The sequence below is a fragment of the Orcinus orca genome, chromosome 20 (assembly GCF_937001465.1).
Source record: "Orcinus orca chromosome 20, mOrcOrc1.1, whole genome shotgun sequence".
NCBI classification, from domain to species: Eukaryota; Metazoa; Chordata; class Mammalia; order Artiodactyla; family Delphinidae; genus Orcinus; species Orcinus orca.
This window is the reverse complement of record NC_064578.1, coordinates 49,276,620-49,415,285: the sequence shown is the minus strand read 5'-3', so window position 1 is coordinate 49,415,285 and position 138,666 is coordinate 49,276,620. Positions and strand designations below refer to the sequence as shown.

General features: G+C 52.3%; 6 protein-coding genes and 1 non-coding gene across 38 annotated transcripts in view; 4 read left to right on the top strand and 3 right to left on the bottom strand.

The window, feature by feature from the left end:
- ERCC2 (ERCC excision repair 2, TFIIH core complex helicase subunit) overlaps window positions 1–17,210 on the top strand; it is an 18,622-nt gene extending 1,412 nt beyond the window's left edge. For 2 of the 6 annotated variants that reach the window (XM_049703592.1, XM_049703593.1), the window contains 20 exons: window positions 206–283; window positions 366–428; window positions 585–698; window positions 5,595–5,711; window positions 5,800–5,916; window positions 6,260–6,383; window positions 6,481–6,577; window positions 6,663–6,796; window positions 6,881–7,049; window positions 9,618–9,736; window positions 11,899–11,968; window positions 12,059–12,128; window positions 12,220–12,321; window positions 13,492–13,555; window positions 14,075–14,196; window positions 15,557–15,649; window positions 15,749–15,821; window positions 16,046–16,116; window positions 16,222–16,365; window positions 16,497–17,027. In XM_049703592.1, coding sequence (XP_049559549.1) covers window positions 206–283; window positions 366–428; window positions 585–698; window positions 5,595–5,711; window positions 5,800–5,916; window positions 6,260–6,383; window positions 6,481–6,577; window positions 6,663–6,796; window positions 6,881–7,049; window positions 9,618–9,736; window positions 11,899–11,968; window positions 12,059–12,128; window positions 12,220–12,321; window positions 13,492–13,555; window positions 14,075–14,196; window positions 15,557–15,649; window positions 15,749–15,821; window positions 16,046–16,116; window positions 16,222–16,365; window positions 16,497–17,021 — 2,466 coding nt within the window. In that variant the 3' untranslated portion in view covers window positions 17,022–17,027. The other 4 variants (XM_033430693.2, XM_004271169.3, XR_007474378.1 and 1 more) reach the window with 4 other exon arrangements.
- LOC117201842 (small nucleolar RNA SNORA46) lies at window positions 2,505–2,643 on the top strand. Its single transcript, XR_004483971.1, has one exon. It is a non-coding gene; the product is annotated as a small nucleolar RNA SNORA46 (small nucleolar RNA).
- A 94-nt stretch (window positions 17,211–17,304) lies between the features above and the next one.
- KLC3 (kinesin light chain 3) lies at window positions 17,305–26,472 on the bottom strand. Of its 4 annotated transcripts, none has more exons than XM_033430696.2 (13): window positions 25,677–25,835; window positions 22,269–22,534; window positions 21,531–21,761; window positions 21,135–21,204; window positions 20,511–20,730; window positions 20,056–20,143; window positions 19,881–19,982; window positions 19,167–19,340; window positions 18,433–18,523; window positions 18,315–18,355; window positions 18,117–18,223; window positions 17,861–17,924; window positions 17,305–17,553 (listed from the first exon to the last, which is right to left on the bottom strand). In XM_033430696.2, exons 2-13 carry the CDS (start codon window positions 22,524–22,526, stop codon window positions 17,482–17,484), a joined length of 1,518 nt encoding a protein of 505 aa, XP_033286587.2. In that variant the 5' UTR covers window positions 22,527–22,534; window positions 25,677–25,835; the 3' UTR covers window positions 17,305–17,481. The 4 variants fall into 4 exon arrangements, with proteins under 4 accessions (XP_033286587.2, XP_004271221.2, XP_033286589.2 ...); XM_004271173.3 differs by lacking the exon at window positions 25,677–25,835 and adding an exon at window positions 25,345–25,364; XM_033430698.2 differs by lacking the exons at window positions 17,305–17,553; window positions 17,861–17,924; window positions 18,117–18,223 and having other exon boundaries at window positions 18,236–18,355; window positions 25,677–26,462.
- A 9,772-nt stretch (window positions 26,473–36,244) lies between these two features.
- Window positions 36,245–45,131, top strand: CKM (creatine kinase, M-type). The gene is made up of 8 exons (XM_033430717.2): window positions 36,245–36,395; window positions 38,448–38,666; window positions 39,561–39,715; window positions 40,248–40,380; window positions 42,221–42,392; window positions 43,345–43,468; window positions 43,884–44,073; window positions 44,594–45,131. The coding sequence occupies exons 2-8, from the start codon at window positions 38,474–38,476 to the stop codon at window positions 44,770–44,772; spliced, it is 1,146 nt and encodes a 381-aa protein (XP_033286608.1). The 5' UTR covers window positions 36,245–36,395; window positions 38,448–38,473; the 3' UTR covers window positions 44,773–45,131.
- Window positions 45,132–48,309: 3,178 nt separating this feature from the next.
- MARK4 (microtubule affinity regulating kinase 4) lies at window positions 48,310–77,962 on the bottom strand. 7 transcript variants are annotated; one of them, XM_004271172.3, is made up of 18 exons: window positions 77,589–77,962; window positions 72,879–73,079; window positions 70,876–70,929; window positions 70,730–70,778; window positions 69,938–70,003; window positions 69,788–69,858; window positions 68,763–68,819; window positions 66,244–66,480; window positions 62,518–62,637; window positions 61,947–62,046; window positions 60,463–60,572; window positions 60,197–60,356; window positions 57,223–57,440; window positions 54,738–54,841; window positions 52,274–52,552; window positions 52,051–52,130; window positions 51,032–51,076; window positions 48,310–49,616 (listed from the first exon to the last, which is right to left on the bottom strand). In XM_004271172.3, the coding sequence occupies exons 1-18, from the start codon at window positions 77,637–77,639 to the stop codon at window positions 49,552–49,554; spliced, it is 2,067 nt and encodes a 688-aa protein (XP_004271220.1). In that variant the 5' UTR covers window positions 77,640–77,962; the 3' UTR covers window positions 48,310–49,551. The 7 variants fall into 7 exon arrangements, 5 of the variants coding, with proteins under 5 accessions (XP_004271220.1, XP_004271219.1, XP_033286605.1 ...); XM_004271171.3 differs by lacking the exon at window positions 52,051–52,130; XM_033430715.2 differs by lacking the exon at window positions 77,589–77,962 and having other exon boundaries at window positions 49,400–49,616; window positions 72,879–76,742.
- Window positions 77,963–81,883: 3,921 nt separating this feature from the next.
- Window positions 81,884–102,057, top strand: EXOC3L2 (exocyst complex component 3 like 2). Its single transcript, XM_004271175.4, has 12 exons — window positions 81,884–81,967; window positions 85,922–86,460; window positions 89,226–89,859; window positions 91,399–91,510; window positions 92,503–92,604; window positions 92,705–92,805; window positions 93,024–93,134; window positions 94,473–94,608; window positions 97,503–97,625; window positions 98,088–98,243; window positions 99,048–99,169; window positions 101,421–102,057. Exons 2-12 carry the CDS (start codon window positions 85,938–85,940, stop codon window positions 101,698–101,700), a joined length of 2,400 nt encoding a protein of 799 aa, XP_004271223.2. The 5' UTR covers window positions 81,884–81,967; window positions 85,922–85,937; the 3' UTR covers window positions 101,701–102,057.
- LOC101273198 (very-long-chain 3-oxoacyl-CoA reductase-A-like) lies at window positions 99,153–131,681 on the bottom strand. Of its 18 annotated transcripts, none has more exons than XM_049703170.1 (6): window positions 131,089–131,678; window positions 127,358–127,433; window positions 127,004–127,114; window positions 126,783–126,849; window positions 103,040–103,089; window positions 99,166–100,966 (listed from the first exon to the last, which is right to left on the bottom strand). In XM_049703170.1, the coding sequence occupies exons 1-5, from the start codon at window positions 131,278–131,280 to the stop codon at window positions 103,080–103,082; spliced, it is 456 nt and encodes a 151-aa protein (XP_049559127.1). In that variant the 5' UTR covers window positions 131,281–131,678; the 3' UTR covers window positions 99,166–100,966; window positions 103,040–103,079. The 18 variants fall into 18 exon arrangements, 10 of the variants coding, with proteins under 10 accessions (XP_049559122.1, XP_049559123.1, XP_049559127.1 ...); XR_007474241.1 differs by lacking the exons at window positions 99,166–100,966; window positions 103,040–103,089 and adding exons at window positions 103,752–118,197; window positions 119,831–119,865; window positions 119,962–120,133 and having other exon boundaries at window positions 126,783–127,114; window positions 131,089–131,679; XR_007474243.1 differs by lacking the exons at window positions 99,166–100,966; window positions 103,040–103,089 and adding exons at window positions 118,748–119,612; window positions 119,831–119,865; window positions 119,962–120,133 and having other exon boundaries at window positions 126,783–127,114; window positions 131,089–131,679.
- Window positions 131,682–138,666: the final 6,985 nt, after the last annotated feature.

Genomic DNA, 138,666 nt, shown 5'->3' with positions numbered 1-138,666 from the left:
GAGGTTGAGCGGTCTTGCCTAAGACCACTCAACAAAAGTGGCAGAAGTGGGGTTCAAATCCACTGCCCCTAGGGCCCAGACTTTTAACTGCTCTGTTGTCCTGTTATTCCAATGCTGGCATTTCGCGGCGGGGATGGTTTCCCGGAGTCTGTGTCCCTAAAGTTCTGAGAGCCTGTGTCTTGTTCCTCGTGCCCGAATCATGCAGGGTCATGGAGTCCTGGAGATGCCCTCAGGCACTGGGAAGACAGTGTCCCTGTTGGCCCTGATCATGGCATACCAGCGGGTAAGTGACCTACTGGGCCCGTGGAGGGGGAGGAGGGAGGAGGCTGGACAGGGGCCGAGGCTGAACCCATTGTCGTCGGCAGGCATATCCACTGGAGGTGACTAAACTCATCTACTGTTCGAGGACTGTGCCTGAGATTGAGAAGGTGAGCCTGGGACCAATCCCAGTGCCCCTCACTGTTCCCTAACCCAGCGGTCCCCCTGGCGGTTGCCATCATAGCTTTGGGGGCCTGTGGGAAGCTGGGGAAGGGGCTGGGGCTTTCAATGAGGCCAAGTCCCCCCTTCCTTATCAACTGGAACAGGTGATTGAAGAACTTCGAAAGTTACTCAACTTCTATGAGAAACAGGAGGGCGAGAAGCTGTCGTTTTTGGGGCTGGCTCTGAGCTCCCGAAAGAACCTGTGTATTCATCCCGAGGTGAGTGCCCATTCCTCCCCTCGCCCTAAGCCTCAGGATAGAGGAAACTCTGCCATCCAACCAGGAGTCCTAGATCCCCACCCAGACCAGACATCTCAGGGAGATGTGCAGGTGCCATGCACAGAATTCTCTTCTCACTCATCAAATGCCGACTCATCAGTCATGGCCCAGGCACACCTCCGCTGGGGAGCCTTCCCACTTTCCCCAGCCTGAGAGAAGTTAAAAAGGCAGCTCCTTGGGGCTTCCCTGGTGGCACAGTGGTTGGGAGTCCGCCTGCTGATGCAGGGGACACGGGTGCGTGTCCCGGTCCGGGAGTATCCCACATGCCGTGGAGCGGCTGGGCCCATGAGCCATGGCCGCTGAGCCTGCGCGTCCAGAGCCTGTGCTCCATGGCGGGGGAGGCCACAACAGTGAGAGGCCCACGTACTGCAAAAAAAAAAAAAAAAAAAAGGGCAGCTCCTGGAGGCTGGCAGGTCTGGTTTCCTGATTCTGAAATGTACTAGCCATATACTCTTGCATAGGTGGTTTCTGCTCTCGGGACCTCAGTCCTCTTTTCTGTAAAATGGGGATAATTAATCACCTGCTTCATACAGTTGTTGATAAGATTGGGCAAGGGGGTGGGGTTGGGCGAAATGGGTGAAGGGGTCAAAAAGTACAGACTTCTAGTTATAAGATAAATAAGTCACATAACGTACAGTTGACCCTTTGTATCTGTGGATGCAGAACCTGCGGATAGGGAGGGCCAACTGTGCTACGCCACTTTATATAAGGGACTTGAGCATCTGTTAATTTTGTTATCCATGGGGTGGACCTGGAACCAATTCCCCCTTGGATATTGAGGGACAGCTGTACAGCATGGTGACTGTAAGTCATGTACTGTATTGTATATTTGAAAGTTTCTAAAAGAGTAGATCTTAAAAGTTCTTATCACAAGAAAAAAGATTGTAACTATGTATGGTGACGGATGTTAACTAGACTTACGGTGGTGGTCGTTTCCCTACATATACAAGTATCGAATCATGTTGTATACCTGAAACTGATCTATAATGTTATATATCAATTATATTTTAATAATAAAAAAAGATTGGGCAAGATAATGCATGTATAGCCCTTCACATGTATGAAGAGCTAAAAGAGTTTTAGGAATTATGGGGAATTCCCTGGCGGTCCAGTGGTTAGTATTCTGTGCGTCCACTGAAGGGGGCACGGGTTCGATTCCTGGTCAGGGAACTAAGATCCTACAAGCCACACGGCACAGCCCAAAAAAAAAAAGAATATTAGAAATTATAGTGATATTAATAAATATTAATATATGATACATAGAAAAATAGTTATCGTTAAGTTACAAAACCATTGGGGTCACTGAGCTCCAGGCATGGTTTTAAGTGCTTTAGTGTGGTAATTCTTTAGTGCAGTATAATATATTCCAAGAATGTATTTTTTATTTATATATATATATTTTTTTGTTGTTGTTGTTACATTATTTATTTATTTGATTGTGCCAGGTCTTGGTTGTGGCATGTGGGTTCCTTGTGGCTCACCAGCTCTTTAGATGTGGCACAAGGGCTCCCCAGTTGTGGCTCACGGGCTCCTTAGTTGTGGCATGTGAACTGTCAGCTGAGGTATGCATGTGGGATCCAGTTCCCTGACCTGGGATCGAACCCGGGCTCCCTGCATTGGGAGTGTGGAGTCTTAACCACTGTGCCACCAGGGAAGTCCCAGAATATATATTATGTAATGTTATTTGTAAGAATGTATGAGAAATAATATAGATAGTGGATGATGACTAAAGAGCAGTGGCACCCCAGCACTGTGTTGAAACCCATGGATGGGAATCTTTCCCATTCTTGGTGACGCTGTAGTGCAAAAATACCCCTGGCTCTTTCTTTTTGGACAGCCGACTTCGTGCCATCCTGCTGTTGCTACGTGGAATTAAGGAACATAACTCTATTCAGCCTTTGTTATCCGATAGCAAGGAGGATTGGGAGATATGAAAGCTTCCACAGACTCTGGAGCAAAATTTCAAGATGCTTTCTTTTAAACAGAAGTTTAAATTATGACTTTAAGTTTAGAGGCATAAACGAAGAGGAACCATGTAGCAAATGGATGTATGCGTGTGCCCAGAACACGCTCAGGTGGTGGTTCTGTCCCCCTTAGGAAAGTGAGAAGTTGAGAATTAATTAACTGGATTAGATTTTCTGGAAATGTGGTAAGTGTATAAGTAGTATTCTGCTGTATGTCAGGATGGTATCTTAGTTGTCTCCAGAGATACAGAGTGACCTGGATAATGCTAAAGATTGCGACAGATAATTCCATCTTGGTTTTGTCCCTCCACATGCCTTCTGCCTTGGAAGGATTTAAAAGCATAGCTGTAGTTTTCATTTGGATTGAATTTAGTTCTTCAAAATAGATTTGCCATTGGGTCTCTGCTTCAATCCTAGATAAAGTTTTCATAGTTTTAAAATACTTTTCTGTGGGAGCATACATGACACTTAACATTGTGTACCTTGTACAATGTTTTTTTTTTTTTTTTTTTTTTTCTTTACGCGGGCCTCTCACTGTTGTGGCCTCTCGTGTTGCGGAGCACAGGCTCCGGACGCGCAGGCTCAGCGGCCATGGCTCAGGGGCCCAGCCGCTCCGTGGCATGTGGGATCTTCCCAGACCAGGGCACGAACCCGTGTCCCCTTCATCGGCAGGCGGACTCTCAACCACTGTGCCACCAGGGGAGCCCATTTTTCTTATTTATTTTTGGCTGAGTTGGGTGTTTGTTGCTGGGCGCAGGCTTTCTCTAGTTGCGGTGAGCGGGGGCTACTCTTTGTTGCAGTGCGCACGCTTCTTATTGCCGTGGCTTCTCTTGTTGTGGAGCACGGGCTCTAGATGTGTGAGCTTCAGTAGTTGTGGCTCATGGGCTCTAGAACGCAGCCTCAGTAGTTGTGGCACACGGGCCTAGTTGCTCCGCAGCATGTGGGATCTTCCCGGACCAGGGCTTGAACCTGTGTCCCCTGCATTGACAGGCGGATTCTTAACCACTCCGCCACCAGGGAAAGCCCAATGTATTTGTTTTTTTGTTTTTTTTTGTTTTTTTTTTTTGCCATACGCGGGCCTCTCACTCTTGTGGTCTCTCCCGTTGCGGAGCACAGGCTCCGGACGCACAGGCCCAGCGACCATGACTCACGGGCCCAGCCGCTCCACGGCACGCGGGATCTTCCCGGACTGGGGCACGAACCCGCGTCCCCTGCATTGGCAGGTGGACTCTCAACAACTGCGCCACCAGGGAAGCCCCAATGTATTTGTTTTTTTTATGTGACTTTTTTGGGGTATTTATTGTTTATTTGTTTGTTTATTTTTGGCTGCGCCGGGTCTTAGTTGCAGCATGTGGAATCTTCGTTGCAGCATGTGGGGTCTTTAGTCGCGGCATGCCAACTTCTTAGTTGAGGCATGTGAACTCTTAGTTGTAGCATGAGGACTTACTAGTTGCGGCGTGCGGAATCTTAGTTGCGGCATGTGGGCTTCTCAGTTGAGGTATGTGGACTCTTAGTTGGGGCTTGCCGGCTCCTTAGTTGTGGCATGCAAACTCTTAGTGTGGCATGCAAACTCTTAGTGTGGCATGCGGGATCTAGTTCCCTGACCCGGATTAGAACCCCGGGCTCCCTGCATTGGGAGCAGGGAGTCTTACCCACTGGACACCAGGGAAGTCCCATACGACGTATTTATATTACCTAATTAAAAAAAGATAAAATGTAAAGGCATTTAAGAAAGAGAAAGAAGTAGTATAAGCCTTGGCAACTAGGGACTTCCTTGGTGGTCCAGTGGTTGAGACTTCGCCTTTGGTCGGGGAGCTAAGATCCCACATGCCTGGCAGACAAAAAACCAAAAAACATAAAAGAGAAGCAATATTGTAACAAATTCAGTAAAGACTTTAAAACAAAAAGCCTTGGCAACTGATGGAAAGGGAGAGGGAGGGGTCGCAGCCTCAGAGCCTTCCCTCTGGTGAGGGAAAGATTCTGTTCTGAGGACAGGGAGCCCTGGGCTGTGACGGTGCCACCAGTGGAGCCTCAGAGGGCTCGGAGCAGGGCACAGGTAAGGCAGGTTCTCAAACTGCGATCAGAGCCTCCTCTGATTCTTGGACCTTGCCAAAGTTCTGGCTGTTTTAGCATTTTAAAAGATAAAGCAGGGCTTCCCTGGTGGCGCAGTGGCTGAGAGTCCGCCTGCCGATGCGGGGGACACGGGTTTGTGCCCCGGTCCGGGAAGATCCCACATGCCGCGGAGCGGCTGGGCCCGTGAGCCACGGCCGCTGGGCCTGTGCGTCCGGAGCCTGTGCTCTGCAATGGGAGAGGCCACAACAGTGAGAGGCCCGCGTACCGCAAAAAAAAAAAAAAAAAAAAAAAAGCAAAAAGATAAAGCAGAAAAATAAATAAATAAATAAAGGTAAAGCAGGACTTCCCTGGCGGTCCAGTGGTTAAGCCTCTGTGCTTCCAACGCAGGGGGTGCAGGTCGATCCCTAGTTGGAGAATTAAGATCCCACATGCCGTGTGGCACGGCCAACAAAAAAAAGATAAAGCAGTTATCCTTCATCTACATGCTAAAGAATCTTCAAGCCTTAATAGTTTGAAAAATTGAGATGTAATTGGCATTATGTAGAGGTTAACATTTTGAAAAGAATGAGAGCCTAACAGCTGTACCACTCTTGCATCCCTGCAGTGAGTTCTCGGTGTCTTAACTGTTTAATAACAAAGCAGATTGAGGTTCGAGTTTTCCACAAATGCCCAAGTCTCACCCCGGTTGGAATAGGATGGCCTCCTATCCCGCCTATGCGTTAGGCGTTGAGCCCCGGATTCAAGGAGTGGTTGGGCCTCTCAGCCTTTCTCGGTGCTAAGATGCTCCCTGGCCCCTCAGGTGACGCCCCTGCGCTTTGGGAAGGACGTCGACGGAAAATGCCACAGCCTCACGGCCTCCTACATAAGGGCACAGTACCAGCGGGACCCCAGCCTGCCCCACTGCCGCTTCTACGAGGTGCCTGCGGGGCAGCGGTGAGAGACAGAGGGTGGGACCGCTAGCAACGGCCAACCTCCCTGAACCCCAGGTACCCTCTCACCCATAGGAATTTGATGTCCATGGGCGCCAGGTGCCCCTCCCTGCTGGCATCTACAACCTGGACGACCTGAAGGCCATGGGGCGGCGCCAGGGCTGGTGCCCATACTTCCTTGCCCGATACTCAGTGAGGAGGCCAGCAGGGGTCGGGCAGAGGGGCGTGTGTGAGGGTTACAGGCTGCCTGCCCATCTGTCTATCTGCCTAGATCTCCCTATTGGTCTGTGCCTGTATCTGTTTGTCAGTGTATCCGTTTGCGTATATGTATTTGTGCCTTGCCTGTGTCTGTCTTGCCTCATCTCTGCGTGCCTGTCTGTGTCTGTCTGTCCATCTGCTGTGTCTCTTGCCTCGCCTCGCCTCTGTGGGCCTGTGGGGCAGTGGTGTGGCATCGTGGTGTGGACGGCGGTGGCAGGGCCCCAGGGCTGGGTGCTGGCAGATGGCCCGGGCTGACCCTGCCCGCCTCGGCCCCCAGATCCTGCACGCCAACGTGGTGGTCTACAGCTACCACTACCTCCTGGACCCCAAGATTGCCGACCTGGTGTCCAAGGAGCTGGCCCGCAAGGCCGTCGTCGTCTTCGACGAGGCCCACAACATTGGTGAGGGAGGGGGCCAGGGCAGGGAGGCGATGCCAGCCCCTCAGGCTGCCACTGCGTCCACCTGCCTGAGCCTGGCGCGCTGCCCGCTCTCCTCCAGACAATGTCTGCATCGACTCCATGAGTGTCAACCTCACCCGCCGGACCCTGGATCGGTGCCAGGGCAACCTGGAGACCCTGCAGAAGACGGTGCTCAGGTGGGGATGCTGCAGCCGGTAGGCCCTGGCGCCTGACCTGCCCCCCAAGTGTCCCCAGCTCTGCCCACACCTGGTCTCCCCGCAGGATCAAGGAGACGGACGAGCAGCGTCTGCGGGACGAGTACCGGCGCCTGGTGGAGGGGCTGCGGGAGGCCAGCACCGCCCGGGAGACCGACGCCCACCTGGCCAACCCCGTGCTGCCCGACGAGGTGCTGAAGGGTGAGCCGCGGCCTGCCCCCGTGCCCCCCGCACCCCTGCCGCTTGGACCCCCAGCGGCGCCTGGCTGAGCCCCTCTCCCCGCAGAGGCGGTGCCGGGCTCCATCCGCACGGCCGAGCACTTCCTGGGCTTCCTGCGGCGGCTGCTGGAGTACATCAAGTGGCGGCTGCGCGTGCAGCACGTGGCGCAGGAGAGCCCGCCCGCCTTCCTGAGCGGCCTGGCCCAGCGCGTGTGCATCCAACGCAAGCCCCTCAGGTGCGGCCTCCGCGGCTGGGGGTGGGGGGCGTCGAGGCCGGCCCTGGCGCTCGCTGAGCCTCGTCCTCCCAGCCTGTGGCCTGGGGTCACCGTGTCACCAGTATCAGGAGTAAGGGAAGGGTGGGGGGCGCACGTGTGACACTCGTGGGGCAGAGCGGGCAGATCCGCGAGCTGGTCCTGGGGCCCTGGTGGGGCAGGCGGCACATGGCTCGATCAGAGAATTTACCCGAGGAGAGTTTGATGGAGGGGCTGTGTACAGGGGGCGGGCAGGGTGGAGGAGCTGACGGGTGGCAAGGCCCCTGGGCCCTTGCTAGAGGTCAGAGGTGTTCCTGCCCCAGGCCCCAGGGGAAGGGGAGGGAGCGGCCCTGGGGAGGGGCTCCTGATGAGGCTCAGCAGAGTGGGAGCCGGGAGAAAATGGGGCCCTCCCCCCAGACCCCTGTCTCCTCCCATCAGTGCCTCTCATCGTCCCCCCCGCGACCCCGGCCCCCAGCCTGTGGGCCGGAGCAGCCCCTCAGTGCGATCTGGGGGGCAGGGTCAGTCTCCCCGTCACAGGGCAGGCAGCAAATGGACCTGGGAGTGGGGATGGAGTTTCCTGTGCTTTTCCTTTGCTGTTTTGCATAAGTCATTGGTCTTCTCTGAACCTTAGTTTCCTCCTTTGCGGAGGAGTGGGGGCTACTCTTCGTTGCGGTGCACGGGCTTCTTTTTTTTTCTTCTTAATTCATTTATTTATTTTATCTTATTTATTTTTGGCTGCATTGGGTCTTCGTTGCTGCACCTGGGCTTTCTCTAGTTGTGGTGAGCGGAGGCTACTCTTTGTTGCGGTGTGTGGGCTTCTCATCGCGGTGGCTTCTCTTGTTGTGGAGCATGGGCTCTAGGCCCACGGGCTTCAGTAGTTGTGGCATGCGGGCTCAGTAGTTGTGGCTCGCAGGCGGTAGAGCACAGGCTCAGTAGTTGTGGCGCACAGGCTTAGTTGCTCCACAGCATGTGGGATCTTCCTGGACCGGGGGTCGAACCTGTGTCCCCTGCGTTGGCAGGTGGATTCTTAACCACTGCGTCACCAGGGAAGCCCTACACTGGCTTCTCTGTTGCGGTGCTCAGACTTCAGTGGTTGCGGCATGCGGGCTCAGTAGTTGTGGCTCGCGGGCTCTAGAGCACAGGCTCAGTAGTTGTGGCACACGGGCTTAGTTGCTCCGCAGCACGTGGGATCTTCCTGGCCCAGGGCTCGAACCCGTGTCCCCTACGTTGGCAGGCGGATTCTTAACCACTGCGCCACCAGGGAGGTCCTTCCTGTGGTGGTTAAATGACAGGGCAGCGATGCCAGGAACCTACCCGGTCTAGAGCACTGATGATGAGCTAAGTGCTTTATGGTCCACATCCCATGGAATCTCAGTACAGTGTCCTCCTTCCCTCGCGGTCCAGTGCAGTGGTTAAGACGCTGCCCTTCCACTGCAGGGGGCACAGGTTTGATCCCTGGTTGGGGAACTAAGATCCCACATGCCACGCGGTCAAAAAAAAAAAAAAAGAAAAAAAAATACTGTCAATAGAGTGTCCTTGCCTTGTGCTGCAGATGAGGACGCTGTGTCCCGCAGAGGAGAAGCCATCGTCCAGGGCCACACAGCACTGCATATGGCAGTTGTGACTCGAAGCCCGGCCTGTAGGGCTCCAGAGCTCCTGGCTGCTCTGCCTCTGAGGGGGTGGGGAGCCCTCGGTGTGGCTTCAACTTTCTCTCACAGCTGAGAGACTTTTGAGGACAGAGGGAATCTTAGTTAGCCACATGATACGTGTTCTGAGTGCCTGCTCTGTGATGGGGACGCAGTGATGACTGAGACAGCCCTGGCCCTGCCCTCCTGGGGCTCACAGTTCAGTTGGGGAGACAGACCCTTCCCAGATAGGGCCAACCCAGGGCTGGGATGGGGGAGTCCTGGGGGCTGAGGGGACACAGAGGGGGCACCTGATCGAGCTTGGGGGAAGAGAAGACAGACTTGAAGAAAGGAGGTTCAGGAGGCCGGTTTTAAACTTGACCGTCTGCCTGGCTCCAAAGCCAGGTTCTCCTGCCCCACTGCCTGTCCCCGAGGGGTGAGAGCCTCCAGCTGGGTGGCCTTGCGTGTACGGCTCTGTGAGGGTGTGTGAGATTGTCCTCTGTGAGCCTGTGGGACTCTGACGCTGTGAGTGTCACCGAGGGTGGTGGGTGTGACTGAGACATTGCGAGAGGTTCTGGGCATGAGTATATGACGGTGTGGCCACGCGGGATTCACGCTGTGACTGTGGGATGCTGGGTCACCCCTTCTGACCGAGTACCTGCATGTGAGAGTGTGATCTCGTGTGACATGACTGCGACTCTGTGGGCCGTGTGAGTATTGCTCCGTGTGTGCCCTCGTGTGGCTGTGGCCCCGTGGGACATGCACTTGTACAAGGTGGGGACACAGAGGTGACTGACACAGACCCAGGCCCTGCCCTCACGGAACTGCCAGGCGGCGGGGGAGGCGGTGCGTGACCACGTCCTCTGAGGGCGAGGAGGGGACTCTGTGGCCCGCTGCCTTCCCTCAGCCCATCCCGCCACCCCGCCAGGTTCTGCGCCGAGCGCCTCCGCTCGCTCCTGCACACCTTGGAGATCGCGGATCTCGCCGACTTCTCCCCTCTCACCCTCCTGGCTAACTTCGCCACGCTCGTCAGCACCTACGCCAAGGGTGAGCTCACCTCTCCTGCCTCTGCCGCCCCTGGCCCGGAATCGGGATCTGGCAGAGCCTGGAGGGTTGCCCCTGGGGCTCGGACTGGCGGGACCTCGTAGGGTGGGTCTCGGGAGTTTGGGCTGTATTTTGAGGGCAGCGGGGAGCCACGAAGAGCTCTCGAGTGAGCAGGCCTCGCGCTCCGATTTGCGTGTTCAAAGGTTCCCTCTGGCTGCAGAGTGGAGAAGGATGGGGGTGGCAGAGGCGTGAGGTGAGGCCAGAGAAGTTCTGTGGGGGGTCTGCTCACTCACACCGGGGGGTGGGGTAAGGGTTGGTCATGCTGCTCCCAGTGGCACTGGGGAGCCATGGCAGGTTCTGAGCAAGGGAGAGGCAGGGTCAGATTTGTGCTTTAGAATGTTTCTTCTAGCAGAGGCTGGGCCAGTGCGGGAGGAGAGAAAAGGAGGGGCTGGAGAGAGATGTGGGAGCTGAAGCGGCCGGGACCTGGTGCCTGGCCGTGCGGGGCCTGGGGCAGAGGAGTCGAGGAGGATGCTCAGATTTCCAGGGGAGAGGGGAGCATGCCCCCCGCTTCCTCAGCTTTGAGCTGGCCCAGGGCTCAGTCTGATCCCCGGGGATTACTCCTCTATCTAGGAAACTAGGTCAGGCCTGCCTGATGTCCTGCGGCCTGGTGTGGCCTTGGCAGGAGGATAGTGAGTCCGTCTCCCCCACCCCAGGGCCGATCGGCAGCAAGTCTCACCGGAAGCTTCCTTCTGCGCCCATCCCTCCGTCCACCCCGTCTTGCCTCTCGGTCTATCTTTCTCCTCTGTTCCCCACTTCGCCGTCTCCCAGCACCTGACATTCTTTATTTGGAACGTCCTTCCCCACGTTCCTCAGCCCCCAGCTGTCTCCCCCTCATCCTTCAGTTCTCGGCTTGGGAGAAATGCCGCCGCCTCCTCCAGAAAGCCCCTTCTGACTCCCAGGCTGGGCCAGGCCCTCCTCTAGGCTCCCCGTCCCAGCCTTGCCCACTCAAGAGTGGTCACTCTGTGGGGACAGGTCTGTGTCCCCATCACTGGACTGTGAGTCCTGAGAGGGCAGGACCAGGGCTGTCTCAGTCACTGCTGCATCCTCAGCACAGGGCTAGGCACAGAGGACTTGATTTTTTTTAAATTTTTACTAAGTGAAATGGAATACGTGGATTCATTCATTCATTTATTGGTTCAACAAATGGGCCAGGCCCAGCACTGGGGAAGTGGCAGGAACCAAGAAAGACCTCATTCCTGACCTCCCAGAACTTATGTGCTAGCTGGGAAGACAGGGAGCCGAGATGCAGACACAGGTAAGGAAGATGATTCCAGAAAGTGATAGTTTTCGTGAGAAACAAACATGTCGCCATGTTGGAGAACACCTACGTGGCTGGCGTGGCTTTTCTGAGGAGCTGACGTTTGAGCTGAGTTCCGAATGACCAAATGGAGCCAGCTGCCTTGGGAAGCTTGCCAGGCAGTGGGGCAAGTGCAAAGGCCCCGGGGTGGAATGAGCCTGGTGGTTTTGAAAGTGAGTCAGGACAAGGAGGAAATGGGGTCATCGCGGCAGGATCCCACAGACAATTCTGGACCCTGGGAGGAGTGTGGGGGCTTCTGAGAAGGGGCAAGTTGTGAACTGACTCAGGATTTCACAGAGTCCCTCTGGCTGCTGTGAAGGGAGCAGGGGTGGGAGCGGGGAGCCCAGTGAGGAGGCGACTGCAGTGGTCTAGGCGGGAGGTGATGGCGGCTGCACTGGGCCGGGGGTGGAGGAAGTGGGCAGCTAGACTTTGGAGGCAGAGCTGACCAGCCTCCTGATGGCTTACACAGACAGGTGGTAGGAGAAGGTTCGAGACTTTGGCTTGAGTTGGGGGGTGGGCCCCTGCAGCCCCGGGAGAGTGAGGGGTGAGCCTTTGGTACTCTTGGCTCAGGGTCCTCTGAACGTTTGCACAGGTGCCGGCCCTGGGGAGAAGTGGGCGGGTTGGGGTATATTTTGGACTCAGATGCCTGGGTTTTAGGTTTGGGCTGCTGGTGGCTGGTCCCATTCACTGAGGAAGGTGGGGGGAGGAGGACTGGGGTGGAGGGAGAAAGTTGGGGGGCAGAGGTGGGGGGTGGCCTAGTGGGCATGGTCAAGACTGGCGCCCAGGGAATCTCACCGGCCCCCTGTAGGTTTCACCATCATCATTGAGCCCTTTGACGACAGGACCCCAACCATCGCCAACCCCATCCTGCACTTCAGGTGAGACCTGACCCCAGAGGGGGTGTGAATGGACCACAGGGGCCTGGGCCCCCCAGCCTGGCACTCACCACCCTTGTCTTCTCCTCACAGCTGCATGGACGCCTCGCTGGCCATCAAACCTGTGTTTGAGCGCTTCCAGTCCGTCATCATCACATCTGGGGTGAGGGCTCTTTTGGCCCCCAGACCTCCACGGGGGCACTCCTGATTCCTGCCCAGTCCTGCTAAGATCCCTCCTGCTGTCCCTGGTACAGACGCTGTCCCCGCTGGACATCTACCCCAAGATCCTGGACTTCCACCCCGTCACCATGGCAACCTTCACCATGACATTGGCTCGGGTCTGCCTCTGCCCCATGGTGCGTGGGAGAGGGTGAGGTGATGGGGGAGGGGAGGTGGGAATGAGGGCTGCCTTTCCTCCCTCTGCTCCCTGCCACTTCTCAGGTAGCTGTGGGATTCTGGATTCAGACAGACCTGGGCTTGAGTTCGATGCCCCAAGCCTTACCTTTCTCATGTGTGAAATGGGAACACCCCCTCTGTGATCTCCCAGGGTGGTTGAGGGGATTGAGTGAGATAGCAGGTGTGAAAGGCCTTTGTGGCCCAGGGCCCGGTACTTGGTTAGCGTGGCCTTGCCCGGTTCATCGTCTGGCTGTGACCTTGCTAAGTGACCTTTCCACTCTGCCTTGGTCCCCTTCTTTGTAAAATGAACATCGTAACATGGGCCCTCAGTTTCATATCTGAAGTCCCTGGGCCGGATGTGTTTTTTGTTTGTTTGTTGTTTTTTGTTTTGCTGCGCCACACGGCTTGTGGGCTCTTAGTTCCCTGATTGGGGATTGAACCCGGGCTCTCAGTAGTGAAAGCATGGAGTCCTAACTACTGGACCACTAGGGAATTCCCCAGATGTGTTTTAGAATTGAGAATTTTCCAGACTGGAAACACTGCCAGTGGGGTCTGGGCAAGTCCCTCCAGTGAGAGTCATATTTCAGCAAACGTTTTGAAGAGTCTAACTAAGGGAGATACGTCAGGACTCTGAATAGGCTCCGGGCAGGTTTTGCTGCTGTAGGAGTTCGTGCCAAACTTAAACATCTGGAGTTTCCAGAGCGTTTTCGCTTCTGAATTGCCCTTCAGGGGTTGTGGACTGGTGCTGACCATGGGCCATGTACTGCGTCGTGCTTCTGTGAGGTTGCTGGCGGCGTTGCACAGTGGCTGTCAAGCTGGGGGTGAGAGGCAACTTCCTGAACCAACTGGCTGGAGGCCGGCACGGGCTAAGAGGGTACTTGCTGCTGAGACACATGGGCAGACTTCGGTTCAGCTCAGTCCCTGCTGTGACCTTGGGCGGGCGACACGACACGCCTTTTGTGAGTCTTAGGTTACTCATCTGCGCCATGCAGATAACAGCGTAGCTGAGGGTTCATTCAATGGCCCTGTGTCTGTAAAAAGCTTAGAACAGTGCTAGCAGGCCGCCTGCGCTCACACGGTGGAGCAGTTGCGGCTGTTTCCCTTATCGTGACCTCTCTTGCTCTTTCCAGATCATTGGCCGTGGCAATGACCAGGTGGCCATCAGCTCCAAGTTTGAGACCCGGGAAGATATCGGTATGGCACCCACAGGGGATGGTTTGTATGGGTCCCAGGAGGGGAGGTGGAGCAGTCAGCGTGGGCTGGGTCATGATGCAGTAACAAATACCCCCACATCAAAGTGGCTTCAGGCAGAGGTACTTCTCGCCCACAGTCCGTGCCATCATGGGTTGGTGGGGGCCTGCCCCATGTCTCGTGCTGGGAACTTCCACCATTGGACACATGACTGTGGTGCTGAGCTGTGAGGGAGGGATCGTGGCGAATTGTGAACTGCCTCGTAAAGGTTCTCACCTGGAAGTGACATGTGGCCCTTCCTGTATTCGGCCGCGGCAAGTCACATGGCCACGCCTATCTTCAGGGGTTTGGGGGTGCCGTCCTCCCAGGGAAAAGCAGAATGTGTTTGAACAGTCCTACAGAGGCCTCAGTGGGGTTTTTAGGAACCCAAATTCAAGACAAGCCATTAGACAGGAACGCTCTGATAGGGAGTGGGGAGGTGGAACCAGGCCAGGAGAGAGTCCAACCTCTGACCCCTCACAGCGGTGATCCGGAACTACGGAAACCTCCTGCTGGAGATGTCCGCTGTGGTGCCCGATGGCATCGTGGCCTTCTTTACCAGCTACCAGTACATGGAGAGCACCGTGGCCTCCTGGTACGAGCAGGTACGCCCAGCTACTCACTCCACAGAAGGCCCCTGTCTCAGCTCTTGGCTCTGTTCCCCTGTGTGTTGGCTTCATTCCTCTTGTGTTTTAAATGGTGACATGTATCATAGGTGATAGGACAGCGTATAAAACACAGATGGACAGTTTAAAGAATAAATAGCGTTCACTCTTCTCCCAATATCCAGGTTAAGAACTAAGACATGAGCAGCCTCGCTGGGCCCCTTCCTCACAGGTGTGGCCCTCAGGAGAGGTGACCACATCCCACCTTATGGTTTTTGGGGTTACTTCCTGACAGCTTGGTGTCGAGACACTGGGTAGCAGGTGTGACTCTAGCTGGGTGCTGCGCCTCTAGAGGAAGGTTCTGGAGAATTAAGGCTGGATACAGGCTCGGGGCAAAGAACCTGCAGGAGCCCCTTCTGGGGAGCGTGTGGGTGAGGTCATGGGGAAATGGAGCTCACCACGGCTGGGCACTGGCAACCCAACAGGATGCGGATGGGGAAGGGGCGCCCTGTCCTTTCTGATTCTGAATGCGCCACGGGCCCAGCTCTCAGGGAAGTTAGGGCGCTTCTTTGGGCTGAGACGAGTGAACTTGTCTAATGTTAGCACCAGGCAATGTGTGAGAACCTCATTCACGCACAACCAAGACCTTGGTCTTGTCGTCAGGCTCTTTCCACACAGTGGGAAAGGCGGCTGTCAGCCACCTGAGCGCCACATCCTGTGTGCCTTTTGTGTCTTATTTAAGAAGCCTTTGCCGACCCTAGGGTCCCGAAGATGGGCTCCTGTGTTTCCTTCTAGAAGCTTTGTAGTTGTAGCTTTCACATCTAAGGGCTGTGAGGTACCTCAGATTTACCTTTGTGTATGATGTAAGGCAGGGGTCAAGATTCATTTTTTTCCCATATGGAAATCTAATTGCTCCAACCCCACTTACTGAAAAGAGCTCCCCGCACTGAGAGGCACAAGTGACCATCTGTGTGTGGGGGGGTGTTTCTGGACCCTCTGTTTTGTCTCACTGGTCCATCTGTGTATCTGTCCTTTATTCGTACCGCACATCTATTTCAGTGTCAAATATGAAATCTCAAGTCAGCCTCTGATTGGCTCTACCTGGCCTCTCCACCTATCACCTGCATCCCGATGAGCCACATGCCTGTTCCATTCGTCCAAAGGATGAGGATTGGTCCCCTCCCCGGGTCACGGGGTTTTCCAAAGAAGTGACAGTACCACCACCCTCCCCAAGTCTCCAGTGGTCAAGCTGAGGCCTGGGGAGAGAAGTGGTCTGTTGCACGGGAATCTGACAGGACGCCCCTGTCCTTCAATCCTTCTGCCAGCCCACACCCTGACCTCCCTGGTGTCTTTCCCTAAGGGCATCCTCGAGAACATCCAAAGGAACAAGCTGCTCTTTATTGAGACCCAAGATGGGGCTGAGACCAGTGTTGCCCTGGAGAAGTACCAGGAGGTGGGTATTACCGGGGGAAGAGGAAAGCCCAGGGTGGAGAGGGGCCAGAGGAGGCAGCTCCGAGGTGACGCATCTCGTGTCCTGGCTTCCCCTCCCCAGGCCTGCGAGAACGGCCGTGGGGCCATCCTGCTCTCGGTGGCCCGAGGCAAAGTGTCTGAGGGAATTGACTTTGGTGAGTGGACTAGGCTCTCCCCTCCCCCAAGCGCCTGCGTGGATGTCTGGCCTTTTCTGCTCCCCCAGGGGACCGGCGGCCCATAGCCTGGGCACGCACGGGGGCCTCCCCTTCCTTCCATCCCTGGGTGCTCTGCAGGGCCCTTGGGGTGCAGTCACTCAAACAGCATGAGCTCCTGGGCCCCGCGAGCTCAGCCCTCTCACTCCCCCTCCTGTGTCCCGCAGTGCACCACTACGGCCGGGCCGTCATCATGTTCGGGGTGCCCTACGTCTACACCCAGAGCCGCATTCTCAAGGTGAGCAGCGCCTGGGGGCGGTAGGACGTGAAGGCCTCTGTCGGGCCCTCTCCTTAGGACTTGTGTGAGGAAGGGACGTTGCCCCCGCCATCTCTGCACCCGCAGGCGCGGCTGGAATACCTTCGGGACCAGTTCCAGATTCGAGAGAACGACTTTCTGACCTTCGATGCCATGCGCCACGCAGCCCAGTGCGTGGGTCGGGCCATCAGGGGCAAGACTGACTACGGCCTCATGGTCTTTGCCGACAAGGTGCGCGTTCCGGGGCCCCTGCCAACCAGGCTGTTCCCCCAGTTGCGGGTTCCGGGGCCCCGCCAACCAGGCGGCTCCCCCAGTCATTTCCCCCTGCCAGGGTCCTGACATCCTCCCTCTCCCACTCACAGCGCTTTGCCCGGGCCGACAAGCGGGGCAAACTGCCCCGCTGGATCCAGGAGCACCTCACCGACGCCAACCTCAACCTGACCGTTGACGAGGGGGTCCAGGTCGCCAAGTACTTCCTGAGGCAGATGGCACAGCCATTCCACCGGGTGAGCCCGCGGCGCCTAAGCTCCTCTTTCAGGAAGGGCCCTTGGCTTTCTCCCCGAGCCCCGAGCCCAGCCTGCTCCCTGCCCCCGACAGAGAGGGGTTTGTGTGCACCGGCGCGCCAGGCCTGGGAACTGGAACTGCGGGGAGGGTCGAGGGCTACAGCCAGAGCGTGTGTCTCCAGTGGGAGCCCCGAGCTGGCCGTGGGCCTCTGGAAAGCCAGTCCTTCTCTAGCTTGGACACAGCTCTCTGGCTGCCGCCTTCCTCCCTCGGCCCATCTTCTGGTTACAGGGATGGGATGCCCTGGGTTATACAGGTGTTTTGAAATTCAAGCATCCTGTCCTGTAGCCCCCCACCCCCCCGGGCGGGCCACCTGGCCCTACTGAGTTGTGAACCCCTGTGTTAGGAAGTGCAGCAGCTGATACCCCCCCTGCCCCCCACCAGGAGGATCAGCTGGGCCTGTCCCTGCTCAGCCTGGAGCAGCTGGAGTCGGAGGAGACGCTGCGGAGGATAGAGCAGATCGCTCAGCAGCTGTAGCGGGGCGGGGGCGGGGCCGTGAAAGGAGTTGGCCGCGACTCGTGAGCCTTACCTGGCCCTGGGTCCCAGTAGCTTGGAGGGCGCCTCCGGGGGAGGCGCTTAAAGGTCCCTGCAGGACACCTCAGGCGGATGTTCTGGCTGCCAAGTCTACAGCCTTTAATCACAGGAGGAGAGGACAGCGGGGAAGCCCAAGACACTGGGTGCCCCCGAGGGGTGGGAGCGAGTCAGGGAGATGAAAGGACTCCCCTCCCCTCCTCCCCTCCCTCTCCCGCTCCTCCTGAGAAGCCGCAGCCCGTGGTTCTGTCGCCTTCAGCGGGGGCCCAGGTCCTGGGTGCTGGCGCTGAGGGTCCGAGAGGCCTCGCCCAGGTGCCGGCTGGGGAACTGGGGACAGGCACAGGGGGTGGGTGAGGGGCCGGACACAGCTCTGCTGCAGCTGCCCCTAGGTTACTCCCCAGCAGCCTGGCTGCCAGCTCGTCTATCCTGACGGGCGCGTTGCTCGTCCTCCTGTCCCCACGTCCACCCTGACTCCAGTCCATCCGCTCCCCCACCTCTACCCAAGTAAAAGCCACCCATGCTCCCTATCCTGGCGTTCACTCCACCGCCAGCCTGCCCACTTCCACCCTTCCCTTGCCTCTGGGCCTGTCGGTGTGGCCCCTCACTCCACCCTGGACCCGGGTGTCCCCCTCACCTGGTTCCCAGCAGCCCTGGAACCATCCACGTTCAGCATGTTGAGTGACATGGCCCTCTTCATCCTACAAAGGAAGGTTGGTGGGTGGGGCACAAGTGAGCCCAGGAGTGTCTGGCTCCCACCCTGGGAGGGACCACTCCAGCGCCAGGTTTGATTGTATGTGTGGCAGGGGAGATGGGAGCCATGGAAGGTTCTTGAGCAGGACAGGGAGAGGGGTGGGCTACAGATTCGGCCACCAACCTGACCCAACACTCACCCGGCTGCCCCCACCACCCCCTCGCCTCGGAGCCGGGAGACCAGCTTCTCACTTCCCCGCCGGATGGACTCTCGGAGCTTGGAGAACGAGCTGCTCCGACGAAAAGTCTGGGGAGGGCGCCAGGGACACGGGTCACTCCCCCCCATTCCATCCAGTACCCACCTCCACCCTGGGAGCCGAGGCAGAGCCTGTCCTCACCTGCTGTTTTGCGTCACCAGCTGTGCCTGTGTTGGGGGCTCCTGGGGAACAGATGGGGCCATTGTGGTGGGGAGGCTGAGGAGCCCCCTGGGGGAGAGGGGAGGGGCTGGGGGCTCACCGAGAGGGGCAGGCAGGGCCTCCCTGCTGAGGATTTCTTTGTACAGTTCCTCCGCCTCCTGGTACTTGTTCTGTTTCAGGTAGGCTGAGGCCTGTGGGGAGGGCATAGCCTGGGTGATCTTGGCTCAAACCTGGGAGCTTCCCAGGCCCCAGCACTGCACCCAGGCACATCCTTCCAGCCCCCGCAGGAAGAAACCCAGGTTTACCCCACACTCCAGGCCTTGGCCGACAGCAGGGCGGGCTTGGAGCCCAACCCCACCTACTTCCCATAGGGTAGGTGACTTCCTGACTCAGAGCAGGAATCTGTTCCCCACTCCACCTTGAGCCAGTGACACACCTCTCTGTGCCTCAGTTTCCTCACCTGCAAAATGGGGCAACGGGAGCACCTACCTCATAGGGCTCTTGAAGAAACGGATAGTACAGGCAAAGTCCTAAGAAGGGGGTTTAGCTCAATAAACGCTCTCATCTGCTCCCAGCCCGTCTCTGGCTTCCTCTTTGACTGGAGCTGTTCTCTGGCTGCCACCAACTTGCCTGTTTCCTGATGCTTCTGTGTCCTCTGTGCTGAGCAACCTCACCAGTCAGGGCCCAGCTTGGAAGCCGAGTCTCACGGGACAGCTCGAGGGCTGGGCAGAGGTGGGGCCCCTGGCCTCGGTGGTATCCCACCCTCCAGCCGATGGGTGCTCCCCAGTGCCGCGGCCCCGGGACCAAGACACCCACGCCCCAAGGCGCCCTCACCAGGTTGTTCTTGGTCTTGGCCACGTTGGGGTCGTGAGGCCCACCTAGGGCCTTGTAGATGCTCAGGGCCCGGCCGTAGTGCCGCTCCACCTCCTCGAACTTGCCCTGGTTCTGACACAGCAGGGCCAGGTTGTTGAGCTGCTTGGCCACGTCCGGGTGGTTGGCGCCCAGGACCTAGGAGTCATGGGATCACAAGTCACTGGGGTCCGCCGGGGTTGGCGGGCCACGTGATGCCAACAGCCGTAATGAGAGTCGTGGGTGGTGGTTATAGGATTGAAGTGGATGGAGAACTACAGGAGGTTGGGGGCAGAGGGCAGGAACTGCCTGGTCAAACTGGGGAGTAGTTGGGTCAGAGGTCATGGTGGTGCAAAACCTCATGATTATGGGTCAAATAGGTAGATCAAGGCTGGGGCTGTACTGGTCACGTGGGGTTGGAAGGTCGGGACCGGGTGGGGGCATGAGGTGACCTATGAGAGTCAGAAGTCAAGACCAAACAGAAGTCATTGGTATGTCAAGGGTGGTGGGTCAGGGGATTGGGTGCTCTAGGTTCAAATTGGAGGCTCACGATGTCAAATGGGAGGGGCACGGAAGGTCAGAGGTCACAGGAGCAAGTCAGGGTCATGCAAGGTCCACAGAATTAAGCGCTGAAATCAGGATCAAGGGGTGAGAGCCACTCAGGACAGGGGCTCCGTGGGAGCCGGGTGGGGGCAGGACCTTCTCACGGATCTCCAGGGCGCGCTGGCACAGGGGCTCCGCCTCCTGGTAACGCCCACGCTTCCCGTAGAGGACGGCCAGGTTGTTGAGGGTGGCGGCCACCTGCAGGGCGCGAGAGGCGGGTCAGGGGTGGGAAGGCACAGCCCGCAGCCCTCCCTCCTGGGCCTGCACTCACCGCGGGGTGCTCCCGGCCCAGTGTCTGCTCCCGGATCTGCAGGGCGTCGTGGAGAAGGTCTGTGGCCTCTTTGTACTTGTTCTGGTCCCTGTGGGGTGGCCCGAGGGTGGAGGGGGTTTGGCCAGGTTGGGGTAGCAGGGGCCACGGGCTGGGCTGAATCCCGCAGGCCCAGAGACCTGACGACCAAGCATGGGTGGCATCCTCTGGGGGTCCCTTCTGGGGGTCCCCACACTCCCAGTTGGCTGCCAAGCCCCTGCCACCCTAGGTCTCTTCCCCACTCCACTGTGGTTTCTCTTGCCCATGCTGACTCCTCTTTGCCTGGGTCTCAGTGAGTGGCCTCCCCAGAGCTCTGCCCCTTCTCTCCACCACCACCCCGGTGCCCTATGCTGGCAGAGCAGGACACCAGGGTCCCCCCGCTTCCTGCCCCCTCCAGCCGTGGCGGCTGCAGCCCTCACCGGTACACCAGCGCCAGGATGTTGAGCATGGTGGCCACGTCAGGGTGGCAGTGGCCCGAGCTCCGCTCCAGATCCTCTAAGGCTTGGCGGCACAGCGGTGCAGCCACCTCGTAGCGGCCCTGCCCCGTGTACTGGAGCACGAGGTTGTGCAGGGTCCGAAGGCGGGCCGGGATCTCGTAGCCACCCTGCTGAGCAGAGATGGCCCCCGCTGCCTCGGGACCTGGGGGTACCAGGCACCCAGTCACTGCAGGCCTCCTACTCCAGCCCCACACGAGGGGACACATGCACCCCAAAGGTACAGCTGCCTCGCTGGCCCCTGGGACCACGGGCCCCTGTTCTGATGTCTGAGATTGGAATCACAGGCATCTTACTGGCCTGTGGGATGTGTCCTAGCCTGCAGGACAGAAACATGGGAGCCACCTGGCTCCTGGGGCCGTGGCAGGCCTGCTTTTGCAGCTTCCAGCGTCACCTGCCCGCTGTCACCCCCACAGCCCCCTGCTTCATCCTCCTGACACCCGGCCCTGACCTTCCCCATCCTCCCTCAGAGGCCTTGGGGGCCCAGCGAATCAGCGATCCCCCCCAGCCTGGGCCATTCATCCTCCTGGCTGAGTTCCCCACACCCACCTTTCCTCTCCTCCTCCTCACCGGGGAACAGGGAGGCCAGGCTGTCCTGCTGATGGGGGGACTCGGGCTGCTGCAGAGAGGACAGGAAAGTGGGTGTCATGAGGCTTGGGAGTTTGAGTCAGAGACTGGGGGCCTGGATCCCAGGGTTTGGGGTGGTGGTGGTCAGGGGTCTCCTGAGGGCTTGGGGAGGAACCTCGGGCTTTGTGGAGCAGATGGGGGCCTTCGGTGGAAGTTCTAGTGGGTTTGGGATTTGTGGGGCTCTGCAGAGGGCCAGGGGGTTCTTTGGAGGGTCTGGGGCACTAGGGGGCACCACGGAGGGATGGGGGCTGTGGGGTATCTAAGGAGTGCGGGGTCCCCAGCACATCATGGCCCCCGCCCCGCTGGGTCCCGCAGCACCTGGCTCTCCGCCGGCGGGTCATACTGCTGCAGCTGCCCCAGGAACTGCAGGTGGCTCTTCTCCTCCTCCAGCTGGGCCACAGCCTCCTCGCTGGCCCGCAGCCGCTGCTGCGTCTCCTCCAGCTCTTCCCGCAGCCATGCGTTCTCCTGGGCCAGCCGCCGGGCCTGCGCTCGCAGCCGCTGCTTCTCAGCCTCCAGCGCGCCCACATGTGCCGACAGGGCCAGCAGCACCTGCCAGGGAGGCGGGGGTGGCGAGTCAGAGGCCTGGTCCCTCTCACCCCCGACCCAGCCCAGGGCCTCAGATCAAGCCAGAGCACCCCATTCTCTCCAGGGTGCCCCGAATTATACAGAGACTCCTCCGTTGTGGCTCCAGGGATGCTCAAAGGCTCTCAGGGCCATAGTCCAGTCCTGCCCCGGGACCCCTCTGATGTCACCCAGGCACACAAATTACACTCAGGATACTTCACATGCCACCCATGCAACCCCAAAGTCTCCCCAGGACCCACAGTTCCATGGAAGGACCCCACGTGGTTCAGGGGTCCCTGTCGCACACAAGGACCCCATCCCCAATGCAGCCCAGGGATCCCACCTCAGGACTGGAGCCTCCCCCTCCCGGGCCTGGCTCCCCCAGTCCCCGCTCTCCCCAGGCTGCCCCCTCCAGCACAGCTGGCCCCCTCATCCCTGGGCAACCCCCAGGGCTGAGCCACATCCCCCATAGTTGAGTTGGCCCCCTCATACCTGGGCCTCACCCAGCCCCAGCTCGATGGCCTCCAGTGAGTGGCTCACCACCTCCTGCTTTTCTTCCAGCAGTTCCAGGCCAGCCACCGGGCCCTGTCCTGCCAGGGTCTCCGCCAGGTGCCCGGCCAGGCCCCGGTGCTCTGCCCGCAGGGCCTCCAGCCCCTGTACCACTTGTCGCGTCTGTTGCACCAGCTCCTCAGGGCTCAGGTGCTCTGGGCCCAGCCCCATGCTTCCCGGGGCCGCCACCTTCACGGACATTGCTGCTTCTGGGGGTGACCGGGATCAGGGGGTCACTGCCAGGGCCAGGCAAGTCAGCCCCTCTGCCTCTGCGCCATTTACGCCACAGGTCCCCTCAACCCTCTCCCTGTCCGCCCATCCCGGCCAGCCCTCTGCCTCCGTGCTCTCCTCACTCCGGCCAGCACCCTGTCCCACACCCATCCTGGCCAGCGGGCAACTGGAAACCTAGTCTTCCCTGTCCTCGGCCCAGGGCCCCGCCCTGAGGGCAACTCCAAAACCTCACTATGTATGATTAACCAAAGGAGGGCAAACAGCCATCTCGAGGGCTCCCACCCAGCCCACCCCAAGGACCCTGGGTACCCTGGCCCAGCACTCCCGGCTGTGTGACCTTGGGACCAGAGGTGCCCTCGCCCACTGGGCGTGTGGGGCAGGACGCGTGGAGGCGGCAGCCTCTCTGTGAGCTCATTCTTAGGGTGTTTTTGTTGGGAACCAGTCAGACCACTGGGGGTGGGGTGGGGCAGGAGGAGAGGGCCAAGGGGCTGGGGTGCTGGAAGCAGAGGCCTCTAGACTGGGGAGGTCAGGAAGGGGGGCCCCGTGTGGTGGCTCCCGGAGCCCGAGGACCTGACAGACCCAGAGGAAACAGGCTCCACCCTCCACTGCAGACATGCTCAGCCAGCCCAAGGCGTGCTGGGTCAAACGTGTGGCAGGCGTGGCCCATGGATGTCACATTGGCCATGTGACAGCTGAGGGTCTGAGGCCCAGATGGTAATGGATGGGGGGGTTCACATGTGGGACTTCATGGGGTTGTATATGGGTGACAAGGTCAATGACACATCTGGTGACGATGCCTCTGGGGCCGTCACATACATACATACACACACACACACCTCTCTCAGAAATACAGCGTAATACACATTGTCCTCTCAGAAATGACACGCACACACTTTCTCTTAAAAATACAACTCAGCACACCCTCACGCACATCCACATTTTCCTTTCAAAATATTGATACAACCTAATGCAACACACTAAGGCACGCACACAAGTACATTCTTCTTTCAGAAATAACACATACACACTCTCCTCTGCGAAGTACAACTCAACACACAGGTATACTTTCCTTTCAGAAATAAAAGCCAGACATAGAAAACAAATTTACGGTTACCAAAGGGGAAAAGGGGAGGGGAGGGATAAGTTAGGGGTTTGGGATTAACATATACATATATAAAATCGATAACCGACAAGGACCTGCTGTGTATACAGGGAACTATACTCAATATACTGTAATAACTTATAATGGAAAAGATTGTGAAATATATATATATATATAAAATACAACGGAATCACTTTGCTGTATACCTGAAACTAACACAACATTGTAAACCAACTATACTTCAATAAAAATGTAAAAACAAAATAAAAGCCAACACACAAACTGTCTCCTCCCTCAGCCCCCCTCACCTGCAAAAAGATAACCAAATCCCAAACCACTTCCATTGGGACTGCCTCCTTGAACTTTTATGCCCATGACACGTGCCCTCTCCTACACCCCCCAAGTCCTGCCAGCACCTAGCGCTCCATCCTATGCCCAGCGCCTCCTCCATGCTCCCAGGATTCACGGCGGACCCGTCACCATCCTCCCCATTTCCTTCCTTCCTCCCCACCTGGCCAGCCAGGGATTCGCACACAGACACACTATAGAGCTTCACACGCGGACGCGCGAATGACCCCTGAGGCCAGGCTCTTACACCGTCCAAGCGGGTGCCCATGGCACAGACAGCTGTAGAGACACAGGTAGTCCCATGCTTTCCGCGCACAGTCTCTCAGGCTTACTTCACTCAAGCCACTGTGTTCCCCTGAACAGCCCAGAACTTTTAGCACCTGTGCACATGCTCCCAATCACATCCATTCAGGCACAGAGTAAGGGCAGGTGTGTAATCCTGCGGATTTTATATACTGCAGCCTCTCCATCGCCATCCATCTCTCTCTCTCTCTCTATGTATATACGTGTCTGTACATATATCAATCTCTCTGTGTATGTAGTATATAAGTGTGTGTATGTATATCACACCATATGTAGTCTTACACCCCACACGCAAGTCAAACTCACAACCACACCCGTTCATTGAGTCATCCCGACCACCATGACCATCATTCACGAAAGTTTGCAGACGTATACAACCTCCCACGACATCGCGCACAATCTCAGACAGCTGAGCCGAATGTTCCAGACGCAACCTCCGCACAGTAACAGAGCGACACGCACAGCCACACATCACTCGGGCTGTTTCCTCGACACACGCCGGCTCCCACACTCACGCCGGCCTCCAAACAGCAAACTCCCCTTCACCAGCTGAGCCCCGTGCGCACAACCGCGCAGCTGACAACGATGTTCACAGTCACACTCCACGCATCCATCCTGAACCCATAGTGCCCACCTCCTTGTCACCCCCCCAGTCTTACAGGCAGAGAGACAACCACGGCCACACAATTTCTTGGTGACACACCTAACCCTATAAACAGTTCAACTCCCTGCCAAACACCCAAACACACACACACACAGCATTACAGACACACAATCAGAGGTCGCCCACATTTTCACATCACTGAAACAGTTTCACATCATTCAAGCAGTCCCTCTGTGCCCTCGCAGGCTTACACGGACAGGCCATCTCCTGTACCCACCTGTACCCACTTGTACCCACAGCCTGACACCATCACACACACCTGAGCTTCGTACACCATCTCTCATGCACACGCACGCACCATCTCCACACAAACATACACTCGCAGGCGGGAGACCCCCATCCTGGCCAGCCCCGCAAACCACACAACTTACCCCTGGCCGGCCCGTCCAGCCCCGCGCACCCCGGTTTCACCGCTCGCGTGCCCGCCCGCTGCCAGGCCGTCACAAGGGCCCCCTCCCGCCCCCAGGCCCCGCCCCGTCCTCGCTCCTGTTTACCTGAGCCCGGCGGAGGAGGCGCGGCCCCAGCCGGGCCTCCAGACCCCAGGGAGCCCCAGGGTGGGACAGGGGGCGTCCAGGGGCCCCAAGGCCCGTCCCCGTCTCCAGGCCAGAGGGCCCAGGGGTGCGCCAGGCCCAGCCCACACCCTCCGCCCTCGCCTCCATCCTCGCAGCTCCTGGGACTCCCACCCCGCATTCCCGGCGCCCACCTGACCGCAGACAGCTCCCGGTCCTGCTTCGCCGCGCTGCGCCCGCCCGCCGCGCACGCCTCGCCGCTTCCAGCTGCGCAGCGAGTCTCGGGCCGCGGGCGGGTCCTCCGGAGGGGGTGGGGCGGCCCGGAGCCCCGCCCCCACAGGTGAGACAGGCCCCGCCCACAGCCCGGGGAAAGTTAAGCGCTGCGGCCCCGGCCCTAAGCAACCGCAGAACTTCGCGTGCGCGTAGCCGGTAGCCTCTAGGGCACGTCGAATCTGAGATGATTCCAGTGCGCAGGAGGCCTGGAAACCAGAGTCTCAGCGAAACTAGAATCTTGGAAACTTTGGATCCCAGACGGACGGCCTTCTTGCAGTGCCAGCCGCCGGCTCTTTGCCTTGGCTGTGCGCCCTGCTTGGACATCTCTCCACACAGATCTCGACGTTTGTCTGGTCCCTTTTCAAAGGCCGCTTACTCCGAGAGGCCTCCCTTGCCTGTCTCTTCTAAATTACACCTTCCCAGCAAAACACAACCTCATTTCTCTCCTTGATTTTGCTCACAAAACTTTGCAGGACCTAAAATTATTTCGTGTAACATTATAATTACTATGTTGTCTTACATCACATTATTGGTGAGGCTAAAAATTGAGCTCTGAGTTCACATCCGATTTCAGTACTTACTAGCTGCGCAGGCCTTGGACAAGTAATCTCTCTGTCTCCGTTTCCCTAAACTGTAAAATGGGGTAGTCAAAGGCTGTGAGAATATTTTTTCTGGCTGTGTTGAGTCTTCGTTGCTGCACGCGGGCTTTCTCTAGTTGCGGCGAGCGGGGACTACCAGTGCGCGGGCTTCTCATTGCAGTGGCTTCTCTTGTTGCGGAGCACGGGCTCTAGGCGCGCGGGCTTCAGTAGTTGTGGCTTAGTTGCTCCGCGGGCTTAGTTGCTCCGCGGCTTGTGGGATCTTCGCGGAACAGGGCTCGAACCGGTGTCCCCTGCATTGGCAGGCGAATTCTTAACCACTGCGCCACCAGGGAAGCCGAGGCTGTAAGAATTGAATGCGTTAATATATGGATCGGAAGCGTTTAGCAAATATTACCTACTGATTTTATGGTGTTACATTATTGGTTCTCCCCCACTAGAATGCCAGCTCCCTGAGGGCAGGGCTCTGTATTGTCAGCACGGTATCTTTAGCATTAGAACAACCTGGCGCAAATTAGATGCTCAATAAATAGGTATCTTTAGCATTAGAACAACCTGGCGCCAATTAGGTGCTCAATAAATATTTGTTGAGTGACTGACTCAATGAATCAAGTCCTAGAAACATAAATTGGCCAAAGCTGGGCGCACAGGATTCTAGCATCATCGAATTTGGTTCAAGGCGAGCTTTGCCAAACCCTGGCAGTACACCGGTCGCTGCACTAAAGGATACTTCCAGAAGAGGGCGCTGTTGGTCCGTAGACCAGGCACCAGATTCCCGCGCGGCTCTCTACTCCCCTGTTCTCCGAGCTTCCATGCAGATGCTCCCTCCTGCCGGAGGCTCTCTCAGACCACCCCGAGGCTGGAGGAAACGCCTTTCCTGGACTCCTGCAACCTCCTGGGCTCCCATGTTCCAGCCATGCCCATCCTGGGTCATCACTTCTCTGTCTCCCATGCAGGACTGTAAGACCCAGGAGGGAAGACAGAGCCAAGGCAGTCTCAGTCCCTGCTGTGTGCCCAGTGCTACCCAGCACAGCCCGAACACAGAGAAGGCACTCGGGACAATGGTTGTTGACTGACTGATGGAAAATAAGACTCAAACTCACGCTCTAACTTCTCCAGGTATTTCTAGGGAACAGGGTAGAAGGCGGCAGCTGAGTCCTTGTCCCCCATTGTTCTGACCTCAGGACACGGGACATTGGTTCTGGAACTGCCACAAGCTTACTACGAAGCAGTGCAGGGACTGGAGCCAGATGACCTAGGTGCAAATCCCTGCTCTGTCATTTGTTGGCTGTGTGACCCCTGAGCCAGGAACTAACCTCTCTGGTCCTCACGTTCCTGATCTGTAGAAATGGACTCACATGTGTAACCTACTTTGTGAGGCTGATGTGGGGATTAATGAGTAATCCCCGTAAAAGGCTTAGAACAGAGTGGCACATGGTAAACACTGTGTGTGTATGTGGGGTGGGGGGTGGGAGGGAATTGGAGCCAGGTAGATCTGCATTCAAATCCTGGTCTTGACATTTCCTTTCCATGTCACCTGGGGCAAGCCATGATTTTCTGAGCACCTATTTCCTCATCTATAAAACAGGGATGGGGACTTCTCTCGTGGCACAGTGGTTAAGAATCCGCCTGCCAATGCAGGGGACTATGGGTTCGAGCCCTGGTCTGGGAAGATCCCACGAGCCACAGAGCAACTAAACCCGTGTGCCACAACTACTGAGCCTGCGCTCTAGAGTCCACGAGCCACAACTACTGAACCCACATGCCACAACTACTGAGGCCCCCGCGCCTAGAACCCGTGCTCCGCAACAAGAGAAGCCACCGCGATAAGCCCGGGCAGCGCAATGAAGTTAGCCCCCGCCCGCTGCAACTAGAGAAAACCCACGTGCATCAACGAAGACCCAAGGCAGCCAATAAATAAATTAATTAATTAAAAAAAAACAGGGATGATTGCACTCATCACATAGCATTTGGGCTGGCCCTGTGCCAAGCACTTTTGCACAGCGTCAGCTGGGGCTGGCATTCCTGAGTTCTTACCCAAGACAGGCCCTATGTCAGGTCTTGCCTTGTAGATTAATTCTGTTCACCTTCACACCAACCTGCTATGATTGTCCTCATTCCACAGGTGAAGAAGATGAGGCACAGAGAGGTTAAGTGACTTGTCCAAGATCACACAGCCAAGGAGTAGCAGAGCCCCTGAATCCATACAGCCACCCTCTGAGGTAGGCACTCTTACTTGCCATATCTAAAAAGGAGGAGACTGGGCCAGGCTGCACTTCAGAGGACGTGGGGCTAGCCGGTAGAATCGGTGGGGTCTCTGGACTGGCTCTGCCATGTCAAAGGTTTTCTTTAAGATCACTCTGACGTCAGACTCTCAGCTGCCCCACAAAGTACTCTGTGTTACCAAAAGTACACCTTTCACAGCAGTCTTAAAGTTCGCAACAGAAGAATTTAAAGTTCCTGCAACATCCAATAACTGCAATTATTACCCATAATGGAATAGGCATAAATCCTGCACAGACTGCTGGAAATGTTTTTCCAAAGCATGGTTCAGAACTGCAAATTAGGGACTTCCCTGGCAGGCCAGTGGTTATGACTCTGCGCTTCCATTGCAGGGGGCACGGGTTCGATCTCTGGTCGGGGAAATAATATCTTGCAAGCTGTGTGGCCAAAAAAAAAAGAACTTCAAATTGTTCCTAGAGATCATGTTGGAAGTTGTTAATATCTGCTACTTGGAAGATAAGATTACCTTTCAGAATGAATATTGGTATTGTTGTTGTAAAATTGAAATCAGGCATTAAAAATCCTATGAAAACACCAATAGTGGAGGAAATAATGAAGGGGACTCTGTCCCTTCCTGTTATTCACACGCTTCATGTGAAGAGGGAAGGCTTCCGCATTGAGGGCATCACTACCGCAGAGGATCGTAGTCTTTCACTACTACCTTCCAACACACACAGGTAGTTCCCGTGGGGTAAATGGATTTACCCAACTGTGTTTGAAAACTGGACGATGCTTCAGACGTAGCGAACAAACGTATGGACGCCAAGGGGGGAAAGTGGCAGGGGTGGGGGGTTGGGATGAACTGGGAGATTGGGATTGACATCTATACGCTAATATGTACAAAATGGATAACTAATAAGAATCTGCAGTATAAAAAAATAAAATAAAATTCAAAAAAAAAACAACTGGAGGATGCTTCTGATCATTTTCTGAGAACATTTGGGAAATTAAAATGTACTGAATCTTCCTATTTGTCTTTGAGTTAAAAATGTAAGAGGATTACGGATGGTACGTGGCAGTTGGCTTGATAGCATCTGACTTGCAGATGTAAAAATAGTTGAATTCTTACTTATGTATCATTTATGATCGAGAATATAAATGTATTGATGAGTTCTTTTTATCATTTAGGTTGTTTTTGAGTTTCAAATTCATGTATTCATATAAAATTTAATTTAACACCAGAGCCCAAAATTGGCTTTTTAAAAGATCCAGCCGTTATGTGTAAAATTGATATCCTACACCAAAGTGTTTTAACTATGATCTTGCAGAATCCAACACTTGTAATGGTGAGAATTGAAAATAAAGTAGAAGCATCTTTGGCTGAAAAATAAAGAAAGAAAGGGCTTCCCCGGTGGCGCAGTGGTTGAGAGTCCGCCTGCCGGTGCAGGGGACACGGGTTCGTGCCCTGGTCCGGGAGGATCCCACATGCCCTGGAGCGGCTGGGCCCGTGAGCCATGGCCGATGAGCCTGCGGGTCCGGAGCCTGTGCTCCGCAACGGGAGAGGCCACAACAGTGACAGGCCCGTGTACCGCAAAAAAAAAAAAAAAAGAAAGAAAGAAAGAGGAGGAAACTGAAGCTCAGAGAGGAGAAATCCCTCACCCAAGACCACAGTCAACAAGGCAGTCAGCATTTGAACTTGATTCTAGCTGGGGGAGGGCAGCTCTAGTTCAGTCAAAGCATAACCAATTCCCTGGTCGCCTTCTCTGTTGGACTCAATTTTTTTAGCATTTCCACCTTTTTCCTCCACTTGCAAGAACGCTGTGGAAATTATTCCTAATGGTCCATGAAAAGATCAAGGACCAACCAAACTCAGATGTCTTCAGTTGCCATGTTCTAATTTATTGGCAATAGGGTGAGTAATGCTTCCCTGAATATTTCCTGGTTAGGTTGCTTTACCAGATGAAAAATGGTCAAGACAGTTATTAATTAAATAAAAATGCAGCAACCAAATGTGAAGATCTCAAACTGTTTCATTTTGAAGTATCCATTGAGAAACACTGGGTGGGGACTTCCCTGGTGGCGCAGTGGTTAAGAATCTGCCTGCCAGTGCAGGGGGCACGGGTTCGAGCCCCGGTCGGGGAAGATCCCACATGCCCCGCAGCAACTAAGCCAGCGTGCCTAGAGTCTGTGCTCTGCAACAAGAGAATCCACTGCCCTGAGAAGGCCTGCAGGCAGCAACGAAGACCCAACACAGGCTAAAATAAATTTATTAAAAAACAAAAGATAAAGCACAGCTAGTTAAAAAAATAAAAAGAGCTTATGTCAAAAAAAAAAGAAACACCGGGTGGGATGGATTGGGAGTTTGGGATTAGCAGACGCAAACTATTATATATAGGATGGATAAACAACAAGGTCTTACTGTATAGCACAGGGATATATTCAATATCCTATGATAAACCATAATGGAAAAGAATATGAAAAAGAATGTATACATAGATATATATATATAACTGAATCACTGTGCTGTATAGCGGAAATTAACATGACATTGTAAATCAACTATACTTCAATAAAATAAATTAGAAAACAAAACAAAAGAGACACTGGGTAGAAATTTGTCATACCTTTTAGCTTATAAATGTATTTTCAACGTCCATCCATTTACAACTAACTCCTGGTTTCATTTTCTATCAGACGATTCTTTGAACTTGTCTTCCTTCTAAAATCAAAATCATCCCAAATAAACTCATATTAACTAGTGACAAAAAAAAAAAAAGAAGAAGGCACTCAACAAAATCCCCATCTAATCACTTAAGGCCTCAGTTTTCAGGAAAATGGGTAGATGCAATGGGAGCTTTTCTATTTTCATCTCTTGGCCATAGTTTTTAAAAAGCCTCCCCCCTTTTTAATTTTTACTTATTTATTTATTTTTACTCTCTTAACTTTCATATAACATACAGCAGTGTGAATTATATTTACTCCCTTTTTTAATTTAAGAAGTAAAGTGCTGTCAGAAAGGATGTTCACAGAGAACAAAAGACTACAGAGTGAAAAGTAGGTCTTTGTCACCCCGCGATCCCCACTCTTCCCAGAAGCCAACATGATTACCAGTTTCTAATTCCTTCCTGAGATATTCCAGGGATATGAATTGTAGGTGGATGTCTGAGAATGATGACCATTTAAGAAAAACACAAGTGAGAAAAACCTTACCCATGGAGGTAGACTGAACAATGGCCTTGACTTTGAGTGGGGTCGTGTGACTTACTTTAGTCAATAGCAGAGTGGCACAAGTACCAGTCATGCCAGTTCTGAGCTTCGACCTAAGGGGCCTTGAACGTTGCCTTTTGCGCCCAGGCACAGGCATGAGAAGAGCTTCCCCTGCATGGCTGCTCCCCCTTTGGCCCACACACCACAACGTCTCTGTAGTGTTAAAAGATGGACTGAGGTGTATTAAAATTGTATTGAGTTTGAGCAAAAATCGATTCGAATCAGACAGCATCCAATCTCGCAGACAGAAAGGAGCTTCGAGGAACTAAACAGAACGGAAGACTTTTATAGGTGGAAGGGAGCAGACAGCATCCAATCTCGCAGACAGAAAGGAGCTTCGAGGAACTAAACAGAACGGAAGACTTTTATAGGTGGAAGGGAGCAGACAGCATCCAATCTCGCAGACAGAAAGGAGCTTCGAGGAACTAAACAGAACGGAAGACTTTTATAGGTGGAAGGGAGCAGACAGCATCCAATCTCGCAGACAGAAAGGAGCTTCGAGGAACTAAACAGAACGGAAGACTTTTATAGGTGGAAGGGAGCAGAAACAAGAAAGTTGTACCCGGAGAAAAAAAGCAGGCTGGTTACTGCAAGGTCACTTTCCTTTAGGGACGGCAGGGGTCTATCAGGCACATTACCTAACTAGTGCTGATCTGAGTGGGTGGTTTAAGATTCCATCTCCAGGAGAGCCGACACTGTCATCAAGTCTTAATTTGGTGACACGGGGCTTAGCATTTTGAGCCCGTTGTCTTGTTTTTAACATAAGAGTATGGAGCAAAGCTTCCCAGTTGTGCCCAGCCCGAATCAGCCAACTGTCAGTCAACCCCACATCCATTTCAAAGTTCCTGCATTTTGGGGTGGTGTGTTTCACAGCATTTTTGTGGCAACAGGTATATATATATATATCTTTTTCTTCCCCCGCTCCCCGCCACTTAGCAATATACCTTGGTGCTATGATCTAAATGTTTGTGTTTTCCCAAAATTCATATGTTGAAATCCTAACCTTCCAAGGTGATAGCATTAATAGCTGGGGCCTTTGGTATTAGTAGGAGGAGAAGCCCTCGTGAATGGGATTGGTGCTCTTATAAGAGAGATCCCACAAAGCTCTCTTGTACCTTCTGCCACCGGAGGATACCAGAAGTCTGCGATCCCTTGCCCTTTTCCAGTCTCAGCATCCATCCACTGTAAAATGAGGCTTTAGGATGAACAGGTGGAATCAGGAAGGGAATGACTACTCCGTCCAGTCTGGTTCTGCTACTTCCCAGCTGTGTGATTTTGGGAAAGTGACTCAACTTCTCTGGGCTTCACTTTCTTGACTTGTAAAATTTGCATATCTACCTCATAGGACTGCTGGAGAATTAAATTGGTTAATACACATACATGATTGAATCCTGAAACCAGACTGCTAGGGTGGTGAAGGGGGCAAGGAGATGTGGGTACAAATTGTCAGGGCCTAAAGACCCAGTAAGAGACTCTGGGCTGACAATATTGTCTGACCTTGCTGAGAGGCCTGAAAATTATCTTTACCAAAGCCTGAACCCACTCTCAGCAGCCCTGTGCCAGTTTGATTCCCAGCTCTGCCCCTTCCCAGCTGTGTGACCTTGAGCAAGTCACTTAACCTCTCTGAGCCTTATTGTTGGGAATGTTAAATGAGCTAATATATGTAAAGCAGTTAGCCTAGTACTTGACATATAGGAGTGCTCCATGAGAGTTAACTGTTAGGGTGGAGACTGTGGAGTGGCCACTCAATATTCATGCTAACTTCCTTCTAGCACATCCAGTTTTTCAGAGGAAGCATGATTCTGGGGGCAAGAGGTGGTGCCTCTTCTCTCCAACCTCACCCAGCCTTGAGCCTGCTCCTTCAGCACTTCCAACAATTTTGTGAGCACCTAATATCTGGTAGGGAAGCCCCTTCTGCTTAAGCTGGGTGAAGGGGTTTCCAAATGACTGATAAAGCTACTATTATTTACTTAGTCAACAAATACTCATTTATCCTGAGGGCACTGGGGAGCCATGGCAGGTTCTGAGCAGGAGAGGTCAGCAAGTAGGGAGTAGGTGGGACAGGGCAACACTGGGGCAGGAGCCCAGCGAGGAGGCTAGGGCAGGAATGAACGTGGAGGTCTTGAGCTAGGGTAGGAGGGATGGACAGGCCTTGGAGACTGAAGGGCTCAGGGGCTGGGAGTGGGAGGAAGATGTATGATGGAGATTATAGTGCTCCCAAAGGCCAACTGTTTCTGTGAGACTCAAAGAAGATAAAGGAGGTAGAGCTTATAATACAAGGTCTGCTGGAGTGTTTGATTGGCTCAGCCCTGGTCACATGACTGGACCATCGCTGCAAAGGATTATGGGAAACTGAGTTTCTGACATTTTTGGCTTCTCCAAAGGAGGTGGTCAGAGGGTGGGGGGCTCCCCAGACACAGAAAGGGCTTCGGATGCTGTATGGCCAAAAGGAATGTCAAATGTCCACACAAGGGGTTATTAGGGGTCCAGGGGGCTGAGCTGTGTGTGATGTGGCTGGATCCTGTCTCTCCCTTGCTCATAGCCCTCAGGGAATCCTACCCCACTCACAGTGGGATGGAAACTCCTCCACGGCCCCTAGGACCCTATAGGTCTGCTCCTGGCTTCTCTCCAACATCATCTTCTCCCTCCCACTCTCCCCTCTGCCCCATCTGCTCCAGCCCTCCAGCCATCTCCCTGTCTCTCAGATATGCCAAGCCACTCCCACCTCAGGGCCTTTGCACCTGCTGTCCCTCTTCCAGATCTCCACATGGCTGTCTCCCTCCAGTCTCTGCTCGCATGTCACCTCCCCAGAGAGGTCTGACCTGATCTCCTCTGCTGTGCCATCACTCTCATCCCTTACCCTCTGTCACTTTCCTTCAAAGCCCCATTGTCCCTGACATTAGAGCATATATTGACTTGTTTACTCTCACTGAAATGTCATCTCTGCGAGGGCAGGGGTTTTGCTTATTTTCTGCTGTGTTCCCATTAAGTGCTTAATAAATAATTGTTGAAATGATAAATGCATAATAATTCTAGACCAGTTCCGTTTAGTTCTCTGGGCCTCAGTTTCCCTAACTGTGAAGGAGAACTTTGTCACTCTGACCTTACTGGGAAGGGGACGTTGGTGGAGAGATCAGGGGCTAGGCCCCAAGGAAAAGTTTTCTAGGCAGCTCCCCATCCCATTAGTAACCTAGGGAGAGGTAGAGAGGGTCCCCTTTCCCTAGATCAGTGCCCCTATGCCTGGGAAGAAGTGGGGAAGACCGGGGAGGAGGGAGGAACCTCAGAGGGAAAGGAACGTTCTCTTCTTTGTTTCAATCCGGGCGCTCCCTGAACCTCCTCCTCCCTGGACTTGACCCCGCTTGCCCAAGTCTTGGCGCCTTCCAGGCGGAGGAAGCAGTTTCCTCTGTGCCGTCCCATTTCCGCAGAATCTCATCCTCGGCCCTTGAGGTCCCCCGTCACGGTCGAGGTGCTGAGAGCCCGGATCCGAGCGAGTCCTGCGCTCTGACCTGAGCCGCCACCCAGCCCCCTTCCCCTGCGGGTGGGGCTGGTCTCCCGGGCTCGCGGCTGCCCTTGTAAGGAGGAGAGGCCTGGGGACACCCGAGACGCCTGGTTATAATTAGCCCGGACACGTGGTGACCCCACCGCCTCACACCTGCCCCCGCGCCCCCCCATCCCCAGCACCTCGGGTCCCCCAGAGAACATAGCGAGCTAGCTCTAAAAATAACCTCCCTTCCCGGCAGGCCACGTCCCTCCCTGTCCCCTCCACAGCGGAAATCTCCCAGTGTCACCAGGCGGGTGGCCTGGAGTGGGAAAGGTGACCACCGCCTCCAACGTGGCTTTGAGTTAGAACCGCCCCAACTCAGCCCAGCCTCAGTTTCCCTCCCACCCGCTCCCAAGGAGGAAAGTACATCCAAGCACAGGTTTCAGGTCACCCCTGTTCCCACCTCGGCTTTGGTCAGATACTCCCTGTAGCTGGGTGACAGCAGGCAAATCACACAGCCTCTCTGGATCTCTGTTTCCTCTGCTGGAAAACCAGACACCTGACCTTCAGGGGCCATTGCAAGGTTTCCCCAGGGCTAGGGCTCTGGACCTGCTGTTTGCTGGGGTCAAGGCCGCTGGGGGCTGAGGAGAGGCTGGTGGCCCAGCGGAGGGCCAGGGGAGGGTGGGTTCTACGTTCCTGGGACATTCCCTGACACTATCCCGTGGCCCCGGCGGGGGGCCAGCTGTCCCCGCCAGCCCGACTCAGCACTTGGTCGGGGGACCAGCTTGGTGGTGACGGGGGTTGGGGGGGGGGGTCTGGGCCCAGACCCTGGGGCGGCCCATACAAGGCCATGGGGATGGGCGCGAGGCATGCCTGGGTTCCGGGTGGGCACGATGCCTGGGCGGTGAGGTGAGAGGCTCAGCTGCCTTCCAGCCCTGTCCCGGGGGGCAGCCCCTCCCAGCCAATAGCACAGCCCGGGCTCCCCCCTATATAAGGCCAGGGCTGTGGGCCTTTCCTTCGGGTCAGTGTTGCCTCCAGGACACAGACAGCCCCTGTCAGCACATCCCAGCCAGGTACTGCCTGGGGTGGGATTTGGGGTGGGGTCCAGAGTGGGGTCCTCCTCTGGAATCAGAGGCCAAGCTGGCTCTGGAAGGGGTCTTACGTGTCCTCCCCCATGTCCTCCTGCACACAGGTGGGTCAGTGTGTGGCAAGGTGGACCTTGTGTCAGAGAGTCCCCTCCACCTGTGAGCCCCTGACTCCCGGCGTGACTTGTGATCTGCGGCGCAGCGTCCTGGGGAGGGTTTCCAGAAGGGGAAGGAGTCTTGACAGCTGCCAGCTGTCACCCCCTGCAAGGGGCTTGGGCCAGGCCTTGTTCATGATGGTTTTTCACCAGAACTGGGTACCATAAACTGTGGGAGGTGTCTGTGTGTCACCTGTCAGGGTCTCTGCGACGGCAGGGACTGTGGGGTCTTTGCGTTGGTGACCTCGTGGGTCCCTATAGCGTTCCACACAGTGTGACCTTGTGTCTAACTTTCCGTGGCTCCTGCCTGAGTACCTGTATCCTGGGTGTGTCCCTGAGCTTGGATGTGTGCGAGTGTGGGTCCGTGTACGGTGTGATCTGGGGGGTCCGTGGTGACGTGTGTGTGCGGGGCTCTGGGGCTATGACTGCGGGTGTCTCTTGGGCTCACCAACCTTGCTTCTGTGCCTTCTCCTGGCCTGTCCCTAGCAGGGATGGGGGTGGGGACATGCCCTGAAGGGGGCTTTCTGGGTGGAAAGCCCTTGAGCCCCACAGCCTGAATGCATATCCTCCTGGCCACCCTGGCCCACCTGTTTCTGGCCTGCTGACTTGGTGCAAGCCGAGCCCCTGGCATGCGGGGGGTGGTGGTGGGGAAGGAGGAGTTTGCCAGACTCTAAAAATAAATCCCCAGCCCTGGACATCAACTCCAAAGGCTTTCGTGGGTTTCCATCCCCCTTGGCCTGATGCCTCGGCCTTCCTCTCACCCTGGTCCCCGTCTCCTTCCCACCATCCTACCCGCTTCCCATTCCTGGAGCTGGGAATGAGTATCCCATCCCTACCACCACCACCAAGGGGTCCCTCCTCCTTCTGGGTCTTGTGGATAACAGTAATAATAGCAATGATAGCAGCCACACCTCTAGGTATCAGGCCCCAACTCCATGCTGGGGCCTGTGCTCAACCAGCCACACGCTTGAGCTCAAAGAATCCTCCCAGCACCCCCATGGGGAGCGTTCAGTTCAAAGAGGACAGAGGCTCAGAGAGGCTGAGTAACTGGCCTGGGGTCACACAGCCCGGAAATGGCATAGATGGGATTTGAACCCGGTTCTGTCAAACTCAGAGGCTGAGCTGTTCTTCTACTGTGCCCTGCAGGAGAGGTGTCAGCAAACAGAGGTGGGGGCAGGCACCCAGCCATCACTCCCACCCTGCCCCTCATCCCTCGACTGAGCACCCAACAAGTTTTATGGAGAGAATGTCCCTTTTCTGCTCACACACTCATTGCCAGCAACACCCTCCATCTTCTCACCAGCTCCTCACAGTTTAAAATAACAACAACAACAATAACAATAGCTGAGCAAAAAAGTGATTATTGTGTTCCAGGCACTATTCCAAGTGCTTTACATAATTAACTCACTTCATCCTTCCAACACCTCCATGAGGTGAATGCTATTATACCCGCATTTTACAGGTGAGTACTTTCAGGCACAGAGAGGTTAAGCAACTCACCCAAGGTCACACAGCTTGTTGTAAGTGGCAGAGCTGGCGTTCAAAGCCAGGCTGTCTGAGTCTAGAACCTACACTCTTACCCATGCCATGATGACTACTCTGGCTTGAGGGGTTCCCCCCTCCATTTTCCAGCTGGAGAAACTGAGTCTCTAGCAAGGTTACTAGTCTAAGGTCACCTGCCAGGATGCGGTGGAGCTAAGATCCTAACACAAAACCCTTGATACATCCTGTCGAGATGCAGGGGCTCAGAGAGGGGATCCCTCTGGCTCCAAGTCACACAGCACAGGAGTCAGGACTGACCCTCAGGCCTGCCTGACCCCAGAGCCCGGCTCTGTTCTTTGGCTGGTCTCTACTGGATGTGAGCTAATCTTCTCCTCCGGCCCAGCCCACCAGGTCCCCCACGCCGCCACCATGCCGTTCAGTAACACCCACAACAAACACAAGCTGAACTTCAAGTCTGAGGAGGAATACCCAGACCTCAGCAAACATAACAACCACATGGCCAAGGTACTGAACCCCGAGCTCTACAAGAAGCTGCGGGACAAGGAGACGCCCTCTGGCTTCACTCTGGACGACGTCATCCAGACAGGTGTGGACAACCCAGGTAAGCCTCCTTGGTGGAACATCACAGGGACCAGAAGGCTGTGGGCTGCTCTGGAGGCTGCCTGCCAGGCCTCCATCCCACCTCCCTGGGTCTCAGTTTTCCCATCTGTAAAATGGGGACCATACCCATGGGGCTGCTGTGAGAAACAGAGGAGTTGAGATGGGTGAGGTGCTTGGGACAGGGTCCGGCTTGCGGTAAACCACTCGCTAAATGTGCAGGAGTATAACGTGAGACTCCCCTGAGGAAGCTAATGCACCTCCCAGGCCTCAGTTTCCTCACCTGCAAAATGGGCACCCACGTTGGGAAAACATAGGCATCAGTACCCATGGAGCGGCGCCTGGCACAACGTCAGCACTCAGGCTCTGACAGGGGGTATCATAAGCCCTGCGCTTCCTTCTCCAAGGACACCCCTCCAGGGCGAGTGGAACTGGGCAGGAGCCCGGCTTCTAGCCTTAGCCCCCAACTCATGGTGTGATTGAGGGGAGAGGCCCTTCTCTCCAGGCCTCTGTTTCCCCACTTGGGAAATAAGAGGGTCTTTCAAGTCTCTTATTATCTGTGGGGGCTGATAGTCTAAGGTTCTGAAATTTTTTAGGGGAAGATTCCATGATCTGGGGACTCTGACATGGTAATAGTTTTAGTAACTGGCCCCCCAGACTCTTTCTCCTCTGTTCTGCCCGCAGCCTTCCTCCCACCCCCCCAGATGCCACCTTGACCTTTCCCAGCCTTCCCTCCCCATTCCTACCAACCCTCAGCTTTCTCAGTTCTGACCCAGAGGTGTCGAGTGAATTCCCTTGCACGCGCACGCACATACACACGCAGTCTACACTGGACCCGGGAGCCCAGGCCTTCCTTGCTGGGGATGAGCGCCTCTGACCTCCTCCCCGACCCCCCCAGGTCACCCCTTCATCATGACCGTGGGCTGTGTGGCTGGTGACGAGGAGTCCTACATGGTTTTCAAGGACCTCTTTGACCCCATCATCCAGGACCGGCACGGGGGCTACAAACCCACCGACAAGCACAAGACTGACCTCAACCACGAGAACCTCAAGGTTGGCTGCCCCCAGGGGAGGGGAGGGGTGGGAGAGAGAGGGTAGAGGGATGAGGAGAAGGGAGGAGGTGGGGGAGACACCCAGAGAGACAGGGAGACGAACAGAGATGGAGAGAAACACAGAGGGAGATGGGAAGAGAGAGGGACAGAGAGACACGAAGTCAGGCAAGGAGATGGGGCTGAGGGCAGTGGGGGTGGGGAGAGGGGGAGAGAGAGAGACAGAGAGAGAGAGAGAGAGAGAGAGAGAGAGAGGGAGGGAGGGAGGGAGAGAGAGAGAGGGAGGGAGGGAGGCAGGTACAAAACAGACATGTAGAAGAGGGAGAGACAGAGACAGAGATGGAGAGAGAAAAATGGGGAGAGAGAGAGAAGGGGTGGTGGTGGGGAGGGAGGCCAGTGGGGAGGGAGAAGCCAAAGCAGCAGCAGAGAGCCTGAGAGAGCTGGGAGGGCCTGGCGGGGGACTTGACCTCGCTGGGGAGGGGGGCAGGGCTCACAGGATGGCCCGCCCCGCCCTGACCCCCCCATCCATTCTCTAGGGTGGAGACGACCTGGACCCCAACTACGTGATCAGCAGCCGCGTCCGCACGGGCCGCAGCATCAAGGGCTTCTCGCTGCCCCCCCACTGCTCCCGCGGGGAGCGCCGGGCCGTGGAGAAACTCGCCGTGGAAGGTGAGAGCTCCCACCCCGCACACTGCCGGGGTCCCCCAGCTGTGGCTCTGCTCCTCCGTGGGCAGGTCTCTGGACTCCCCTGGGCCCCCATTTTCCAAAACACTGAAAGAACTTGGTAAGTCATGAGTACTTGGTGACTGACAGCTGGAAGCATTACCCCTGGTGGAGGCCTGGGGGTGCTGTCAAGACTTGACACCCAATGGCGCCAGGGTCCTGACCTTCGTCCATCTATTCATCCATCCACTCATCCATTAAGCAAACACGTACGGTTGTTCTGGCTCTGTGTGGGGAGCTGGGGCTCCCGTGATGAATAAGATGGACAAGGTCACTGCTCTCACAGAGCTGTCAGCCTGGTGGGGAGATAAGAGGAAACGCAGAAACCAACAAAAGAACAAGATAATTCCCAAATGCCATGAAGCCAAGAAACAAAGGTTGTGGCCCAGAATGACTGGCGGGAACTACGTTAGAAAGGAGTTGAGACCTGACTGCCAAGAAGAAGCCAACCTTGGGAAGAATCCCAGGCAGGTGGAACAGCAAGTGCAAAGGCCCTGGGGTGGGAAGGTGTGCTGGAGGAACAGCAAGGAGACCAGTGTGCCTGGAGCCGAGTGGCTGACGGCGGGAGGGGAGGAGATGAGGTCAGAGGGATGTGGGTGGCCAGGTCGTGCAGAGCCTCGTGGGCTGTTGGGAGGACTATGGCTTTGACCCTGTGGGAGAAGGAAAGCATGGGAGGGTGGTGAGCAGAGGAGGGACAGGTTCAGACTAATATGGGTCCCTCTGGCTGCTGTGCAGGGAGCAGACAGTGGGCAAAGGTAGGAGAGAGGCTGAGAGGGGGCAACTGCAGCTGTCCGGGTTGGGGGTGAGGGGTAGCTATGGAATGGGGAGAAAGAGTGGGTATGTTTGGGAGGTAGAACTATTAGGGCTGGCAGGCAGTGTTGTTCCGCTAAATGTTTAACAATTGGCTCTCAAAGAAAAAACAAAAACAAAAAACCCAAACAGAAAAAAACAAGCCCTGATTTGCAGCCAGCAACTACCAATTTCTCTGGTGTAAACTCTCCTTCTGTGGCCAATTGTAAGCTAATCACGTGACATCATACAGAGCTGGGCAATGGGAGGAAACGTGCAGTAGCACATCGTTATGTAGCATTTCCAACATACAGCTACAGGGGATGAGAATAACTTCAGGAACATAGAAAATAGTAAGTGTAGTAAAATCATTAGAAAGTGATAGTTCTGAGTATTTATTCCCTATGTTTTAAATATAATTTATTTAACTGTAAGTTTTTATAATTTATTTTTAACAACATAATATAGTATATAGTATATGATATAGAATATATTATGTGGTGTATTATACAAATAATGTATAAAATATATAAAAATATGTATATGTATTATATAAATATATTTATTATACACATACTACATATTTACTATGTAGTATGAATACATATGAATATGTACAAATACTATAAATACTATACTATAATAATGTTTACTGATGGCTCCCGGATTCCTGAGACTCTGACTCCCTGTCCTGCCAGCCAGCAGGAGCAGGCGCCAGCACACTACTGCTCGCAGGTGAACTGGATGTGAGGCCTGGTGGCGGGAAGGGGAGAATCCATGTCTTTTGTCTTGAGCACTTGGTGTGGGTTTTCCCAGGGCAGACAGGGGAGGAGCACGTTTTGGGGAGGGGTCATGAATTTGGGTTTAGACACAGTGTTTAGGCGCCTTTAGCACCTCCAGAGGGCCCAGGTCCAGGCCCATTAGGGGTAGCAGTGTGGGCCTGCGCCCCACTTGAGGTGGGGCAAGCTGCTGACCACTCCTTCCTGCTGCCCCTCAGCCCTCAACAGCCTGACGGGAGAGTTCAAGGGGAAATACTATCCTCTGAAGAACATGACAGACAAGGAACAACAGCAGCTCATCAACGACCACTTCCTATTTGACAAGCCCGTGTCCCCGCTGCTGCTGGCTTCAGGCATGGCCCGAGACTGGCCCGATGCCCGTGGCATCTGGTGAGGCGCCCCTGCCCTATGGCCCCCTTCTCCCCTGCCTCCTCCAGCCTTCCCATGACTTTCCACCAAAGTCAAGACCATAACAGTAATTATCCAGAATGATCTTGCCTTCCACCCCTGCCCACCCTGTGGTCTGCATGTCACATTTTGGGAAACTTGAAACTTAGACTTGAACCAGACTCCCTGGATGCAAATCCCAGCGCTGCCACTTACTAGCTGTGTGACCTTTGGCACACGACTTAACATGTCTCTGCCCCAGTTTCCCCATCTATAATATGGAGATCATGACAATTCATAGCTTTGGGGGTTCTCGTGAGGATTAATTGAGTTAATTTATGTAAAGTATTGGAAAAGTGCCTGGTATATAGTAAGTGCTCATATTGGCCATTAGTATGATTTTTATTACCAGCTGTTGTTGCTAGCTAGCTGGGCTTTCCATGAACCTTTGAATCCCTGATTCTGGTGGTCAAAGATTTTAAAAGGTTTTGAGGACCTAGGTTTCAAAAGATTTGGAGAGTGTAGGTTGTAAGATTTCAAGATTTTAAATATTTTTAGATTCCACTAATTTCCGATTCTGTGATTCAGTGGTTTCAAACATTTCCAGGTCCTAGAGTTTTACAATTCTAACACTCTTTCTGAGATGCCACAATGTGATGGGAAGATCTATCAATTCTGATTCCTGGCTTCCGTATTTCAAAGATTCTGAGATTCTAAGAGTCTATAATGTTGTCCAAAGAATTAAGACCCTAAAAGTCACTGATCCCAGGATTCGAGATTCCACAGGTCCAGTGACATTAGAGTCTACAGGTGTTAGCTTCTCAGACTTTGAGGTGCTCCCACCTCTTGCCCTTCAGGCCCGCTGCCCCCTAGCGGTGGGTATGTGTTTGCAAGACGCAGGGCAATGGGGTTCCCGCGGAGCTGATTCCTCAGCCTTTTGCTGCGCCCGACCTAGGCACAATGACAACAAGAGCTTCCTGGTGTGGGTGAACGAGGAGGACCACCTCCGAGTCATCTCCATGGAGAAGGGGGGCAACATGAAGCAGGTTTTCCGCCGCTTCTGCTTGGGGTTGCAGAAGGTGGGTGCCTGCCTCTCGCGTGACTCTACGTGACCACCCCAGCTGCCTTCCGGGGCCCCTCCCCTCGGAACCCGGCTCCTCCCTATACCCAAGCCACGCCCCTCAGCACCCACCCCACTCGCTTTCCAAGGCCCCGCCCTTTGAGAAACCGGCCCCACCCCTATGTTCAAGCCCCGCCCCTAAGAACCCGCCTTCCCGGCGTCCTCAAGCCCAGCCCCCTCAGAATCCTGCCACCACCTGTGCGGTCGGGCCCCTCCCCTCAGAATCTCGTGCCTCCAGGTCTTCCAGACCCGCCCCCTCGGAATCCTACCCCTACTGACATTCTCACACCCTGTCTCTCCGAACCCTGTCCGGGTTGTCGGTGTATTTGGGGGCGCCCGCCGGCGCTGATCCAGGGTCCTCTCCCCCACCTCAGATTGAGGAGATCTTCAAGAAAGCCGGCCACCCCTTCATGTGGAACGAGCACCTGGGCTACGTGCTCACCTGCCCATCTAACCTGGGCACCGGGCTGCGTGGAGGCGTGCATGTGAAACTAGCGCACCTGAGCAAGCATCCCAAATTCGAGGAAATCCTCACTCGTCTGCGCCTGCAGAAGCGGGGCACAGGTGCGGCCTACATCCCCTCCTGCGGCTTCTGGGGCCGGCCCTTTGCGGCGGCTGAAGGGGAGGTGGGGCATCCCCACGAGTTCTGGGGGTCGGCAAGGGCTGCCCTTCTGTAGCTTCAGTTCCTTCCTCTGCAAATAGGCATCAGCACGCCTTATCTCAGATGAGTCAATATACCATCATGGTTATATAATTAATATACACTGTGTATGTCCCTGGCCGCCTAGGGACCTCACTTTCCAATCTGTAAAGGGGAGGATGGTCAGGATTCGACCCCAGGCAGCCCGGCTCCAGAGCTCAACTCTGTTACCCACCGTGCTGGATGGTCGAGCGGTGAGGTACCTAAAGCCGGAGATGTGGGCCCGTGAATAGACAGACGCTTAGGAAACTGCGTGCACTTAACCGTTACACAGTAGGCACTCACTCAGTACATGCGGCAGTCGCCGTTGGCACGGGGGCTGCGTCCCGGGCCCCGCTCCTGCATCTCTGCTCGCTCCTTAGCCCCGGCCTCCTGTTCCCGCAGGTGGCGTGGACACGGCCGCCGTGGGCTCAGTGTTCGACGTGTCCAACGCCGATAGGCTGGGCTCGTCGGAGGTAGAACAGGTGCAGCTGGTGGTGGATGGTGTGAAGCTCATGGTGGAGATGGAGAAGAAGCTGGAAAAGGGCCAGTCCATCGACGACATGATCCCCGCCCAGAAGTAGGCGCACTGCCCGCCCGCCGCCGACTGCTGGAGCCCCAGCCAAAGGGAGGACCCGGCCCACCGGAGGCCCGCCCTTCATCCTTTGCCCCGCCCCTTTCTCCCGGAGTCCCGCCTATAAAGGTTTAGTCTACCGGGGGCTCTATCCACCCTCCTTCGAGTTCCAGTTCCAACCAGAGTTCCAACCAATGGGCTCCATTCTCTGGGTTCTGGCCAATGAATAACCTCCCTTATGCTCTCCTCTCTTTTTCCCTGAGCTCCGCCCACCATCAGGCACTCTGACTAATGGAGAGCACCCGGGCTCACCTGCGGCTCATGCTTTTTCTCCGCTCAAAGCAACAAATAAAAGCAATGGTGGCCTTAGCGTTGTGTGCGATAGTTATGGGGGGGAGGAGGAAGAGGAGGAGGAAAGACTTTTGTAATTGGCTACTGTGGGACCTCGAAGCGGTTTGCCGTCTCTAGGCATGTCCTAGGGCTAGACATGCTTTATCCCATGTCTAAAATGAGGCAAAATTAGGGTACAGAGTCTGATCCAAACATTACAAAGCTCTAGGGGGAATCTGAGACCCGGAGAGGTGTGGTCCAGTGTCACACCGCCGAGCCTGGGCCCTTCCCAGCCTCGGCTCCCAATCACTCACGCTCAGATCTCAAACACAGGGTCCTCGCGAGGGAGAAACGGAAGCCAAAGAAAATGTCTGAGACTTGAATCTGGCTCCCCGGCCTCCGGTTTGAGACCCCATGCATCTCATCACTGTCTACTTCATTATGCGTTTCACTGGCCTCCTTCTGTGCGATCTGACTTCAGCCCTCTACAGCGGCTACCAGTGTTTCCAACTTTCCTTACTTCGCTCGAGAACCTGCCATGGCTCCCCACGTCGCCTAGAACGCTCTCGTATTAAGTGCGATTCTTCAAGGCCAAACAAATTCATACCATTTGCTGAAGGCTCACCCTTCTAGTTCTTTTCCCATGATCCCCCTATATACTCTTTTGTTCCTTACACCCTGCAATTCCCACCTTAATGTCTGCCCAAGCTGTTTCCTCCTCCAGACTGGGGCTTGGGTCAGAGCATACCTGTGAAGTCTTTAAGGATAGGACTTTTGGAGAGCTTGGTCCCAGAAAAGAGCAGGAAGGGGCCTTGGGGTCGCGTGTGGGAGAAGCAGGTAATAGAAGTCAAGAAACATCTGAACATGTATTGGGTGTTGGCCACGTCAATCACTTCTACTTGACCCCATAGGCTGAGGCCTCCATTTGCTGGGGCATAGCACGTGGGCCCCTAAAGAGACGAAGGCCTCAGAAGAAAAGGTGAGGCAGAGTTAAGAAGACAGAGCCCCCAGGGACCGGGGGGAGGCCCTTCTTCAAACCTTGTCACATAGGTAAAAGGCCCTTAGAGATCAAGAAATCTCTCCATTTTCCAGAAGGGAAACTGAGGGCCGGGGATGTCAGGGTTCCCAGAGAGATTACCAAAACAGAGAGGTTAGAAGAGCCCCCAAAGGTCAAGGCGCACAGGGCCTGTTAGACATGGGGATGCCCTTTACAATACCATCCCCCAATGACGATCCCATCACTCATCCCAGCTCCACCCCTGAGGCCACACGGACCGCACACACTCCAGCCAGCAGGGCCTGAGCCAGCCAAACCCAGAGGCCAGGCACTCGGTGGCTACCATGCCTGTCCCGCCCATTTCGCCTCATAAGGCTGAGGTCCACCCCTTCTCTCCTCACCTTCTGTCTGGTCCTGAGCTCCTCGCTACTCTTCTGACCTGATTCCTTCCCTCCCTTCACAGCACAAACCTGCCCTCGCCTCTCCCTTACAGCCTTGCCATGGCTCCCCAGTACCCTTGGCACAAAGCCCAGGTGCCTCTCCACAACCTTCAAGGCCCTGCCGGCACCTCCAGCCTCATCTCTCACAGTGACTCTATACTCACTCAAGTCATGTGTCATTTGCTGAAGGACCTGTATTTTCTTGCTTCCCAGCCATTGTACCTGCTGTTCCCTCTGCCTAGAATACATGACCCACAGCCCGCCGTGTCTGGTTAGTTAGCTGCTCATCGTTCTCTCCGTCACAGCCAAGCTGTCCCTCCCAGGAAGCCCTCCCTGGCTAGGGTAGTTTCCCCCTTTGCACTCCTGCGGACTCTGGACTCCCCCATACCAGCCCCGCTCACTCTGGATCACTGAGGACACGGCTGTCTCCTCCAGTGGGCTGTGAGCTCCATGAGGGCAGGGCTGGGGCTGTTTTGGTCACCACTGTGTCCCCAGCATAGGGCTGGGCACAAAGGAAGCCCTCCGGGATTGAGGTTTCGTGACAGGGTCGGTTCCCCCTACACACACCTCATTTTTCTACCCTCTCAACTGAAGAACAGGGGTAGCAATGGAATGGGGAGAAGGAGTGGGTATGTTTGGGAGGGGCTGGCGGGAGACTTGACCTCACTGGGGAGGGGGGCAGGGCTCACAGGATGGTACCTGCCTCCCTCCTACCTACCACAAATGGTACCTGCCTCCCTCCCTCCCTCCCCCTCTCTCTCTGCCCAGAGTCCTATTCTGGCCTCACTCACGACAGGACTTTGGTTCTGCCCCAGACCCAGAATTTTTCAACACTGGCCACTCTTTAATCTTTACCACCCTTCATTTCTCATTTGACTTTCCTGTCAGCTCCATGAAGAATACAACAGTTGACCCTACTATGCTCTAAATGGGCAACTGAGGCAGTTTGACTAAGCCTCTTCCCCGCATGCAACCCTCCATGGCTCCCCAGTGCCCTCGGATGAAAGCCCAGCTCCCTTTGGCCCACAAGGCCCTAGGTGAGGCAGCCCCACCCTTCTGCACTGGACAGCCCTCTACTGCTTAAGTCTATCATGCTTCCACTTCCCTTCTCCTACTCCTACTCTTGACTTTCCTTTGGGGAGCCCCTTCTAAGTCCAGTTCTAGGCACAGGCCACTCCAGAGTCACAGCAACTGGTCCAGGGACGATCACATGATCTAAGATCAGCAGACTTTCTGCTGCAGCAACTAAGCTGGAAGGATGAGAGCTTGGAACTGCTGGGGTCATCACTGCCATCAGGGAGTGCCTAATGGATGAAACTATTAGAATGAATCTCACACTGAAAAAAGCAGAGGTGAGCTTGCCTGCTGCCTAGATCCAGATGTACCCGAAGTCAGGCACCCCTGGCCTATGAGATGAGCAAACAAATACCTTTTTGCTTAAGTGTAGACAGATTATGAGTCCTAATACAGCATTTCTCTTGCTAATTCTCCACCCACCCCCAACATAGCAGCCACCCTGAAATTACCCACAGTTCTTTGAGCTATACCATGCACTTCCACTCCCAGGCTTGTGCCCAGGGCACACCCAATACCTGGTCAACTCCTACTCATCCTTCAAAGCCCAACTCCGGCACCAGTTCCTCTGGAGTGCCTTCCCCCAACCCCCTCACTTTCTCACTTTCTCAATGGTTTCTCTAGTGTCTATCAGAACACCTCTCCCGCCCCGACAGACAGGGGCTCCCTGTGTCTCGTGTCCACACTGGGCCTGGCATGGAGTAGGCACCGGTCAATGACTGTTTATTGAATAAATGTACTGCTGGAGTAAGAAGTGGCTTAGAGTCCAGTATACCATGTGGGTGGGTATGTGAATGGATGAACGGGGGTCCGGTATAGGAACTGGGGCCTCGTGGATGAGGCCGAGTCCTGTCCTGCCCTCTTCCACCATCATCCTTGACCCTCACACCCCCACTACTCCCGTTCTGCAGACGAGAAAACCCGAGGCTCAGAAAGGAGAGACCACTGACCCAGTCACACACCTCCTCTTCATCTCACTTGCAGGTGAGGGCAGGGAAGGAAGACCCCAGGGTCAGCGTGGGGGAGGGGGGACTTCCTAAGTTTATTGGGCAACAGGCTGCAGGTGAGGGGCTGACAGGAGGAGGGTGGGGCTGTAATAACTTAAAAACCGGAGGTGAGAGCGGCAGCTCCTCGGGAGGCCTCTGCAGAGGGGAGGGGGCGGGGTATTTACAAGGATTTGTACAAAGTGCCCCGCGCCAGCCTGGGGCAGGAAAGGGGGGTTCGAGCAGGAGGGGATGGGGGGGGAAGGAATCTGCCTCTCTGACCCCCACTCCCAACCCCACCCACCCCAGTTCTCCGTCCAGTCTTTAGGCTCAGCAACTCTTCTTGCCCCTGCCCAAGGCCTAATTCTTGAGCTGTTGGGGGGAATGGAAGTTTCCTGTTTCCCTTTCTGCCCCCCTGCCCCCAAAGTTTCCTCAGGTACCCGCGGCAGGGTGAGGGGGGACAGGACGAGCTGGAGGCTCCAGGAAGGCGCCAGCTTCCCCTGTTAAGCCCCTTTGCTCTTCTCTCCTGCCCAGCGGCCCCAGAGAACAGCAGAGGGGACAATCTCTGCCCCCAGACCGATTTCAGGGAAACTGAAGTGATGACAAAGGGAGAGTCCCCTCCTTGACCCCCTTTCTCTCCTGCCGAAGCGAAGTGGGAGAGGAAAAGAGGAGGGGACCCAGGGCCATGACGGCTCAGAGCTCGAGGTCATTGGAGATGCGGGTGACGAGGGTGCGGAAGGCCAGGGCAGTGCCCGCCACGCGGCGGAAGAGCACTCCTCGCAGGCCTGGCCGGGGCAGCTGGCAGACCTCCACTTCAAAGTGGGACAGGGGCTCGGGCCCGCCCGCACCCCCGTGCAGGCAGGCCAGCAGGAACGGCTGTGGCTGGCGGCAGCGGCAGCGGGCGGCCGCCGTGGCCTGGCGCAGAGCCGCCATCAGGGCCTCGGGCGGGCGCGAGCTGGTCAGCTTCACACTCCAGGGGAATCGGAGCAGCCGGGGGGCGGTTTCCGTTTGATCCCAAGGTAGATGGCAACTGAGGTGGGAAGATATTAGGGGTTAAAGATGGGGGAGAAGAGGAAGGTAACCCACTGTTCCCACTTTGGGACAGACTCCTAGGTATCTCCTCAAAACCTCTTTTACCCCAGTGACAGAGTATCAGCTGTACCTATAGCTGTCAGCTGGAGACTACATTTCCCAGCCTCCCCTGCAGCCAGGTGTGGGCTTGTCTCCAAATTCCCGGATGTGCGTGGAAGCGATGGGTGCAACTCCACATCACCCTTTTCAAAGGAAACTGCACGCCCTGGACTCTCCTGTCGCACCTCCTGTGAGGCTGCAGCACGAGCTAGCCTGGACCGTGAAGGTGACGGGGCTCTAGGGGTGGGGATGTAAGAGCCCTGGGAACACACTGAATGACCTCAGGAACAGAGTGGCCCTGCCAGCCCGGCCTGGACACAGGGTTTGTGTGTGAGAGAAGTTTACTCCTGTTTGTATTTTGGGGTCTCTTTGCTATAGCAGCTCAGCTTGTCTCCTAACTGATATATCCTTCTTCTGGTAATAATCATTTTCCCTTGAAGGACCAACCTACCTTACTCTAGACTAGGGGTTCTCACCTGGGAGCAGTACTGTCCCCCAAAGGATATTAGGAAACTTCTGGGGGCTTTTTGACTGTTAAAATGTCTTGGGATGGGAGCAATGCCAGCATGTATTAGGTTGGGCAGGAGGTTCAGGAATGATACACATTCTGCAATGTGTGAGAAGGCCCTGCCTAACAAAGAAATGTCTTGCCTAAAATACAAAGAGTGTTCCCCTTGAGAGGCACTGCAGATCTAGTCTTTCTGGTTTAGGTGGGGCATGAACACAAGGGTGAACACATGACTCACTTCCGGTCAATGAGAGCATGCAACCCCCGTGGTCACTGTGATTGGTTCAAAGATGAGCATACCACTAAGTATGACCAATCAGAATACTCCACCCTTCTGGTCCCAGGCATGGGTTTAAGGATGGACATGTGACCCATTTCCAGCCAATGAGATTCGGTCCTGGGACTGCTGGAACTGCCGGGGAGGCTCTTTATTTCCACTAGGGTTTCTACAATGGCCCAGAGCTGTTGGCAACCCTTGTGCCTCATTGGATGAGAGGGGAAAGGAGGTGTGGTGTCAACAGGGGGCGGAGTGGGTTAGAGATGGGAGAGGCTGAAGTTAAAGATGGTCAAGGGATAATGCTCAGGGATGGAGGTGGAAATGAGAGGAAATCAAGGGGGCAGGGTGGGTAACAGGAGCCAGCAGAGAAGGGAGGGTCATAGGGACATTTCAGGAAGTTGGCCTTGGAGGATGAGGATGAGGCTTGGGCCCCATCTAAGGGTCTGGTGAGGTACTTACACCAGTGGGGTCTGAGACAGGCAAAATGGGAGGGGCTGGTGTGGCACTCAGGGGAGGCACATGCACTCACCTTGTGACCTCAGGTCCCCCGATTCTCTCAGGTTCGTCTGTGACCCTAGGGGAGGGGAGGGGGGAAGAGTGTCTAATCTGGACATAGGGGCCTCTCCCTCAACCCACTGGTTCCAGGACTCTGGGCAGCCCCTGCCTCAGCCCTGGTCCCCCCCTGCTGTATGGAGCTGGGCTGGAGAGGGCTGGGAGTCAGGATTTGATCTCCCTCTCCATGCCCAGAAGGGGAGCCCCATCTGAAATGGTTAGTGCAGGTTGAAGGAAAGATACTGAAGGATTTGGAAGACAAAAGAGGGCGGGGGTGGGCAGAGACACATACCTACATATAGAAGGACACACACACACACACACACACACACACACACACACACCCCTCCTTCAGGCTGTACTCAAATGAAACCTCCTTAGTGAGGCCTGCCCCATGTATAACCGCATCCTCCCTTCTCCACACCCCTGACCCCCCCTTCCTTGCTTCCTGTTTCTCCTTAGTACTTGCCACTACCTGACAGTATATATATTTTACTTAGTTATTGTTTACTGTCTGGGTCCCCTAGTAGAATGTCCTGGGCAGGGATTTTATCCCTTTTGTTCACTTTACTCTGGGCCCACGATGGTGCCAGGCACACAGGAGACACTCAAAGAATAGTAATAGTAAATATTTATAAAGCATTTTCCGAGGCAAGATTTTAAGCTCGGTCCGTGCATCACCGCACTTAGTGACATAGCTCACCGCACGACAACCCTAGGAGGAAGGTACGGTTATGACTATCCCCACTTCAGGGAAGGGGAAAGTAAGGCCCAGAGAAGTTAGGTCATTTGCTTAAGGGCACTCAGAAGAGCTCGGGTCTGAACCCCAAGAGCCTGGCTCCAGAGGCCAGACTATTGTTTATTAACTGAGTGAGGAAATGAACCACCAGAGCCCCTACCCGACTCACAGCGCCCCCTCCCGCCAGGCCCGCACACAGGTCAGACATGCAGATAGAGAGGCAGAGCCAGTGAAAGCAGAGGGGGGAGGGGACTTACTGATCTTGGATCCCTGGGGCAGAGAGGCGCCCGAAACACAGCGGTTAGAGTTCTGCCGTTTAGAGGGATCGAGGGTAACCCTGCAGCGTGAGGAGGGAGGCGAAGGGTGACGGAGGAAGAGGAGGAGACGTGGGGATACAGAGGCAGAGTAGAGCAGAAGACAGGTTAGGCCCCGTCAGCCCCCCTATCCCGCTCCCCAGACCCCACATCCCGTGGGGCTCACCTTCGGGTCAGTTTGGAGGTCAGCTTGGTGAAGAGGTTGGTGGTGGGGCGGGGCCGCCCAGTGGGCAGGGGTGCGGCCTCATGGGCCAGTGTGGGAGAGGCGGGGGGCCCATTCTGCACGCCCCCACCTGCCCCGCCCCCTGCCCGCCTGTCCCGGACCTGGCCACCGTGGAACGTGCTGCGGACGGTGGAGCCGCGTGCCAGGCGGCTCCGCTCCCCTGATGGGGGAGCCAGGCTGTGACTGGAGGGGGAGGCGGGGGGCACCCGTGGGGTCCCCGAGCTGTGGGCAGAGAGGTACAAGTCAGGGTGGGGCCTTGAGGCAGGCCAAGTCCCCAGCCCCCTGCTTCTCCACTCGTCATTCCTGAGATCAGAAACCTCTAGCAACCTGGAGCTCAGAGACAGGGCTGCTGCATACATTGTGCAGGCTGTGCGCTGTGCAACCCTAGTATTGTCTTACCACCTTGTCTCAACTCCTAAGTCATCCCTCCTTCAAACCATCCTTTCTTTAAACCCTGCCCCCTCCCCTCTGTCCCCTATCCCAATTCTCCTCTCTCCAAACTCGGCAATTGAATAGATTCAGATACATGTTTGGATGAATCCCTCGCCATTTGCCATCCAAACCTCAGGAACCAAACCAACTGTGCAAACACTTTGCTATTATTCAATCGCGGGAAAGGAATAGATGTGAACCTCAAGGGGACCTACATTCATTATGAAAACGTTTCAACAGGTGAAAAGAAAGAGGAAGGCACCCTCTCCCTAACTCTCTCAAGATGCTGTGTGGGCAGAGGTGGATCCACTATCCCAGGGCCCTCCTCTAGGCCCGCTGAGGCTCCCAGTCCTGACAGCAGGAGCCAGACCTCCAATTTCTACCCTAGGGAGCCGGGACGAGCCTGGATCTCAAAGAGGGAGCCCTGATTGGCAGATACCACTACCTCTCTCCCAGAATCCATACACCTTGTTTTACTCTTAGTGACCAAACCCCTTAGAGTATGAACATTGCACATGGCTGCCCAGCCAGATACTACATTTCCCAGCCTCCCTTGCAGCTCGGGGTGGTCATGTGACCATGCTCTGGCCAACAGAATATAAACAGAAGTGCTTTGTACCATTTCTGGGTCATGCCTCTAAAAAGAAAGCAGTTTGCACTCCACTTTCTTTCCACCCTACTTGCTGGTTGCGAAACAGTGGTAACTGGTGCAGTGGCCTCAGGTCCAGAGCTGCAGCCTCGTGTTGAGACTGGTCCTGAATCCTTGGAGGACACCGCCTCCTACCTCTGGATGGCTGCATCACAGAGGACTAAACCTCCGTCTCATCCACTGCACTCTGGGGTCTTTTCATTCCTGAATCTATAATCTAACTATACACTATCTCTCGGCCAGAACTGGGAGGCCATATGTTATAGTGATTACAAGTACAGATTCTGGAGTCAGTCTGGAATCTTTGCTCCTTGACTTACCAGCTGTGTGGCCTTGGACAAGTTACTTAAGCTATCTATGCCTCATTTCCTCAGCTGTAAAATGGAGATACCAGGATCGACCTCATAGAATTGTTAGGGGCATTCAACTAGCTAATGTACAGAGGCCTGGCACATGGTTACTGCTTGAAACATGTTGGCTGTTCTTATTTTTATTTAACAACCACAAAAAAGCTCGTACTCATCAAATGCCTTCTGTGTCTCAGACCCTGTGCCAGGTACAAGGACACACCTGATCTCCACTGGATCCCTCTAATAGGGTCTGGAGGCAGAGAACATCAGCCCCATCTTACACAGGAGGAAATGGAGGCTCAGACACCTGCCGAAGAGCTAAGAGGCAAGATTCAAACTCAGAGCTGAGTAGCCACAGAATCACTGCCCTCAACCACTCCATTACCTTGCCCCCCCCAAAGAGTAACACCTGCATCTGTTTATCAGGTGCTTCCCAGAGGGCACCTCGGCATCATGCCTGCCAGTCCTGGTGGGCGGCAGTGTCATTATCCTGAAGCCTGCCCCACTCCCAGACTTGAACTCTGATGTGAACCAATTCATTCCCTTTTTATGCTCCAGCCAGTCTGTGCTGGTTTCCCTCACATGCCAGCTGAAAGAGACCGAACAGACTCAGGCAAAGAAGTTTGAAACCCAGCCAACCAGAGGATGTTGAAGCTGTGACAATCTGGGGCTTCTCTCCAGCTCTAAAAATGGATCATTCAAAAAAAAAAAAAAGAATCAACTCAGGTTCCCAAGGCTCGTAGGCAGAGAATGGGGCAGACTGCTTTCCTGGTGCTGATGACTAATTAATTAAGGGTGGAGGATTTTCAGGGGAGTCTGGGAGAGGGAGGATGTGGGTAGATTCTGCCAAGGGAAGGGCAGACACAGACTCCCCAGTCCCCATGGCACCCCTCCCCGCATCTATCATCTGAGATCAAGGGGGCCCTGCTCACCTACACCCCACTGCCCCCTCCCTGTTGCTGCCCTCCCTCCATACCTGTTTTCTTTGCCATTTGGCAACAGGGATGGGCGCTCAGCCCCCGGGCGTTCTGTGCAAACGTAGGTGTTTCTGCGGGTCATCATGCTGGGGGGGAGGTTGTTCTGCAGGAGACAAGGCCGGGAGGAGAGTGAGGGAGCAAAGGGACACCCCTTAATCCCCCTTTACCCTCTATGGCCTCCCTCATTAGGAACGAGGCAGGGAGGACTTCTCTGGCAGTCCAGTGGTTAAGACTCCGTGCTCCCAATGCAGGGGGCCGGGTTCGATCCCTGGTCGGGGAACTAAGATTGCGCATGCTGCAAGGCGCAGCCCAAAAATAATAATAATAAAGAAATAAATAAAAATAAAAGGAATGAGGCAGGGGCCTGTGTGTGAACTGAAAGTGAGTAGGTGGTTTATTGTACTTTGGCTAAAGACATGAAGGGTTAGTGGGCCATCCCAGCCATGTAGGCTGAGAGTCATAGAAGGCCTTGGAGCTGGGAGGAGAGAAGGTCAGGGAAGGTTCCCAGGGGGCAGCCTCGCCCCCCTCTCCTCTCCCAGCTCTCCCCCACCTCTAGCCACGTTAAACTTTGAAAAACATACTTATTCATGCCGTGCTGTCTCTCCTCATAAAGGCCTTTGCACGTGCTGTCTTATCTGCTTGGTTATTCCTCCTGTCTTTCCCTCTGACTCACTCTTAGGTATCTTTCAGGTGTCAGTTCATCATATATCCGTGCCCTGGCCCCAGGCTGAGTCAGCTGCACTCCCTGCTACAGCCTTGATCACTCTGATTGACCACATCTGTGGTCCCCAGCCCCTACTGCACCGAGCTCTCCGAGGACAGGAATGGCGTATCAGGATTCTGTTGCCTCACAAAATGTGTTGGAAAGCGATCCCTCTTTCTCCCCTCTGGAAGTCTGCCTAAGTTGAGTATTATTCCTTCTTTCAGTGTGTGGAAGACTTCCACCAGCTTAAAGCCATCTGGGTCTGGAGTTTTCTTTATGGGAAGATGTTGAGACTGTTCAGGTTTTCTATTTCTTCTCGTGTCAGTTTTGGTTAACTGTGTTTTTAAAGACATTTGTCCGTTTTGTCTAAGTTGTCAAATTTATTGGCATAGAGTAGTTCCTAATGCCATCTTACTACCTTTTTATGTTAGAACAAAGTTCCCTTTTTCACTTCTGATAGTGGTAATTTTGTGTTTGCTGTATTTTTTCTTTTATTTTTTTTAATTGAAGTATAGTTGATTTACAATGTCACGTACTGTCTTTTTTATTAATTAGTCTTGCTAGGGGTCCATTGATTTTATTAATCGTTTCAAAGAATCAGACTTTGGCTTGTTGATTTTCTCTAGGGTACATCTGTTTTCTCCTTTATTGATTTCTTTTCTTCTCTTTATTATTTTCTTCCTTCTACTGCTTTTCTGGGTGCGCAGGGTCGGGGGGTAATTTGCTGTTCCTCTTCTACTTTCTTAAAGTGTGGGTTTATTTCAACAATTACAACAGTTCTCATTCACTGAGTGCTTACTGAGCCAGACACTGTGTGGAGACTGTACAAGATCCTCCCAACAACCCACGTTCTTTGATGAGCTCATTTTTACAGGGTGGAGCAGTGAAGCTCAGAGAGGGGAAGTTACTTGCTCAAGGTCACACAGCTCATCAATGTAATTCAAACTCTGGTCTATGTAGCTTCAGCGTCCTGACCACCTTCCTGTAACTTGTCTCCATCCTTGTCTCTGATGAGGAGGATATTTTGGTTCCCTTAGCTTGTATTATGTTATACTAAGGAGCTGTAGAAGCAACAAAGCTGAACGCTACATTCCCCAGAAACTCCTCTGCAGCCCAGGTTCTGGATATGAATGGGTTCTGCCAATCTTTGCACTCATGATCTGCAAGGTGGAAAAGGGGTGGCAGCCACTTTCTTGCCCCCTTTGACTTGGGCTCACACAGGCAAATCCGTGAGATGAGGGTCTTTGCTTCAGCAGGGCACCAGTGCCGGTTCTCCAGACTTCTGGGCAGCAGAGGCTCTTCTTCTGGAGAATGAAGTTTCTGAGTCTTGCATTGCAGCCATGACTGTATGTTCTTGAATTCAACAGAGCTAGAGGTGGCCTCAGAGGCGGCAGCTCCCTTGGTGGGTCAATTCTGCTGTGGCAATATGTCATTCTTGTAGGTCTTGTCTATTGCCTGCCCCTCCAGCCCTTCCTACAATTGTGTAAGCACCACACCTAATTCCCCGTATTAATTCCTTCCCGTCGAAAGCACAGAGTACTTCTTTCTGACACTGAATCCTAATTTATACACTAGAATCAAGTACAAGCTTAGGCAGAGAGAGCACTCAATAAATGTCTGTTGAGTGAACGACTGAATGGATAAAACAAAGAGTCCCATGTGGTGGTCTGGGGAACAGGATGGGAAACGGCAGAGTCTGAAAAATGTGACCCAGGTGGCATCGATAGGCTGGGCCACAGGTGGTGGCACCCCTGGTCCCATCCCCCAGCCCCTCCACTCACAGGGGTGCTCGTACTGTCCTTCCGCCGCTCTGGGATCTCTGCCTTGTTGGGGTTGTGGGCGCTGCTGACCATGGGGCTGGAGGGGGGCAGCCCTCGGCTCCCGCTCCCCGCGGCACTGCAGCTCGCCTTCCGGCCTGGCAGGCGCTCCTCCTTCAGCTCCGCCTCCCCTGTGCTGGTTGGGCTGCGCTTGGGGTGCAGGGGTGCAGGGGATGGGCCACCTGGTAGAGGGAGGGGACAGTTTAGGGTTGGCGTCACCTGGAAAAGCCAAAACATACTCTAGATGATCCTTAGAACCTTAGAATTCCTCACATAGGCTACAACCTTTGCATGGGCCATTCTGATAATATCTAAGTGACAACATATATACTGACCCAGAAGCTCCACATAAATGACATGACACACATACAGGTTATTCACTGCATCCTTCTTTTTTTTTTTTTTTTTTTCAGGCCAAAAGATTGGGAACAGGCTAAATGCCCCTTAATATGGGGATAACTAAGTAAGTCAAGATATTGTCACACAATGGAATACTATGCAACTATAAAAAATGTTCCAATACAGAAAGATCTTCAAGATAGATTATGAGGTAGAAAAGGCAAGGCAAGGTATGAGGTCTACAGTGGGCTATCATGTGTATAAAAAGGGGGAAAAGGGCTTCCCTGGTGGCGCAGTGGTTGAGAGTCCGCCTGCCGATGCAGGGGACGTGGGTTCGTGCCCTGGTCTGGGAAGATTCCACATGCCGCGGAGCGGCTGGGCCCGTGAGCCATGGCCGCTGAGCCTGCACATCCGGAGCCTGTGCTCCACAATGGGAGAGGCCACAACAGTGAGAGGCCTGTGTACCGCAAAAAAAAAAAAAAAAAAAAAAAAAAAGGGGGAGAAGTGTTTAACTATACCTATTTATCTATACTTGTTTATAAATGAATGTTGCCCAAAGGCTATCATTTCTATTAAAAGGGGGGAATATATCTTTATAGTATATTAATATATTAATATTGTATTTATCCATCTTTATGCATTTAAAAATTTTTCTCTTTCTCCTTGTTTTCACATCTCTTTATATATTTATATATGAATGAAACTTCTCTGAAAGAATTGATATAAAACCGGTAACGGTGGCTGCCTCCAAGGAAGACTGGGGGCTGCGAGATACGTGTAGGACAAAGACTTTTTTACCATCTACCCTTCCTGCGCTATCAAGTTTTGAAGGATGTGAGTGTAACAGTTTCAAAAACAAACCAAAACAAATTTTGTCCTTTAGAACATCTTGGGAATTTAGTTTTGGAACCCGGGGGTTAAACTTGTTCTAGAACTTCAGAGAGTCAGAACTTCTGCATGTTAAATCCTCAGGAAACTTAATGCGCAAAAGTCCCAGAACCATAACAAGCTCTACAACGATGGACACAGGACACTCATAAACCATCTTTTATCCTGAGAACCCCAGAACCCAGAAGGTCTCCATGTGGGTTATTTTTAAAGGTTACCATGTTCTAACCGTAGGATGCTGGAGTCACAAGCTTCTTAGGGACTCTCTGGGCCAATCTCGCTATTTTATAGGTGGGGAAAAGGAGATCCAGGGGAGGGGAACGGCTTGACCATCCAGAACAAAGCAGGTTCTGCTCAGGACTGATGCTAAGCTTCCCTGACTCCCCTCTCCCTGTACTAGTGCCCGTCCCAGAGTAAAGAATTTCACCCCTAGAGAGAAGTAGGGCTGCAAAAATAACGGAAAGTTGGAAATCACCTTGGCAGTTCCTGAACTGTTAAACGTAGAGTTACCATATGACTCAGCAATTCCACTCCTAGGTACTTGCCCAAGAGAAATGAAAACATACATCTACACAAAAACTTGTACATGAATGTACACAGCAATGCTATTCACAGTAACCAGAGGTGGAAACAACCCAAATGACCCTCAGTTGATGAATGGATAAACAAAATATGGTATATCCATGCAATGGAATATTATTCGGCCATAAAAAGAAATGAAGCACTGATACTGCTACGATACAGATGAACCTTGAAAACATGATGCTAAGTGAGAGAATCCAGTCACAAAAGGTCACATACTGTGTGATTCCATTTATATGAAATGTCCAGACTAGGAAAATCTACAGAGATAGTAAACAGATTAGTAGTTGTCAGGGGCTGGAGGTTGGGCTGGATGGGAGATTTGAAATAGATGAATAAGGGTTATGGAGTTTCTTTATGGGGTACTGACAATGTTCTAAAGTTGACTGTGGTGAAGGATACACAAATCTGTGACTATACTAACGCCACTGAACTGCACACTTTCAATGTATGTGAACTATATCTCAATAAAGCTGTTGAAAAATAGTGGGGATGATTAACATTTGATGAGGGTATAGGCAAGAGACCTCTTGGAAGTTCCCACGTCTCATTTGTGGTGGTAGTGGTGGTGGGTCTATTGTCTGCAGGGGGTGAGATATATGTTAGTTGCAGAATGTGGGATACAATCAGGTGTCTGCCCACTCCCTTCCCACTAGTATGTAAGGAGGAGAGGCCAGAGGGCAGGCTCTCAGCAGCCATTTTGTACAATGTGTCATCCTGTGTCCTAGTCAAGTGGATTAATCCCAACTGGACCCTGATATCAAGTGGACCAAAGAGATTCCAGCTATTATTTGAGCTGGCCTCTAAAACCGAGTTGTAAGGAGTTAAGAGACTGGGAAAAAGATAAGGCAGGGTATGTAGGAAAGGAAAACACAGACGAGCAGAGAAGACGCAAGACACAGAGTGTCTGCTCTGGGTCTGGCTGCTTTTCCAGTTTCTAACCCCTTACTGAGCCTGACCGCCTCCAAATTTCACGCAGTGTCCCTGCCCCTTTATAAGGCACTCCTCCCTTCGCTGCAGGTGGCGCGAGCAGGTTTCTGCCGCTTGCCAGCCAGAGAGCCCTGACGTAATGCGGGTCCGAGGCCCTGGGACCAGGGAGGGCGCGTGGGGGTGTGGGGCCGTCACTCACAGAAGTCGCTGTGCCTGCGCTGGCGGTGGTAGGTGGACGAGGAGCTCCGCTGCCCTTTGCTGTGGCTGGTGCCTTTACTGGAGCTTGTTCCATTGGTGGTGTCGCTGGGCGCCCGCACCCGTGCCAGGGCCAGCCCCGGGGTGCCCCGGTCCCCACCCTCCTGCAGGAAGATGACAGATGAGGAACCTCAGCCCCTGTCCCCTCTGCCCCAGAAGTCCCCCCACCCTGGGCATCGCGCATCCCAAACGTCCCTGACGCCTTCTGACCTCAGTCTTCCTGCCCAGCAGGAGGTAGGTGGCGGTCACTTCGTTGTACTTCTGGCTGGTCAAGGCCTCTTTGATTTCTTCCCGCGTGTAGCCCATACCCACCATCACCTCTGGGAGAGGGGGATGGAGAGGCGGTTCAGTCTCCCCAGATCCTTCCCTTCCACTCATTTCTGCATCACATAATGCCTGCGCTTTGGCTTGTCCAGTATCCATTCCTCCTTCTGCCAGCAGCACCCTGATTTTCCTTGGAAGAACATTTCTTCCCAGCTCAGATCACCTGGCTGACTCCTGCCTGCTGCAAGCCCCAAGGGCAGGCATATAACTCAGGTCTGGACCATCAGAGTGTCCCATCCCCAAGGCCATACTGATTGGTTCAGGTTGGGCAGATGACCCAGGTATGGCCAATCAGAATGCTCCATACCCAGAGCCACAGTGATTGGTTAGGGTGGACATATGACCCAGTTCTGGCCAATAAAAGTGTTCCATCCCCAAGGTCAAATTGACTGGTTCAGGGGTAGTCAATGGGCACCGCCCTAGGGCTTCTATTGGAACATGAGGAAAGTGGCTTCTCTTCCTGATGGGGTGTCCAGGCCACTAGGATATGCTGCTGTCAGCTTGCTCCTGGCGGGGAGAGCTGCCTGGGAAAGAAGCCACCACTGAGAAGATCCCTAACAACTGTCTCTGAGCACCTGGATCCAGCTGTGCCTGAAGGCTGATATACCCTGGCCTTTTCAGTTATGTGAATGAATAACACCACTATTAGATTAAAACACATGAAATTGCTGGTATTAACAATTTTTGAGCTATTACAATGGCAATTTCACATGGTTCAACCTATTATTATTATCTGGTTTAAGCCAGAATGGCTTGGGTTTTCTGTTACTTGCAACCAGGAAGTCCTGATTAATACAGTCAGATCTGATGGTGGCCTTGGTTTCCTCAGCTGTAGAATGAAGGTTACTGGATGGTTCCTAAGGGGCTCTTCCAGGGCTAATGCTTTTGGGGTCAAATGTTCGAGGGCTCCAGGCTGAAGGGATTGGGACCAAATGGGTGGAGGGTGAGGCATGTGCCAAGGTGGGAGTTTTTCTCAAACATGCAGATTACTGATGGCTTTGACCAAACTCTTCTGGAAGTGACTGTGATTTCCTGTGTCTTAATAGTCAAAGCTAACACAAAAGCACTTATTACATGCCTGATATAAGTGCTTTATATAAATTCATTCATTGAATATTCATAACAAACTTATGAGATAGGCCCTCTGATTATCCCGTTTTATAGATGAAGAAACAGAAGCACAGAGAGGGGAAGCCACTGGCCCTGGGTCACACAGCTAGAAAGTAGCGGCGCAGGGACTGGAGCCCAGACTTCTCTGCTCTCCCCAATTGCCTTGCAAACTTCTGTGATGCACTAACCAAAGGGGTAGGTGCTGGGAAGCTCCTACCCCTGGCTCTGGGGCCTATGGCTCTGCTCTCCTTGACCCTCACCGATTCGCTTGGTGTCCCCGAAGTCCTCCTCGGGCTCTGTGTATGGCTTCAACTCCTCACCCTCATAGCCGATGTTGATCCATTTGTCTTTCATGATTTGCTACAGGAATCGGGAGCAGGACAGGGAAGGGGAAAGAGAGATGTCAGAAGGAACTGGGAAAAATATAGCTTCCCACCTCCCACGCAGGCCCCCGAATGGGGTTCCTGCCCTGCCCTGCCCCCACCTCCAAGGCCTAGCACCCCAGAATCGAGAGCTTCCTGAGAGCTAGCACCTCCTCGCCCTATCCCTCACCCACCCAGCTGAAGCCTCCTGAAGCCACCCTTCCTCCTCCGCATCATCTGGGTCCCTGGCACCCTGTGATCATTCTAGGAGCTCATTAGCTAATTACTGGCATGTCGGGGAGTGGGCGAGGCTGTTTGGGGGGCGGTGTCAGGACGGGCCTGGGGGCCTTTTCCTGGGCTGCCTGTCTCCCCTCACCTTCCAGCAGCGGGTCGGGCACGGGAGAGGGAGGAATAGTGTCAGTCAAGGAGGCTTCAGTGGGAGGGGTGCGGGGCTGGAGGCTTAGCTTACCTCGAGAGTACAGCGTTTCGCTGGGTTCAGCACCAAAAATCTCCGCAGGATGCTCTCACAGTCTGTTGACATGTAGAAAGGGACCCGGTACTTCCCTCTGAGGACTCGCTCTCGCAGCTCCTGGGGGGATGGGGTTACTGGGGGAGGGGTCCGCCCCGCCTCCCCACCCGTTTTCATTACACACACACACACACACACACACACACACACACACACACACCTTTCTCCCAATCCCCCGACAAAAGTGATAGGAGCTCCAAGTCCCAGCCCTGATGCAGTGGGAAAAACCCCACCACTTTTCCCGACCTCAGTTCCAATCTGTAAAACGGGAACGTTGTCATAGATGCAGCAGTTTTCAAAAAAGTTTTTTTAAAAAGTGATATAACTTTTCACTCTGAGTTAATCTTACAGAGAGGGTGAGTTCTATAAGCCAGATAAGAGGGGAGGTGGGTCGGTGAGTCAGCCTCTGGGGCCTTAGTTTCCGTATCTGTCAACAGGGATCACAGCACTCACTCCCCAGGCCAGGGTAGGAGTGAGCCTGTAGAAATAAATGCCTAGCACGAGTCATGTCCAGAGCAAGTACCTTTTTTTTTTTTTTGATCGTACCTCATGGATTGTGGGATCTTAGTTCCAGCACCAGGGATCGAACCTGGACCCTCGGCAGTGAAAGCGCGGAGTCCTAACCACTGGACCGCCAGGGATTCCGCAAGTGTTTTTTTTAAATTAATTAATTAATTAAGTTTTGGCTGCATTGGGTCTTCGTTGCTGCAGGCGGGCTTTCTCTGGTTGCAGCGAGTGGGGGCTACTCTTCGTTGCAGTGCATGGGCTTCTCATTGCGGTGGCCTCTGTTGCAGAGCACGGGCTCTAGGCGTGCGGGCCTCAGCAGTTGTGGCACATGGGCTCAGCAGTTGTGGCTCACAGGCTCTAGAGCGCAGGCTCAGTAGTTGTGGCACACGGGCTTAGTTGCTCTGTGGCATGTGGGATCCTCCCGGACCAGGGCACGAACCCACGTCCCCTGCATTGGCAGGCGGAGTCCCAATCACTGCGCCACCAGGGAAGTACCCGCAAGTGCTTTTTTAATACTAGGTTTACAAAAGGGGAGGAGAGAGGGGCATCCTGCCCCCCATCCCCCATGGCTTTCCGAAAAGCTATGAGGCCCTGGCAGTTTCAAAGAATGAGCACTGATTTATATGCTGACTTTTTTTTCTTTAAGGGCCTTTTAGGAGGGCCCTGCCAAGGTTATGAGAGAAAACATAAGTCCCACGCTCCACGGCATGGCAGTAGGGAGAGCCCCTTCCATCCTGAATAAAGAACGGAGGTAGACAGAAAATGGACGGTAGGGTGAATGGGGCAAGGGGCCTCTTGGGGTGGAGCCCTCTGCCAGGGCCTGGGCTGGGAGCTCCCTCGGGGGCCTTCTCCTAAAAGGGCTGGATGCGGCCTGTGCCTGGGGAGCCTGCAGATCATCACAGCCTGAAGGGTCGTGAATATTTCATACGAGGATCGCTTTCAGAGCACTCACCCGGTGCTGGGCAGCGTTCTCAGCGCTTTACACGTATGACATGTGTTCACAAGGATGCTGTGAAGCAGGGTTAGGACGCCCCGTTTTCCAGACAAGGAAACTGAGGCCCAGAGAGGTTAAGTCACTTGCTCTGGGACTGTGCAGCCAGGAAGTGGCAGGGCCAGGGTTCAAAGCCAGGCAGTCAAGGCCCGGAGCCTGTGCTGCTGTGTAACCACCACTCCACGCCGCCTCTGTCACGTGATGGTGAGAAGTAGCCATCAGGCCACGGACACCACCACCAGGGCAGCTCCCGAGCGTGACACCCTGGGCAGATGCCAGGTCCCCGTGAAGGGCTTCACACACCCAGTCTGGCTGTAACTGTCCCCATCTTACAGGTGGGGAAACGGAGGTTCAGAAAGGGACTTGTTCAATGTCACTCAGCAAGGAAATGACAGAGCAGGGATCTGCCCCCAGCTGCATGTCTCCTTCACCCAGCAAGGCTTGGGGTGCCTGGTGGGGAAACTGGGACAACAGGAGGTGGCAAGGGCCTGGGGCAGGTGAGAGGCAGGTCTGGCCCTTTGGGAAGTTCTCTTGGCTTCATGCGTGGGGCTCAGAAAGCTTATTCTGTGATCTCAGCAAGTCCTCGAGTCGCTGCTGTGAGGCTGGTACCCTAGGGTCCTCACTGAACCGAGGTGGAGACGGCCTCGGCGGAGTTGGCTGCTTCGCCGAAGCCACTGTGACGAAGGGGTCCCCGTCCTCATCACTCAGGGTTCTGCTGGCCTGTCCTCGGCAATGACCTCCCTGATCCCCTGACGGCTCCTCACGGCTGCATCAAGCAGCCTGAGCACTCCCGCTGAGGAATTCCCACCCGAAATGCACCACCTGGATCCAAGCGTGAGGACACACTGTGCAGCCCGGACTGAGGGAGGTTCTTTCCGCAAGATGACTGGCCTGAACTCATCACTGCCGTGCCATGGAAGACAAAGAACGGTGGAGGGACTGTTCCAGATGAAAGGAGATTAGAGACAGGACAACAGAACGCCATGAGGGCGCCTGAGCGGATATTGGAGCAGAAGGATATTCTCGGGATGACTGATGCAACCCGAGCATGGGCCGTGGGTTAGAGGCCGGGAACACAACAGCGCTGGATTTCCCGAGCGTGATCGTGGATGGGGAAAGGCCGCGTCTCATGAGATCCCTATTGTATGCAGCCTTTAGGGATGAAGGCGCATTGTGTCTGCAACTGATTCCCATGTGTTCCATCAGTAACGGTGATGACAGCGGTACCACGAGCATATATAGACACTCACGTAGCACACGTGGCCGCAGGCAACCGGAGCATATCCTGAAAGGTACACACCTGTCCCCGGTTCTAGGCTGACAACTTCTCTGTTGACTGGCAATGTTTCAGAATAAAAAGTTCAAAGGGAAAAAAAAAAATCCGCCCCAACACTACAACTCAGCCCACGCTTCCCACCCCTTCCACAGAACGGGCCAGCATCTAGCGTGCTATATATTTTGCTTATTATTTTATTTTCTGCCTGGCTCTGCTGCAAGAATGTCGGTCCACGAGAGCAGCGTTTTTTGTTTGTTTGTTTAAGTGCACCATTCAACGGCTTTCAGTATATTCACCGAGTTGTTGCAACCATCACCAGAATCCGTTTTAGAACATGGTCATCGACCCCCAGAAGAAACTCTGTAGCCCAACCCCCCCTCCTCCCTAGTCTTAGGCAACCACCGATCTGCCTTCTGTCTCTATGGGCTTGCCTATTCCGGACATTTCATAGAAGGGGAACCCACAGCGGGTGGTCTTTTGTGACCAGCTTTTCCCACTTAGCGTGTTTTCAAGGATTGCCTGGGAAGCGGCATGTATGAAGGCAGGGGTTTCTGTCTCTTTTGTTCACCCTGTGTCAGCAAAACTTAAAACAGAGCCTGACCCGTGGACGGTAAGCAATAACTATGTACTGAGTGAACGAGTGAGTGAGCGGGATTTGAACCCAAGCCTGCTGGCGGCCAAGCCCACACCCTGAACCCCGACACAGCCTGGTCCACTTGGGCTGGCCGTGAGGCTGTGGGGACCTGGGTCCTACCTGACCCCCATCATGCCCTGTGACCTCGGCCCCAGCCCTCCAGCCCTCTGCAGAAGAGGTGTTTAGGGGCCCGACCGTGAGGGCCAGAGAGACCCTCCCCGGGGGAGTCACAGCCCCCGTGCCAGCCCCGCCCAGCACCTTGAGGTTGTGCCCGTCGAAGGGCAGGGAGCCGCTGACGAGGGTGTACAGGATGACGCCGAGGCTCCAGATGTCCACCTCCGGCCCGTCGTACTTCTTGCCCTGGAACAGCTCCGGGGCGGCGTACGGGGGGCTCCCGCAGAACGTGTCCAGCTTCGAGCCCAGCGTGAACTCATTGCTGAAGCCAAAGTCGGCGATCTTGATGTTGGCCTCGGCGTCCAGCAAGAGGTTCTCGGCCTGCGAGGCAAGGAGAGGGCAGACGGTGGACGTGTGCGGCGCCAGAGCCAGCTGACCTGGTCTGACTGTGGCCCTGCCCCTTATTCTCTGTGTGACCTTGGGCAGTGACTTTACCTCTCTGGGCCTAGTTTCCTCATCCATAAGATGGGGATAAACATAGTCCCCACCTCACAGGGACGTTTGAGAATTAAGTGAATTATTCCGTGAAAAGTCCTCAACGTTAGCTCTATTATCCCGTGTGGTCTGCAGAGCTGGAAGTCCTCAGGCAACCTCCTGCTCTTCGCAGAGCCTCAGTTCACCCAGCAGAAAAAAAATGAGGACGGATCGCTCAAGACTTACAAAAATGAAAACAATCATTTTATATAATATTTATTGTGGACCTACTATGCGCCGGGCCTTTAGACTATCATTTTTAAGAGTGGCTACATACAGTGGGGTTAAAGTACAGATTCCGGAAGAATCCTAGCTTCAAATCCCAGCTCCACCACTCACTCACTGTGTGACTTTGGGTGGATTACCGGCTCTCTCTGTGCCTCAGTTTCCGATGTGTAAACCGAAGGGTCATCGTAGCACCTGCCTCACGGGCGGATGCAGGGTTAACTGGAAAGTGCTTACCACGTGGGACAGAGTCAGCACTCAGGAAATACTTTGTACCGTTATAAGGTTTTGTCTATTTTTGGCGGCACGTGTTTGTTATTTGCCACTTCATGGGGGAGGGAACTGAGGCTCAGGGAGGCCGCCTCAGGCCCACAGCATGAAAGTGGCAGAGCTGGAATCCGAAAGAGGCCTGCCATCTCCACAGCCCGAGCGTGGAAGGAGCCTCCGGCATCCCGCCTCTTCCAGCTTGTTGTTGACTACAGACTGATGCATGAAGCCACCCTTCAGACTGCTGACCATGCCTCGCCCCTCCCAACCACTGCCCTTCCCTAGCCCAGCATCTCTGGCTTCCTCCCGGTCTCCCTACTTCCTGGTGTATTTCAGTACCACCCTTCCCCACCTCTGGCCCAGCGAAGGGCTAGAACCCACACAGACACACACTTCAGAGGGATCTTCCCCAAACCTCAATCTACCGGCATCTCTGTCTTGCTCAGTGGTGACACTCCCCCTCGTGGCATTTGAGGCTCCACAGTTCAGCCCCAACCTCACTTCTGGGCTGGTCCCCGTGGTTGGTCCCCCTGAAGACTGAATCCCCAAATCCCCTTTCAGCCACTTCCAGGACCTTCCACCAGGGAGCGTGCCTCCTCCAGGTTGTTCACCATGGATCCCCCCCCATCCCGCCCCCACCGCCGCTGCAGGACAAACTCCCAAGCCTCCAAGGTGCCTCCTCAGGGGGCTGTGTGGGGACATCAGGGCAGTACAGAGAGAGGGAGTGCTTCAAAACGTCTACAGCAATTTGACAGTGGATTATAGGATTTTGGAATCTATTAATAATCATCTTAAAAATCGGGCTTGTAGTTTGCACATCTTTCTTTTCCTTTCATTTTGATCATACTTTACCAAAGTACCTGTCCACAGTGCACTGGGCATTGCAAATACTCAAACAAACCTGGTCCTTTGCTACAGAAACCTTGAGAAGCACTTCCTTAAGTACTTAGACCAGGGCCTGGGACACAGTAGATGCTCAAGAAATCACGGTGAAGACAACAGACAGCTTGATTCGCACCAAACGTTTCCCTCGCTGGTCTAGGACGGGAAGTCCTGAGACAGGAGGTTCTCTCTGGGGGGGGCTGTGGAGCAGGGGCCCTGGGACAAGGAGCTGCCCCTGCTCAGCTCGGCCGGGCAGTGGGGGTAGGGCAGGGGGAGGCCCTGCTAAGTCCCTTCCCCGAGGGGCACTAGCCCTCCCAAAGGTCCTTCTCAAGTTCGAAGATGCCTGTGATTCTAAGACCCTGGAGGCTGTGTGACTCTGGGGCTCTAAGATCTCAATTCTTGAAGTTTCCTGAATATTCTGCAGTCTCCCGGAGGCTCGGGGAGTGACTAAGTCTTTATTGCATTCCAGTGACCTTGTCCGGGAGGCATGTAACAGTCCGAGGCTGTTCCGGGGACACTTTGTTTCTTTTCCCTTTGTTCACTCCTCCTGTCCCCATCCCCCACCTGCTCCCCCATCAGCTGGCCTTGTTTTTGCCACAAAAGCTTGGGAAAAAGTCAAGGGGCTCTGGATGCTGAGGGAGGAGCACGAAGACAAAAGGAAGGAGAACATGGTGGAGGGTACAGGGCACCCCAGGGGATGGGGGGGGCAGTGCTGGGGACAAGCAGGGGTCTGTGGGCTGAGCTGGGAGGCTCACCTTCAGGTCCCTGTGTACAATGTTTTTCTGGTGACAGTAGTGCACAGCCGATACAATCTGGAGGGGAGGGGAGAGGAGAGGAGGGGAGGTCAGTTACTTATGGCTCCCAAACCCCTCGGCCTCCCTCAGAGACCCCATGAACCCGCCCCTCAACTGAGCTCTGGACGCCGGGCCTCCCCAAGCACAGGCTGTGATGCTGGTGCCCCTCCCCACCCCCCAATTCGGCCACAGCAGGAAGTGATGTGGGACCTGCACAGACACACACCTCCACCCGGACACCCGGACATCCTGGTACCCAGACACCGGGACACCCTCCCAGCAAGGACATCAGCACCAAGACAACAGGACGGGCCCCTCCTGACGTTCACGTCAAGAAACACGCATGAGAACATCGCACAGCTACAGAGAGACACGTGGCCCAACATACCAGGGCTTAAGCCCCGCGCACCCAGTACAGCTGCGTCCAGCAGATGGACAGTCCCGGACCAACACCCTCGCTCAGATCTCCTCACCCACCAAACCCTCACACCTGAACGCCCTCTTACCCATCTGGGCACCCTCACTGCCACACACCTGACACCACACGCCCTCTTACCCACAAACTTAAGATACCCACACTTGGGCCCCCCTCACCCATACACCCCAGCTGCCACATGCACTTCTACCCACACAGCTACACACCTATACACCTGGGCACCTACACTCCCGCACTCACACCTCAGCACCCTGGCACCTGTGTGCCCTCCTAGGCACACTCTTATATACGGGGCACACCTGCATACCCACACATCTGACACTGGCACACCTTGCCCACCCACCTGGGTACCTGCATCCCTCCACCTAGGTATCCTCACACCTGGGCATCTGCACGCCCACAGCCACCCAGCTCTCCACCTTCACCCCCACCCTGCCTTAAGCCACGCCCCCAGGTCCTTGGACAGCCCAGACCCACACCCAGCAATCAGACCCTCGTCCCCAGGGACTGGGGCTCCCCTCCCAGCCCCACCCGCAGCTGTGACCCCAACCTGTCGGAACTTGGCTCGAGCTTCCTTCTCCTTCATGCGGCCGTGTGACACGAGGTAGTCAAACACTTCTCCTGCAGGGCAGAGGCCGAGCGGGGTCAGGGCGGGGCATGGGGGGCGCAGAGAGCAGGGCGGGGAGGGGAGGAGCCTCACCAGCACTTGCATATTCCATCACCAGGTACAGCGTCTTCTCTGTCTCGATCACCTCGAAGAGCTTCACTGCAATGGCCGGGGGATGGGGGCGGGGAGTTACAAGAGAAGAGACCCCTCACCCTCCATCAGCACTTCGTAACTGCGCATGTGCTGAGCATAACACCCCTTACTCAAGAACATTCGATGGCTCCCTACTGATGGCAAGATTTTCCAAACTCCCTGGCCCCACGTTACCACCTTCTCCACTTCCTCACAAGAATGTCAGCTCTATGAGGCCAGGGGTTTCTACCTGTTTTCTTTACCGCTGTGCCCCAGAGTCTGGCACATAAGCGGCCCACTCCATAAGTATCCACTGAGTATATACAAACAAATGGATGAATAAATGCTACGGCCACATTCAGGCCAGGCTAAATCCTGTTTCTTTTGTAAAGACCCCACTTTCTCCACTCTGCCTAATCATAATGACAATGACAACGGATGCTGCTGACGACAATAATCAGACCAGCTCCCACAGCTCAGCTCCAAACTAAGTGCTTTGCATGCATGACCTTACCCAATCCTCGCAATGACCTTGAAGTAAGCCCTCTTATCACCCCCTGCTCCAGAGGAGGAAACTGAGGCTCAGAGAGGTTGAGTGACTCACCCAAGGTCACACAGCCAGGGAGCAGGGATACTGCTACGAAAAAACAGGTCTTTCTAATTACTGTAACGGCCAGTTCTCTCCTCTCCCAACTCTCTTTTCCCAAGTGCCCTGGTTGGTATCCATCGAGCCCACTCCCTTCCCCTCCTCACCGATGTTGGGGTGGTTTAGGCCCTTCATGATACGGACTTCTCGGAACAGCTGGAAGAAAGGAAGAAAGAGAAAGATGAGGGTGGGCCGTTTCAAGGACCCTCTTCCCGACCTTGCCCCTGCCCTGCTCCCTCTCCCTGGGCCTCACCTTCTGCAGGCTGCTGGGGTTCAGCTGGGTTTTATCGATGATCTTGATGGCGACCTAGAGACGGAAGAAAGGGGGGAAAGGTCTAGGTACCACAGGCCCTCGAGCTGGGAAAGGTTCCCCCAACCTAGATCACCCTAGGATATCCTTCCTTTGTCCCTTTTCAGAGACAGCTCTCAACCTGGGCCATTCTTAGTGGAGGTGGGCTCTGAGCCTCATGACCTTTGCACATGCTGTTCTTACCATGTCCAGTGCTACCCTGACTTCTGCAGGGAAATACATCCCCTATACCGCCATGGGGCCTGGGTGGGGCGGCCCCAAGGGCCTGTGTGAGTGAGTGTGAGGGTGACTGAGACCTTGAGGGGGCCCCTCTGGGAGGGCATCTCAGACCATTCACCCATCAGTATCTTTGTTTTGAAGGCACAAACTGTGGAACAAGAAATAATAACCAGACCTCACATCTACTGAGCAGTCCCATGGGCCAGGCCCTGGTCTATGCGTTTACAAATGAGAGCTCTCTTAATCCTCACAACCACCCTATGAGATGATCCTCATTTTACAAACGGGGAGACTGAGACACAGAGCTGTTCAGTCACTTGGCCAAGGTTACTCGGCTGGTAAGTTTGTGGGCTGGGACTTGAACTTATGCAGCCTGACAGCCAACCTCTTAAACACTTAACATCTATAGAAAGCTTTGAAAGAGCTTTGAGGTAGTCATCATGGGGGAAAAATCAGAACGTTACTGAATCCTCTCTGTACTTATCCTGAAGTTTAGTTAAGTTTTTATTTTGAATTTCACACTGGGGTACAGCACTTCAAGAGCCGTAATCCAGCTTAGGTCTTTAGTTTTCCCAAAGGGTTTTGGGGTCACCCCCTCAATCACCCCAGATCCACTGGATTACAGAACTCTTCCCTCAGGAGGCTCTGTTCCTTTAGAAAACCCTGGAATCACGTTCAAGACCACATGAGAGGAACAATGTGCTCTTTGTGGGGGAAGAGGGTCCCTCAGCTTTCTTCGTACTTTCACAAATGAGTTTTTAATCTTGTCGAGCACTTTTTATGCTAGTATTGAGATGATCATATCGTTTCTGCCCTTGAACCTGTGAATGTAGCGAAGTACACGAATAAATTGTCAATTTGAAAAGAACTGTGCATTCCTCGGATAAACCCAGCTTTGTCACCACACAGCTTTCTTTAATTGATCTGTCAGATTCTTTTTGCTAATATTTTGTTTAAGATTTTTGTACCTATATTCACATGTAAGACGGGCCCACAATTTTATGCCTTATCTGGTTTTGTTGTCACCAAAGAGCACATAAAATTTGTCTGGCAGTGGAACCTCTTTCTTTAGTCTCTGGAGATATTAGCATAAAAATGAAATGTTTGGTACAATTTGCCCATAAAACCATTGGGGCCTGGTGACTTTTGTATGTATGGCACAGACAGCGTGAGGGCAGGATGAATTGCTCCAGTTACTTTCTCTAAAATTGAAAGAGGTGCAGAGGGGTCATAAACCCACCCACCGTCTTTTTTTTCCCATTAAGTGTGAGTTAGATGCGTCCTCTCCCTTTCTGCAATAATGTTGCCATACTCAGTACATACACCCATCCTGGAAGGCGAAGTGGGGAGAGTGAGACTGTGTAGACATGAATAAACCTCTTGTGTTCTCAATCCAGACCCCTGGAAGGTTTGGTGGGACCAAAGTCCACCATTAAAACAGGGAGGCGGCCCAGGTTTAGATACAAAAACCATATGACTTCTTAGAAACACTACACATGGCTTGCCTGTGATCTGAGACAGCCCAACAATTTCAGGGATGCCTGAAATTGGCTCCCTTTTCCTACTTGAGTTGTTCTGGGAAAATGTGAGATGTTCTATTGTGAGAGTGAGAGATTTACATGTAGTCACAAAGCAAAGTGAGGGCCAAGCCCGACCTCTCCCTACCTCCCACCAAGGGCCAGGGCTGCAGGATTCTGCCCCGAGCCCCGCCCTCTCCCCTCACTCACCTCCCGGCCGGTAAGGATGTGCCGGGCCAGCTTGACTTTGGCAAAGTTGCCCTTCCCAATGGTCCTCAGCAGGCGGTAGTTGCCTACATGGGGCTGCTCTTCCGGACAGGAGGCGATGGAGTTCCGGCAGCGGGCACCCAGGGAGCGGCTGGACCAGGACGGTCCCTTGTCCGAGGAGCGGCCAATGCCCAGGGTGCCATGCTGGGCGGGGGAGACGGAGCATGAGAGGTGGGCAGCGCCCATCCAATCCACCTGTGTGCTGGGGCGGTTAACTCCAGCCATGGCCACTGGTCCCCTCGTGGCGCTTTTCAAACCCACGCCAGAGAGAAGATCCCCCATATTTCTCTGTGAAAAGACACCTCCAAGAACAAAGATGCTGGGGCTCCCCCAACTCTGCAGCACCTGGGACCCCAGGTATCAGGTCTCTTCTTCACCCCTCCCTGCAATCAGTCTACCCACTCCCCCAACTTCCCTTTCTAATTACTAGAACCTCCATCAGCTCCAAGATACTGTATTCTAACGCTGCAGCCCTCAACCCCAATCAACGCCAACTCAGTCTGGACTCAACCCTCTAGCCCAACCCTCACTGCTCCCAACATTCCATTTTATCCATCACTGTCCCCATCCAGCCCCCAATTCTATGGCAAGCCCTATTTCAACATCTGACTTCCAGTTAACTGCCTGCAATGCTTTCTTTTGATCCTTATTGCCCCAAATTCTACTCCAAACACTGTAACCAACCGTCTTTCATTTCGCCCTGACACTGTAGCCCCGTATTGTTAACCTTCCTTCTGTGGGAAACTTTGTTGCTTCCTCGCTGGGGTGGGCGTGGGGTGGCACCGCCCTGCTGCTCCATCGCCGCCCTCACCCGCTGACTCCCACGCTACATACGCCACGATCTGTCCCCGACGTGGCGTTCCTGCCATCCCGTCCCTCCTGGGCCTCTCTCCCCCGCAGGTCACCTGCCTGCTCCTGGCTCTCCTGTCCTGATTGTGAGCCCCAGGGACTGTGCCTCCCTTTTAGCGCTGGGGCCCAAGGTGTGTGTGACAGAGGCCCTGGCCAAGACGGCTCTGCTCAGACCCTGGGCTGTCCCTGCGCCCTTCCCAAGGCTGGGGGTGGGACACAGGAGGACACAGGGAGCTGAGGAAGACAGAGGCCAGGTAGGCAACGAAGAGGAGGACCCGGGCTGCTCCTTGCAGGGATCTGCCGGGCCACTTAACAGTGATGAGGCTCACCATTTAATGAGCACTGGCCATTAAGGCACCATCATTCCCATTTTATAGGTAGGGAAACTGAGGCTCAGAGATCGGACCTGAACCCAGACAGTTTACCCCAGAGTTGACGTCTTCACCGCTGCCGTGCCACACTGTCTCACACTCCTGTCATTTTTGTTAAGTAGGCTTTACTATTGGCCAAATCCTGGGCATTAAAGCACTCATCTGCATTTAATTCCTACAGTAGCCCAATGAGAGCTGCACCTGTATCCCCACACTCCAGAGGTGAAACTGAGGCTTGCAGCCAGACGGTGCCTTGTCAAGGTCACACAGTTCATTCATAAGAAGCAGAAAGGTAATGCTCCCCGCAAGGGGCAGAAAGCCAGCCGCCACTGCTGGAGCCCTAACCACATGCCTGCTGCTACCACGCCTTCACCTGGCTTCCACGGTGGGTGCAGTTATGACCCGCACGCTCCACATGGGGACCCTGAGGCCGAGGGCAGGGTTAAGTACCTTGCCCAAGGTCGCAGAACAGGAGGAGCAGCGTACCTAGGATTCGAACCCAGGTCTGCTGACTCCTGAGCCCCCAGCTCTTTCCCACATCCCCCACCGGGCTGCTCACACCCCCAGGCCTCCTTCCCGGGGAGGGCAGGAAGGGAGTTGGAGATCCCAGCAGATAAGACCTCTGATTCCCACCCAGATAAGGGCTTGGAGAAGAATCCCCAGCAGGTGGTATGAGGGGAGCCAGCTGGGGCTGGGCTGGCACCCCACTGAAGGCAGCGCGGCTGAGGGACCCCTGCAAGGGGCAGCTGGGGCAGTGGGTGACAAGGCCCTCAGGGGCTGGGGGCGGGAGCTAAAATTGGCCGGCACCACCAGCTGGCCTGGCTCCCTCCCGCCGGCTGGTGCCCCAACACCGGGTCTGTTGCTAGGGAACCTCCAGAGAGGCTGGGCGGTGGGGGGCCTGGAACCTGGGGTGGGGGAGCATGACCCCACATGGCTGTCATCATGGTAACCAGGTGGCAGAGGAGGGGGCTATGACCTCAGATTCCAGACGGAGAGAGGTGACCCTCTGCCAGGACTGACAAGCAGGTCTTACAGACTGGAGCTGGGAGGAGAGGGGAGAATTAGCCTTCCCGAAGTCCCCATGATGCACAAATCTGAACAATAAGAGGAGGAGGAAGTGCTCCTACAAGCCCTGTTTTACGGATGAGGAAACTGAGGCTCAGAGAGGTGAGGTAACCTGCCTGAGGTCACACAGCTAGGGACGGACAGAAACTAGATTTGAACTTACACTTCTCTGAAAAATCAAAGTCATAACAACAACAATAATAATAATAGCAGCTACAATAGGCCTGGCCCTGTACGTCTCGCTCACATAATCTTTTTGGCTCCTTATAACATCCCTAACAGGGAGGTGCTACCATCAACCCCATTTAGAGGTGAAGAAACTGAAGCTCCGAGCAGGGAGTGGGTCTGCAAGCTCCCATAACCACCAATGACAGCCCTGGGTTGAGGATCATATCCACACTCACAACAGCAGCGGACATGTGTGGAGTGCATCCTACGGGTCGGGCTTTGCCCCCATCATCTCGACTAACCCTCTGAGGGACTCAAGCCATCACCCCATTTTGCGGGGCAGGAGGCAGGCTCAGAAGGCGAGAGCCAGTTGCCTGAGGTCACAGTGCAAAGTGGCTGGCAGAAGCAGCACAGGAACCCAGGCCTGTGGGCTCCTTGTCACTTTCTGGAGTGACTGGGCTGGGGTGGGGGAGAGGTGGGTTTCTCATCGAAGACTCCAAATCAGAGTCTGGCCTGCAGCATGACGGGTCGTGACGGCAGTGGTGGTGGTGATGGGGGATCTCTAGGAGGCAGGGTCCTCCTACAGGATGAAGGGACAGAGACAAATCTCTGGTGGGGATCTGGGGTGAGGGTGGCTGAGGACTGGCAGGGACCTGGCAGAAGGCCTGGAAAGGGACGAAGACTCCAGCTGGGGAGGAGTCTGGCATTGGTTGGTGGGAGGGTCTTTTGAAGCAGTGAGAGTAACCAGAAATCAGGGAAATTGGGGGGGGTGGGTCATCTCTCTGGGATTGTTCCTGGCTGTGGTGTAGGAACAGGGGGGTCTGGGAATAGTGGGAAGGGTCCAAGCCATGGGACAATGGAAGTCAGGAGACAAGGGTACCTGAGCCAGGGGCCTGGGTCTTGAGGAAACTCCTAGAAGTCTAAGAAAGGGGTTTCTAGGAGCACTCGGAACCAGAGAGAAGTCCAGGGGCCTGAAATCCTGAGGAAGGGGCTTCCCGGGCAAGGGGCAGATCCAAGGAGTAAAGGCTGAGCCTTGTGGGGGTCAAGAGGCCGAGGAACTTGGGGAGAAAGCTCCCAGCGGACAGACCCCAAGAGAAGAGGGCTTAGAGCCAGGGCAAGACCAGAGGCTTCAAGTCCAGGAGTTTTCTGGAAGAAGGATCTGGGGCCAGGCCTTGTGAGCTGAGGAAGGACTCTGAAGCTGGGGAGCGGGTTTCCCTGGGAGGCCAGACCCCTGGCAAGGAAGGGGGAGGCCCTGGGGCAGCGGAAGGGATGGGGGCCTGGAGATCTAAGGGATGAGGTAGTATCCTGTGAGGAGGGGCCTGGCCTAGGAGTGGGGTCAAGGGGTTGGGGGCTTGGGGAGGGGGCTTGCCTGAAGTGGAGAAGTTGATACAGGGAGGATGAGGCCTGGAGTCAGACTGGTTCAGGGCCTAGAAATCCGAGACTGAGCTGGGGGCCTGGAAGTTGGAGGCCAAGGCTTCCTGGGAGAGGAAGAGACCAGAGAGGGTCTGGAGGGATCTGGGGAGACTGGAGATGCTGGGAATCCAGGGACAGGGCTGCTTGGAAGATGGGGACCAGGCCTGGAAGTGGAGAGACCTTGAACACGGTAGAAAGGACCCTTGGCCCAGGAAAGGTGGAACCGGCTTCCTGTGAGGGGGTGCCCACAGGAGCCGGGAGGATCCCGGAGGGCCGGAAAGCTGGGAATGAGAGGACGGGGGATCCTGGGGAGCCCGGCACCCAGATCCAGACGGGGAAGGCCAGAGGCAGAGGCAGGACTGGGCCAGGCCTTCCTGGGAGAGGGCCGGGCTGGGCCTTAGGGTCAAGAGCCCGGCAAATCCGGGAGGGGGCCAGTTGTCGGATGCGGGAGGCCTGGAGGGGAAGGGGCTTAAGAACCCGCTGGAGAAGGGAGGGGCTCCTGCAAGGCAGGGGAGGGGGCTTCCTGGAGGGAAGAGACCCGAGCGGAAGCGGTCTGCAAAGGGACAAGACAGGGGTCCCGCGAGAGGGGCGCCCCCAGGGGTCGGGCTGGGCTGAGGAGTGGGGGAGGGTCGAGAGGCCTGGAAGTCCGGGCGGGGGTCGGTGGGTGGCGAGCCAGGCCGGGCCGGGGAAATGAGGGTAGGGGCTCGCGCGGCGAGGGACACAGCAGGGCGAGGGGTCCGGCGGCCGGACCCAGCCGGGGCTCCCCAAGGGGCCGGGCCCCACTCACCGTGTCCGAGTTCCGATCGTTGCCCGGGGCCAGAGCCGTCCGCGAAGACATTTTCTCCGGGTCTCGGGGGACTGAGCGGCCGGGTCGGTGGGGGGGGCGGGGGTCCCGGGGTCCCCTCTCTTCCCCTCCCCCCCCCGCCGGCCTGGGGACGCGAGCTCAAAAGCTGGGCGCCGTGGACACCCGGGTTCGCGCCGTGGGAGAGGGGGCAGGGCGGGGCAGGGAAGGGGATGCCGAGGGTCCTAGTGGCCCCGCACAGCGGGGGCCCGGGGCGCCATGGGGGCGGCGGGCAGGCGGGCGGGCGGGGGCCGGGGAGGGGGCGCGGAGCCGGCCCGGGCGGCGGCGGAGGGAGGTGGTGGAGGGGCCGGGGAGGAAGGGACGTCAGGGGGAGGGGCGGGCAGGGCGGGGCCGTCAAGACCCCGCCCCCTGCTGCCGGCACTTAAAGGCGCAGGCCGGGGCCGGCCGGGGGCTCTGAGGGCAGAGGCAGGTCTGGGCGCGTTGAGGGGGAGCGTGTTCTCACCAGAGTAGAGACTCACCGGAAGAGAAGAGAGAGAAACGCCAAGGCACAGCGCCAGCGACGCAGAGAAAGATACTGAGAGACGCAGAGATAGAGAAGCTCAAAAAGAGAGAGACAAAGAGACACAGAGATAGACAGAGGTGGGGAGAAACAGAGACACAAAGAGGTGAAAAGACAGCCAAAGGACGGAGAGACCAAAAGACAGAGAAAGGCAGAAAGAGGGAGAAACGTAGAAAGAGAGACACATACAAAGAGACAGAGTGAGAGAGACAGAGACACAGAGAGCGACAGGGACTGACAGACCCACGCACGGAGACAGAGGGAGAGACAGAGATGCACAGACCCGTGAAGAGAATGGAGACAGGACTGACAGAGAAGCCCTCAGAGGCAAGAACCACGCAGGCAGCGCTGTCCACATTCTCCCTCCCAGCCCCCCTCTCCCCAGTCCAGGAAGCTCTGGGGACCGAGGGCTAAGGATGCTGGGGGGATGGTGTATGGGCGGAGCCACTGAGGAAGGGTGACCTACCTCTCTAGCAATGCTGCCTCCCACCTCCCAGAAAACTCCAGACCCCAAGGTTGTAGGCTGCAGTCTCGTCTCTTCTGCGCCCCAGCTGGGGTCCCTGGTCTCACTCTGTCCAGCTCTGTGACTCAGGGCAGGTTGCAGTCTCGTCTCTTCTGCACCCCAGCTGGGGTCCCAGGTCTCACTCTGTCCAGCTCTGTGACTCAGGGTAGGTTGCAGTCTCGTCTCTTCTGCGCCCCAGCTGGGGTCCCAGGTCTCATTCTGGGCCTCAGTTTCACAGTCTATAAAGTGAGGGGGAGGATGTGCATGTTGCTTTCGTAGCGGGGCTGAAGTAGGTGCAAAGGAACTCAGTGCAGGTATTCTCCTGATGGGCAAACTGAGACCAGAGAGGTCAAGGGCGTTGCTGACATCACACAGTGCCCTGGGAACCACGCATTCCCTCTAGATCAGGGTGGGATGAAAGAAAGAGGGGCATTGTCCTGGCCTGGGAATCACACAGCCCTTGCATGGGACCTATGCCCTGCCCCTGTCTGTTTGAACATCTTCCTGAGCCTCAGTTTGCCTTTCTAAAAAATGGGTGTGACAGTAACAGCAGTGTGCTGGAGCCAGCTCAAGCAAGCTGAGTTTTGAAGTCTCCGAGATTTTGGAACTGGTTTTTAAACAGCCATTATTAAAAATTAAAGTATGCAAACATACAATTAAATAAATTATATTTAAAACAAAGATAATAAATACTCATCGTGTCCTCATTATTTTACTTTTTACTCCTATGTGTGATCCTGAGGTTATTTACATCTATTGTATTCACATAGTGAAACTGCTATGTAAGGGGTGACTGCACATCTCTTCCTCCCGAAACGCTTTCAGTGATGTCACCCTGGTAGCTTGAAATTAGCCATGGTGGAATATTTACACCATGGAAATTGGCAAGTGCTACAAAGCAAGGCTTTCCACCCTCATTCCCCAGAGAGCTGGTTGTTACACATTTACCAGTATATCACTGGTTGATACTATCAGCTACATCGACTCAAGAGGCTTCCTCTGTCCAGGCTCTGAGCACTTTATCCTTTCTGCCACACCATGAGATTGGACCATCCTTACCACCCCCACTTCCAGAGGAAAAACAGCATGCTGAAGGTCACACAGCTGCTGAGCAGCAGGGCTGAGATTTGAACACAAGTTTCGCCAAAGTCCAGAACTTGGGCTCTTAACCACTACGGTCCTCTATCCCTGGATGGTAATAGCAGCAAAGTTTGTCTGCAACAAATTAATGAGACTATGTAAGTAAAGTGCTTCACGTGGGAACAGATTAGAATTTCTTAAATGGGTGATATTATTATTCAGCAAATGGAGCCCGAGGAGTCTCAGGGAGGGTGGAAGGCAGAGAGGGAGGAGTTCAGGATATTATTCTAGAAGCTCTGGGATCTCAAGGGTTCTGCGGGATGAGGGGTGGGGTCTTGGGGATAGGGAGCTGAATCAGCCCAATCCCATCCCAGCTCTAGCGCTGAGAGCTGCAGTTCTCCAACACACCACACGGGGGCAGAAGATCACCTTCCTATACACGTTTGCCCACCACACAGCGGGATGCACACTGGCTCCCCAGTTCCCAGTATCATCCCCACCCTATTTCCCAGATAGGGAGACTGAGGCTTAAAGAGGGGAGGCTATGACATGGATGAGCCTTAAAAAATCATGCTTAACAAAAGAAGCATACAAAAGACCGCTTATTGTATGATTCCGTTTATAGGGAAATCCTTAGCGACAGAAAGTAGATTCAGGGCTGCCAAGGACTGCTAATGGGTTACAAGGATTTCTTTTTGGTGACCGTGTTCTGGAATTAGATACTGGTGATGGTTGTCACAACCTTGTGAATGTACTAAAAACCACTGACTTACACACTTTAACAGGGTGAATTCTATGGCATGTGAATTCTATCTCACTAAAAAAATTAAGTTAAAAAAAGAGGGAGAGATCCAACAGTGGCCACGGCCCATAACAGGCCACTTTGGTTCCAGCTCGGGCCGCCTTCCGATTACCACAGGTCCACACTGATTTGGGGAGGACATAAACTGTTTCTCCCCCTCCCCTCTAGGCCAGCAAACCAGCCCCTTTCCCAGGGCCCATTGCCTGGCAAATCCAATCCTTGAACTGAAGCCTTCAGACCTTGGAATCTTAACCCCTGATCCACTTATCCCAACCTAATGTCTACAGAGCCCTCGCTGGGGCTGGGGGAAAGCAGTGATCCCTGAGCCCAGCCCCTGACCCCAATGTCAACCCTACCTCATCCCAACCCCAGTTTTGCTGAGGCAAGTGATCATTCTCTCAGGCCAAACACCTGGGATGCTATGCCTGAGCCCCCAAAGGGCCACCTAAACCTAAAACCCAGCCTTAAAAGTCACCCTAATCCTGCATCTCACCCCATCCAACCTGCAACCCATTCCCAGTCCCAACAGACCTGCCATCTCTATCCCCAACTTCCAATCCTTAGCTCTGATCTATCCCCATTGGTGCAATCAGTTCACAGATCTTTACTGAGCACCTACTACGTGCCAGGCACGCATCTAGGGATAGCAGATGAACAAGGTAAGCAAAATCTGCTTTGAATTTATATTCCATTGGGACAGTTAGAAAATCTACCAGGGAGACAGAGGAATTTGATCATTTCAGATTGTAGAAGGTGCTATAAACTCGCAAATCAGAGCAATGTCCCCTGGGGAGAGAGAGTACAGGGCTGGCAGAAGTACTATTGCTGGTCAGGGAATGTCTCCTTTGAGGAAAGGACTCTGGAGCTGAGACCTGGATGATAACGGGGGTGGGGGTGGGGGGGCGTATGGAGACCTGGCGACAGGGGCTTTTAGGCAGAGAGAACCACAATTCCAAAGTCATGCCCAGGGTCACCCCCTTAGGGCTCCAATCCCAGCCCTTGGGCCCAGCAGAACCTTCCTTCATGTCTTTACCCCAGAGCAGGGAACACAAGAGAGAGTTTCAGGCTCACATCCAGCATGGGGTGTCTCCGGGGGTACCCAGGATGGTGTTGTCACCTTGGGAGGTGTGAAGAGCAGGCGGGGGGTGTGGGGGGGTGCCAGTTCCGGCCTGGGGTTGGGGGCTGAGGGTGGGAACCTGACTGCGGCCTTGTCCTTCTTCCCAGCCCAACCACAGCCTGGCCGAATAGGGCAGACAGATAACAAGTCCTTCCCGCCCCTGGCCCCAGAGAGGGAGGGGTTTCCTGACAGGAAATTGACCTCCTCTAACCCCCCCCCTCCTCAGATCCAAGCTCTCAGCAGTCCTGGCTAAAGCAGTCTCAGGACAGGACAGCAGCAGGGACAGAGGGACACTGACAAGGAGGTGAGTCTGTGGGAGGAGGGGGCAGGATTCACACGCCCCTGGGGCGCTCTGAACTGGGGCCTGGACCAGAATTTGGGAGAACGTGTGCCCTGAAGCCAGGAGAGGCTGGGGGCAAAGAGAAACTCTAGGACCTGACCTCGAGAGGGTGCCAACCAGCAAGAGGGTGGTGGGAGGAGATGGGGGAGCAGGGGAGGGTGCAGGGAAGACTTTGGGGACTCTGACGATCTAGGTTGCCAGGGAGTCACGGAGAGCTTGGAACCGCCAAGGGAGAGGAGAGACAAGATGTCATTGGGTCGGAAGCTCTGAGTTCAGGTGGGAAGGCTGAGGCCAGAGAGGGATGAGGTGGGGTCTTGGAGATGGAGCTGGAACAAGGGTTGGGATGCAGATGGGATGAGGTTGGGAATGAAGGTGTGGATGAGCCTGAAACAGGCTGGGCTGGTGACAGAGTTGTTTGGCGGCAAGGTCTGGATTGCGGCTGTACTGGACACAATTTGTAAGGGCAGTTGCCCGATACAGACACAGGCCTGGAGGTGATGACTTCTGCAAACAGGTCGGCTGGCCGGCAGAGGGTTTGGGACTTTGGGGAAAGGCTGGCAGTGAGGAAGAGAAGGAGGAGCCCAGAGAGGGAAGCTCTGGTGGCCAAGACATCCTGCAGCAGCTGGGAGGCTGGGGGCTTGAGGGATGCCTCGGAAGTGAGTCAGGGGCCGGGCACTGGGAGGCAGACGAGGGGGCTGGAGGGGGCAGGATGTCAGTTTGCAGAGGTGGGTGTTGGAGCCAGGAAGGGGAAAGACGTCGGGGCCAGTTTTGGGAAAATGTTGCAGCCAGGTCTGAGGATGTTGGAAATGGTTTGAGGGGGATCCAGTTGAGGGGTGGCTATGGGAGCCAGCGTGGGAATGTCAAATCTAGCATGGGTGAAAAAAAATCCAGTTTGGGTAATGTTGACTTCAACTGGAGGGAAATTGGAGGCCCTTGTTTTGAGGGGGAGGTGGATTTTTTTCGGGGGGGACGATGGAGCCATTCTGGGGATTAGGCATGTGGAGGCCAGTTTGGAAGATGAAAGATGGAGAAATCAGTGTGTGAATAGTGTGTGTATGGGGAGGGGGGCTGGTATCGATTGCCCACAGCCATGGGGGCTCCAGGCAAGGGTTGCCATGGTGACTGCCTCCCTGGGGGATCGGGGACCATGGAGACTGGAGAGAGGCTGGGACAGTGTTTCTAGAAACAGGAGGCTTGAGAAACAATGGCTAAGGTGTAGAGGGTGAGGTCGGGGAGGAAAAAAGGGGCGTCCCCACCAGGAAAGGAGATGCTCTTGCACATGGCTCAGCCAGCTCAGGGCCCCTGCAGCAGCAGCCTTCCTCCCAGGCCCCCCGTGCACTCCTACACCCACTGCCCCATCTGGACCCTGTCCCTAACCTGCTCAGAACCTGTCCCGGTTCAAACCAACCTATGCGTCCAGCCATGGGAGGATGTGCGAACACCCTTAACACGGATCGGTCAGTCATACGGTGGAATAGTGTGCAGAACTTGACTAGTGCCACAGAGACAGGAAAACCTCACATGTAAAATGTGAGGGAAAAAAAGCAAGATGCAGGGGCTTCCCCGGTGGCGCAGTGGTTGAGAGTCCGCCTGCCGATGCAGGGGACGCGGGTTCGTGCCCCGGTCCGGGAAGATCCCACATGCCGTCCAGCGGCTGGGCCCATGAGCCATGGCCTCTGAGCCTGCGCGTCCGGAACCTGTGCTCCGCAACGGGAGAGGCCACAGCAGTGAGAGGCCCGCGTACCGCAAAAAAAAAAAAAAAAAAAAAAAGCAAGAGGCAGGGGATACATGTAGTATGACAGTATTTATGGAGAGTTCGAAACCACGTAAAACAATGCATTATTTCTGGATACCAGTCTGGGTAGGCAGGCACAGGGTCAAAGTCTGATTGGACGGCTTTCCGTGGGAGAGGGCTAGAGTGGGCGGGATCAGGGAGGGGCTTGGGGGGCTTCAGTGCATTTGCAATGCTTGACTCTTAGTTCCCAGACCAGGGATTGAACCCGCACCCTTGGCAGTGAAAGTGCAGAGTCCTAACTACTGGACTGCCAGGGAATTCCTGCAATGCTTGATTCTTAAAAGAAAAAAAAATGAACCCAAAAGAGAAAATGCTTGCATTAGATGCAGCTACTAGGATCGTAAGCACAGGGGTGTTTATTAAATTTATTTTCTATACTTTTCTGAACATTTGGAATCTTTCATCATTTTCAAAAGCGCCCTTCTGTGGCTCCCAGCGCCCTCAGAAGAAAGTCCAAGCCCCTCCTTAACGGTTTTCAAGGCCCTGCGCGGCCTGCTCCTTGCTGAGCTCTCCGTTTTGACTTATCATTTCTCCTCTCCCACAAGGAATGAAGTCCTTGTCTCCTTCCTGTTTAGCACCCACTCATTCCCAGAGTGCCTGCCCTGGGAGCTGGGGACACAGACAGCCCCGCCCCTGTCCTCTTGGGGCTCACAGCCCAGTGGGGGACACAGACCCATCCCCAGACAGTGATGACCCAGAGTGGGAGTTTCAAGGGGGGTGCACCTGACTCAGCCTGGGCATCTGGGAAGAGGCAACACTGGGGCTGGGTCCTGAAGTGTGAATGGAACATGGAGAACAGGCCTCCACGTATAAACAGTGCTGGAACCCAGAGGAGCCTGAGGTAAGGAGGAGGAGAAGGTGCGGTAGTGCTGATGAGGTGTACAGCAGGCAAGCAGGGGGGCCTGAATTTCATCTCGAGGGCACTGGGGAGCCATGGAGGGTTAAGAGAAGGGGGAGGGGCAGGTCTGAGCCTTACCAAGGTCCTCCACGGTAGACTGGAGAACTAGAGGCCGGAGATCAGGGGGGAGGCTGCAGCAGGGAAGCAGGAGGGGGCTTGGACTGGGGCAGGGGCCACGAAGAGGTAGGAGACGGATCTAGGAGAAGGAATGGGCGGGACTCGGGAAGCTTCGAGCTCCATGAGGGCAGGGACTGGGTCTGCCTTGGCCACTGCTGTGTCCTCAGGGCCTGCTCAGGGCTGGGCCCATGTAAATACCTAATCAGTGTGTGTGTGTGTGTGCACGAGTGTGTGTGTGTGTATGGGGATGTGTGTACGGGGATGTGTGTGGTCAAATCTACATAAAATTTACCACACTAACCGCTTTAAAGTGTACAATTCAGTGGCATCTAGTACATTCACAAGGTTGTCAACCATCGCCACTAATTCTAGAACGTCTTCATCCCTCTAAAAGGAAACGCTGTACCAGTTCGGTGGTCACAGCCCAGTCCCCCTCTCCCAGTCACTGGAAACAACTGATCTTCTCTCTGTCTCTACGGATTTGTGTATTCTGGGCATTTCCCAGTAAAATGTTTGTTGAAGGAATGAATGGGGTAGGGTAGAGGAGACAGGGGTACTGCCTGGACAGGGGAGACGAAGCAGGTGCCCAACTGTGTGAACAGGACACCTGGGTAGACGGTGGGGTGGGGCCTGGGTCCCCATGCAGTCTCTGCCCTTCGCTGGCTGTGCCACCGTGGGAAAGACCCTTCTGCTCTCCGAGCCTGTTTCCTCATGGAGTAGAAGGGTGCACTAAGATGATGAACAAAAAAAAAAAAAAAAAGAACAACAACAACAACAAAAAAGATGATGAACACCCCTGGGCAGGAGTAAGGGAAGGGAAGGGTCTGGACGCCGATGCTCAGGGGAGAGAACACTGGGTCTGGAATCTGACAGGCCTGGGTTTGAAACCCGAATCACTGTGGGACCTTAGGCAAACACTTGTGCTCTTCTGAGCCTCAGTTTCCTCATCTGCAAAATGGGCATAGTGACGTTCCTCTCTTCATGAGATTGTGCAGACTCAAGGGGTAAGTAAGTGCTCAGATCAGTGCTTGGCACACATGCCCCAAAGTGCTGGGTACACAAAGGCATTGTCATCAACACCACCGATGGTCCATTATTTTTTCCCCAGGTCCCCGCCTGTCAAAATGCCCATCCTGAAGAGTCTAGGGCTGGCAGACTCTAAGATGTCCCGGGCGGGGACACTGCCCCTGAGGTCCTCTCGGAACCCCTTTGAGGAAGCTTCAGGGCTGGAAGAAGAGGAGGCTGGGGAACTGGAGGCCCTGCCCAACGGAACATCATGTCGCCGCCGTGCCACCCTGGAGAAGCTGGCAGGCCTGGCCCCCTTCCGGCTGGGCAGAACCCCTGGCCGGCGGGCGGGCAGCCCTGGGGACGGGCAGCCTCGCTCTTTCCTGGGCCGTGTGCTGACACCGGGGATCCGTAGGAGCTCAGCAGACTCTGGCCTCCTGGCCAGGCTTCAGGGGACCCGAGCCCAGGGCGACGAGGAGGCGGCTGGGGAGGCTGCCCGGAGACTGGCCTTCCTGAGACTGGGGCGTGGGCCCAAGCCCCGGCGGGCGTCACTGGCTGAGAGGGTGGTGCCTGCAGGCGAGGCGGCTCCCGAGCCCCCGCCCAAGGTCCCGGAGCCCCCAAAGATAAAGGAGCCGCTGTCAGGTGAGTCGGGAGTCCCGGCCCAGACCTGGGAGAATCACAGTGTCTCCACCCGTGACCCCATCTCCATTCACATCTCCAGCTTCCATCTGCCCACCTCCACGGACATGGCCAGCCCGTCCCCGCTGTGGTCCTAATCTCCATCACCAGCTCCAGCTTCAGCCCCGTCTCCACCCCCAGCCCAATCTGTCCCTCTCTCCATCTGCCTTCAACCTCGTCCCCTTGTCCAACAACCACCAAATGACCAACTTCGGTCTCATCTCCTCCAGTCCCCTCCCTGTCCCCGGTTTCAACCCTCTCTCCGTTACTATCCTCAAATTCAACCTCAATCCCGTCTCCTTTCAAAGCTGCCTCTTCCAGCTTCCGGTGCTTTGCTGGCAATCTGTGGCGTTCCTTGCCTTGTACCTGCATCCCTCCCACCTTCCATCCACACGTGGCCTTCTCTCTGTCTTCACATCATCTTCTCCTCTGTGCATGTCTAGCTTGGTGTCCAAGTTTCCCTTCTTATAAGGACACCAGTCATAATGGATCAGGGCCCACCCTATGACCTCATTTTAACTTGCTTACCTCTGTAGATTACCTATTTCCAAATAAGATCCCATTCTGAGGTACTGGGGGTTAGGACTTCACATATCTCTTCTTCTTGGGGTGGGGGACACAGTTCCACTCATAACACCACCCCTGTTGTATCCTCAACCCCAATGCTAACCCAAACCCCACTGTCTTCCTCAATGCCTTTTTGATTTCCAGCTATACTTATTCCAACCCCATCAGCCATCGCCACCTGAGGCACATCCGCATGCTTATTCCCAATCCATCCCTTTCGCCAAATGCCATCTTTTTTTTTTTTTTTTTTTTTTGCGGTACGCGGGCCTCTCACTGTTGTGGCCTCTCCTGTTGCGGAGCACAGGCTCCGGACGCACAGGCTCAGCGGCCATGGCTCACGGGCCCAGCCGCTGGGCGGCATGTGGGATCTTCCCGGACCGGGGCACGAACCCGCGTCCCCTGCATCGGCAGGCGGACTCTCAACCACTGTGCCACCAGGGAAGCCCCAAATGCCATCTTTAACCTCAACACCCAACACCATGACACTGCTATGCCCAACACCGTGACAACCGCCAACTGGTCCAGTCCCATGCCATAGCTCATTCCTCTACTCTCATCCCATCCTCAATCCCATCCCTGCGTGCAACTTCAACCCTTTCCCCTCTTCAGTCTCACTCCCACCCCCCAACCCCAGGTCCATCTCAGCATCCCCCTTCAACCCCATTCACCTCCCCAACTTCCTCATTCAGTCCTAGTCGCACTCCCAGCCCCCATTTTCAACCTTAACCCCAAACTCAACCTCTTAACCCCATCTCCACACCCATCCCGTCTCAATCCTAACCCCCCCATTTCCAACCTCCAACTTCAACTGTCTGCATTCCTCCCAACCCCAACTCACGTCCAGACTTCTTCAAACTCGCCTCCATCTCTACCTTCTTTCCATCCTCAACTTTCACCTAAACTCATCTCCAAGCCCATCCCTACCCCAAACTCCAGATGACATTCTCAATTCCTTTCCCATCCCCCTCTTCCGATTTCAGCCCCAACCTCACCCTAACCCTAAACTCCCTCATCCTAGCCTCCACCTTCATCCCCATCCGCTTCTCCAGCCCCAGCCCTGCCCAATCCCCACCTTCCTTCAACCCTGTCCCCCACCCTGCCTCTATCCCCCCACCCCCATCCCCACTCCTACCCTCCCCCCATGGACAGCCCTCGCTGCCCCATCACTGGAGAGCCCTTCCTTCAACCTGATGCCTGATGCCCTCCACATCCTGCGCCAGAAGCTATTTCAGCCCCTGCTCCCTAGGGACTGGGAGGGCACCACAGGGAGGTGAGAAGGGAGTGACTCAAGCCCCCGCCTTCTGGAAACGGATGGGCAGAAATAGCACTGGCCAGGAAATAGTTTCTCTGCCAGGGAGGAAGCGGAGGGGGCTGGAGGTGTTGGGGGTAACCCTGGGCCACTGGGACCCTCTGCCTTCACTCAGGGGCCTCCCGAGCCCATGACTCCCCTCTCCTGGGGGAGTGTGAAATCATCGGAGAGCCAGGTCACCCCTATAGTTGTCCCCACCCCCGAAAGACCCATCTCTGGTCTTCATACCCTCTTCCCACCTCCATGCCCCCACCCTGCCCCCCAGTCCACTGGCTCTCTCCATCCCTCTCCCCCTTCCCTGGCTCCGACTGTCCTCCCTTGGCCGCCCCACTTCCTCTGATGCCTTTTTTTGACCCTGATGCCCTTTTTCTATCCCATCCGCCCTCAACTCCCCTAACTCCTCCCCACAGCCTCACCTACCCCCTGACACTCTCTTCGTAGCCCTGACCCCTTACCCCAAGCCCTAAGCCTTTCCTTCTCCCTCATTCCCTTAACCCCACTTCCTCTGACTCCTCCTCTCATCTTACCCTCTTCCGAATCAGACACCCTTTCATCTTTGACCTCCTTATATCCAGACGCCTTCTCCCATCGCCAAACCCCCTCCTCCCTTCCCTGACCGCCTCCTGTCCCCTCCCCCTTGCCCTGGCTCTCCCCCTTGCTCCCTCCTCCCTCTCTGCCCTCTCCCTTCTCCTAGGCCCCTCACCTGATAGCCTTCTCTCTTCCCCTTCTCCTGAAATGCCCCCACATCCCTCTCTGCCCCCTACCCCTCCCCTCCCCCGACCCTCTTCCCCTCGCCTTCTCCCCGCCGTCCGCCCGGTTTCCCAGCCCCTGAGCTCCCGCTTTGCGCCCACAGTGCTGGAGATCCTGAGCTTGATTCAGCAGCGCGAGCTCGCACGGGCCGACGAGCACATCTTGGAGCTGGAGGCCGAAGAGCTGGCGTCGTCGGGGGGCGGCGCGCCCGGGCCGCCCAAGGCTGAGGGCGCGGGCGGGGGCCGCCGGGCCCGGGACGTGGCTCTGCTGTACGAGGCCCTGCAGCGCGAGCTGTGGGCGCTGGTGCGCGAGACGCTGGCGGGCCCCGGGCCGGGCGCAGGCGCCGGGCCGGGCGCCGTGGCGCAGCTGGGTCAGGTGCTGGTGCAGGAGGAGGCGGCGGACGGGCGCCGGGGACCCGAGGCGGCCCGCAAGCTGCGCGCCCGCTGGGCGGAGGCGGTGGCACGTGCGGCCCGGGAGCGCCTGGAGGCTGCGGCGCCAGGGGCGCCCGGGGGCCTGGCCGGGCAGCTGGAGGCGCTGCGGGGGCGGCTGCTGGAGGATATGGGCGTGGTGCGGGGCCGCCTGGCGCCCTCCTACCCCGCCGGCCTGGGCGCCTTTGGCGTCTACCTGCGCGGCTACCACGGCGCGCTGGCCGAGTGGATCGGGGCCGCCGCCCGCCGGAGGCTGCCGCTGGCCGACCGCTACGCGCTGCTGCACTGGCATAACCAGGTGTACCCCAGGTAAGCGGGGGCCTAGGGATCGGCTGCCCCAAGGTAGAGTAGAACCCTCGCTTTCCCCCACTCCTTCCAGCCCCGGCCCCTTCAGAACCTAAGGACCCTCCTGGACCTTCATTCCTAGAACCTTAATATCGTTGACCCTTCCAGGCTCAGCACTGGTGACAATTACAACCCGAGAATCTTAGCGCTCTCCACGCTTCCCGCGCTAGAACCTCAGCAACTGGGATCCTTCTGATCCTAGAACCTTACCACCCGCCATCCTTCCGGTCCTAGAATCTTAGCATTGTTGACCCTTCCAGTCCAAGAACCTTTAGAATCATCAACAGTACACTCTTAGAATCTTAGCACTGCCCACCCTTCCAGTCCTAGAAACTTAACACCAATGACCCTTCTCATCCTACAATCTTGGCACTGTTGACCCTTGGAATCCTAGAACCCTTACACTGCTTTCGCCTTAGACCCTAGGGCACAAGCGCCGATGACTCTTCCAATCTTAGAACTTTAGAACTGATGACAATTTCAACCCTAGAACGTTAGCGCCAACGAGCCTTCGAATCCTAAATCTTAGCTTCATCCCCCCTTTGGATCCTAGAACTCTGACACTTGTCGGTCCTTTCAGTTTTAGGATGGTAGCACTTTTGGTCCCTTGAACTCTATAATCTTAGCATCTAGAACCTGAGTACCATTGACCCTCCCAGTCCTAGACTCCTATAACCATCGAGCCTTTGGATCTTAAAACATTTCCATCCTTGTGGCTGGGGGATGGGGTACGGTGATCAGCTATGACTGGGTCCCTACAGGCTCCAGGGAAAAGGGAGTTAGCCACACCCAAACCACACATTGGAGGGTGAGGGAGTGGATGGTCCCTTATCGAAATCAAGATGCTGTCACCAGAAGAATGGGAAGGCCACAGTTACCAACACTGACCTGTCCAGATCCCATTTGGGAATATATGTTCATGACACTCACATGCCATCCATGAGAGATGGAGGCGGGATAGAGAGCCTGGAATGGTGAGACATGAGTTAAGTCTGATTTGCAGGGAGATGGGGATTCTGGCTGAGAGGATGCCATGAGCAAAGGCCTGGTGTGTGCAGGGGTGGTGGGGAGGTGTGGGGACAGCGCTGGCACGGCACAGGCCTGGGCATGCAAGAGGGTAGAGGCTGGGAGTGAGGGCTGGAGTGGCGAGGCCTCCAAGGCTAGGTGACGACGTAGGGACTAGGGGCGGAGGTGGAAGGGAGCTTCTGTCTGGTGAAGCTCTGGCGGGTGAGACCTTGCGTGCCAGGTCACAGAGCCTGGACTTGACCCCTACGAGTTTTGCCCGGACACCATCCATCAGGGAGCTGACTCGGGGAACTGGAGCCAGGGGAGCAACAATTCCAGAGACTTCCTTTGAGGGATGAGCAAAGCTGGCCCCGAGAGAGGAAGGGAGAGGCCCAGGTCACAAACACACAGGCTGTGAAGGGATGGAGGTGGGGAGGGGTTCAGCTCCCCAGCCCCACCTCTCACAGACCCCCCCCCGTTTCTTACCCCCACCCCCAGAGAGGTCCTAGGTCTGGTGGACATGGTCGCCCTGGAAAATGGGGAGCTGGAGCCCCTTCTGTCCCCTGGCACCGTTCGTGGCTTGGAGGATGAATGTGTCACAGACGTTAAGGTACCTGGAACTTGGCTTTGCTGATCAGGGAGCCGGAGGCGCTCTGCAGAGGGAGGGGGGGTCACACTGAGCTTGCGGGCCTCTCTCCGCCCCCTTTCCCTATCTCCATCTCCCCTTGCCCTTTGTGGACTTCCGAGTTCCATCCAACAGACATAGAAATGTAAGCCCATACTGATCACTTCTGTCTTATGTTCAGTGTATCTAACTCGGTCGGGCGTGGAAACACTCAGTAAAGGTTCAATACATTCAGACACTTCAAATCTTACAGCCAGAGAGAGTCAGTCACAGAACCTCAGCTCGCAGACTCAAAGACTCACAGAAGGAGGGCATCAAAGCATCTCTGCATATAAGCAGGGCTGATAGCAAACACGGTTAATAACTGGCCGGGCACAGGCACCGCTGAGCAGGATGGTCCAAGCTGTAAACAGCCATCCCAGCCACAGGAGTGTTTCTGGTCTAAAAGCCAGTCCTGCCCCAGCCACAGAAATCAGTATCTTTGCAACTTGAGAGCTTTGAATCTCAGGACCGAACAAGTCTACGTTCTCAGACTCACTGAATTGAAGACAACATAGGACCAGAGAATCAAGAGATGTGTAAACCTTAGAATCCTAGACACTTGGAATTCTTGAATCACAGAATTTGGAAGTCGTGAAAGAATTGTCTTGCAGACCTGAGAGCAGAGTCTTAGAATCATCAGATAATGAGAGAATAAGCCCTTAAACCCTGTGGCTATTAGATGGAGGAGGCTTAAAACCACAGACTCAGTATCAAATGCCAAATTGTAGACTTAGGAATGGAAGGGGCTGGGGAAGTTTTCTGGTCTAGGCTCTCTCCCCAGCGTCACCTTGATGAGCTCATAGGTAGAATCCAGAGCTGCAGGGGGGCTAAGGGGCAGGACGGCGGGGAAGAGGGGGGAATCGTGGTGTGAGAAAGGGAGGGAGAGGCTCCCAGGGACTCTGACTCCTGCCTCTGCCCCCACTTCCCCACTCCAGGCTCAGACACGGGCAGCCCTGCTTCGAGTGCTGCAGGAGGACGCGGGGCACTGGGCAGGTGCGGAGGACCGGTCCAGCAGCCTGGCACAGGATGTGTGTGAGGTAGGGGGCGGGGAAGAGGAAGGACAATCAGCTGGATGGTGACCAGTGGGAAAGTGGGACCTCGCCTCCTCATCACTTCTCATCCCCCTGGACCACGCAGCTGCTGGAAGAGCACACAGAGCGAGCGCCCCGCATCAGCCAGGAGTTTGGGGAGCGGATGGCCCACTGCTGCTTGGGGGGGCTGGCAGAATTCCTGCAGAGGTATGGAGGGCTGGGGGGAAGGGCGCAGGGCTGGGGTGGCGGTGGGGCATCTGGACCCGGGAGCCAGCAGAGAGAGGAGAGCTGAAAGTGAATCCAGTCAGGATGGGCAGGGGCGCCTCTGTGGGGATCACAGGCTTTGCTGGGCTGAGTGCCCAGCCAGGGACCCTTATCCAGCGCTGCTCCATCGGTCTACCATCCTCCCCTTCTCCTCTCACCAGCTTCCAGCAGCGCGTGGAACGATTCCATGAGAACCCAGGAGTCCGGGAGCTGCTACCCGACACCTATATCAGCAGGACCATCTCCCTGGTCAATTGTGGGCCCCCCCTGAGGTGAGAGCACCCACAGTGTGTGGGCGAGAAGGCCAGTCCTGGGTGACAAGCTGAACTGGGGTGCCTGGATCCTGGGTGGGGATCGCAGAGCTAGCCCCGAGAGGCATATCCAGGGGACCTTAGAAGCATAAAACCTGGAAGTCCTAGAAAGAACCATAGCATCACAGAGCACTAGAATTATAGAGTAATCAGAACCTGGGAGTGTTAGAATTACAGGAACCTAGAAGCCAGACTCTACGGATTACGTGTTTTAAAACATTTTTTTCTTATAATACTTTCCTTGTATAGTTGATTTAGCATGTTGTGTTGATTTCTGCTGTACAGCAAAGCGATTCAGTTATATTACTTTACCTTTTTATTAACTTATTTTTACTTGAATTTTTAAAATTAGGAATGCATTCAAGATACAATAAGGCACGCAGTGAAAAGCCTCCCTCCCCCACTCCTTCCCTCCAGTTATCGCTAATGCCTCACATATCTTTCCAGGGGTATTTGATACATTTACCAGTAAATATGTGTAAATAAGTGTATATATGCATAGACACACTTCATGCATATGCATAGATAGCCATGCATATGCATATTTCATAATATACAAGTAAATCTATTACTTTTCCTTTAAAAAATACAAATGGTAGAATATTGAACACACTCTGTCTTTTTCCACTTAACACCTTGGAAATCTTTCTGTTAGTGCCTGAAGAGTTCCCACCAGCTTCTTTTATATCTTTTATAGCTGAACTGTCTTCCACCGCTTGGACGTGCCGTCATTCATTTCATCTGTCCCCAGTGGATGGACAGTTGCCTCCACTCTTTTGTAGAGAAAACCCTGGCACATCTGTCAACTCCCACAAGTGTGGGGACCAGGGATACATTCTCAGAAGGGGATCTGCTGGGATGTGGGCAGAAAGTGCCCAGTTGCCCTCTAAACCAATTTATTCTCCTTTCAGTGATGGAGAGGGTCATCAACTGTTACAATGACAGAAAATGAGAAGGGTCGAATTTTAGAATTACAGCCCTTTAGAAGCACAGACTTTTAGGATGGAAGCATCCCCACTCTCACCCAGAACGTAGCGAGAGAAATAGACCCCTTCCTCCTCACTCCATCCCCCAGACTCCCAGCCATTCCACAGAGCCCCCCAACCCCCAACCCTCCAGACATCCCCTGATATTTCTCAGCCCCCAGGCCCCCCCAGAGCCCCTGACTTCCCCCAGCTCCCCATCTGACCTGTCGCCCCCGTGCCCCACAAAATAGGGTCCGTCTCATGGGAGACAGGTCCAGGCAGTTGGGCTGAGATGTTGAGGCTCCTTGACTTTTGGTTCCACTGATCCCCATAGGGCTCTGGCGGAGCGCCTGGCCCGGGTGGGACCCCCTGAGAGTGAGCCGGCCCGGGAAGCTGCAGCCAGCGCTCTGGACCGAGTGACCCGACTCTGCCACCGCATCCTGACCGACCTGCTGTTCCAGGAGCTGCAGGTGAGAGAGGCAGTGGGCTGGGTGGGGCCGGGGCCAGGACAGGGGAGTGCCCCCGCCCCATCCTGCAGTTCCTTTCAGCCCATGACTCAGTGTTCGGGAAGCAGAGGGGGTGGGGGGGTGATGGCCATGTCTGGGCCGTTTAGGGGGACGGGGGGGCGCAGGAAGGAAGAGGTGGGAGGATATGGTCAGGGGGAGGATAGAGAGCGATCAGCATGAAGGGGCCTAGGGGACTGGGTGGAACCCCTCCTCACTGAGGTCCTCCAAATCCCTGCCCAGCCTCTCCTAGACCCTAGGGCCTCATTCACTCATCCCCGGGGTCCTGCACATGCCCAGAGGGGACTAGGTTCAGAGGTGGGTGAGAGCGGGGTGAGGAGCTGGTGGGAGTACCCGGGAATGGAACTGAGAGGTGTGCATGTCCCTGGTTGTGATTCGTGCTCAATCCACATTGTACGTCGCGTTGTGTCCCACCTCTGCTTAGAACCCTCCATGGCTCCCAGCTCACTTAGGGCAAAAGCCAAAGTCCTCCCTGTGGCCCCCGAGGCCCACATGGTCTGCCCTTTCCCTCTCTGACCTCATCCCCTCCCACTTTCCTCCTTGCCCCTCGCCTCTCCTTAACGCGTCAGACACATTCCAACCTCAGTACCTCTGCACCTGTTCCCTCTGCCTGGACTACTCTTCCCTCAATAGCCACAAAGCTCCCTCTCTCACCTCTTTCAAGTTTTGACTCAAATGTCACCTTCTTAGAAGGACCCCCCCTGACTGCCCTGTTTAAAATAGAAGCCCCTGAGATTCCCACATGCCCCCCCCGCCACTCTATTTGTCTCCAAAGCACTTATCACCACCTGCCATGCTATATCCTTTGCTTTTTTTTTTTTTTTTCCAATCTGTCTCCTCCCATTGGAATGTCAGCTTCTCAAGGGCAAGGATTTGTTGGAATGTTTCTAAAATAACTTTTCTATTATGGAAAATTTCAAACATACACAGAAGTAGGCAGAATGACAGAATGACCTCTTGTGGACCAGCTCCAGCAAGTATCAACTCCACCTCTCCCCCCACCTCTCCTGCCCACTGGATTCTTTTCAAGCACATCTTTGGCATCCTATCGTCATCCATCAGCACTTTAGCCTGTATCTCTGAAAGACAAGGAACCCAGCCTTTTTAAACAAATGTAACCGCAATGCCATTTTCCTACCTAACAGATGGAACAATCATTCCTTAGTATCGTCAAATATCAGATCAGAATTCAGAGGCCCCCAAGTGCTTATAATTATCCAGCGCTTGGAGTTTTGTTTATCTCCTTTTGTGTTGTGTCTCCAAGCGTTCTCTAATGTATCCCCCGTGATCCACCCAGGGCTGGGCCACAGGCAGGGTCCAGAGAGTGTTTGTTGAATGACTAAATGGACAAGCATGGGAATGAAAGTGAGTGTTGGGGGGAAGGGGGTACAGTCTTTGTTCCAGGCCTGGCTGTACGGCTTCCAGGTAGGGGGACTTAGGCAAATGGCTTTCCTCTTGGGGGTCTATGTTTGCTCATCTGGAAAATGGACCCAGGAATTCCAGGCTTCTCAGATGGCTGTGAGGAAGCAATGGGCTTGTGGCCATAAAGTACTTAGCTTGGGTCCTGGCCCTCGGGTACTGGCCGTTAGGGAACTTCATAAATGTACAGAGTTTATAGCAACAGCAACACGTCCTGAGCTGAGTGCGATACCAAGAGCGTCAGCTCAGTTGATTCACACCTGCTCTCCAACAAAAGCCCACAGGCCTCAATTTTGGAGGTTCAGAAAATTGGGCTACTATGGGATGAGAAAGCAGGAAGGGGGTGCTGGGCTGAGTGGGATAGGAATCTGCTTCAGACCCCCATGGACACCAACTCCAGAGGTGTCTGGGCACCTCATGCTCCCAGCCTCCATCTGAGGGACAGACCCACTGCCCATCCCACCTCCAGGATCCAGATGCCTCCCTCCCCTCCCTCCACCGGTGGCCACTTACTACATCCTATGAATCTACCACCTGCATTCTCCTTTCCCCCTCCTCATCCCTTCTCACCCCTTCCCCTCCTTCCAGACCCCCCATTTCTGCCTCAGTCTTGCCCCCTCCCAGCCATCTCGGTGAAGCACAAAGCTGACCCTCTCCCTCTGCTTAGAACCTGCCATGGATCCCCAGTGCCCTCAAGAGAAATCCGAGGCTCCTCCCAAGCCCAGGAGGCCTGTGTGCTCTGCTCGGTTCACCTGAGCAGCCCCATCTCTCCACAGGCCCCCCCCACCCCCGCATCCCCCTGATTAGAAGGGTCCTAGCTTGGTTCAAAGTTCTGCTCTCTCTGTCTTGAAGTTCTTAATACTTTTGAACAAAGGGTCTCCCATTTTCATTTCTGCATTGGGCCCGTGAATTATACAGATGGTCTTGCCAGCCACACTGACCTTCTTTCCGGTCCTCTGACACGCAAGCCCATCTGAAATCTGAACCTTCTTCACACTGGCTTTCCCCTCGGATTGAGCCACTGCCTCTCCCACCGCTCACTTGGCTAACAGTGACCATCTTCCTGGCCTCAGCTCTGGTGCCCCCTCCTCCAGGAAGCCCTCCTTGACTCTCTATGCTGACTCAGGCTGGGCTTCCTAAACCCCTAGTCTCCCTCTTTCCAGCCGTGGCCACTCTGAATGGTCACTGTCTGGGGAACGGGTCTGTCTCTTCTTCTGGAGGAGAGCTCCAGGAGGGCAGGGCTGGACTGAGAGCCCCAGGAGGTCAGGGCTGGACTGTCTCCGCACTGCTGTGTCCCCAGCACTGCGCAGCCCTGGTTCAGCTCGGAGCAGCGTTTTGGGAACAAATGTTGGATTGATCTATGAAGAAAGAGGGCGGAAGGGAGGCGAACTGTGACCCTCTGCCCACTCTGTCCCACCCAGCCGCACTTCAGCAAGCTGATGCGCAGGAAGTGGCTGAGCAGCTCGGAGGCCCTGGATGGCATCGTGGGCACGCTGGGCGCTAAGGCCCTGGCACTGCGCAGGATGCAAGATGAGCCTTACCAGGTGCATCTGCTTGTGCGGGGGAGGGACGCAGGGGGGGACCCGGGGCCGCTGGGGGGAGGGTGGGAGAGCCGAGCTAGAGCGCTCAGAGGGGAGAGACCCTTCTAGGTGGGGAGAAGCTCTCTCAGGGCGAGATAGGTGGCGCTCTACCTGTGGTCTGCGCGGAGGGTGCCCGCGGATACCGGGGTGTAGCGCGGTATGCTGGCGGGGTTGGGGCCTCTGGATGGTGGAGCTCCGGAGAAAGCGGAGAGGGCTGGGATGGGGCACCCTCTGGGGGCCGGTGGGGGAGGGTCCGCGGGCTGATTAGGAGGACAGGGGTCACCCACTGGGAGCCGGGAGGGCCGCCGGCGGCTGGGGGTGGGCAGGGGTTCCCGTTGGGTGTCCGGAGCGGGAGCGGGCGGGTGGGAAGCGGGGAGGGGGGGTCACCGGCGGCTCACACCCCCTCGCGTCTTCCCGGGTCCCCAGGAGCTGGTGGCCGAGCTGCACCGGCGGGCGCTGGTCGAGTACGTGCGGCCCCTGTTCCGCGGTCGCCTGCGCTGCGGCTCCGCGCGGACCCGCAGCCGCGTGGCCGGCAGGCTCCGGGAGGACGCGGCGCAGCTGCAGAGGCTGTTCCGACGGCTGGTCAGTGCGGCCTCGGGGGCGGGGGGCTCCGAAACTACGGAAAACTTTGGCTTCCGGGAATCCCCAGACTCGAGAGCCGGGGGCGGGGGCTTAGAATAAGACCCTCACCCAATTTGCAGCCAATAGTAACACTCTGATCTTCGCCCTCTGAGGGTCAAAATTGCCTTTCTAACTGAAAGAGAGAGCGCTCTGGGCACAAATGAAGAGAAAAATGGTCCCTATGCCTTGTTGTGGGGATTAGATAAGTCCCATTAAAAGGGCTTCGGACCTAAACATTAGCCATTATTATGAGCACAGATAGTCGCTAAATGCAAGAGAAACTCAGAACCTTAGCGTTCCCAAATCCAAGCATTTAAAAGTCAGCAAATCTTATTTGTACCCAGTTGTAATGAGCTGGACGGGAAGGGTCTCACTCAGCCGCTATTCCAGGAGTTTCTAACCTAGAGTCCTTGGGATTTTCTTTTTAATTTTGGGGGAGATAATCGTAGAGTCACATGCAGTTATAAGAAAGAATGCAGAGAGATCGCTGGCATACCTTATGCAGTTTCCCCCAACGGTAACATTTTGCAAATTTAGAATAGGTTTTGAGGGGTGTCCCCGAGCCCCAAATTATCTGCAAAACTGGGAGTAGGTTATATTATGGATTTTTCTTCAAATTTCCAAAGGTTCCAGATAACCTCTGACTGCAGTCTGCCCTCTGCCCGGTTTTACGGACGAGAAAACTGCCAGGCGAGGCGAGGCCTTGGGAGGCTGTGGTTTCGAGGGGGTGGGTGTTGAGTGTGAGACCGGGGTCTTCCCATGCAGGAATCCCAGGCCTCGTGGCTGGACGCCGTGGTGCCCCGTTTGGCCGAAGTTCTGCATCTGGAAGACACGCCCAGCATCCAGATGGAGGTGGGGATGCTGGTGCGGGACTACCCAGACATCAGGTGAGCTCCCCACCCCCACGCCGGCTTGGTTCCTTTTTGCCCGCGCGGCCGCCAGGCCGAGGTCTCCCGGAGAGCCTTGGCATCCGTCCCTGCGTTTCCTGCCCCTTGGGCGAGGGAGGGAGGCGGCGAGCGTGTCTGACGGCCGTTTCCTGCTGGAACCAGGGCATTATTAATACGATTTCCCTCCTTCTCTTGCCGCCGCCGCCGTCGCTGCCGCCGCCGCCGCCACCAGGGCTCGCAAACAAACAAGCAGTCACAGGAAGCCCAGGGCAGGGGGGCGCGGGGCCGCCCGGCGGCAGGAAGGGCCGGCCCAGCTGGGGAGCCGCGGGGGACACGGGGACACGCACGGGCACACGGGCGCACACGCACTGGGACAGTGGCAGGCGCCGTTCAGATCCTGATGGACCATTTCCTTTCTCTGTGATCCTCTCTGAGCCCCAGTTTCCTCCTCTGATCCATGGGGACAATAATACTCTTTTCATAGGATTATTGGGGGCTGATTAATCATCATCCGTGGTGACAGCAGTAACAGTACCAATTCTTGCTTATTGAGTTCTTATGTCAGACCTAAGAAAGCATCTTACCTACCCGCTCTGTTACTTTATTTGTTTATTTATTTATTGTAGGCAGTATTTGAGCATTTTATTTTATTTTTTATTTTTTGGCCGCAAGGCTGCGGCATGTAAGAGTTATTTTAGAAGATAAGCTATTTGAGAAAATCTTTGCACGTCAAAGGCAGCACTGTTCTGAGTGCCTAGCACCATCCGAGGCAGGTGGAAATTAAGTAGCTGACCCCAATGTCACAGCTAGCCGGCAGCGAAGTGGGGACTTGAGCCCAGGCAGCAGGCTCTGAAGCTGGTACACCTGACCACCACACAACACTGCCACTTGCATAAGGTGGCGGCAGTCCTGCGATGCTAGTCGGGCAGACATTCTGTATGCAGAGAGACAATCCCCCAGGACCCAGGAGTGAGGCATCAGCTGGGTTGCTGTGGAGGACGTGGGGCTGAAGGTGAGGATTCTGGAACTGATTCAGGATGGGCGGTTCTGCTTCTGAGGTGTGGGGCTTATGTCCTTGGGAAAGCACAGAGCCCTGGAGTCGCATGGGGGCCAGGGTTCCGGCATTCCTGCTGGGTTGGGGTTTCTGAACTTGAATCTGAACTTGGATATGCAGCTGAGTTCGAAAGGTCTCAAGCTGGGCTGGGAGGAGGGGTTCCAAAGCTGAGTTTGGGGGCTGTGTTTTGCATCTCTGTTGAGCTGGAAGGTTCTTGAGCCCCATTTTGGGTGAGTGTTTTGGAGCTGTGGGGATTCCAAACTTGGGATGCAGGAGGGTGAAGAGACTGAGCTGGATTGAAGGGGGTGGTGAAGACCCCAGAACTCTGTTTGAAATGAAAGTTCTGGAAATGAACGTTGGGGGCAGGATCTTGAGTTGAAATATGATGGTGGTTCTGGAGTTGAGTTTTGGATCAGGGATCTGGAGCTGAGATTGGGGTGAAGGGAAGTTTCCATTGTGTTGGATTTAGGGGCGAGGGTTGTGGAACAGAGCCAGCTTTGAGCACAAAGTTTCTGGTTGGAGTGAGGGTCCCCAAGGTGAATTTTAAGTTCTGGGGGAGAATTTTAGTTGAGAACAATTCCAGGAAGGGGTTAGAGGTGAAGTGAGCGTTCCAAGGCTGAATTTGGATGAGGGCTCTGGAACAGCAGTGGTGAACACTCCAGACCTGGCGTTGGGGTGAGGTGAGGGTTAGGATAGGGCTGTGGGTGAGCACTTCCGGGCTGGATTTGAGTGATGCTGTGGGGCTGTTTGAGATGAAAGTGAAAATGAGGTTAAGGGTTGCTATAGAGTCCAGAGCTTAAACAGGTGCAAGGGTACTGGAATGGAAATTCAGGAGCTGTCTGAGCCAAGTTGGGGGTGAGGATGGAAGGTTATTTTAATCAGGAGCTGAGATGCGGCAAGAAGGAATATCCTTGTGCTGGGTTGGGAGGTGACAGTTCTGGAATCCACTGTGAGTAGGAGGATTTGGAAGTGTTTGGAAGGGAAGCTCTGGAGGGGGGCTGGTATGAAGGGGGGGATCTAGGGGTGCTGGTGGGAGGGCGGGATCTCGGGGGGACTGGTATGGAGGGGGAATCCAGAGGGAGCAAAGGGGCTCCAGAGCTAAGGCAGGTTCTGGAACAGACGGCCAGGTGGGGCCCACAGGTGGGCTGGGAGTGTATCTGGAGGACCCCGTGCACCTGTCCCCTCCTCTACCCCCAGGCGGAAGCACGTGGCAGCCCTCCTGGACATCCGTGGCCTGCACCACACAGTCGCCCGCCACGAGATCCTGGCGGTGGCCCGGGACTTGGAACTCTCTGAGGGGGGAACCTTGTCGCCCCCCCGGGACCGTGCCTTCTTTGCAGACATCCCCGTGCCCCGGCCGCCTTTCTGCCTCAGCCTCCCTCTCTTCCTGCGCCGCCTCTCCCTCTCCCGGCTGGCCTGCCTGCCCTGGCCTCGGCCTCCATCTCCATCTCCATCACGGCCCCGGGCCCAACACTGAGACTCTCCCGGCTCCACCTCAGTGCCCCCCCATCTCTGCTGCTGACAGACCGTCCTCCTGACTCCCTGTCTGGGGCCACAGAGCCCTGGGCTGGAAGGATCACTAGAGGTCTCCTCACCTACCCCCAAACTCCCTGTACAGAAGGGAAAGTGGCCAGAAGGAGCAAGGACTTTCCCGAGGCCATGAAGCCCGTTCCCAGCACCACCTCCCCAGCCCCGTGAGTGGTGGGTGGTGTTTTGGAAGGCTCTACAGAAATATCCCAGGCCCCCCCTTTCCCCTCACCTCAAGGTCTGGCCTCAATCCAATGTATTAAGGAACGTACGATACTTAGAATAAAGAGGTTTCTATTTAACACAAGGAAGGGCTGAGTCCCCAGTGTGTGGGGGGGAGGAAGGACCCGGGGCAGGGACCAGGGCCAAGGGCTTCTCACACGCCCAAGGCCGGGCTAGGGTCCAACTCTTGGGCAGGGCAGTGGTGGCTGAGGCAGGCCCTGCAATGCAGGAGCAGCCGGGCCGCCCTGTTTACACCAAGTTCCCGAGGCTGCGTGACTCCACAGCAGGCCCTTGGCCTCTCTGAGCCAGCGTCCCTCATTTTGCCAACCCCAAAGTGCCTTCTTTCCTGGGCCTAGTGGTTCCACCTTGGCAAGCCCCCCGCCCCCCTCATCCTTAGCCGGGAAACTGTATCCAGAGAGGAAGGAGGTTGGGGGCAGGGCTGGCGGCATCCAGGGCGCCCTCCTGGGTTGACGCAGGAAAATGTCAGGGTGGGAGAAATTCCAGCCTCTCACCCCCAGCCCTGCCGGATCCTGGTCCCCACGGAGCCCTTGAGGTCGCCTCCTCGCTGACCCCTGCCCCTCCCCCCAGCTGGACAGCCTGTGATGGATGCTTCCTGGCGTGGCTTTTTTTTTTTTTTACTGCGAAGTCGGAAGGAGGAGGCAGCCAGGGGTCAGCGTGGAAGCTGCGGTTGGAAACCTCACGCACATGGCATGGCTTTTTTTTTTTTTCCTGCGAAGTCGGAAGGAGGAGGCAGCCAGGGGTCAGCGTGGAAGCTGCGGTTGGAAACCTCACGCACATTTGAACTCACGTTTGAAGGTGGGGACTCGGGACTCTTGGAGCCCCAGGGCTGTGTGACGCCGGATAGGAAGCTGACCCTCTCTGGGCTGAGGTGCCCGTCCCTCTCTGAGGAACTGCTTAACCTCTCTTTGCCCAAGACAAAGTGAGATGCCCAGAGGATATGTGCACCTCACTTGACGTCCTAAAATGACACTTTCAATGTCATTGATATACAAGAGAGGAGTTGAGGAATGAACATTTTGTACGTATTTAATTAAAGATGTATTCACCTTGGTTTGGCCGGGTTCTTTTCAGATTTGGATGCCCCACTTAAAAATGCCTGTATTGAAATATAATTTACACAGCAGACAATTCATCCATTTGAAGTGCACAATTCAGTGCAATCACCCCTGCAGTCAATTTTAGAAACTTTTCAGCACCCCCGCGAAGAAACCCTGCACCCCTTAACCATCAACCCAACCCCTCTATGCCTCTCAGGCCCTGGTGACCACTGGCCTACTTTTTCTCTCCGTAGATTTGCCTGTTCTGGACATTTCGTATAAATGGGATCACAGAATACGTGGTCTTGTGTGGTGTGTGTGTGTGTGTGTGTGTGTGTGTGTTAAGAGCACAACATAAGATCTACCCTCTTAACACATTTCTAAGTGCACAATACAGGAGTGCTAACTACTGGCACAATGTTGTACAGCAGATCTTTGGACTTCCCCATCCCATCCCATCTGTTCTCTACTTTGACGAATCTGAGTATTTTAATTTTTTATTACTTTTTATTGAAGTATATACTTGATTTACAATGTTGTGTTCATTTCTGCTGCACAGCAAAACATATACATTCTTTTTCATATTCTTTTCCATTACGGTTGATCACAGGATATTGACTAGAGTTCCCTGCGCTCTACGGGAGGACCTTGCTGTTTATCTGTTTTATATAGTAGTTTGTACCTGCGAACCCCAAACTCCCAATCCATCCCTCCCCCACCCCCAGAGTCTGAGTATTTTGAATACCTCACGTGAGTGGCATCAGGCAGAATCTGTCCTTTTGTGACAGGCTTATTTCACTTCACGTAATGGCTTCCAGGTTCAATCATATTGTCACAAACGGGAGGATTTCCCTCTTTGTAAAGGCTGCAAAATATTCTGCCGTATGGGCTATACAACACTTTCTTTATCCGTTCATCTGCTGCTGGACATTTGGGTTGTTTCTGTATCTTGCCTATTGTGAATAAATAAGTGATATTTCGGGTCAGTCTTCCTTCACTCTGCATGATATTTTCAAGGTTCATCGTGTTGTAGCACGTGTCAGTACATCATTTCTTTTTATCGTCAGATAACATTCCACTGTCTGGACGCACCACATTTTACTTACCCGTGTATCAGCTGACGGACATTTAGGCGTTTTTTACTTTTTGGTTGTGAACGTTGTGCTCCACGTTTTTTCCAGATTACAAACATTTTCTTGGTCCCCTGAGAAGCTCTGACCTTACCCTGAGCCTCAGTTTCCACTTTTTTTTCTTTTTTTTTTTTTTTTGGCCTCACTGCACGGCTTGCGGGATCTCAGTTCCCCAACCAGGGACTGAACCAAGGCCACGGCAGTGAAAGCCTGGAGTCCTAACCACTAGGCCACCAGGGAACTCCCTCAGTTTCCATGTTTGTAAAATGGGAGAGAGACTCCTGACAGTTGATGCTCCCGAGGATTCGTTCAACAAACCTGCAGATTTGGAGACAGAGGCCCAGATGGGGGCAGGAGTGCAGCTAAAGTCACCATCCCACGAGTGCCAGGGGCGGGACCCCTCCTGCTCACCCCAGGCTCTGACAACAGCCCCGCTGCCAAGCGAGCGGGCTGGGAGCGCTCAGCGAGGAGGCTGTTTGTGAGGCGTTTGGCTCAGATCCTAACCCAGAGAGAGCGCTTGTGAAACACGCACTGTTTGGATTCAGACGGAGGTGATTTCTGGCTGTGGGATTGGGGCAGGGCGGCAACTGTTTACTGGGTACCTGTTCTGTGCAAGGGGTTCCCTGAGTGTGTCTGAGATGCAGAACATCTCACGGCGCCATCCCCCTGGCCCTGGGAGAAGGGACTGTTTCTGTCAGGCAGGAAGCAGGCTCAGAAGGTTAGGACAGTATGTTAGAGGCAGTGGCTGGAATCTGAACCCCAATCAGATAGACTCCAAGAGCTCTTGGCCACTGTCTGCCAGCCCCGCTGTGTGCCAGGACAAGCGCGCTCCTAACTCACTGTACCCGGTGCCTCACTGCCTGGTCCTATCCCCGGCAACCCTCGTGAGGTGGATGGTGTTATTTTCCCTGGTGCACTGATGAGGTCCCCAAGGCTCTGACGGTCACCCTGGTCACACAACCAGGAAGCGGCTGAGCGGCCCCATCACTGGGGAGAAAGATGAAGCCAGATGGGGAGGCGACTATCCATGGCCACGGTCCAGATGAGAGGAAGGGAGGCAGGGAGCCTCCAGGCGGCCATGCCCTCTCCTCGAACTGGGCTTGAGTCAACTGGAATCAGGATAATTCAACCCCATCTAAACGTGAAAGTGCAGCCAGGACCAAAAAGTCACCTGGGCGGGAAATTCTGGGCAAGGAGAGGCACCAGGGGTCAGGATCCACACTGCCCTGGGGCTTCCCGCCCCCTCCCCTCCATCCCTGCCCAGAGAGGGTGGGGACCCTCCTTTTCAGCCCAATGCCTCTCTGATGAACAGTGTAGGTGTAGGGGAGAGATCAACGGCGTCCAGTGCTGACCCAGCAAAGCCCCTGGGCCCCTCCCCAGCCCTGCAGATCTGAGCAGGTGGCAAGCTTGAGGAGACAAGCCTGGGTCTCGCTGTCTGCAAAAGGAGGAGGACAAAGGAGGGAACTTACCGAGCCCGCACCCTGCCTGGCGCCTCAGCTCCCAGGCCTTCTGCAACTTGCACCCCCTATCGGAGCATCCGTGGTCCTCGCCAGCTTTAACTCCTCTCTCTAAGCCCCAGTCACCTCTCTGAGTTCCCATGCCTATCCCTGAGATGCCACCCTTCTCTGAGTCTCTATCTCTCTCCTTGAGACCCTGTCCCCTTCTGGAAGCCCCCCTCCCAATCCTCAAGTCTCTACCCCCCTCTCTGAGCCCCTGGGAGCTGAGTCCCGTCCGCTCGGAGTCTCCACTCTCTCTAGTCCTATAAATTCCATCCATCCATCCATCCGAGTTCATCCTCTGTGCCCAACCTTGTGCAGGGTGGTGCTGGGGACACTGTGGTGACTTCAACAGCTTTGGCCCTGCTCTTATGGAACTGACAAGTCGGGGGGGGGGTGTATGGGGAGACACATCTATCATCCAGAGTGGTCAGGGCTAGATGTGGGGAGCTCAGGCAGCTGGGGAAGCCCAAGAATTCTCTGACCCTGTCTGGGAATCAGGGAGGGCTTCCTGGAGGAGGCAGCATCTGCTCTGAGATTCAACCTTCACCTGGAACACAGATATCATCTTGCAGTTCACAATATCCCAGAGGCCCTGAGGCGGAAAACGGTATCACTAGCTCTCCCACATTTTCTTATAGTCTCGCCTAAAGCACTTTGTTATACATGGAGCGGTTTTCAAAGGGGAATTTAAAATGCTCATATCCTTGAACTCAGAAACCCCACTTCTAAGAATGCATCCCTTTGCAATACTCACACAGGTGCAAAATGGACACTGCTACACTGCTCAAAGTGGCTAATATGGAAAACAGTCAACAGCTGACTGTTTATACTGGGTCTCCCCGCAATGGAATACAACGTAACTGATAAAAGATTGGAGGCAGCTCTTCACAGTTCTGATATGCCACATCCTCCAAGATACACTGTTACGTGAAAAATGCGAGTAAATATATTTACAGCTCAGTAAATGTATTTATAACTGGATAAAGACACTACCCAATTTGTATCCATGGCTACCTCTGGGGAATAGGATTGGAGGAAGAAAGGCTACCACTTTCTGATTTATAAAACTATCCTCTTTGAATTTTACAGAAAGGCACACTGATCATTAGTGCAAAGGTCAGTGAATTTCCAGAGTGAATCTATGTAACCAAAATGGGTCAAGGCATAGACCTTTCCCCCTTAAACCCTCTTCCAACCACTTCTGCCCCCCAAAGGTAACCACTATCCTGGTTCCCACACCATCGATTACTTTTGCCAGGTTATGAGCTTTGTATCGTTGGAATCATACATTCCAGCGACTCTGGTTTCCATCTTCTTTCACTCAGCATCGCATTTGAGAGATTCAACCGCTTTGTTGTGAAGGTAGTACTTTGCTCATTCTCCTTACTCTGTGGGATTTCATGGTAGTAACTTGTCAGAATTTATCTATCCATTCTATTATGGATGAATGTTTGGGCTGTTTCCCGTGTAGTACCGGGAAGGTGTTATTCTTTGTACTTGCCAACACTTGATATTGAGAGTCTTTTAAAATTTTAACTATTCTAGCAGGTGTGTAGTGGCATTTCATTGTGGTTTTAATTTGAATTTTCATAATGTTTAAAAATATTGAACACCTTTTCACGAGCCTACTGGCTATTCATATATCTTCTTTTGTTAAGTGTCCAAGGCTTTTGCCTGTTTTTTGTTGTGGTGTTTTGTCTTTTAATTAATTATTGAGTTCTTCATATATCCTGGAGACAAGGTTTTCGTTAAATATATGTGTTGCAAACGTTTTCTTCAGTTTTTGGCATGACTTTTTAAAAAATTTTTATTTATTTATTTTTGGTTGCGTTGGGTCTTCATTGCTGCGCGTGGGCTTTCTCTAGTTGCGGCGCGCGGGGGCTACTCTTAGTTGCGGTGCACGGGCTTCTCATTGCGGTGGCTTCTCTTGCTGTGGAGCACGGGCTCTAGGCGCGCGGGCTTCAGCAGTTGCAGCACGAGGGCTCAGTAGTTGTGGCACACGGGCTTAGTTGCTTCGCGGTATGTGTGATCTTCCCGGACCAGGGCTCGAACCTGGGTCCCCTGCATTGGCAGGCGGATTCTCCACTGCGCCACCAGGTAAGCCCAAGAATATATATTTATAACATTGTAAATCAACTATACTTCAATAAAATGTGTTTTAAAGCTACAGTAATCAAGACAGTGTGGTACTGGTGTAAGGAAATATATCATACAAACAGAATAGAGTTGCAAATATAGACCCAAAGTTGATTTTCTATAAATATGTAGTGTAATTCAAGGAGAGGAAAAGATAGTCTTTTCAATAAATGGTGCTGAAACAACTGGACATTTGCATGAACAAAACCGAAGCTAACTCACAATGCACACAAAAATTACCTCAAATGAATCACAGACCTAAATATAAATGCTAAAACTATAAAACTTCTAGAAAAAAATGGAGAAAATCTTCACGAACTTGGCGGAGACCAAGGTTTTTAGACAAGACACTAAAAGCACTAACCATAAAAGGAAAAAAAAAAGATAAAGGGGACTACGTCAAAATTGAAAACTTCTGTCCTTCAGAAGACAAAGTTAAGAAAATGAAACTGTAAGCCAGAACCTGGGAGAAAATATGTGTAATTATGTTTTCTACCAAATTAGTTGAATTCAGAATATATAAAGTATCTTTACAACTTAATAATGAAAAGATTTTTTAAAATCCAACTTTAAAATGGGCAAAAGACTTGAACACTTCTCAAAATAAGATGTATTAATGGCCAACAAACATATAAAGGTATTCAACATCTACAATTGCCAGGGAAATTCAAATTATTGCCACAAAGAGATATCACTACACATCTTCTAGAAAGGCTAAAATTTTAAAAGACTGACAATACCGAACACTGGAAAAGTATGGAGCAGCTGCAGCTCTCATAGGATTGAACTCACAGAACTCTCACACAGTACCAAAGGGAGTCTAAAATAGTACCCGCACTTTGTAAAATAGACTGGGAGTTTCTTGTCAAGTTGAATATACATTTACCCTACGATTCAGAATTCTCCTGGGTATTTGTCCAAAAGAAATATAAATATATATCTTTAAAAAGACTTTACACAAATGTTCATAGAAGCTTTGTTCATAAAATAAAAAAATTGGAAATAACTCAAATGTTCATTTGAACAGAAACAAACTGCAGTATAGTCATACAAAGGAATACCACCCAATAAAAAGGAACATGACATATCCATGCAACATCATGGGTGAATCCAAAACCATTATGCTGAAAGAAAGACGCCAGCCCTAAAAGTGTACACGTGATGTTATTTCATTTATATAAACTCTAGCATAGGCAAAGCTAATCAATCATAACCTAAATCAGAGTTCTGATTGCCTGGAGGAGTTAAGGAAGATTGGCTGGAAGGAGGATAAAAAAAACACCCTGTACCTTGATTTGTATGGCGATTATGGAAGTGTAGATATTTTGCAGAACTCAGTGAACCAAACAAGGGTAGTGTGAGCATTTTTATCATACGTGTATTATACTTCTATAATGTTAATTTTAAAAGAACTCATTTGATGGATTTAACAGCAGACTACTGCTAACAGAAGGAAAGAACAGTAAACTTGAAGACAGGTCAACAGGAATTATTCATAATGAAGCTCCAAGACAAAAGAACGGAAGTCAAAAACAAAGGAGGCGCGTGAGATATGTGGGTCACTGTTAAATGATCTGTTACGGGTATAACTGGAGTAGCATAAGGAGACAAGAGAAAACATGAACGCAGAAGCAATTTCTAAAGAAGCTTTTTTGAAGGAAACCCTCATACACTGCTGGTGGGAATGTAAACTGATGCAGCCACTGTGGAAAACAGTATGCAGCTGCCTCCAAAAACTAAAAACAGAACTACCATGTGACCCAGCAATTCCACTCCTGGGTATATATCCAAAAAAAACACTAAAAGCACTAATTTGAAAAGATACATGCACCCCAATGTTCACAGTAGATTAGTTACAATTAGTCACAATTGCCAAGAGACGGAAGCAACCTAAGTGGCCATCAATGGATGAACGGATAAAGATGTGGTATTAGATACATATAAAATGGAATACTACTCAGCCATAAAAAGAGTGAAATTTTGCCATTTGCAGCACATGGATGGACCTAGAGATTATCATACTAAGTAAAGTAAGTCAGAAAGAGAAAGACAAATGCCATATATCACTTATATGTGGAATCTAAAATATGACACAAATGAACTTATCTACAGAACAGAAACAGACTCACAGACATACGGAACAGAACTGTGGTTGCCAAGGGGTGGGGGAAGGGATGGATTGGGAGTTGGGGATTAGCAGATGCAAACTATTATATATAGAATGAATAAACTACAAGGTCCTACTGTAAAGCACAGGGAACTATATTCAATATCCTGTGATAAACCATAATGGAAAATCATACGGAAAAGAATATATACATATAAAACGGAATCACTTTGCTGTACAGCGTAACTAACACAACATTGTTAATCAACTATGCTTCCATAAATTTTTAAAAAAGACATCAATTTCTGAGTGTGTCTGACTATTCAATAGAAACTATGTAGCTGTATTAGTTTTCTAGGGTTGCCGTAAGTACCACAAATTAGGTGGTTTAAAACAAGAATGTATTGTCTCATCACTCTGAAGGCTAAAAGTCCAAAATCAAAGTGTCAGCAGCGTCCTGCTCTCTAGGGCAATCCTTCCTTTCTAGCTTCTGACAGCCCTGGACACTCCGTGGCTTGCAGCTGCATAACTCCCATCTCTGCCTTCCTTTTCACACGGCACTCTCCCTGTGTCTCTGTCTTTGCATGGCCATCTTCTTATAAGGACACCAGTCATACTGGATTAGAGGTCCACCTTTTCCCATTATGACCCCATCTTAACTAATTACATTGGCAACACACTATTTCCAAATAAGGTTGCATTCTAGGGATGAGGATGTCCACACATCTTCTTTTGGGCGACTCAATTCAACCCATAACAGATGCCAAAAAACAAGAGAATGACATGTTTAAAGCACTGAAAGAAAACAAACTGTCAACCTAGAAGTCTATACCAGTGGTAACAACCTTTTAAAAGCAAGGTGAACAAAAGGAAAAATAGATAAGTTAGACTTCTTTAAAATTGAAAGTGAAAAGACAACTCACAGAATGAAAGAAAATATTTGCAAATCATAGATCTGATAAAGGGCTTGTATCTAGAATACGTAATTAACTCTTTCAAAACAATAATAAAAAGACAACCCAATTTTAAAATGAGCAAAGGATCTGAGTAGACATTTCTCAAGTGTCCAATTACAAGTGTCGAATAAGCCCGTGAAAAGATACTCAAGATCATTAGTCATTAGGAAAATGCAAATCAAAACCACAGTGAGATACCACTTCAACCCATTAGGATGGCAACAATAAAAAAGACAGATAATAACCAGTGTTGGCAGGGCTTCCCTGGTGGCGCAGTGGTTAAGAATCCGCCTGCCAATGCAGGGGACACAGGTTCGAGCCCTGGTCCGCGAACATCCCACGTGCCGTGGAGCAACTCAGCCAGTGCGCCACAACTACTGAGCCTGCGCTCTAGAGCCCACGAGCCACAACTACTGAGCCCACGTGCCACAACTACTGAAGCCCGCGCACCTAGAGCCTGTGCTCCACAACAAAAGAAGCCACCGCAATGAGAAGCCTGCGCACTGCAACGAAGAGTAGCCCCCGCTCGCCGCAACTAGAGAAAGCCCGCGTGCAGCAACGAACACCCAACATAGCCAAAAATAAATAAATAAAAAATAAATTTAAAAAATAAATTTAAAAAACAAACAAAAAAAACAAGTGTTGGCAAGGATGTAGAAAATTTTGAACTATCATACAGACGAGCCACTCATGAATTCTTAACCCACAGAAACTGAGAGATAATCAATGACTGCTGTTGTTTTAAGCCAGTAAATTTGGGGGTGATTTGTTACACAGCAACAGATAACTAACACAGTAATCTTAAACACAACTATATCACCAAATATATTAAATGTAAATGAAAATAAACACTCCAATTAAAGGAAAATATTGTCAGACTTGAGAGAAAAGGAGATCCTACTAAGTACTCTTTATTAGAAATACACTTTAAATATAAAATCACAGATGGATTTAGAGTAAAATAAAGGGAGAATAGATACAATGCTAATACTAACCCAAAGAAAGCAAGCCGGTGTGGCCATATTAATATCAGACAAAGTAGACTTTAGATAGAAGTATCCCAAGAGTTGAAGAGGGACATTTCATAGTTTTAAATGGGTTTTGAGGAACATGTAACAATCCTAAACTTGCATGCACCTAATATCTACAAAATCATAAAGCAAAAGTTAACAGAACTAAAAGGAGACGTAGACAAATCCACAATCATAGCTAAACATTTTAACATGCTTCATGCAGTAACTGATAGAACAAGCACAAACTCTGTCATAAAGAATATAGATTTGAACAATGCAATTAATCAGCTTGAACTAACTGACGCATATAGAACACTACATCCAGCAACTGCAGAACGTACATTCTTTTCAAGTATATGTGGCCCTTTAGGTAGCTTCTCTTTTCCAGCTTCACATGCAAGGAGCTTGGAAGTCACCACTCCATCTTAACAACGAAAAAGCTGAACAGACTGAAAAATCACCACTTCTAGGATCCTTAAGAGAGGTGAGGACACAGGGCAAACCACTGCCCCCAAGATTGGAGAGACCAGACAGGTGAATACAGAGAATAAAAACTTACCAGAGCAGAGACTCATGGGCAGAAACTGCTGCGGGAACCAGTGCCAGGGTAGGAAAACCAGAGCTGTAATTGATGAATCTGGAGGCTCAGTGTGGACAACTCTGAGAGTTAAAAACACCAGGAAGGCGGGGGGAGGGGGGGATTCCCTGGTGGCGCAGTGGTTAAGAATCTGCCTGCCAGTGCAGGAGACATGGGTTCAAGCCCTGGTCCAGGAAGATCCCACATGCCGCGGAGCAACTAAGCCCGTGTGCCACAACTACTGAGCCTGTGCTCTAGAGCCCGCGAGCCACAACTACTGAAGCCTGATTGCCTAGAGCCCGTGTTCTGCAACGAGAAGCCACCGCAGTAAGAAGCCCGCGCACCACAACAAACAGTAGCCCCCGCTCGCCGCAACTAGAGAAAGCCCAAGCACAGTAACGAAGACCCAACGCAGCCAAAAATAAAAATAAATAAAATAAATAGGGACTTCCCTGGTGGCACAGTGGTGGAGAGTCCGCCTGCTGATGCAGGGGACGCGGGTTCGTTCTTCGGTCCGGGAATATCCCACATGCCGCGGAGCGGCTGGGCCCGTGAGCCATGGCCGCTGAGCCTGCGCGTCCGGAGCCTGTGCTCCGCAACGGGAGAGGCCACAACAGTGAGAGAGGCCCGCGTACCGCAAAAATAAATAAATAAATTTAAAAAAAACTCCAGGGGTACCCAGTCACGGGAGGGCCCCCCACAATTTTGTGAGATTTACTTCCAGGAGCTCCAGCTGGTTCCCACAGTAAATACTAGACAAAAATCCCCTTGTGCTTTAGGCAGAGGGGAAAAAGGACCATTTTGAAATTCATCAGAGCTCTCTGTCCTTCCTAACAAGGCCTGCCCCAGGGAGAACTAATTAACCAGATCCTAACCTGCTGGGGTATTATCAGAGCCTAACTCATCTGGGGAAGGGGAATACCCAACTCCAGCCCACACTAGTCATACTCTCCCACTTAAGAGGGAGAAAAAAATTAAAAACACTTGTGAAGTTCATAGTCTAGAGGCATAAACTCACCAAAAGACTGAGACCAATCATAGGATTGTAGAATTCTTCCCCTGCCGCCCCGACCTACACCTCACCACCACATTTCTTAAGGTCTATTTAGTTCCTTTTACCCAGCACATCATGTCTGGCTATCAAGAAAAAATTACAAGGCAGGGGGCTTCCCTGGTGGCGCAGTGGTTGAGTCCACCTGCCGATGCAGGGGACATGGGTTCGTGACCCTGTCCGGGAAGATCCCACATGCCGCGAAGAGGCTAGGCCCGTGAGCCATGGCCGCTGAGCCTGCGTGTCCGGAGCCTGTGCTCCGCAACGGGAGAGGCCACAACAGTGAGAGGCCCGCGTACCACAAAAAAAAAAAAAAAGGAAGAGAAATAAGGACTTCCCGCAACAAACCAAAATTGAGGGAATTTTTTGCCAACAGATCATTATTTTTATAATATATACTATATTAATTTCAGACACAGCAGACTTCAAAGCAAGGAAAGTTATCAGTAATAAAGAAGGGCATCACAAAATAGACTATATTCTGGGCTCTCCAATCACTTTTGAATTAAATTAGAGCACTACAGTAGTTAGATAACTAGAATATCTCTGTTTGGAAATTAAGCAACATATTTCTGAATAACCCATGAGTCAAAGAAGAAATTAAAATGGGAATAAGGACTCATTTTTAACTGAATGACAGTAAAAATGTAACATAGCAAAATTTATGGATACTGTAAGCATTATGTTTAGAGGGAAACGTATAGCTTTAATGTATATATCAGAAAAGTAAAATTTAAAAATCAAAGATCTAAGAAGGTAGAGAAAGAAAAACAAATTTAAAACAGAGTAGAAAATAAAATAATATAGATAAGAGCAGAAATCAACAAAATAGAAAACAAATATACAATATAAAAGTCAACAAGCCAAAAGCTGTCTATTTGAAAGCTCAATATAATCAATAAATCCCAATCAAGACCAATGAAGAAAAACAAAAGAGAAAAATTACCAATATCAGGACTCAAAATGAGACATCACTATAGATCCTACAAGCATGAAAAGGGTAATAAGAGGATATTATGAACCAGTTCATATCAATACATTTGAACATTTTGATGAGCTGGAAAAATTATTTGAAAAATACCACAACTGACCCAAGAAGAAATAGAAAATCTGAATAGTCCTATATCTATCAAAGAAATTTAACGCATAGTTTAAAACTTTAACCACAAAAATCCAGGCCCAGATGGTTTTTTTTTAAATTAATTTATTTATTTTTGGGTGCATTGGGTCTTCGCTGCTTCACACGGGCTTTCTCTAGTTGTGGCGGGGGTGCTATTCTTTGTTGTGGTGCGCGGGCTTCTCATTGCAGTGGCTTTTCTTGTTGCAGAGCACGGGCTCTAGGCGCGCAGGCTTCAGTAGTTGTGGCACACGAGCTCAGTAATTGTGGCTCGCAGGCTCTAGAGCACAGGCTCAGCAGTTGTGGCGCACGGGCTTAGTTGTTCCATGGCATGTGAGATCTTCCTGGACCAGGGCTCAAACCCATGTCCCCTGCACTGGCAGGCGGATTCTGAGCCACTGTACCACCAGGGAAGCCCCGGCCCAGATGGTCTTACTGGTGAAATCTTCCAGACAATTAAGGGAGGAGTACCAATCTCAGAAAAACTCTTTTGAAATAGAGAAAACAGGGCGCACTTTTGTGGTGGTTTTGTACTGTGTCAGCTGGGCTAAGGGGGACCCATCTTTCTTAGACTCCCTCTTCCCTGTATGGTACTAGGTTAGAGTTGGCTGAAAGAGCAAATTGCATGAAAATATAAAGGAAGAAGTGAAGCCTGCTCATTGTTCTACCCACATATGGTCATTGTTCTACCCACACAGATGTGCCAGTGGGTTCCAGCTTGCTCTTACTCTCCCGTTCAGTGTAGAGAAAGAGAGATGAAAAAGCACAGGGACCTTGTTTCCCCCAAACTGTGCTCATCTCCTCTCAACTTTCTGCCCTGCTGACCAACAGTGACCCCAGGCCCACAACCAGATGCCTTCCACAGACTTCCTCACCAGCTGTCCTTCGTGATACCACTCTAGCAGCTGGATATACAACTTCCCAGATTTTCCTGAAAGCTCTGACTTGTCCACCTGCACTACTGCTTCCAGAAGGCTGACTGGTATTTTCCACTGATCCCCTAACTCCCCTTTCTGGACCTTCTCGACACTGCCTCAACTGCATAAGATCTTATTCCTCTAATCAATCTCTCTTCCATAAAACTTATTGTGTTTTTCAACTTCAAAATATTTCTGCTTCAAAAATGTTAATGTCGCACAGCACAAAGAAAAGATGAGGAATGGATGCAGATTAAAGAGGGTTAAAGAGGGCTTCCCTGGTGGCACAGTGGTTAAGAATCTGCCTGCCAATGCAGGGGACACGGGTTCAAGCCCTGGTCCGGGAAGATCCCACGTGCCGTGGAGCAACTAAACCTGTGTGCCACAACTACTGAGCCTGCTCTCTAGAGCCCGCGAGCCACAACTACTGAGCCCAAGTGCCACAACCACTGAAGCCCGCGCACCTAGAGCCCGTGCTCCGCAGCAAGAGAAGCCACCGCAATGAGAAGCCTGAGCACCACAACGAAGAGTAGCTCCTGCTCTCTGCAACTAGAGAAGGCCCCCGCGCAGCAACGAAGACCCAACGCAGCCTAAATAAATAAATAAATAAATAAAATAAATATATAAAAAAAAACTGGCTCAACGTTTTTGAAAATTACAGCAGACCCCTCAAAATTTCTTTCTAGCCTTTCCATACGTTCACAAAATTCTAGACAGGTCCATCCACTTCTTCATTTTACTAAAAAACTGTATTAAACTTAATTTAGCTGAAGGTAGTATTCTGGTAAGTGAAACACAATTTCCTTCCATGATACCCTTTCCAACCGTGGGAATAATGCTTTTGAGGCAGGCAAGATATAATGAACAAGCCAACCAGTGTATAACTTACTTCTCCCTCTAGGCTGTAGTTGCCCTGGACAGTTGTGAAGTCTTCCAGGGCTTAGGCTGCGCTCCCCTCGTCCACGTTCAGCTCCTAGCACAGGGCCTGCAGCTCCTGCCAGGGTCGCGGCGACCAGCATCGCCTCTTCGGCGCGCGGGGACGCTCCTCATTCATCCTCCTTCTTGGGCGCGCTACCCACAACCACCCGCGCCAAAGCTCAAAATTAGGGCCGCTTTATGGTGTCTCTTCGATGGTCTGCATCCGCGTTTCTCCGCAAAAAAGTCCGTTTATTCTCCAGGGCTCGAGCCGTCCTTCTCCGGAAATGTGATAATAAGAAGCGTATCATCTTTTCTTAAGTAATTTCTAAATCTGCTTAAGACGTTTTATTTATAAATTTAATTTTATTGCTCCTGGATTTTCCCCAGCATTTTTAAAAGACATTTTTATTTTATTATTTTTATTTTTTAATTTTTTGCCTGTGTCGGGTCCTAGTTGTGGCATGTAGGATCTTCGCTGAGGTATGCGGGATATTTCCGTTGCAGCACGAGGGGCTCTTCGTTGTGGCGTGCGGGCTTCTCTCTAGTTGCTGGGCGCAGGCTCCAGGGCTAGTAGTTTGCAGCACGCGGGCTCAATTGCCCCACGGTATGTGGGATCCTAGTTCCCCGACCAGGGATCGAACCAGCGTCCCCTGTATCGGAAGGCGGATTCTTTACCGCTGGACCACCAGGGAAGTCCCTCTCCCAGCATTTTATTATGAAACACTTCAAATATACAGGAAAGTTGAAAGAGGTGTACATGTGTCTACCGCTTAGATTCTACTAACATTTTACCATACTTGTCTAACCATATTTCTACTCACTCTGTCTAACTTTTAAATGCATTTCAAAGTAAGTTGCTGACATCAGTGCACTTTTCCTAAATAATTCAGCCTGCATATCATTAACTACAGTTCAATATTTGTTAGTGGTTTTTTGTTTGGTTTTGGTTTTGGCTTTTTTTGCTGCTTTTAATTTTCAGTATTAATAAGAAAGATTCTTCCACTCCCAAGATGGAAAGAAATTCATTCGTGGATTCTTCTAGTTGTTGTGTTTCTATTTTTACACAGGGATTTAGGGATTTCTGATTCATCTGCAGTTTATGCCGGTACATGGTGTGAGGACTGGATCCAATTTTATACATATATGTATACACACAGACACACACACACACACACACACACACACAGGGAGTCTCTATTTTAAAAATATTTTTATTGAGATTTTTAAATTGAGATTTAATTCACATACCATAAAATTAACCCTTTTAATGTGTACAATTTAGTGGGTTTTAGTATTTCACAAAGTTGTGCAGCCATCATCGCTACAGTCTATATATGTACGTATCTATGTATGTATATATCTGTTTGCTTGTTTTTCTCCAAATGTCTATGTAGTCTCAGCGCCACATATTAAAAACTCCATCTTTCTGCCAGAGATTTGAGATGCTGCAGTTGTTAGTAAATTTCTGGGTGTTCGGGGGTCCAACTACGTTCCATTGGTCTGCTTGTCCATCTGTCTCGATGTGTGGGAAGTCTTTGCTAACTACAGCCCTGGCCTAGGATTCTGGAGGGGGCGGGGGTGGGGGTGGGGAACGACGGACATGTGGCCACGCCTCTTCAAGGCCTTCAGTCAAGTTCTGTGACGAAGAAACCGTGCCCTATTCCAGCTCACCAACAGAGATAAAAGCTTTAATCCCCAGCGACTGAGAAAAAACCAACTGGGCAGGAAGATGGTCAGCAGGAAACCCTGGGAAGGAGAGGTACCAAGGATCAAGACACCTCCCCCCATTCTTGAGTCCCCCATCTCCTCTCCTGGCTCCCCAGCCCGGGGTGGGGGCCCGCCCCTTCTCTGGACGTCTCCCCCTTTCTGAGGGCTAGTGGACCCGGACTAGGGCCCGGGGACTGTCGCATCCAGCTCTCTGCCTAGGATTGCCCCAGGAAAGCACCTGCACAGCGTGGCGGAGGCACTCAGGGGTTTGGGAGGTGAGGCCAAGTGTGTCCAACGCCTGCCAAGCGAAGTCCTCGGGACTTACCACGAGCAGCCCGCTTTTCAAGGGATTTGTTTCAACCAAAAAGGGGCTTACTGTTTGCAGGCAGGAAGGGGGTCAAGAAAAAGAACTCCCCTCCCCCTAAGCCTAAGCTCCCAGGCCCCCTCCGAGAATCCCTGAGTCCCACTTCTCTTGCCGACCACGCCCCAGACACGCCCCGGCCACGCCTTCGAGGCCACGCCCCCTCGAGAACCCACCGCTTCCGATCGTGGCTCCAAGATAGCTCATCTTATTCTTTTTTTTTTAAGGTCCTTCCTTCCTTCCTTCCTTCCTTCCTCCCTTCCCTCCTTCCGTTCTATTTTATTGAAGTATAGTTGATTTACATCCACTGAAGCTCTTCCGAGTCTGAGTCTCGGTCCTCTCTCAGACGCACCCCCCGACCCCATCCCCACCCCGCCCCTGCTCCTAAGACCTTCAGCTGTCTCTAAGCTCCTCCCCCCCTCAGAGCCCTCCCCTTCTCAGCTGCCACTGCTGTCCCTTTTGAGCTAAGTCCCCGCGGAGTCAGGCACCTGCACAGTGACCCCCTCGGAGTGGTACTCTGCGCCCACTGCCACGGAGAAACTTCGCACAAAAGCCTGCGGAGAAGGAGAGGGAGGGAGGGTCCCAGGGCCAAGAGCTTTCCCCGTGCAAACTCCTCCAGCCCGCCCTTGCCCCAGCGCCGTCCCTGATCCTAGAACACTCTACCGCCAGGAGGGGCCCCTCCCTCACGGCCCAAGTTCTCACCGTAACGCCTGAAAGCTTCCTTGCTCTAAGCCCTCCCTCTGTTCCCATACACTCACTCTCCGTTCCAGCCGGGCCAGTCTCTGAATTCCCTTTCTCCCACCTCATGGGTTCTCTTGACCCCTAGCCTCTGTTTCTCTTAAAAAACGAACGAAAAACCTGGCTTGTCCACTGGACTGTGCCCCAGATGTCTGTCTGAACTATTATTAGCCTCAGACTCAGGTGGCACATCACACACATGCAGGCAAGCCTTTCCCACCATAACCTTCAGTGCCGGAATTAAGGGCTACTGCAGGAATGCCAGCATGGCAGCCAGCCCTGGCCTGATCTGTGGGTCTGGGTACCTTGGTGGCTGTCAGTTACTGAAGATATGTTGATGAGGATACCTTTGCCCCTGAAGGAGGAAGCATCATTTGGAAGGTAGTCATTGCCAGGGAACAGAGGGTCCCAGTGATTTCCCCTCCTCCACCCCTTAGTCGCTGTCCTAATTTGAGAAAGATCAGAGAGACAGGGAAGAACTGGAAATGTGGATGGGACAGCTGGGGAATGGAAAAAGCCCGGAGGTTGGATGAGGGAAGATCCCGAGTGAAAGACAAAGAGACTGCGCCTTACCTGGTGACCATTTGGGGCAGGACGATCCTAGTCATCTGCAGGAGGAATGGAGAGGACCCTGTCTTTCCCTTTTCACTGCTTTCACCTACCCAGACTCCTGCCCCTCCTCAAGTTCACTCCTATCCCCCTACCTTCCCTCAGGGAGTATTCCTCTAGCACTTCCTCTATGCCAGGCCCAGTTCTGGGGGACGCTGGGGACCACCGAGAGTGGTCAGAGCTCGCTGACTTTGGACCCAGTCCCTCCCAGCCCCGACTCATCTGGACCACAGACATCATGTTGCAGTTTATAACATCCAAGAATTTCTGGGGGAAGAAAATGGAACCAATCAGTTCTTCCCTTCACCAGCCCTGCCACAACTCTGATATTTTCTAGTTTACTTTTCTTTTAATATGGAACACATTTTTTTTGTGGTACGCGGGCCTCTCACTGTTGTGGCCTCTCCCGTTGCGGAGCACAGGCTCCGGACGCGCAGGCTCAGCGGCCATGGCTCACGGGCCCAGCCGCTCCGCGGCATGTGGGATCCTCCCAGACGGGGGTCACGAACCCGCGTCCCCTGCATCGCCAGGCAGACTCTCAACCACTGCGCCACCAGGGGAGCCCCTGGAACACATTTTTAAAACGTAGCTTCTACTAGAATTTAAAACGCACATAAACTTTGACACATCAACTCCACTCTGGAAATTTATTCCTTTCTAAGATACTCACACATGTGGGAACTGCATATGTCCAAAGATATTCATCGCAACACAATTTGTAGTCACATATACTAGGAAACACCCTGAATGCCCATCAATACTGAGATGACTAAATAAACACAGGGTAGCCAATGGATGGATCACTGCGCACCAGGTAAAAAGAATGGGTCAGCTAATTATTCTGATTAGAATAATCCCCAAGATACATGCCTACCTGTGAAAGGTAAAGTGCAGAACAATAGGCTGCCGCCATCTGGATAAAAGATCCATGTACATACTTCTCTATGCACAGAGAAAAAAAACTACCACATTTTAAATTGGGGGTCACTTTGGGGGGATAGGATTGGAGGGAGAAGGGAAATTTTCACTTTCATTTCATAAACTTCTCTCTTTGGATTTTTTGATCAGTAAAGATTTTTATAAATGTATACCATACACATACCAAAGTGCATAAATCTTTAGTGTGAAAAACGAACGCAAATCTTTAGCCTCTACCCACATAAAGAAAGTATTGACAGTTTCCCAGATTCTTCATCTCCTGCAGTCATTACGCTTGCCTCTTCCCCAGTTAACCACCATCTTGACCTCTAACACACTCTAGAAGAGTTTTGTTCAGTTCTGAACTTCATTTAAGTGGAATCATTGAGTATGTATCCTTTTATCTCTGGCTTTGTCTGCTAAACACTATGTTTATAAGATTCTTCCGTGTTATGTGTAGCAGAAGTTCATTCATGTTCACTGCTATAATTTTGCATCGTATGAAGGCGGCATGCTTTATTTCTCTAATCAACCCACTCCTGGGCATATATCCAGAGAAAACCACAATTCGAAAAGATACACGCACCCCAATGTTCATAGCAGCACTCTTCACGATAGCCAAGACATGGAAACAACCTAAATGTCCATTGACAGAGGAATGGATAAAGAAGATGTGGTACATGTATACAGTGGAATACCACTCAACCATAAAAAAGAATGAAATAATGCCATTTGCAGCAACATGGATGGACCTAGAGATTATCATACTAAGTGAAGTAAGTCAGACAGAGAAAAACAAATATCATATGATATCACTTACATGTGGAATCTAAAAAGATGATACAAATGAACTTATTTATGAACCAGAAACAGACTTGCAGACTTTGAAAACAAGCTTATGGTTACCAAAAGGGAAAGGAAGGGGGGAAGGATAAATTAGGAGGCTGGGATTAACATATACACATTACTACATATAAAATAGATAAACAACAGGGTCCTACTGTATAGCACAGGGAACTCTACTAAATATTCTGTAATAACCTAAATGGGAAAATACTCTGAAAAAGAATGAATATATGTATATGTATAGCTGAACCACTTTGCTGTACACCTGAAACTAACACAATATTGTAAATCAACTACACCCCAGTATAAAATAAAAATTAAATTTAAAAATATTTAAATTCCAAAAAAAAAAAAGGAAGAATTCCAGTTGTTCCACATCCCCAACAACACTTGGCACTGACAATATTTTTAGCGTTAACCATTTTAGTGGCTGTGTAGTTGTAGTTCACTCTGGTTTTAATCTGCAGTACCCTAATAAGAATGAGGTTTAGTTCTTAAAAGTTCAGGGCAGGGCTTCCCTGGTGGTGCAGTGGTGAAGAATCCACCTGCCAATGCAGGGGATATGGATTGGAGCCCTGGTCTGGTAAGATCCCGTGGAGCAACTAGCCCGTGCGCCACAACTACTGAGCCTGCGCTCTAGAGCCCGTGAGCCACAACTGCTGAAGCCTGTGCGCCTAGACCCCGTGCTCTGCAACAAGAGAAGCCACCGCAGTGAGAAGCCCACACACTGCAACGAAGAGTAGCCCCTGCTCACGGCAACCAGAGAAAGCCTGTGCGCAGCAATGAAAACCCAATGCAGCCAGAAATAAATAAATAAAATAAACAAATTTATTTTATTAAAAAAGGCTAAAAAAAAAAGTTCAACGCAGCAAGAAGATATAACAATTATAAAGATATACAGACCTAACAACAGAGCCCCAAAGTATGTGAAGCAAAACACCATATACAAAAAACTCTAAATGGATCAAAGTCCTAAACGTAAGAGCTAAAATGACAAAACTCTTGAAAGAAAACAGAGGAAAAGCTTTATGACATTGGATTCGGCAATGATTTCTCGGATGATACTAAAAGCACAAGCAGCAAAAGAAAAATAGATAAACTGTACTTCATCAAAATTAAAACCTTTTGCACATTAAAAGATACTATCAGGCTTCCCTGGTGGCGCAGTGGTTGAGGGCCCGCCTGCCGATGCAGGGGACACGGGTTCGTGCCCCGGTCCGGGAAGATCCCACATGCCGCAGAGCAGCTGGGCCCGTGAGCCATGGCCGCTGAGCCTGCGCGTCCGGAGCCTGTGCTCCACAACGGGAGAGGCCACAGCAGTGAGAGGCTCGCGTACCACACACACAAAAAAGAGATACTATCAACAGAGTGAAAAGGCAACTTGCAAATTGGCAGAAAATTTACAAATCATTCATTTGATAAGGGATTAATAACCATAATATATAAAGAGCTTCTACAACTCAAACACCAATGGGTCAAAGAAGAAATCACAAAGGAAACTTAAAAATACTTTGAGACAAATGAAAATAGAAATTAAAACACAACATACCAAATTTACATTTACCTAGATTGGCTAAGAAAAAAAATACTGAAATTACTAAAATCAGAAATGAAAGTGGGACATTACTACTGATTCCACAGAAATAAAAAGGATTATGAGAGAGTACTATGAACAACTGTACACCTATAAATTGGATAATCTAGATGAAATAGATAAGTTCCTAGAAACACAAAACCTACTATGACTCAATCAGGAAGAAATAGAAAATCTGAATAGACCCATAACTAGTAAGGAGATTGGACTAATAATCAAAAATTTCCCAAGGAAGAAAATTCCTGGACAGATGACTTTGCTGATGAATTCTACCAAACATTTAAAGAAGAACTAATGCCAATTCTTCTCAAACTCTTCCAAAACATTGAAGAGGAGAGAACACTTCTTAACTTATTCTATGAAGCCAGCATTGCCCTGATACCAAAGTGAAAGACACTACAAGAAGGGAAATCTACAGACCAGTATCCCTCATGAACATTGACACAAAAATCCTCAACAAAATGCTAGCAAATTGAATTCAACAGCATATTAAAAGGATTATACACCATGACCAAGTGGGATTTGTTCCTAGAATGCAAGGATGGTTTGATATACAAAACTTGACTAATGTAACACAACACATTAACAGAATAAAGAAAAAAATCACATGATCACCTCAATTGATGCAGAAAAGTATTTGACAAAATTCAACACCTTTCATGATTAAAACATTCAATAAACTAGGAATGGAAGGAAACTATCTCAACATAATAAAGATATGAATAATGCACATAAAATAATACATATAATAATATAAAAAGCCCACAGCTAACATCAGACTCAATGGTGAAATACTGAAAGCACTTCTTGCTTTTGCCATTTCTATTCAACACAGTACTGGAAGTTCTAGCCAGAGCAACTAAGCAAGAAAAGAAGTCAAAGGTATTCAAACTGAAAAGGAAGAAGTAAAATTATCTCTGTTTGCAGATGATATGATCGTACATGTAGAAAATCTTAAAGATTCCACAAAAGAAGTGAAAACTAATAAGCAAACTCACAAAGAAGTGGGATACAAAATCAACACCAAAAACTCAGTTGCATTTCTATACATGAACAATGAACAACCCAAAAGTGAAGTTATGAAAACAATTCCATTTGCAATAGCATCAAAAAGAATAAAAAATAAATACACTTAGGAATTAACTTAACCAAGGAAGAAAGACATATACTGAAAACTATAAAACATTACTGAAAGATATTAGAGAAGAGATACAAATTGGAAAGACATCCCATATACATGGGTTGGAAGACTTAATATTGCTAAGATGTCAGTACTACCCAAAGTGATCTATAGAGTCAGTGCAATCACTATCAAAATCCTAACAGCATTTTTGCAGAAATAGAAAAACCCAGCCCAAAATTGATATGGAATCTCAAGGGACCCTGAGATTAGCCAGACCAATCTTGCATCATCATTTCCACTTCTGGGTATATGCCTGAAAGAATTAAAAGCAGGTACCCAAACAGATATTTGTACACCAACAGTTCATAGCAGCATTATTCACGGCAGCCAAAAGGTGGAAACAACCCAAGTGTCTATCAACAGATGAAGAGGTAAACAAAATGTGGTATACACATATGATGGAATATTATTCAGCCTTAAAAAGGAAGAAAATTGGGACACATGCTACAACATGGATGAACCCTGAAAATATTATGCTAAATGAAATAAACCAGGCACAAAAGGACACATATTGTATGATTCCACTTATATGAGGCACCTAGAATAGCCAAATTCATAGAGACGGAAAGTAGATTGGTGGTTTCCAGGACCTGTGGGTAGGAAGGAATGGGGGGGTGGGCGTTACTGTTTAATAGGTAAAGAGTTGAAAAAATCCTGGAGGTGGCTGGTGGTGGTGTTTCACAACAATCTGAATGTACATAATACCCCTGAACTGTACACTTCAATATAGTTAAAAATAACCAAATTTAAGTTATGTATATTTGCCATAACTTCAAAATAAAGAAAATAAAAAGAATGACGTTCTGATACTTGCTGACAACATGGATGAAATTGAAAACATTATGCTATAAGCCAGACACAAAAGGAAAACTATTCTATGATTTCACTTGTATGAGGTATCTAGAATTAGCAAGGTCACAGAGACAGAAAGGAGAGATAGATGCTACCAGGGGTGCGGAATAGGGAAGAATGTCGGGATACTGCTTAACAGGACCAGAGTTTCTGTTTGGGATGATGAAAAAGTTCTGGAAACAGATAGTGGTGACGGCTTTACAACACTGTGAATGTATTTAATGCCACTGAGTTGCACACTTTAAAATGGTTAAAATGGCAAGTTTTATGTTACGTATGTTACAATTCTTTAAAAAAAAATCTATGCTATTTCCATTATCTTGGTTACATGTGGACCTCATTACATTATCTATTATTTCTCTTGCTTTCAATCACGATTTTTCTTCTAATATTCCTGGTTGTATTTTGTTGAGTGCTGAATATTTAATATTTAAAAAATCGTATTGCTAATTCGAGTCCCTGGACTACATCATTTTTCTCTAAAAATGGTTTGGTTTGGTTTTGCTTCTCCCCGGCAGCTAAACTAGGGGCCGCTAAAATATAAGATCAACTTAATCCCGACGGGAATCGAGATCATTTAAAACCTGGCTTCAGTTCCTATGAAACCTACTGTACCCTAACTCCTGGATTATAGTTTTCAGGATCCCAGCCTAAAGCCTGGGATATTTTCCAAAGCTTTGCACTACATTATTTGTTGCAGCTCGCACACTATGTTGAAAGCTCTGCTTTGCCTCTTAAACGCTCATCCACTTTGAAGGGAAATGTTGCTTCAAATGTCAGATTCCCCCCTCTTGGATTCTTTCTTCTCTCAAATCTTGGTGCGACAATTCCTCATTGCCTTAGTAGTTTGATGCCTTCAAACAGTTATTTTTACTTTTTTTTTTTTTTTTTTTCGGCACGGGGGCCTCTCACTGTTGTGGCCTCTCCCGTTGCGGAGCACAGGCTCCGGACGCGCAGGCTCAGGGACCATGGCTCACGGGCCCAGCCGCTCCGCGGCATGTGGGATCTTCCCGGACCGGGGCACGAACCCGTGTCCCCTGCATCGGCAGGCGGACTCTGAACCACTGCGCCACCAGGGAAGCCCTATGCATTACTTTTGAAATAATAATATGTAAAATCTAAAAGCCATCCTGATCTCCTATTCTGTCTATGTCTAATAATAATGGCCCACATTCATGGAGCACACAACTTAGGCTATGTGCATCATTTTATCCCATTGTCATATCAGCCCTGCGAGGTCAGCAAAAATATGGATTCCCATTTTATAGATATGAAACTGAGGCACTGACTTTCCCACGTGGCTCATTTCCCCTTAAAGTTAGCAGACTCAACTTGAACAGTTGTCCCCGTTGGGCACCGCAGAAGGGCGCCCCATGGAAGGAGAGACCTCCTTCACGTCCTAGACATCGTAGATTTGTAGCTCTCAAAACAATGAACAAAGCTAGTGTGCTGCGCCGGGTTTTCCAACAGAGGGAGCCGTGTGAGGCAGAGGCACCCGCGGACTAGTACTCGGTTTTACTCACTTGGCGAAGTCCTCACAGTCGAGCAGTTTCCTCAAGCCAGGTGCGTATTGCTTGCCCACACTGTTTACTGAGTGAGAGGGGACAAATTATTTGTTTCACTCCAACGGTCCCAGGGAGACGGGGTAGGGGCAAAAGGGAGGGCGACCACAGAGAGTTCCGGGTTAGGGTGAGCACGGGGGCAGTTGAGGGCAGCGCTCCTCCCAACAGGCACAGGGACGTACTCAGTACTCCGATCTCCAGGTCCTTCAGTCCTGCCGCAATGGCCTCGTAGATCTCCAAGCCTCCGGTGAAATCCACCTGGATGACTCGTGTGCTTTTGCCATGAAGCCTCTCTGGGAAGGGCAGTGGGAGCCAGGCCCTTAGCTGGAATCTGGTCCGACCTCTGCCCCCGTCCCTGTTCAGCCCCAGCCCCTATATGATGGCCCCAGATGCAGAGATAGCTAGCTCCCCGCAAGCGCCTCGGCCACCTACAGACCTCGTCCGGGATCACGCCCCAGCCACGCCCCCAGCCACGCCCCCGTCTAGCCCCAGCCCTTGACCCAGAACTTAACCCGCTCCCCTCTTCCCCTCCTCACCTATCGCCTTTGCCTCGTGCTCCAACTTGCTCAGGTCTCGACTGATGAGGACGATGTTCAGACCTCTCCCGGCGAGCTGCAGGGGATGCATTCATTTATTTATTCACGAAAGCCACAAATAGTTACTGCTTGCTGACAGGGTGCTACAGTGTTATCGGCACTGTGGATGCAGAGGTGAACAAAAGAGAAATACGAAAGTCTGCCCTCCTGGAGCATGCATTCTGGGGAAAGGCTATTCCAGACAGAACACCAGTGCAAAGGCCCTTGCACAACGGCTGGCAGCTTCGAGGACGCCATACAGTCCAGTGTGCACTGAATGAAGTGGCCGGTTGTACAGGAGCCCAGATCATGGAGCCTCGAATGCCCCAGTAAAGACTCTGTCTTTTATTCTCAGTGACATAAGAATCCAATAATTTTTATACCTTCCTTCCTTCATGCATTTATTCAAAATGTGTCTGTTGAGCCCTTGCTCTTTGCTGGGCGGTGCTGGGGACACAGCATGCCCAAGATAGACCCAGTCTCACTCAGCAGCCAGAGGGTTCTCTCTGAAATACAAACCTGTTCCTGCCTTCCCCTACTCAGAACCTGCCTTGGCTCCCCAGCGTCTCTGAGATAAAACTACACTCCTCACCGTGGCCTCAAGTGGCCTGGCTCCAGCCTGAGTCTTCAGCTGTCTCTCCTGCCGGTGGCCCTCTATGGGAATCCAGGCACAGCAGATAGTTCATCTAGTCCCAAGATCACCACCTGAATTTTCCTGCCTCTGGGCCTTTGCACATGCTGCTCCTTTTGCCTTGAATGCCCTCCTGCTTGAAACAAAGTCAGCCAATATCTGTGGAGTTTGGCTGCATATCTGACCCTCTCAACCTGCCTGTCTGAGGGTGACATGTTATGTGGGACTGAGCATCCATCAGCTTTGGGGGGGGGGCTGGGCACAAACATCTCAACAGCTCCAGCGTCTGAGAGGTTGATGCTGTGAAGGGCATTTATTCATTCAACAAACATTTGTCCAGAATCTGCTCGTGCCTGGCCTTGTGCTAGGTGGGGCTGACCAGCACAGCCACAGCCCTGCCCTCTTGGGGCTCACAGGGCAGTGCTGGGACAGACCGGTCCCCAGATGGCAATGACTCAGAGTGGCCGTCACTACCGGCTGACTTGCATCCAGACGTAAGTTCTCTCCCTTTCCACCAGGGTTGCCTTTCTATTCATGCACTAGCCTCCCCTCCCTCCTTGTCCACTCAAGGCCATCACTCCAGCTTTCCCCCATCTTCCCCCTTCATCAAAACCCCTCCCTCTTCTGGATGATTCCCATCAGCAGGAAATCCTACCAGAATCTCTCTCATTTTCTCTGTTCAGGCATTGGCCCATGTCTCATCACACCACCGCAGTTGACTCAGCATTCTAAGAGAGGATTGTTTATCCTGGCTCTCTTACCATACCCTCTGGTACCCAATCCAATCGGTCTCCCACCCCTGCCACGCCACCCAAACCACTCTGGTCACCGATAACTTCCATGATGGTAAACCCAGTGCTGTATTCTCAGCACCTCCCAACAGCAACTGACACATTCAGCACCCCCTCCTCCTGGAAACATTCTTTTCCGTGGCTTCCAAGACCTCTCTTCCAACCCTGGTTTTCCCCCCATTCTCAGTTCTTGTGCCTTCTCATCTTCTGTACCTCTTAACTTTGGGTGCTCCAGGGAGCACTCTGGGGTGGTTCAGACTGTGCTCCCCTTCTCCATCAACACCCACTACCACAGGCACCTCATCTAGTCTCATGACTTTAAATGGGATCCTTATGTTGATGATGCTTCCACTTATATCTCCACCCCAACCTCCCCTCTGAACTCCGGAATGGCATTTCCAACTTCTGGAACTTCTCAACTTGGATACCTAATTGGTATCTCAAACTTGGAATGTCCAAAACGAGACTCCCTCCTGTTTCCCCCAAACTTGGTCCTCCCCTCAGTTCAACTCCATCTCAGTAACAGCAGCTGCATTTTTTGACGTATTCTGGTCAAAAATTTTATAGTAATTTATTTTATGAGGCCAGCATTACCCTAATACCAAAAACCAAACAAAGATATTACAAGAAAAGAAAACTATAAACTAATATCTCTCATAAACTTAGACACAAAAATTCTCAATAAAATATTAGTAAATCAAATCCAGCAATATAGAAAAAGGATAATCAATAATCACCAAGCGGGGCTTAGTGCAGGAATGCAGGGTTGGTTCAACATTTGAAAGATCAATTGATGTAATGTACTCTATAAACAGAGTAAAGAAGAAAAACCGTATGATCACCTCAACAATCACAGAAAAGTTACTTAACAAAAGTCAACCTCCATCCATGATAAAAACTCTCAGCAACCTAGGTATAGAAAGGAACGTCCTTAACCTTATAAAGGTTACATAAATACATACACACATACGTACATTTTAAAAACCTATGGCTAACATTATATTTAATGGTTGAAAACTGAATGCTTTTCCCCTAAGATCAGGAACAAGGGACAATGACGTTCACGCTTACCACTCCTCTGAACATCCTATTTAATTTCCTGGGCAGTACAATAAAGCAAGAAAAAGAAATAAAAGGTATACAGATTGGAAAGTCAGAAATAAAATTGTCTCTTACACAGATGACATGACTGTCTACATAGAAAATCCCAAGAAAGCCACAAAAAGGCTACAAGAATGAAGAGCTGAGTTTAGCAAGGTTTCGGGTTACAGGGTCAGAAGTTTGGAGTCATACTCCACATCCAATCTTTTTAATAAATCTTGTCAGCACTACCTTCAAAATCAATCCAAAATCCAAGTACTTCTTATGGCTCTATGCTGTCATCCTGGTGTAAGTCATCAAGATCTCTTGCTTGGACTTTGCAAGAGCTTTTTAGCTGATCTCCCTGCTTCCATCCTCACCCTCCTATAGTATCGCATCCCTCTTCAGAACCCATGTCACTCAGTAAATGTTAAAGTCTCCACCATAACCTACCAGATTCCCCATGATCTGCCCTGAAATTGCATCTTTGCCCTCGTCTCCTACTGTTCCCCTCTCCCTTTCATTCTGATACAATCACAGTGGCCCCTTTCCTACTTCTCCAACAAGCAATGCTTCCTACCTCAGGGCCTTTGCACTGGCAGTTTCTTCTCCCTGGAAATTCCTTCTCCCAGTTATTCACAAGACTCCCTCCCTCACCTCCTTCTGTTCTTTGCTCAGTGCTGCCTTCTCAGTGACACTTCTAATTATCCTATATAAAAATTGGAACGTGCACATCCCCAGGGCTCCCTGTTCTCCTTTCCTCATTTATTTTTCTCCTTAACTCTTACAACCATTTGATACACTATACGTTTCATTTGTTTATCTTATTTACACCGGTCTCCCCTCACTTCAACATAAGCTTCATGATGGCAAGGTCTTTTGATTTTTTTTAATCTATTTTGTTCACTGCTGTACCCCTGGCACCTAGAAGATGCCTGGCACGTGGAGGGGGTATATAAATATGTTTTGAATGAATAAATCAGGGCAATGATGGGAGAACATCAAGGGTCTGTAGAAGCCCAGTGTAAACCCCCACCCCCACCCTGGGGAGCAGAGGGAAGGCTTCCTGGAGGAGAGGACGTCTGAGGGAACCAGATAAAGCACACAATTCTCAGTCTAATAGGGTTAGCTGACAACAGACAAACAGACAGGAGAAGCTCTCCCACCACACACGCCAAGCCCTGGCTCACCTCATGTGCATAAGCCTTGCTGATGCCGTTGGTGGCTCCTGTCACCACTAGAAAGAGGGCAGGAGGGAAGCACCCCCAGATCCAGCCCCCTATCATCCCCTCCACTGTCCCTCTTCCCTTTTTGCACCTTTTCTGGGACCCTCCTTCACTGAAGCCCAACCCCTCCTGGTTCGAGAATTTCATGCATTCCATGCCTCCCTTGCCCTAGTTGCTCCAGCCTTCACCTGTCTTTCTTCCAGGAGTCCCTGGCCTCTGCCCTGATTAGGGACCCTCACCTGTCATCTGTCCTCGTTCTTGCTGTCCCCACCCCTACCTGCCTGGCTCGCAGCCCTCCTTCCTCACCTGCCCAGGCTCTGTGCGCCGGGAGCCAGGGTTTGCCCCGGCGTGCCTGGGCAGCAGGTAAACATAGACTGTGTAGCTCGCCCCCCAAGCCGCCCACAGCAGCAGGCACGTGGCGGTAACCCTCCCCGCACTCTCAGCACATCCCAATCCGACTCCATCACGACCCCAGATAACAAGTCATCCAACCTAGGGCCAACGAGGCTTTCTTTGGGAGCAGCTATTTCAAGCCTGGCCTGACTACTCCGCCTTAGCCCCGCCCACACTGCTAGTCAAGAATTCCGCCCCGCCCCTCACTCTAGCCACGCCCATTGGGGGGTTTTATTTTAACCAGTAGCCTCGCCCATCGGTCCTAGCACCGCCCCTATCTAATTGGGCCACAATTGGGCTTAATGTCTGTCCTGAATCCCTGCAGAGCAGGTGTACGTCCAGTCTCCCCTCAGCCCACAGAGCTGGGCAAAGGGTGCCCACAGATGACCACCGTTTGGGTCACTGAACTCAACCTAGATGCTGCTGGGGGCCAGAGCTGATAATAGCGATCTGTCACTAGAGGGTTTTGTCAATGCACAGTTTGTCTGAAGAACCTGACCTACAGATTATCTGCTTGGGCAGTGTAGAAGCCAAAGCCCTTACAGCGGCTTTACGTGACCTTCCTCCTCGTTCCTCTTTTGCAAATTCTGTATTTTTTTTCACTTGTTCTTAGTATTTATCATTTAATAATAATAAACTATAATTATTATTTATTATGGATATTATTTAATAATAATTAAAATTAGAGTTATTATTAATGATTAAATTATTATTATTTAATAATAAATTACTGTGGTAAAATATACGTAACATAAATTTTACAATTTTAACCCTTTTAAAGTGTATATATAATTCAGCGACATTAGGTATAGTCACAATATTGTGCAACTGTCACCACTATCCCTTTCTAGAAATATTTCATCAACCCTGATACAAAGAAGACAACAGGTCCCAAATGGAGTCAGTTGTGCTAACCCCCAGGTCAGCAAAACGAGATTTAATAACAGACCTAATTGTAGTTTCAACCCCACCGGAATGTAACCTTTAACCATTCAACCTAGAATCGCCTGGTCAGCACTAGTGAGGTAATTCATCCAATAAGCCCTTCCATCCCCTTCGGAGGATGAATTCAAACAATGAATTCTTCGCTAAGAAGGTCCTTTTTTCCACCCTCTTTTTGCCTTTAACAACCTTTTCTTTTCTACAGCTCAGTGGAGCTCCTTTCTATTGCTAGATGGGACACAGCCCGATTCATGAATCATTGAATAAAGCCAATTTGATCTTTAAATTTACTCAGTTGAATCCTCGTTATTTAACAGGTTTGGTGGCAGCAGCGGGACCAAAGGAGACTTCCGACGGCTTTGGGGACAGCAAGAAACACAGGTGTAGTACCCCGTGAATCCTTTGAGCTCACTGTCTTTGTCAGCATTTCCGAGGGCCTCGGGTGAGCTTCTCTCGGTTCTGAGTTCTGTTCTGTTTGCGTCAAGCTCCTGATCCACTTGGCTTTCCAGTTAGTTTCCCATTTGTCTGGAATCACTAGTTCCATGTCGGGAACTGCTGGTGACGGCTACAGTTTCCCATTTGTCTGGAAGATGCCTGCAGTTCCCATTCCTTGGGGTCTGCTGGTTCAATCCTTTCCCCAGTCCCCAGTTCCATGTTGGGAGTTGCTCACGGTATGCCCAGGACCTTTCCTTGGCCAGGATGCGGTAACATCTCTGGGCTATTGCCAGTATATGAAAGGGCATGTGTTTGTTTGTCTTGTTTTGTATCAGTGAGAGTTGCTGCTGACTGGGACCTCAGAGGTCAAAAAGCCGCAAAAATTGGTGGGTGTGGATCGAGCACTTAAGACCTGCTCACCCCCAAACCCAAAGACATCGTGTTAGGATAAGTTGGTCAAGGAATGGGTTAGATGGACAGTAGGTCACCTACCGATCTCAAGAAAATGTCCATGCAATAAGCTACACTGTAAGATGCAATACAATCCCCAATCCAGGGGCGCATCCCTTTTAGGTGTCGATTCGGCTCTGAGAAACCCTAAGGCTTAGCTAATGGGATCCTTAAGTTCTAACGAGTTAAACGCCCCACCTTCCAGCACACCTGCTTATTTTATGTCTGAAAACTATGGTCCCGGAAGCTATGGATATCTATAAAAACAGGCAAATCTGACTGAAAACAACCTAGAGTTACAACGAGGGAAGGTTCCAGTTAGACAAGATCCTTCACTTAAGAACGGCACTTGAAAGTAAGGGTTCATGAATTCAATGAAGAGAACGGGATGCCTATTTCAATTGGTTGAAGTGAACTTCCCAAAGGCTTCAAGATTCCAAAATAGCTTCATTAAAGGACTTGTTACCGAAGGCTGATGAAAAGTGAAAGGCAACAGAGGTACCTAAGACAACAGATGACAGGACTGACAGGACTCTGCTCCCCTCTATCCTTCTTTGCCTTCGCGTTCACAGTTTACTCATTCCCTGTCTGGACAGCCTTTCTACTCTGGAGACTATTAAATAGTTACCTTTTGAAATAAAAAGGCCCGAGGTTGCAGGGGATCCTCCTCAGACAGCTTTCACTCCTTGGTCAAAGACTAAACCAAGGGACTTCCCTGGTGGTCCAGTGCTTAAGAATCCGCCTTCCAATCCAGGGGACATGGGTTCAATCCCTGGTGGGGGACTAAGCTCCCATCTGCCGTGGGGCAACTAAGCCCGCGAGCCACAGCTGGAGAGCCCATGTGCGGCAACTACAGCCTCCACGAACTCTGGAGCCCACATGCTGCAACAAAAAGCCCACACACCACAACGAAAGATCCCGCATGCCGCAACGAAGATCCTGTGTGCTGCAACTAAGACCCAATGCGGTCAAAAAAAATAAATAAATATTTTTTTTTATTTTAAAAAAAAGACTAAGGAGCCATAGTTAAAGAATTTTCTAATCCCCAAAGGTTTTGTTGAAACGTTTAGAATCCTGGGTTGCCAGATCTTTACCAACTTGTGTATGTGTTGGGAGGACCTGGTGAAGCCCAAAAACAGACGTGGGAAGCAGAATGGCATCATCCTGAGGTTGATATTCAAGATCCTCAGTCTCGGGACTTCCCTGGCTGTCCAGTGGTCAAGACTCCACGCTTCCTATGCAGGGAGTGCGGGTTAGATCCCTGGTCAGGGAACTAAGATCCCACAGGCCACAGGAGTGCGGCCAAAAAAACCCCAAAACACATGTTAAGATCCTCGGTCTCTAACACGATCCTCTGATAGACCAGAAAAATCTCCCAATGTGGCAACTGAGCCTAGGGTGTTCCCTGCCTACATTGATTGGTCTATTATTCAAAGATGCAAACAAAGAAAGAGGAATCTGTGGCAGATTTTAAAGCCCGTTTGGAAGCTCTCTTCTGGTGGCATTCTGGATTCCATTCAGTAAATGAGGTCACTCAATCTGCTCTTGCTGCCCTCTTCGTAAACAGATTATTTCCTGAGATTAGCAGGCTAATAAAAAGACAGAAAATAGGATGGGAGGCCACTGGTCTTGTTACTAAGCCAGTGTCGTTTGCCCTACATGCAGCGAGCCAAACGTTGATACGTCAAGGTTTGCAGCAGAGCAACAGTTCATTCACAAGGCAGACAAATGGGGAGATGGGAGAATGAATCTCAAATCCGCCTACCCAAAGGTGAGGGGCTTGAGATATTTATGAGATAAAAAAGGTCTTAGGTTTGGGGGAAGGTGGTTGTAGGTAGGGAAGAGATGAGGTAATCAGTGCTTTGCATAGGCGTTATCTGGGTTACATGCTTCTTCATGGGATGCGTGTTCAAAAATAGAGGTGCTTAGCATAATCTGAGGGTGGAGGCTTTGGCTCTCTGATGTCAAATTGTCATTCATCAGACACCTGTGCAGGTCTAGTTTTAGGGTCGGTGGTCCCAACCAGTCTTAGCTGGCTTGAACTGGACAAGAGCTGACTCCAGTTACCTAAAAAACAACTTAAGCCCCCATTATTATAGCATCCCCTATATCAGAGGTGTTATCTATAGGGGTGGTTAAGGAGTCTTGTGATACATTACCTAGGGTACATGAAGCTTCCAATTAAGGAGAGGAAAAAAGAAAAGAAAAAAATAACTAAAGCCAGCTTACTTAGTGAAGGCATTTTACAAGCAGAGGGTTTTAAGCAAGTTCATTTATCTCGTGTTCTGTAAAACAAGCTCAAGAATTTCTGTTAGTCGCCAGCCTCTATTAACCCTGTGGAGCATGGTTTCAGTCTCCCCTATCTTTTTAAAAACAATTTATGTATTTATTTGGTTGTGCTGGGTCTTAGTTGCGGCAGGCAGGCTCCTTAGTTGTGGCTCGTGGGCTCCTTAGTTGTGGCATGCAAACTCTTAGTGGTGGCATGCATGTGGGATCTAGTTCCCTGACCAGGGATCCAACCCGGGCCCCCCTGCATTGGGAGCACGGAGTCTTAACCACTGCGCCACCAGGGAAGTCCCCTCCCCTATCTTTTGATCATTCCTCAATCTTGAGGAAAGAGGGGCCGAGACCATGCTGGCTACTTCCTGCTGATAACGGGCGCAGGCCCACCAAGGGTTTGAGAAATGAAACTGGTGTGCATTTGATTGCAAGTACGCACAAATCCCAAGATGAGGACAAGGCTTTGGGCTTAAGGATGCAAGACAAACAGCAAGAACAGAGTTAGGACAAGACGGAATATAAATCCTAGCGAGCACAGAACAATAATACCGAGTTTAAGCAAAATCCCTCCCATACAGACCTTATTCCCTACGGGATCCATGAGAAGGTCCTTCCTGAGGGATTGAATCCATGTTCTTGTGATGACACCTGTGGGAGCCAAGTTGTCTAATTTTGTCTAAGAAGGTTTTTTACTTCGATGTGGTATTAAAATATACGTAACAGGACCTATTGGCCACTACATATACTCCTCTTTTTTCTGCTAAAATATAATCTAAAAAAATCTTATTGTCTAGTACTGTTCTGGCTAGTGAATCTAGGGCCTTTTGCAGGCTATGGCTTGAACGTGATCTTTCGTGTCTGTTATAATCTGTCCTTGATATAGATGAGGAAGAATTACAACAAAAATCCTCTAGTGTAACAGAGGTGCCCCCCAAACCTATGGGTACTTCTAGTCCTGACACTGGGAGAACAAAAAGCACAGAACTGTAAAAATTCTGTAAAATATGTGGTTAAACCTCTTCCTAAATTGCCTCAATATTCATTAAAGCCTGAATCTATACAGGTCTCACACCAACAATCAAGATCTAATCAACCAGGGGTTAGTCATTTCCTGTACGAGCCCGTTTAACACAAAAAAACCTAATGGGTGGGAAGCTGTTTACAAGATCGTTATCCCCCATTTCCCAGTTGTTCCAAACACACACGCTCTTTTGTCACTAATTTCACCAGACTCAAAGTGGTTCACTGCTGTAGACCTTTGTTTAGCTTATTTTTTTTAGCATCCCTGCGCTAATCTGTTTGCCAATATCTATTTGCCTTTACTTTGAACAATCAACAATATACTTGGACACTCACGTCTCAAGGGTCCACAGAGGCCCCTTCTTATTTCTCTCAAGTGCTCCACCAAGATCTAAGCACCCTCCAGTTCCCCAGGAAATCAACTCTTTTACCATATGTAGATGAACTCTTGCTGTGCTCAGTTCTCCAAGAGGCGTCCATAAACGATTCTATTTATTTGCTACAACAGTTAGCTGAAAAGAGACACAAAGTCTCTAATGAAAGATAACAACTATCTCTAGACACTGTTCATTACCTAGGTCATAACTGAAGTACTGAAGGAATACAATTATCCCCCAAACAGATTAAGCTAACCCAAGAGGGTTAGAAAATGTGTTTCCCACTTGGGGTGCACCTTCCACAATCTCAGTAATCGAGGCAACCACTATACTGGGAAAATCATACAAGGCTTAATGAAAGACTTGGAAACCTCTTGGAATTACCACTGTCCCCATCATTCTCCACCATCAAGCAAGGTTGAAGGAACTAATGGGATCCTCAAACTTAAAATCTCTAAACTTGCTGAAACTCTGGTTTTCTTTGCCTCTAGACTTGCTCACTGTTCTGCAGTTCCCCCTTTGGAAAACATAAACTCACTCCACATGAGACAGTCAACGGTAGACCAATGTCCATCAGTACACAAACTTTCTGCTCATCCCTCGTTATCCCATGTTAGTATAACCAGCTACTGAAAATCTTTCATGTCTTATGCTAAAGCCTATCACCGACAGGTTAAACAAGTTTTCCCAGATGCCAATTCAAAGGATCTTCTTGGTCATAGACTGGAGCCTGGTGATTGGGTATTCTAGAAACGTCATCAGAGGAAAACATCTCTGAAACCCCATTGGAAGGGACCTTAACAAGTGCCCCTGACCACTGACACTGATTTAAAACTAGAAGTTACTGAGCCTTGGGTATACATCCCAAAGCTCAAAATGTCATACATTTAGGTCTTTAAAATCCATCTGGAGCTTATTTTTGTGTATGGTGTTAGGTAGTGTTCTAATTTCATTCTTTTACATGTAGCTGTCCAGTTTTCCCAGCACCACTTATTGAAGAGGCTGTATTTTCTCCACTGTATGTTCCTGCCTCCTTTGTTGTAAATTAGGTGACCATATGTGCGTGGGTTTATCTCTGGGCTTTCTATCCTGTATCATTGATCTATATTTCTGTTTTTGTGCCAGTACCATACTGTCTTGATTACTGTAGCTTTGTAGTATAGCTTGAAGTCAGGGAGCCTTATTCCTCCAGCTCCATTTTTCTTTCTCAGGAATTCTTTGGATATTCAGGGCCTTTTGTGTTTCCATACGAATTGTAAAAATTTTTTTCTAATTCTGTGAAGAATGCCATTGGTAGTTGGATAGGAATTGCGTTGAATCTGTAGATTGCTTTGGGTAGTATACTCATTTTCACAATATTGATTCTTCCCATCAAAGAACATGGTATATTTCTCCATCTGTTTATATCATCTTTGATTTCTTTCACCAGTGTTTTATAGTTTTCTGAGTACAAGTCTTTCACCTCCTTAGGTAGATTAATTCCTAGGTATTTTATTCTTTTTGTTGCGATGGTAAATGGGATTGTTTCCTTAATTTCTCTTTCTGATTTTTAGTGTATAGGAATGCCAGAGATGTCTGTGCATTAATTTTGTATCCTGCAACCTTACCAAATTCCTTGATTAGGTCTAGTAGTTTTCTGGTGGCA

Bases quoted from the DNA above. Each gene is read 5' to 3' on its own strand.
- KLC3 (XM_033430697.2), bottom strand. From the start codon at position 26,079: ATGTCCAAGCAGGGCGCACAGCCAAGGCAAAGAGCCGGCGGCTGGCAC. The intron at 21,762-22,268 runs GTATGAGGGGGC...CCTCCCTGGCAG, and splicing joins TGGGGCTGGGTGAGGCCCAG to GTGCTGCTGGCCCTGTCGGC. The intron at 20,144-20,510 runs GTGAGGGCTGCA...GCCACCCCACAG, and splicing joins ATCCTGGCGCTGGTGTACCG to GGACCAGAACAAGTACAAAG.
- MARK4 (XM_033430714.2), bottom strand. From the start codon at position 73,217: ATGGGGGATCTTCTCTCTGGCGTGGGTTTGAAAAGCGCCACGAGGGGA. The intron at 69,859-69,937 runs GTGAGGCTCCTC...TCTGCCCTGCAG, and splicing joins GATGGAATATGCAAGTGCTG to GAGAAGTGTTTGACTACCTC. The intron at 62,047-62,517 runs GTAAGCTAAGCC...CGATTCCTGTAG, and splicing joins CGAAACGCTGTACTCTCGAG to CAAATCATGAAAGACAAATG.
- LOC101273198 (XM_049703164.1), bottom strand. From the start codon at position 131,280: ATGGAATGCATGAAATTCTCGAACCAGGAGGGGTTGGGCTTCAGTGAA. The intron at 126,850-127,003 runs GTACGTCCCTGT...CCTCTCACTCAG, and splicing joins CCTGGAGATCGGAGTACTGA to TAAACAGTGTGGGCAAGCAA. The intron at 100,967-126,782 runs GTGAGTAAAACC...CATCTCAAACAG, and splicing joins GACTGTGAGGACTTCGCCAA to CCCCACAGCATCACTCAAAT.
- EXOC3L2 (XM_004271175.4), top strand. From the start codon at position 85,938: ATGCCCATCCTGAAGAGTCTAGGGCTGGCAGACTCTAAGATGTCCCGG. The intron at 86,461-89,225 runs GTGAGTCGGGAG...TTGCGCCCACAG, and splicing joins GATAAAGGAGCCGCTGTCAG to TGCTGGAGATCCTGAGCTTG. The intron at 91,511-92,502 runs GTACCTGGAACT...TCCCCACTCCAG, and splicing joins AATGTGTCACAGACGTTAAG to GCTCAGACACGGGCAGCCCT.
- CKM (XM_033430717.2), top strand. From the start codon at position 38,474: ATGCCGTTCAGTAACACCCACAACAAACACAAGCTGAACTTCAAGTCT. The intron at 39,716-40,247 runs GTTGGCTGCCCC...TCCATTCTCTAG, and splicing joins TCAACCACGAGAACCTCAAG to GGTGGAGACGACCTGGACCC. The intron at 40,381-42,220 runs GTGAGAGCTCCC...GCTGCCCCTCAG, and splicing joins GGAGAAACTCGCCGTGGAAG to CCCTCAACAGCCTGACGGGA.